At 44.8% G+C, this 141,267-nt stretch overlaps 5 protein-coding genes across 16 annotated transcripts in view; 3 read left to right on the forward strand and 2 right to left on the reverse strand.

Moving 5' to 3' along the window:
* Positions 1–18,997: 18,997 nt before the first annotated feature.
* On the forward strand, positions 18,998–20,199 carry GPR148 (G protein-coupled receptor 148). Its single transcript, XM_069864924.1, has one exon. It carries the CDS (start codon positions 18,998–19,000, stop codon positions 20,054–20,056), a length of 1,059 nt encoding a protein of 352 aa, XP_069721025.1. The 3' UTR covers positions 20,057–20,199.
* A 5,985-nt stretch (positions 20,200–26,184) lies between these two features.
* Positions 26,185–47,159, reverse strand: KLHL6 (kelch like family member 6). Its single transcript, XM_069864980.1, has 7 exons — positions 46,537–47,159; positions 41,361–41,526; positions 36,185–36,634; positions 33,543–33,780; positions 30,053–30,255; positions 28,752–28,965; positions 26,185–26,690 (listed from the first exon to the last, which is right to left on the reverse strand). The coding sequence occupies exons 1-7, from the start codon at positions 46,794–46,796 to the stop codon at positions 26,389–26,391; spliced, it is 1,833 nt and encodes a 610-aa protein (XP_069721081.1). The 5' UTR covers positions 46,797–47,159; the 3' UTR covers positions 26,185–26,388.
* On the forward strand, positions 37,972–85,248 carry KLHL24 (kelch like family member 24). Of its 9 annotated transcripts, none has more exons than XM_069864986.1 (8): positions 55,245–55,357; positions 64,452–64,592; positions 68,177–69,162; positions 74,680–74,864; positions 76,004–76,122; positions 77,444–77,632; positions 77,830–78,018; positions 79,160–85,248. In XM_069864986.1, exons 3-8 carry the CDS (start codon positions 68,243–68,245, stop codon positions 79,358–79,360), a joined length of 1,803 nt encoding a protein of 600 aa, XP_069721087.1. In that variant the 5' UTR covers positions 55,245–55,357; positions 64,452–64,592; positions 68,177–68,242; the 3' UTR covers positions 79,361–85,248. The 9 variants fall into 9 exon arrangements, with proteins under 9 accessions (XP_069721091.1, XP_069721086.1, XP_069721087.1 ...); XM_069864982.1 differs by having other exon boundaries at positions 64,452–64,567; XM_069864984.1 differs by having other exon boundaries at positions 55,277–55,345; positions 64,452–64,567.
* A 3,050-nt stretch (positions 85,249–88,298) lies between these two features.
* YEATS2 (YEATS domain containing 2) lies at positions 88,299–136,892 on the forward strand. 4 transcript variants are annotated; one of them, XM_069865344.1, is made up of 31 exons: positions 88,299–88,345; positions 88,988–89,102; positions 93,028–93,125; positions 93,232–93,324; positions 96,509–96,751; positions 99,097–99,212; positions 100,298–100,459; positions 101,366–101,477; positions 103,167–103,211; positions 104,237–104,423; positions 106,057–106,296; positions 108,151–108,309; positions 110,689–110,792; positions 113,274–113,381; positions 115,014–115,187; positions 116,543–116,801; positions 117,551–117,712; positions 119,383–119,516; positions 120,498–120,653; positions 121,170–121,346; positions 122,727–122,925; positions 125,500–125,631; positions 125,885–125,974; positions 126,799–126,910; positions 127,571–127,644; positions 128,811–128,890; positions 129,802–130,003; positions 131,368–131,594; positions 132,046–132,120; positions 133,780–133,853; positions 134,667–136,892. In XM_069865344.1, exons 2-31 carry the CDS (start codon positions 89,003–89,005, stop codon positions 134,773–134,775), a joined length of 4,203 nt encoding a protein of 1,400 aa, XP_069721445.1. In that variant the 5' UTR covers positions 88,299–88,345; positions 88,988–89,002; the 3' UTR covers positions 134,776–136,892. The 4 variants fall into 4 exon arrangements, with proteins under 4 accessions (XP_069721445.1, XP_069721446.1, XP_069721447.1 ...); XM_069865345.1 differs by having other exon boundaries at positions 113,277–113,381; XM_069865346.1 differs by lacking the exon at positions 108,151–108,309.
* Positions 136,893–140,061: 3,169 nt separating this feature from the next.
* Positions 140,062–141,267, reverse strand: part of MAP6D1 (MAP6 domain containing 1) — a 14,355-nt gene continuing 13,149 nt past the window's right edge. Inside the window, exon 3 of the mRNA XM_069864528.1 lies at positions 140,062–141,267. This exon is cut by the window's right edge and continues 1,209 nt beyond it. The gene's annotated coding sequence lies outside the window, so the exon portion shown is untranslated.

Raw genomic sequence — 141,267 nt, forward strand, 5'->3', positions numbered from 1 at the left:
TGTGACTTCACCAGAAGACTGGTGGGAGGAAAGAACAAGCTGTGGGTGAAACCTAGTAGCTCTGGCAAGCAGAATAAGACCAATCATGACAGAAAATGTATTAATTAGAAGAGATTCGATGGTTTTAATTCTGCATGAAATATTCTTATTAATATTGGAGGAAGCCTTTCTTCGTGATGGGTAAATGAAGCTACCAAGTGTTCTGGTAGTACATCCTTGGTCTGCAGTGATGTCACTTTTGAAAGGCTCTGCTTTCTCTACTCTGTTTTGGAAAGTGGGAGCGTTTGAAACTTTGAAGTCTTTCTTCACTCAAAGTAACACCAAGGCCTGTTCGAAATGCTGATAGATTTGAGAGTCAGTCAGAGGTTACTTCTAACTCTGATTCAAGGCTGATGGCTGGTGTTCGTATTGTCTGAGCAAACCTAGCAAAACCAGGGTTTGAATTTTTTATATTTCAAAATTATTCACACACACAATTTCTGAGCTGAGTTTCTAAACTCTGAAGTGTGGACATTAAAGGTAAGGGTAAAACAGAAAAGATGTTCCCAAATATGCCATGTGGAGAAGGAAAAAACCAACAGAGAGCACTTAAAATTGAATTTGACGCCTTCTTCATATTCAACTCAAGTTCAATAAGACGAGCTCTTCTCAAGTATATAGAGAAAACAATCTGGCCAGGGAGGAGCTCTTAGGTCCAGCAGAGTTTCGAGTAGTGCCCATACCTTACTCCATAATGTTTTTAGGAGTCTGTTGCTGCTCCTCAGGAACTGGGAAAGCTTTTGTGTAGATGTCCTTATTTCTAAGAAATCATAGAATCACAGAATGGTTTGGGTTGGAAGGAACATTGAAGCTCATCCAGTTCCAGCCCCCCTGCCATGGGCAGGGGCACCTCCCACTGGATCAGGCTGCTCAAGGCCCATCCAACCTGGCCTTGAAGCCCTCCAGGGAGGGGGAATCTACAGCTTCTGTAGGCAACTTGTAACAGTGCCTCACCACCCCCATCGTGAAGAATTTCTTCCTAATGTCCAATCTAAATCTTCCCCTTTCCAATTTAAAGCCATTCCCCCTTGTCCTGTCACTCCAGGCCCTTGTAAAGAGCCCCTGCCCAGCTTTCCTGAAGCCCCTTTCTGTACTGGGAAGCTGCTCTAAGGTCTCCCCTGAGCTTTCTCTTCTCCAGGCTGAACAAGCCCAACTCTCTCAGCCTGTCATCACAGCAGAGGTGCTACAGCTAACAGATCATCTTCGTAGCCTCCTCTGGACACATTCCAACAGCTCCATGTCCTTCTTATGTTGGGCATTCCAGAACTGGACACAGTACTCCAGGTGGGGGTCTCATGAGAGCTGAGTAGAGGGGGAGAATCCTCTCCCTCGTCCTGCTGGCTGCACCTCTTTTGGTTTTGTTGAATGGCACATGTTGTCCCTTTGCTGGAGGAGATCACTCTATATTTGGGTGGCTCAGGTAAAGCAGCACCTGTGATGAGAGAACTCCAGGTTTTAGGATGTTTACTTTGGGATGAACATATGGACAAACATTGCCATCTTTAGGACTTCCCTTCATCAAGGGCCTAAATCCATTGGCTACCCAAAGGCATATCTATCCCTAACTCTCCACGGCCATAGGCGTTCAAAGCCATAGCCTGCATTGGCCTACATCACAATCTCATCACATGCACTGGAAAATGCACAGTATGTACAATAGCAGCTGAACCACAGTAGCCTTTATGCGTTGCAATAAGAGGGTTTTTTCTTCCTAAATAGTTCTCAGATTGTAGTTCCCTGCACTATCACTTCTTTGCCCAAGTGACAGGTGATAGGACAAGAGGGAATGGTCTCAAGTTGTGCTAGGGGAGGTTCAGATTGGACATCAGGAAGAATTTCTTCATAGAAAGGCTTATCAAGTACTGGCAAGAGCTGCCCAGGGAGGTGGAGTTGTTTAAAAGGTGGGTAGCTGAGGTGCTTGGGGTTTAGTACTAGACAGTTACAGTTGGAGTTGATGATCTCTAAGGTCTTTTCCAACCTAATGATTCTATGATAACGATTCTATGAGAAGAGGGACTAAAGAAGATATGGTCCCTGGTGCGGTAAAGGTAGGGCAGCAGGGAGCCTTGGCCTGGGAAAAGGAACACAGCGGGGGAAAGGAGGAGGAAAATCCACATAAGGGGCTATCTGGAAGCACAGGGAGGGAGTTTGTTGATGAAGCAGGCCCAGCCTGTCAGAACTTGGAAGCCTGTGACTCCCCAGAGAGAGTAGCAAATGTTTACATCAAGAGATTGAAGACCACTGTTAGCAGCAGAAACTCACAAAAAGCAAACTATAGTATTTTATAATTTTCTGTCAGGGAATAATGTAGCAAATTCTTTAACCCTGACATTCAGAACAAAACCATTTGCTGAGGTCACTGTATTTGTTTCCAAGGAATTACTTAGAGAATTAATTTGACCCAGGCTATTTCTTGCCAGAGAACTAATGAAGAGCCTAACATCCCCAATCCAGTTGAGCTTTCTGCTAACATCAGCTTCAACTTAATTATTCATGGATTCTTATCAGTATTTCTTGGTTTTGTGAGTCGTAGAGAATTGGCAATGGCATATGGAGCTTTTTTCCTCCAGATTGCTACCAGAAGACTGCCCTAGGTTGAAGGGAACAATCTTTGCTACGTATCTGACTGCTTCCCATGGCTTACATCTAGTCAATTGCTGCTCTCTTCTCAGTTACTTGGTGAGCTAGTGGCTGCTGCAAAATTTAGGATTGTGAATTGCTGTTAATAACATCAGTACTTGGCAAAGGAAACAGAAGGATTCTAATACATAGATTTCTGTAAGTGTATTCCACCTGAACAACTCCTGCCCGTCTTCCCTGCGAGGCACGTATTTGCTGCCAAGGGGATGAGGTGGAGCAGGCAGGGTTGCAAGAGCCCCTTTCAGTACTGGTACTGAAAATCTTGGCTCTCCTGCCTGCCAGCCCCCAGCGTGCCAATAACGCTGTCCCTGAGAGCAGGAAGGAGTGCCCACAGGCTCCAGGATGGGACTGATCAGTTCTCACTGCTGTTCTGAGGGCTGTGGATGACTGAGTGTCAAATGCTTGTTGCCTCAAAGGAGAGTGAAAAGGGATTTTGAGGAAAAAAAAGAGAATGGTGAGGACATTTCCACAACTGCTCCGGTTAGAATAGCGGCTGCCCTTAAACTTTCTGCTTTAAACAAAAAGCTGTCAGGTAATAAATGCTTTCCTATAAAATCAACAAGGGAAAAATTAGTTGCATTAAATCTGCTGGAGAACTACTCCAGAAGAACTGTTTCACCAAATCATGAAGAACTCCAGGTCTCTAGAGACCAGAGACTACACATGGGGGAGATATGACAACCCAGGGACCTGTCTACAGAAGTGTTTAAATGCACATTTTCAGAAGCTTTTCCATTCCAGATAGGCCTGTGTGTCATAGACAACTGTCCAGATGGGGCAAGAATACCTCCAGCTTATTGAACTGCTGCTGTCATTAACAGATGCTCCCTGTCTCAAACACCAAATAATCATTCAGCATAAAGCACAGGAGCTGGCAAAATGCACTGTTCCACAGACATCCCAGTGTAACCGATACGCAAAGGTTTCTCAGCTTCTGCTGGGGAAGATGCTATTGTGATGACCTGAGGGAAGGTTATAGGAAATTTTTAATGACTGTTTTGTATGAGTTGGTTCCCCTGCTTAATTTTAAGTTGCTCTCTAGCTAAATACACGCAATTAAGTGCTCTGAAGGCTTTGTTAAAGACTCAGTCAAGAAACTAAAAAAGAGATATAGGTGTAAGTAGCCATAGATACATAGCTGCAAATAAGAGACAAGACCGTCAGTGAGGGAGAAACTATTTCAGTAGCTCTAATGGGATAGTCTTTCAAATGCTAAAGCTGGGATCAAAGGAGAGCTAAAACCAAAAAGACCCAGATACGAAAGAAGTGAGTAATTAGATAAAGTTAGTCCAGGTGAGCACAATAGCTCTACATGCACAGAGAGGGGGGTACTGTGCTGTGGGCAGGACAGACTGGTGCTCCCACTTCTGCCTTTCACTGTTTCTGTGCTTTTATTTTGTGTCTCTCTGAAAAAAAATAAATGGTATGTTGCACAGAGACGCTGGTTTGGTCACGCTGCAGAAGTCCTCATGGGTCCATGAACCGAATCACAAATCTTATTCTGAGGGAAGAGTATTGACAATGCCGAAGCCATTGTTTGGTTTGCAGTTGCACTAATTATGAGCAGGTTTTTAAAATACAGTATTTTATGAGCCTTCTAGCTGGCAAGCTATTTAAAGAGAGGTGATTTGTTGAGCACTGTTTTCTAGGCTTTCTCCTCTCGTGGCTTTGGCTGCTGCTGTAGCTCTGTAACAAAACAACCTTTCACAGCTGTTTGATTTTTCACGAGGAGTTATTAGCATTTTGGAGGCAGCTGATATGCCTAGGCAGTACTCAAGCACATTAAACTATTACATATTTCTCTTCTGCATGTGCAGTAGCCCTTTACCAACCAGTAGCCAAGTACCAGTGGAAGTGGAGAGGAAGCAGCAGGAGACTGATGAGTTTGCAGAGCTCGAGTGGAAGGTCTATGAAAAAGTATGAAGTGGGGAATGCTGCTGACTGCATGGTCATAGCTACGTAGTCAGTCATTTGGAGCTTGGCAGTGTTTCAAAGAGCCTGGTCCATTCAGAGCTAACAGAGTGGCATCCTAAAATGGACAGAAGCCAGCCACAAAATGAGTTAACTTCTTCCTCAGCTCATTAAATGAGTTGCCCAGTCAAGAATGAAGACTGGATTCACACATAGGTACGTGTGTTGTCATAGAAATAGTATGAGAATGACAGAGGGATGGGAACCCTGGTTTCCTCATTAGTTGCTTTAGCCTGAGGTTTTCTGCGCAAGCGATGTTAGTGCATCTCCTCACATTGTGTAGGGCAGGGGGTCTGTGGAGGACACCCTGCACATCAGTCACCGAGGCACCAGTACTGCTGGTTGGAGCTGGAGGAGGCAGATTTCTCTGCCTTTGGCTCCTTCCTGTTATAGATGTTTTCCCTAATGCCAGCATGAATCAAACCCAGGTTAGTCTACTCCAAATTGGGAAACATTGCCCCACTAATTAGAAACTACCCAAAATAACAAGGTGCTGCAATACCCAGACAGAAGAAGCACCCAGGTAATATGCAGAGCAACATGAGTCAGGGAGGAGGCTAACACTTAGCTGCTGTGGCTCTCTTCCCACAAGTGCAGCCACCCGCAGCGGCGAGGGGAGGATTGGGCACCACCTGCTTTCCCAGCAGCAGCTCCCAGGTGAGTGTGTGTGCCCGGTGCCAGGCACTGCTCCCGAGGCACCCTGGTCCGGGCTCCTAGAGTGGTATTTTCTTTGTCCGATAAATACCTTTCTTCAGCACCTAAACAGGTGTTTGAATTTGTGCTTTTTTGCTTGATCTGCTTGAAGTGTGTTGATGTTTCCATCTGAAATGTCTGACATATTTCTGATTATTGATGTGCCAGCCTGCCACATGCCTTCAACGTTCAAGTGAGTTGGGTGAGCGGATCAGCAACGTCTTTTTTATTTCAGAGTTCTCATCCTTGGCTGTTTGTAGGCGGACAAAAGCTTTCCATGGAGATGATACGCCTGTCAGACAATGGCAATCATCAGCACTTTTTTGAGGAGAGGGAGACCATGTCCACTGCTGAAGCAAACAGGCCTAATGAGACTGCATTTTAGCACCCCAGCAACAGATGATTGTCTGTGTTCCAGCACCCCCCTCAGAGCTGGGTGGCAGCCGCGCTGTGCAGTGACACGACTGAGGACAGGAGGCAGGGGAAGGGGACCTCAGCACCTGGGGCTGCTTCGGCTGGGGGAGCTGGTGCTCAGCAAGGGCATGGCGCAGCTCTGAGCACTCCCGACTACACCCTGTTTTGTAGGCAGTGCACTTGGCAATAAAAAAAGAGAAGGAAAGTGGAGTCAAAAGGAGCCAGGAAGAATAGCTCTCATTTAATAAGCATTTGAAATATTTCTAGATAGAAAACACATTGAGGAAAATGTGAGGATTTATTGTTCCCATTAATTTATCTAGCTTTTCCCTTTTGCTAGTTGAATTAGTAGTAACTAGTATTAATTTATTAAGTATTGTGCTTATCAGAGAGATGCTGGTTGGTTAGAGAATAGTCCAAAACACTCTCAGACAGTACATATTCTTATTAAATATATTTCATATAGATGGAGTTTAATTTGCTTTGAAATAAATAAATATCCTAAGTCAGGTTTCAAGGAATGAAGTACTTGGTTGCACACTCTTAGAGCTTTTTTACATTTTTGGAACAATATGATAACTTCTATTTAGCTTAGTATCCAAAATCATCAAGATTTATGAGATGTTGTTGTTCGTACCTACCTGCTGGTCCCTGCCTTGGAATAACTTTTAGACCTATTAGCCAGTTTTATCCTAATTTAAGATAATGGGAGAGCTCTCAGAAAATATTGCCTTCTTTCAAAGGTTTTATGGAACTAGGTGGCAAGCTCGCAGAGATGGGCCATGGAGGTACCTCCACTGGGGGAAAAAGGCTAGAAAAGAAACTCCGCTTTTATTAGAAATCAAAGAAGCAGTGCTGCAGGCAGGTAAACAGCTTAGATATCAAAAGCAGTTAATGAGCAACAGATTACAAGGTCCTAGAAAATTAGGCTTTGTTACAGTGCCCAGACTATTTACTTCATATGCAAATCACAGGGAGGGAGGGAACCCCTCTGTTAAGCAGCAATTGTTTATTAGCTTTACTGCATAGTAAATCAAATATGAGAAAATGGTAAAAACATAAATATGAGAGATTTTTCTGTGCTTTTGGAAATCCTACTTGTAAACCCTGCAACTGCTGTAAACCTCACTTCTCACCCTCCTCACTGCACAGATGGCAGTTGAGTAAATGAATCTCCATGTATCTGAAGAGAAGCCAGTATTTTCTGGGTTATCACAGCCATTTGACCAGAGAATCTCACTCAGAACATTTCCATGTAAGAATATCGTCAGCCAGCACATCTATCTGATTGACTCAAATACTAGACCCGTAATGCCTTTCTGCACCATCAGTGTGTGCCCGGTCATGTCACTGAGCCTTTTTTTCAACTTGTAGTGATGAAAACAAAAACTGAAACTAGAGGTCAGCTTATTTCCTCAGGGTTTGGGGTGCTGGGTTTGGGGGTTTTTTTTGGTTTTGGGGTTGGGTTTTTTTAGTTTTTTTGAGGAAAGCTTCCTGAAGTAGGAAACACACACTTTTCTTGCAAAGGGTTCTGCAGTGAGACAGTCCCTCCTGCAGATGCTGTAGGGTCTCAGCAGGGGAGCTTTTCGTCTGAAAAGAAAAGCCTGTAAAATGCATTTCTGATATGTTAACAGGCAAAGCTGCCTTTGTTCAGACCGTTGTAAAATACCAAATACAAACAAAGACATGTTCCACTAGATGGCCCTCCACATCAAACATTGAAGATGTTCCCATGTAAACATGGAAACTATTACTCGGCTTCGGATTTCTCTTCAAGATTTGTCAACAAACTTTCTATCCCATGATTCACGTAGGCCAAATTCAAGCCTTCCCCAGCCCTGAAACCCAATTCTGGCATCAAAATACCTTGTCAACCTGCATTCAGAATATTTGTGCTTAAAATCCCACCTTCTTGTATACGGGAAGCTTTATAAGTGTCTGTTAAATGGTCTTATTATCCACATATAACAAACTGAGATCTGGGACTTAAGGTTGCTAGGCTACCATGCACACTTGTGAACAAAAGAGAACGTGCTGATATTACAGCCTTGCCATTTGTTTCATTGCACCTGTTCTGCTTAAAATTCTTATATCTGGCATGGTTTCCCAAGGGAAAAAAATACATAGAACTAAACTTTCGTCAATCTAAACTGACATTACTCTATTTACATTTAATGAACTGCATTAATCCACCTCAGCTTCGGCTTCAGTTGAGGAATTTTGAGAGAGATCCCATCTGATTATCCTGCCTATGATAACCAGGTGGCTGGTGTTGGAGGTCTTTTCCTAGGAGCATGGCTAGAATACTTCCTTGTATTTGTTCCTCCAGGTCACTGCTCTTTGTGCAAATAACACCTTCCTGTGCCACTTGCATTTTGCTGATGCTGCTTAGTGTTAAATTGCTGGATGCTTGACACAAGCCTCATCTTCCTGTCATGAGCTCCATGTAGGTGAACTCCTTTCACACACACACACAGCTCTCATTAGTGCTGGTTCTTCACTACCATTAGTGGTGCACAACCACTCTGGGGCTTTATAAGTGAGCCTGCTGGTGGATGTGGAGCAGAGGCTGTATCTAATTCTGCTGGTCTGCAGGTGCTGACAACAGGAGTTTCACCAAGCAGCTGATCAGGAGTTAATGTAAAACAGGTCCTTGGTGTTAACTTGATGGCTTTTGCACAAATTGCAATTCATGGCAACGAGCTTTAAGAGGTGGAAACAGGCCTGAGATGGAGGGTAATGTGTTGCTGAGACTGCGTGTATTTTTAGTTTGGGGTAAGGGAGGGGGTTGAGCACTAGGTTTAGAGGTTGGAGACTGCAATAAAAGGATGGGATGGAAGAATTTTGTGTTCTGCCTCAGTGCGGTGCATCTAGCCCACAGCAGAGCTGCCTGCTACTGCTGTCCTCCCAGTTGCTGCTGCTGACAAATCCCAGCTGGGCAGGTTTGGAAAAGTCCATGCTGAAGTGAGGGCAAAAGTCTTCCTTCTCATTTTGTGAAGCGGCCCATAGGTCTTAAACTGCTGCAAAATATTAATCAGGCTCAGGACAATGTGAAGTAATGAATTGCTTGGGAATTGCTGGTAAGAAGTTGAAACTGTGACTAATAAGCTACATGTACATTCATCAAGCAATGCACAGAGGGGTTAAAAAGTTAAACCATCAGGAAACATTTGTGACCATCAAGAAGAAAATAGGAAGACATATCTTAGATTGTGCTTTTGTGAGTGGGCAGGAACTGGTGCGTTCACTGGGAAGGAAATACAGCAGATTGAGGAGAATGCGATTGAATATTACTGTGGGCCCTGGTGAGTGCTCTTTGTTTCACTGTGCTGCCTTCAAGGGACTGAAATCAGCTTTGCTTGCTGAGAAGGGTGGTGTTGCTAAATGGTATTGTGGTAACATAATGAGAAATCAGAGCAGCTAAGTCTTGACAAGGCATCCAGCTCAAGTTAATTAAAATAGAGAAGTTATACCATGGTGCCAAGGGAAATAGTAAAAGCACAGATGGGAGGATTTGATTGCTTACTCAGGATTAGTGTGGTTAGTGCAGAGGTCTTAGAAGGACAAAGGAACAATCTGGACAACCTAAAGGCTGGAACCAGAAGCTGAGCAGAGATGTGGGTGCCTGGATTGCAGATAAAACAATGTTAAGAGTCAACACTGGTGTGAATTTGTGAAGGAATAGGCAAGATTTAGAGTTAACCCAACGTTTCCATAATTACGGGAGTTGAACCTGAGAAAATGGTGCCTGTATGTAGTCACAGCTCATCATAATAAATGTAATTATGATCATATTATAGTAGAGCTTAGGACAGATCTGTTTAACAAAATGTTATCCTGAGCCAAACTGTTCTCAGTCCATGTCAGACTGCTCTACCCTTTCCAAAGTTGCAAGGAAGATGTGGTTCAAAGTGCGCTTCAGAACTCTATGAGTATTGAAAGTGCCAGTTGCAACTCTGCAGGGGTCTGGTCTGGCCTGGAGGAGCTAAAAAACACACATGGCACAGGGTAAGATGTTAGTGACTTTTCTGTGCTGCTCACAGCAGCCATAATCCCCCAATGTCCTGTCCCCACTAAATATCATAGTGCAAAAGTAGATCAGATGGCAGTGTCTTCTACATTCTGTTTGGCCTAAGAGCCCAGAACATGCTGAATTAGACAGCTATAATCTCTAGTTCTCTGCACATCCTTTCCTATGTCAGCAGACCCGGTGCTGCCTGATCTCTGGTCAGCTCTCTGTGAGGTTGGGGATGTTCTTGTGCCTAAACAAAGCGCGCAGGCTGCTTTTACCTAAGTCTACTATAGTAGCTGAAAACAAATCTAGTGAATTACTTCAGTAGTTCAGAGCTGCTTTTGTTTGGCCTCTTGCTGGAAATCAGACGTGATCAGAAGCTGGTTATTTATAGCATGCTAAAATCAGACAGGACAGTAGGAAGGGTGGGTGGGAGGAGCCGACCCTCTTCCAGTTCATTTACAGAAACAAAATACCTTTTTATAATCCTGTATCCCTGCAGACACCCTGTGAGGCCCCAGGGACCCTATCATGGGTCCAACAGAGGGAGTTAAACCACCGCAAGCTGTTCTCTGAGAGGTTGAAAGGCTTGGCTTAGTATGGGAGAAAGTCCCCAAGGTGGTGTTTATGATGGGTAATAACAGGACAGACCTCTCTCTATTTTGAGAACAGGAAGGGTGGGCCTGGGAATCCTGCCAGTAAAGGGCTTGGGGTGTAGGCTCAGGGGCCCCTGCCTTCCTCTGCTCTGTCCCTACATGCCCTTTCTCCCACTCCTGTAATGTTTTTAGCACAGCATCAAGGTGAGAGTCTTGCTGTGAAACCACATGTGGACCACAGGGCAGGCGGCTCCCACATCAGCCCAAGCAGACAGCAGGAGTCCAAGAACATTTGGTTTATGTGAGAAGCCTGGGCTACTAGTGGTGTGGAGCTGAGGGGCTTTCCTCAGCTTCTGGGGCCGCCAGCAGCAGAAACAGCCTTTGGTGCATGTTTGCTTTGACTAAAAGCCGGGCTCAGTGATGTGTGTCACAAACTGCCTCGCAGAGGGCATTGACACGAGCTGAAGTGTTTCACAGATAGTGTGGGAGACTTTCAGGGCAGATAGCTGGGGATGAAAAGTGGCATTGTGCGTCTCGTTTTCACCATCACTTCAGTAGCGGGCAGGAGACGGAATTAAGTAGAGGGACAGTTTCAGCTCAGAAACCAACGCGGAGGAAATTGGCACGATACTTGGCAGCAAATGAAGAGACACAAGTGGCAGGGGTTGAGGTGGTGTCCTGGGGGACAGGACACATAATTCCACAGCTGCTGTGGTAGAGCTGTAGCTGGCACTGGTGCAACAGCACTGGATTGAGTACAGCTCAGGCAGGATCCAAACCTGAGAGAATATTGTGGGCTTTCCAGGGAAGCCGAGTGTTTGAAAGGGAAGGAGACGTGGGGCAGCTAGGATTGGGGTGATAACCAAAGCGTCCAGTGGTGGTAGCTCTTCCAGGAATGGGAGCTGCACAGAGGTGGGTGCCCCTAAACTGCCTCAGAGCAGGGGTCTTCAGTGGGAAACTTCTGGGTCAACTCATTGTTGTTGAAATGACTCATTAAAATGGGTTGCCAGTTCCTTTTTCTTCCCATACAAGTTGTCTTGCAGCTTTTGTGATCTATAGCAGCTTTTGTGATCTATAGCAGCTTTATGTATCTTTATAGTCCTCTTTGTTGCTCTCCATTACACTGGGCTGGCACTGAAATGTTTTCTTTGAAGCAAAATACTGCTGCTACACAGGAGGAAAAAGCAGTTTACTTAAAAGGACCCAAGAATTCCTGAGAAAATTCTGAGATTGTGTCAGAAAATTGTTTGCTTTCTAGTCACCCTAGGCAGCTGTAAATATAATGAACTCTTAGAGGATGAGTGTTTGCCCATGGGTGGCTGAGCTGTGTCTGAGCTACCTAGGGGCAGTTTGGAGCTGGTAGCTAGCAGTTACCTTGCAGGTAGCAATGCTTACAAAAGCATCAAGAGACTGAAAAGGGAGTGCATTATGCTGGCCCTGGACCAGGATCTGGGAGATGGAATCCTAATTTCTGGCTCTGCCACTGCTTTTCAGTATGATTTGTGTTAAACTGCTGAAAATGCATCTAGCCTCAGTTCTTCACCAGGTACCATTGTACCTTTGTTGACAAAGCCCTTTTGGGTGCTGCTGAGGTGAGCTGGAACTTGGACTAGAGAAGAAGGAAACAACTAAACTAGAAATAAAATTGCCTGTGCTTAGTGAAGATCTCAGCTTGTTGACTGCCTTCGGCAACATTCTTTGTGTGCCTCAATCTCTCCCTGACATGAGCTGTAACCACACCAGTTTGGGGAGAAGTTCTGGACATATCAGGGGTGATGTGCCATCTGCCTTGTGCCAGTGGTGGTCCCCAAGAGAGGGAGACTGATGTGGGCTTACAGAACCCAAACACTCTCAGTTTTGCAAAAAAATAATAATTATCTCTTTTCTTTACAAGTCTGGAGCATTTGTGTTCCAGCACTTGTGCTCCTCCTCCCTTCTTAACATTGCTTCCCTGCCATGAAGTCTGCATCTCCCATGTGTGAGGACTCGGTATTGCTATGGAAATGAGTGGGAGCAGCAGAAAGCCGCTGGTATGAGGACAAGGCAGAGTAAGGCCTCATGTGGAGAAAATCTAATTTTTAAGCACCTGTGCTGGATAAGTAACAAAAGAGCTGCTCGGAAAAGGACAACAGAGCTTGTGAATGGCACTGTGTACGCGACCCACGGCGTATCCCCTGCTTGGCTAATAAGACATTGTGACTCTTGCGCAGCACATGCTGGCAGTTAATCTCTCTGCCATATGGTGGCTGTGCCTGGCACCTGCTTCATCAGTGTGAGATAAGGTCAGCATCTCCCTGCGGGCACAGGTATTTCAGAGAATCAATGTTGCTTTGGTGCCTTTGCCACCTGGGAACCACTGCCTTTCCTACCCACAGCACTGGGAACTGGGAAGGAGCATCTTAACTTTGGCAGTGAGGCTCCTTCCTCCCTAGGATGATACTGGTTCATGCTTCGCACAGGTTGTATCCATTTGTTCACAGCCTGTCATTAAAAGGCATGAATAGGAAGAGCTAACATGTATTTTCTTCCACACTGTGTGTTTCCTCCTGTTTCTGTTTCCACTTTGCTTGTAGCATCTTTCCTTCTATTTTGATTCCCCGATTGCCTTTGCTCCCCAGCTTGTACAGTGCAGGTGTGTGCTTCCCAGCTGCCGCGGAGGAATTGCCTTGTACAGCTGGGGCTGGAGTCCTCCTGTCTGCTACATCACCATTAAAGCTCCTGCCTGTCTGCCTGTTGTGCGCCAGCCTGTCTCTTCTACCCGTTTTTTCCCTCCATCTCTCTTCTGATATTTCATTTTATCTTGCACTTTACACTCTCCAGCCATCTGTCTCCCATCTCATTGAATCATCTTTCAAGGAAATGCCATGCTAAGCCTCTCCTTTACTGCCTGGCTTTTTACAGGAGACAAAGCGTCTTAAGGCAGGAACAGAGCCAAACAGCTGCTTCTTTTGCCTGCCTGCGGTTCTTCCTAAGGGATGCTGGAGATGGTTACTGCTGCAATGGTACAGAAACATAAAATTTCTGGTGCCAGCCACAACCAGAGACACCGACAGCCTGAGGCTGAAGGATGTTCTTAGGAGGCTGGTGGATGTACATAGCTCCCCCAATTGAGAAGCTTTCTCTCAGGAGAAGGAGTTTTCTACCTGACTTGTAAGAGGAGTCGAGGAACCATGAATTCAGACGTGTATTTCTAATTCCTGACTTTGTGATTTTGAACATGGATTTAATTTCTTCTGATGGCTGCTAAATCCTCAGACAAGAGTGATATGTTATTGTTCCTTACCTAAACACCTTAGATTTCTGCAGGCAACTCCTGCTTGCACCAACTTTGCATGGTGTTTGAAATTTTAGAAGGATTCCTCCTCACAAATCAAACTCCTTTAAGAAAGAAGGCTGATATTTTAAAAATAGGCTTTATTTAGAAGACTGCTTCTCCTGTTTCACAATTGCATTGTTATAAAAAGTAGGTAGGCAGGAGAGGTCATGAAATCTAAGAAACAGAAAGGTTGCCTTCTCTTGAAGTCTTGTGAACCTGTCCATAAAATGACCATGTAAACAGGCAGATGTTTGCTATAAATCCCTGCAGCTTGTCACATGAAAACAGTTTAATGGATGAATCATGGAGGCCCTTTCAGCACAAAAAAAGGATGAAGGCAGAGGAGGAAAACCTGTCTTGCTTCCCCTTGCCAGGCTCAGGAAATGAAATCAGGTGAGTACTGTTAGCTGCAGCTCGCAGCAGTCGGGGCCAAGCAGTGACCTGCAGGAAAGCAGGTGGTGGCTGGGACTTAGCAGGCATTGTTTTACCCCTCAGGTTGTATTCCTTCTCTAGCTTTTTGTTGAAATAGTTGTCAAAAATTCCAAGATTCTGTTCTTCTGACATTCAGCTTAACTCTCAATATTGCACCTGCAAGGCAGATTTGGTATTAAATTTACCTTGGCTTTGTGATCGTCATGGCCTGATGGTATTTGGAATTAGAAAAAGTGATTCAGGGATTTAATGCTGAGTCCTCCCAGTCTCTCGATGTCTTCTCTTTTGTTTGGGAGCCTCATCAAAATGACTTCGAACCAGAACTTTGTAATCCCTGTTTTCTTTTGGTTTGGGTTTCATTTGGCCTTAAAATCATTGTAATCTGAGCTTAGTTTTCACACCCATTTCTTTATTTCCTTAACTTTCTTAATTGCCATGCTTGATTTGTGAACTTTGTACGGTTACAAAGCAATGTGTGTGTCTCATCTCTGGCAAATAACAAGCAAGGCACTGAACAATAGCTCTGGAGCCAAGGGGATGCATGGAGACTGGGCCAATAAGATGAGGAGAGTCAAGCTGTACATCTCCCCTGTGGGCACTGACCCCGAAAGGCTTGCAGAACTGTTTAGAGGGAATCTTGAAGTTTTATTAAAAAAAAAAGTTGTCTTTTAGTTGACTTTCTCTTAAAAGGAGAAGAAAAGATGAAAGCTCCAGGAGAAAAACTGTGTGGTTAAACTGTTTGGATTACTTGTTTTGTCACTGACAGCAGCTCATTTCCCCAGTGTGAGAATATGGAAACAGGCAGCAAATCATTATGGCTAGTTGTCCCTGCTCTGCTCATGGGCACTTGAATTATTCTGAGTGGCTTCCTCTCCTTGCATGGCTCTTCCCTGTCACCAGTGTACTTCTTTAACTGGTTAGGCTAAACTCTGTGAAATAAGAACCTTCTCAATGTGTATACGGGTAGGTCCATACCAGCTTCTGTAAGACAGGAATGTTTCTGACCTTTTCTGTTCTATTACACAATACCTGTTTATAGTCAGTAAAAGAATATAATGTAGTACAGCCTTTGGTGGGTTCACAGGGTGCAGTACAGCTGAATGCATCCTTTCTTAGATGTTCCAAGCTCAACAGATAACTAGGCTTTCAGTGGGATGTTGATTGAAGCAGAAATGAGTAAAGTAATTAACAGTGTGTGATTCAGTTTGAAAATCAATACAGACTGTATTGGGCCAGAATAAGAGCCAGACGAGTGACTGCTAATGCTGTAGGATTGAATCAGCAAGATCTGTAAAAAATGCATTCACTTAACATAAATTTACCAGGGATTTTAAAAAAAAATCAATAACTAGAGCATTAAGGCCAGGTTTACAGGAAATTGCAGGAGAATCGTTCAGATTGGCACCACAAAATATCGAACACTGAAACGCAATAGCAAGGAGCTAAGTTCCCTGTCCTCAAGAGTGGTCTACAGAGCTGCCAGCCCTTTGCAAATGGTCCAGATGTGGAAATGTCTTCTCAGCAGAAGAAAATGAAAGGAGAAAACAATCAGATACTGTCCAGAGTCACCCCTTTTGGGTGTATATCAGTGCACCAAGACACCTGCCTTTTAAATCTAGTAGAACGATACTGAGCAGTTATAAGCCCCTGTGGAAGTCTGAGGGGAGTGGCTTTGGCTGGCTTTCCCAGGTCTGATGGGGTTGAATCTGTCTTCCAGTTATTTTCTGCCTTGCATTTCTGTAAAATTAAAGCCTGTCTGCGTTCCTATGACTTTTACACAGTAGCACAGTTTAAGCTGAACAAGCTCATGCCATAGGGCTTACTCTGCCATCCGTACGCTGTAGCAGATGAATGGTTGAGCACAGGATAAGCAAGGCTGTGAACTTGTGATGCCTCTTGGGCTCTGTGGTACTCTGCACACAGGCTAAATGAGGGAGTCATGAGCTGCTTTGCACTAGTTGTGAGGATCTCGGCTGAAAATAAACCCGCAGTCATCTACAACGGAGTAATAAGCAAGTTCATGCCTTTGCCTACCTTGCGTATTACTTGCCTTACGTTATTCTCATTTACATTTTCATGGCCACAGAAGTGGATTTTTAAAAGGTGGTTCAGTTGAAGGTTGCCAGAGTTACCACTGTTGCTTTGCACTTTTCAGTAGTGAAGATGTCGGTGTTTGTTACCCTCTCAGGTGTAGTTGGGACTTCTAGCTCATAATAACTAGCTCTTTCATCCAAGAGGAAGGAATAGCTCTGCTATAAGGATATTGTTTTGAGACATGAGGAGAAAAATATGTAGACTGAAAAAATAAGAACTATTTGTAATTGAACAACTATATATAAACAACAAGCCCTTGAGAAGTGCAGAACTACGGTGCTGTATAACATCACTCTGAAATATTTGGCTGCATTAGATATTCCTATAAATGCCAGCACATTATTCTATACTGTATTCACATTTATTTTTCTATTAGCCAAAAGCGTGCAGCTGAGAAGACAATGAACTCTTGTTTGTTCCCATTTAATCCTGGCCAACTGGTGGAAAATACAGTTGTGATTTTTATATCAAAATGAGAGAGTCTACTCAGTAATAGGACGTTCTTTGAATGCCACAAGCTAGGAGGCAGCAAACGCTTCCACCATTAATAGAGATCCAAAATTATGGTGGGGAGCAACTCACGCACACTTGAGTTTTCATCGCTTTCCTTGCATTTTGCTATAATAGTATAATTCATCGGTCTGGGTGTTTGGGTGGTACTGTCTGCTTAACGTATTAACCACGTTGAGACTCATTGATAGATGTGGTGCATGATCCTGAAGCCAATTGTATGGTTGAATCAATTTTGTCCATGCACTTTTCAGTGAATACAGGATTGAGTGAACAAAAATAGTCACCTTCTGGTTTGCCTACCCAGGCACCATAGCAACTGAAACGCTGTGCTTAAAATTATCATTGGGTTTTCCTCCTATCCCTTTGTTCCTTTTGGTACAGCCTGTCAAACTGTCTTAACGTACAGTTCCGTGGATGCCAGCTATCAGTGTGTGAGGAAATGTGCACAGGATTTGATGACTGATGCTGAGTTTCATAAGCTGTCTGCTTTGTTACTTGGCATGCCCTGAGACAGCATGTCCATGGCACACCACAACTTTCTGCAAGGTGAGATAATGCACTGTCTCCAGGGCTGGAGGCACGCTGCGCTGCTATATGCTGTGCTGGGGAAATAAGGAATACAATAATGCCATGTTAAGTAAGCAGCTACATGCCCTCTGCTCTTGTAGCATCAGTAGGAGAAAGCATATTCCGTGAGAGGAGAAGGAAGATCATACTTGAAACAATAGTTAAAGATTTGACCATACTGGTGAAGAAGGGAGGTCCTGCTAGAGCTGTCAAGACTGCCAAAAAGGTTGGCTGAACATAGACATTTCTATTTTTAGGCACTTAAATAAACAATATAACTTCAAACCAGCTGAGCAGCCAGGAAATTTCATTGATTGTGCATTTTGACTATTTAATAGACTTTAGCTTGTGCTCACACTTTTTTTCAAGTACTGGAACTAAGACTTTGACGTTTACCATCAATTAAAAAACTTCAGGAGACTCCTGCACCACTGGTGAGAAGAGCAGAGAGAGCTGGGAGGTGACAAAGCTGCACATTCTACAGATCTATTCTCTTTGCTCCGTATGGCGTGTGTAAACAGCAAAGTAACGGAACGTCGTAGCAGCAGTGTGCTGTTCTGTCCAACGTCCAGAGGGGTGAGGAACTGCAGAAGGGAGAGACCAGGAGATAAAATAGTGCTGCTCTGCCCACTTTGTATCACCAAGATGATGAACAACTGCATCAATACAACCTTTTCTGAATAAAAATAAGCTTTATAGCCAGTGCTGAACCTGTTAAAAAAAAAAAAAAACCAGAAAAAACTAGGTTTTCTTCTGACCAGCTCATGTCTGGAAGAAGTTGAGGAGTTCCTCCTTCTCAGTCCAGATCCTTCACAATTCTCTTAGTGCACCACCAGCTCTGTTACTGAGATCTGATAGTGAAAGCAGCAGTGTGTGGGCCAGCAAGCCAAGAATTGGTCTCCAAATGGACGCTGAAAATGCCAGTTCTGCTGGTGCATTATAGTGTAGCCCCTCATCCCCGACAATTCATGGATTGAATCTAAGTCTGCAGTGGATGAGAATTCAGTATTTGTGTATCATGCATTAAAAAAGGCAGGGGACGACTTCTCATCCATACACAACATGATAGGATTCACTGAAGCAAGAATGTCGTCTCTAAACAAGATCGTTTCATTCACTAGAGCCATTGTGATGCAATGATACAATTTTACAACAGGATTGAGAGCCGTTTTTATTGATCATATCAAATCAATTGTGTTGCTGTATGCGAGTTGGTACAAAACATCACCCGATCGCATTTATGACTCTCCTGCATCAATACACAGGGAATGTTGTTCGGTATCATTGCATATTTGTTTAATCAAGCTAATATTTCACCTGCCTCTTTACAGTGTGATGAGAACAGACTCAAATTACTGAAAATGAACAAGACACTCATTCCTGATCAAAGAGCTAGCTGAGATATTTAGACTTTTTTTTAAAGCACACACAGATTCATTCTCTTTTGTCAACGTTAGATTAGGCAGAAAGAAAAGATCTCCACTGCAGGCAAAAACATCTTTGGGCAGCACAGAATCCACTTACAAGTTTCACCTTTCTGTCCTTGAGAAGACCTGGTAGAATTGGCTACGGAAATCCCTTTGCTCCCACAGGCTTTTTGCATCTTCTGCTTCATTTGCCTTTTGAAGGACTCTGTGTAGAAGATCTTTATTTCTCCAAAGATCTTTCTTTCTTTCTTTCTTCAGACCAGCATCCCAAAATCCTACGGAAATGGATGTCTCCGGTGATGCTTTAGTAAAGAGAACAAATGCAACTGCATATCCCCCCGGGGAGGTGGCATTCAACGGTTCCTCAAAGTTGGATGATGCTTCTTTGTACTTTTTGCTGAAGGAATGGGCTTTCCACACATCAAACACAAACCTGAAGATGTTTTTAATCCCTCCAGTTGTCTGCCTCCTGGCAGGTGTTCTCATCATTCCTACCATCTTGTTTGTGATCTTCTCTAGGTTTAGCATCCGTCAGGAAACAAGGTACATTCTGCTGGGAAATGCTCTGCTTTCTGATCTCACCTACCTGTTGTTCTATGCCCTGTTAGCTGCTCTCAATGCAGCACACGTACATCTCCCGAAGGAAGCTTGTGTCCTCCTGTTGTTTTTGCTGGCGGTGGCTTATTGTGGAGGACTGTTCACAGCTGCTGCAATAGTCCTAGACACATACATAGCTGTTTTGTTTCCTTTGCGCTACATTGCTATTTTGCCACCTTCACGAACTAAAAAACTTATTGTGTTACTATGGATGTGTTCGGGGGCTTTCCCTGGAATTTTCTTCTTGGTGCTATCAAGCACTCACAGCTTTGTGCCATGTCTCCTGGAAATGTGCTCAGTTCCAGTAATACTAATACTAACTCTGAATGGGACTGGTACCATGAAACTCTGTTTCTGGCTTTCCACCATAGTTATCTTTCTCTGCCTGTCTTTAATATTTTGTTGCTATGCTATGCTGTATTTTAAAACAAAACGATCTGGTATATGGGAAAGCATCTGCTCCAGAGCCAGTGTAACATTCTTAATGCACAACACTGTGTTATTTTTTTACTTCTTTCCACTCTTAGCCCTTTTTGTAGAATCCCTCTTATGCATCAACGTTCTCATCAGACTGCAGACAGGAATCCAGGTCTCCCTGACAGTCTGCAATGTCCTGATGATTCTGCCTAAAGTTTTGTTCCCTTTTCTGTACGGGCTTCGATACAGAGAGATCTCAGCATCTCTTAGATCCATGGTCAGAAGGAAGCGTCTTCGCCTGGTGTTACCTGCTCCATCACCATCCTGAGCCAACGCAGAGCACAGCCACAGCAGAGGAGTTGTCCTGACCTTGTTAGCCCACAAGCCTGATGGAAATCACTCAGCTTCTGAAGAAATGAAATAATGATCAACCCATGTCAGAGAAGGCACGAGTTGATCTCTCTATCTCCTTGGTGCCAGAAGGCCGCACATCTTTCATAACGTCAGAGCTGGGAATACAGCAAACGTTACCTTGAGCGACCCTGGACAAAGCTTTGTTCTGATTTGGGAGAGCAGTGTCTTTTGGGGGAGATGTTGAATCAAGATCATTTTCACTCACCTTTGGCAGATGTCTTTCTGCAAAAGAGGATGAAAAATAGATGATGCAAAGCAAAGGTGGCAACCACAGGTCTCTTGACAACATCACCTGCAGCAGAGAACACCCTCAACCAAACATGCTGTGAGCACAACAGCTATTTCTTTCACTCACAATGTATTCTTGCAAGATTGTCCTGTTCTTTAAAACATGGAAGGTGTCTCTGGAAACTGCTGTACCCAGTGAAATGCTGAGCTTCATCCCACACAATGTGCAAGCGTAATAGCTGCTGTACAGATTCTGTGTGCCAATCTGCAAAACACTGAGGTTTTATAAAATCTCGGTCTGATTTTAGTCAGTGCGATCCCAGCTTATGGCTGCAATTATCAGAGCTGGTGTTGGGCGCTGGCCACCCAGCCCCTAGGAAGGTCAGGAGGAGAGGCTGTAGAGCCTGGGGATGTACTCAGGGGCAAGAAAGATGGTAACTTGTAAGAAACTTTTAGGTTTTCCAGATCAGTCACCTCCCTATAGGAAATGACTGACAAACGTTTTTGATCTTTACAGAAACCAAAATGTCTTTAGACATAAAAATCAATGTGGGAAATTTAAATTGTAGTGCCATTCCTTGGGCTTGAGAAAAGAGGTTTTGCATTTCTAAAGATAATGTTTTTAGAATTTGTTGCTTTTTATACAAATACACATTGAAATTTTTTTTTAAAAAAAAAGCATCGTAAAATGGCCCTTCATTTCACTCAGCAATATTGTGTGCAGACTCTCTCCACCCTCTGTTTGCTTAAAGCAGCTACACAGAAAGTGCTGAATGTGGCTTTTGGGTACTTCACACTCATCAGAAGTATTCCACCAAGCATGAGCCAGGTCGGTGTCTGGTTCCATGAGATGATTTTTGGCAGTGAAGCCTGTTTGAGAAGTTCCTGCTTATCTCTTTCTCTCCTTATTCCCTAGCTGCTTGCTACTCTCCTCACATTGCAGCATCTACTCCCTCCAGTTTGCTAATACAACTTCTGGGGTTTCAGGTTAAAAATATCCCTCCAGAGAGAAGTGTTCTTTTCATTTAAACCCAGAATATCACAGAGATCTGGTTTATATCATCTTCTGCAAACAGCTGTGTCAGCAAAATAAGAGAGGCAACAAATTCCAGTTCAGGGGTGGGAGTGAGCAGGGATATCTTGTTGCTAAGGGGCACTTCTTGTTTAAGAGCATCTTTAAGCTAGTGTTGTCGCAGGTGAATAAACTGTATTATATTTGCTTTAACTATGGTTCTGTGCTTCCCTTATTTTGACCTAAATTAAATTCCTGAGTAACTGCTTTTTTTTCCAGAAAAAAAAAATTCTCCTCAGACTTCTTCCATAAAAACAATAGGACTTAAAAAACTGCTTTTTACTGGCTGCTTTTGTTTTTCTCCCAGACGAGTGTACCACAGACATTCATTGCAGAAGGTACGATTGTATAGAGACTTTACATTTGATCCATACCAGGGCTATTCCATAACACCGGGAAGGGCAGGGAAAATGTCTGGATATTGGATCAGGTGCTTTCTGCTAAATCCCTTGAGCATGCGGTATGACGGAGAGTGGAAGAGGTACTTGTAACTCCCCAGGCTGCTCATATCCTGGGCCAAATCTTTGTGCCGATGCCCATTGGCAAAGACGCTGATGACTCGCAGATTGTTTTGCTCATGCAAGATTCTTTCAAGTTTTATTACCTGAAGTTTCCCTATATTATAAGTTTTCATGCAAGGTAGTAAAGATAACTGCGTAAATAGTATAAAGTAAGGTAGTTCTATATACAGCCAGAGGTGACTCTGAATAGCTGCAGGTTAATAGTGTCGTATCTTCCTGCTAACCTTTGCCAGTTATGAAGTTAATTTCCAGGACAGACTTGGATATGATTATATTGCAAATTCTGTAGCTCTTTCTTATATACACATCCCCTGGATATATTTAGAGACAATTAAAAATTTGGCAACTGAAGGAAGAAGGAACTAAACTGGTGATCATGGCAAGTCTGTGTGTATGAAAACTGTCTGCGGTGTTATTGTACGGACCAGGCAAATGAAACGCGGCTTTGGGGAAATGACTTTCCATGCAAGATGGGCATTAGCCTTATATAAATATACATAAATAAATATATATATAAAAATAGTCTTATTTATTCCCGAAAATGGGTGTTTGCTTAAGGAGGATTTCAGCTGAACTGAAATTAAGTTGAACAGAATTCTAAACAGGTCATATGTATTGCGAGTTGATGATGTTTTATTCATCTCCTTTAAGGTGGTTAGTTAGATAGGTAAGGTTAATTAGATAGGTAAGATTTTCTGAAGTGACTGCCTGTTGACAGCTTCTTCCCATGGAATATTACTGTCCAGTTTAGCACAAAGCAGTCTGTCACAGCACATGTAGAAGCAACATAAAACACACTTGAATCAGCCACCTTTTGGGATTTCCCAAATCTATCTGAATAGGACCAACACAGTCACCAAGGCAGCAGCATCAGCACTACGTTCCTATAATTCTTTTCATAAATGGCTTGAGTTTCATCTTAAAGATTGCTAAGCTTCTTTATTTCCCAGAACCTCATGGCTGTGGTGATTAGGTGCTGATTAGACACCTGTAAGGAGATGTCTAGATAAACTCTGGACATTCAAGCTGAGACTATTTACTAGAGCCCCACTATCAACCTCTCACAGGTCACATAGGTGAACTTCTTGGACGTCACGGTGCCTGCCCAGCATCTTAATTTAAAAGGAGAACAGTTGACTCTAACATGTGATTTGGCAGCTGGGGGCAGTAATCCTTTAATAAATTGCAATAGCATGAATCACCAGAGATATTCTAATTTACAGCCTAAATATATTCCTGGTCACTTTTTCCTCTCTTTTCTTGTGCCAGCTCTGTCACTTTGCTCACCACTGCTCTCTTCACTCTCTCAGTGGGGGTAACAGTGCAGTTCTCTGCTATTTGTAACCTGCAGACTGAAGGGAGTCAGATGGCATTCCAGGGGCTGGGGCTGTGCCATACAGAACCAGAAAAATAAATACATCTGCAGTTAGATCTGTGCCCCAAATGGGATCAGCTTCAGGGTCACAAGAGTCTCCAGGCAGGTGAACAAGTGCACAAGCTTTGGATTTGGCATTTTGCTCATTTGCAAAGATTTCAGTGATTATTCAGTAACACTAATTAATCTCCTGCAGTTTTAGTAATTAATATTAGAGTGTCTACTCCTGCTCCATCGGTTGATTGTGTCATTTTCTAAGAGAAGTTTAATACAGTAACAGGTCAGAAGTAAACTGGCATTTGGCTGGTTGCACTCAAGGCATCCAGAGAACTCCAGCACTGGGGACCAGCACTGGCTGCCCCTAGACAGGTCACCCCACTCATCCCAGCGCTGGGAACCAGTGCCAGCTGCCCCTAAACAGGTCACACCGCTTGTCCCAGCACTGGGGACCAGCACCGGCTGCCCCGAGACAGGTCATACCCCTCCTGCGGGGCATCATGTGCTCTTTGCTTTGCCAGTGGCTGGGTTTGCACACTGAGATGCTGTACGTCCTTTGGATAGAAACCGTGGTTGTGACCATTCCCTGTGGGAGGTGGAAACGTAGGACAGATGAGAGAGAACTCGTGATAGGAAAAGGGAAGTGCAAGTTTCCTTGAAACTTGATTTCTGATGTCACCCGTCCCTACCCCCTGCTCGCTGCTGCTCGCCAAGGGCGCAGCTCTGCTAGTTCGTGCCATGTTTTCAGAAGCCTCGTGATTTTTTGTGGCTTCATAAAACTACTGATTCTGGATGGTTTTGTTTTTCAGTATGCTTCTAGTCCTTCAGATTGCAACATGAATCTGAAAAGCACAAAGGGAAGGGAGGCAAATAAAAACAACTCCTCGTGAACTGCTGTTCAAATGCCAGAATGAGTTAGGAGAAGGCAAGGAGCCAAGCTGGGATTCTTCTGTCTCGTGTTTGTCAGTGAGAGACGGTCTGGCTCGTGCTTGCCCAAGGTCTGCAGGTGTGGCTGGACAGACACCACAGGAGAAAGAACAGGCTGTTTTCTCTGCTGCATGCAGTTTAGAATTCATACTTAGAAGTTTGTTTGGACAATATTTTTTCAACTCAGCAAATTATTTTTTCTCAAGCAAAAAAACCATTAATTTTGGCCACTGACATTGCAGGGACAAAATCAGCAACCACCTCATGAGGGCTACTGTTTTTTAGGATGATTCCCAGTAGGAATAACTGGGCGGCTTCAGCAGCCATTATCATTAGTTTTGGCAATAGGTAAAGATACAGAAGTGCAGCTCCTCAACGTGGAAAGGGAGACCACCCCATTCACCCACCTTCTCTGTCCCTGTAGATCAGTCCATACTGCTGTCTGGGTTAAATCTGGTAACTCGTCTTCACAGAAACCTTTTGAAATGAAATACTTTTTGTAGAGGGCACTTCTTCATGCCCTCTGAAAAGTAGAGCAGGATGGGTTAATCTGCGCCAGCAGGGAAACACAGGGAGTGCTGCACCCTGCACAAGGAAAGGAGCATTGGGAAGGAAGGGAGAGAACCAATTAAAAACTAGTTGAAAATGGAAGGATTATGGGAAGGTTACAGTAAGAAAATGTGGGAATTGGCTGGAATTGCAGAAGTGAGTTTCAGGGCATGGGGAACTGGATTTCTCACAGTCTTTCTGAGGGAAGGACACAGTGGAGACCTGTCGGGGGGCAAACACCTACCCCAGGGGCTGGGGCTGCTCATGTCGAGCACGCTGCCACCAGAGTGCTGAAATGCAAGAACCCGTGTCCTTTTCTCAGCCCAACATGAGAGAAATATTGCTTTTAATGCTGTATAAGGCAAAAGGAGAGATTACAGAGACGGAGAGAGGCTGGAAGGAGTCAGATTTGTTTTGCACAGTATTTTCTGTCTTGATTTAATGGTGAGTTGGCTCTTTCCAGCAGCTAGGCAGGGGGAGGAGGGACAGGAATATGTTCCCAGCCTTTGGCCAAGAGTGTTCCAGAGCGTCCCAGGCATGACCTCTTCAATGTTTATTTTTCTTTCTCTACAACTGACCCAGTTGCTGGGACCTGAGACTCGGGTCCTCCTGGTTTGCTGAACATTCGCTGCCTCTGGTACAGCATGTGACGGTCCCAGGAACCAGCCTGGGAACAGTACCTGAAACTGTTATTCTATCCAGCGGAGTGTTCTGTGCTGTTGTATTCCAGGAATCAAAAACCAATGAGAGAAAGCTTGGGAGAGCACTGCCACCCAGTGGAGAAGGGGGCCGGGGTGCAGTAAACCACCCCAGAACAGAACAAAAGGGAAACGAGGTATTTGTCTGCTTTATTAGAAAACAGCTACAATGACTGTTCAGTGGAACCAGGTTAGCGTTCGTTTACATTCGCAGCCCATGCAGCCTCTTTCTTGGAAATGACAGCAAGGTTTGCAAACAGATGGATTGTTTTGGTCACGCAGAACTGAAAAACTAACAAAGTGTCTTCAAGCTCACAAACAAACAAGCAAATAAACAAACAAACCGGTTTTAACTTAATCTAATGTGCCAGCCACTGGGGGTGGGGGGGGGGGGGGGGAAGAAGAAGAAGACAGCTTTGGAGGAAACTACATTACATTTCGCCAAAGTTAAAAATCTTTCATTCCAAAAAGCATGTTTTCTCTTTCACTAGTAGGTGCTGCAAAACCAACTTCACACAATAAATAGTTGAACAAACTTCAGGACCAGACTGAGCCAGTTCAAGCACGTTTCAGGGCAGATATAGCTGGGAAGCAAATTTCCCACTCGTTCATCACATTTCTTTGTTTGATCGGAGGTATTGTGCTGGCAGGAGTAAAATACAGCTGGTCCCTTTGTTTTTCTTTGAGGGAAGGAATTAAGATAATTTAAGGATATACTGTACAGAGGAAATGCAAGGGCTGAGCATGTATATACAGATATTCCCAGAAGACCCCAGGGGGACTTCCATCCCTTGCTACCTGCAGCTAAAAAAACATCATTGTGGCAGCGTGTGCCACAGGGGCACGGAGGTATTGGGTGTCTGTGCCGTTCTCCTGCTGTCAGACAGAAACTGCCCCAGGTACAACCCTACGGACGTGCGTGTAAGACTTCCTGAGGGTAACGCTCCCGTGATGAGACACCCCCCGAGGCAGGACACACTCTTCTGTCAGCTTCTGCATTTCAGGGTCCCAGCACAGCACTGTCGCAATGACTTCGTTCTTTTCGTCTCGGCCCCCGGTGATAAAGAGCTTGTTGTTGCAAGGAGAAATCCCACAGCTGGCTCTCTCATGGGTGAACTGAGTCACCAGGCACCATGTGTCTTCCTGGGGGCTGTAGGAGTAGAGAGCTTTCATTGCCCCACCTGGAGAGGAAACAGAGATCAGATCGCACCAGCCATTCCTGTGAGAGATTTTAACTAAACCACCCACTCCAACAAGGCTCCATTCCTGACGTTCATAAGAATGATTTATGCCCCAAAGCTAAGAAAAAACAAGGTCACAGGATGCTTGGTTGTTTTGAAAGCCAGATCCGCAGACAGCCACTTATTGTTCATAAGGCTGTGGAATTCAAGGTCAGAAGGAACTGCTGTGGCCATGCAGTGTGACCACAGAGCACCCAGTCACAGACTGTCCTCATACCTGCTGCTTCAGCTAAAGACACAACCTTAGAAAACTACAATCCTGTTTAGAAGAGCTTAGATCATGCAGGACCAGGTGTGGTAAGTTCTCTGTTAGAAATGGGTGCATGATTTCTTCACTGACTCCTCTAACTTCAGGGTTCATCTGTCCATTAAGCCTTCTTCTGCCTGGAGCTGCCTATTTTCAGAAGCCCATTCCTTGTTTAGGTCGCTTTGTGAGAGTGAACTCGTGATCTCCCTGTGGGCAAGCTAAGCAGGGTGACCTTCGGTTTCTCCAAGTTTCTCAAATCTGTAATGATTCTTGAAACTTTCTGTGCACCTTCCCAAGTTTGCAGGGTCCTTTTCTTTTGAAAAATGTTCAATATCTCAGTATCTAAGAAGAGCTATGGAAATATATTCCCTCCTGAGAATACCAACAGCTGAGTGGTTCTTATTCTGAAATTTGCAGGGACTTGTGTGTCTCCAGCTGCACAGAATAGGGCTGGGCAAACCTTGAAGGCATGGGTTTGGGGTTTTTTTATATGAGCTGCAACAATGCCTGGGATCGTACCTGTTGGCAAAGCGAGCATTTATCTATTGTAATTATAATAAATATTGATTTTGACAATACCAATCCAGTACCTCAGGGATGATCAAGTCACTGTGAGATGACTTGAACAAGTTTTATTTCCCAACTGGAACAGGCTGGAAATGTACGTGTTAGTTACAGTGATTCATCCGGCAGTTGGTAGTTCATCTGTCTGGGTAATTCAGTTGCTTTGGATGCACTAAGCAAAGGCTCTTTTATCTTTTAAACCTCAGGTGGGGCTGATTTCTATGTAGACTGAACTAGATTGGTTTCTCAGACAGGGAAACAATTGGGTTTACTGGTGAAAGGTGCTGAATGAATGTAACTGAAGTATCGTGTCAAATTTTGTCAGGCGTTGCCTCAGCTAACCCATGAGCTGTGCCTTCTCCTTCTGTCTCCCATCTTATACACAGAGAGTGATGTCTGTCCCTGCACTGAGGAGGAGCACGAGATATTTACATACACACAAGGTGCATGCATGTATCATGCACATCATAAATCTCCCTTTAGAACATAATTTACTGTTTGGTGATAGCCTAGCTCTGTGCCAGCCCTCAGCATCATATTGGTTATACTGCAAGTGAGAAAATTTCTGTGCCAAGGCAGGGGAGGTGGCACTCTTCAGAGATCCTGTTTTGCAAACAAACGTTTCTCTTTCCTTCTTTTGTTTCTTCCAGCACCACCTGGAGATGTGTGTAGGCTCCCTTCTCACTCCACAGTTGAGTTCAGCACCATTAAACTCTTGTTCCTTCATTTTTGCTTCTAGTCCTGGCAACAGACTGAATTAACCGCAATCCTGATTTACGAAAGAGGTCCAGATCTTTGGGTATCACTGGCTCTACTCCCATGACCTGATCATAGTACTCGTATCCCTACATAAAGCCTGTATGCAGGAAGCTGTGCCCCTGGAGAGGGTACAGGGCATGATGTAACCAGGAGGTGATGCCTTTGTGACTATGAACAGACCTTTGGATGGCTTTAAGTTGTCTCTGGGCTAGCCCCAGCTTTCCAAGACACCTACTACACTAACAACAAGTTTGACACGGTAACTCTTCACTACTGTTTGTGTATGTGCTGGATTCCTGTCCCTCACTAAGCTCAATGGAAAGAGCCGTCTGAGCATTTGGTTATACTCCATAAAGTTTGTGGGTAAAACTAATGCACTGAAACAAGCCCTGGCGTGTCTAAACAAGAGGGAACATTAAAGCTCCACCTACCCACGACATAAATGTGGTCACGGAAACTCGCAGCATTGATGCATTTGGCTTCTACTGGCATGGGAGCTTTCAGGCTCCATGTGTTGGTCGTGGGGTCGTAGCACTGAGTCTTGTCTGTTGCTAGCTTCCCATTGGGTCCTCCTCCGATCACATAGAGTTTCTTCTTGTAGCTCGCTGCTGCAAAGGAGCTTACATTGATCATGAGAGGAGCAGCCTGTCATCGTAAAAAATCATTAGTAACCATTCCCCAGAGAAGTTGTGGCTGCCCCGTCCCTGGAGGTGTTCAAGGCCAGGTTGGATGGGGCTTTGAGCCCCTGATCCAGTGGGAGGTGTCCCTGCCCATGGCAGTGGGGTTGAAACTGGATGGGCTTTGGGTTCCCTTCCAACCCAAACCATTCTGTGATTCTATGATTTTGATTTCGAGTAGTCAGACTGATGCCTGTGGGGTGAGATCCTGTGGGTTAAGTCAGACATCCCTTTCAAGATGATCGGTTGGGTTCAGAAGATGACATTTCTAGGGATAAGGGAGAAGCGTTTTTCAGCTTTTTCTTAAGACTGTAAACTCCTTAATAAAAACATACTCTGTTCAAATGCCCTTACTAAAATTGCATTGTCAACAATTCAAAAGCTAGGAAATGTCAGAAATGCCCCAAATCTCCTTTACATACTTATGTACATTGAAAAAACACAAGAAACTTGTTCATACTGATCTTTCGACTTGCAGCTGCGATTGTTAGATTCCTCTGCATTGCTTTGTATTGTCTAAAAACTAGGGTTTGTGTCTGCTGTTATGATGCCTAATCTCAGTAATTCCATGGATTAATTGGCTGTCCATTGCTTGAAGTACAGTTAGTAGAACTGATTGAGGGGTTTTTCCATTCTTTTTACCTTGAACCCGTACTTCCCACTTAAATGCATAACCCATACAAGAACCCCCATAGTGTTGATGCACACATTATCTGTGTATATTGTGTATCAGAGCAGTAGTTTTCATCCTGTGCTTTGGTTCACCTGTACTGTGTCCTAGCTTACTGGTGTATGGACTTTAAAAAACAACTGAGGAAAGGAAAGTTGGCATTAGATGTCTCACAGGCAATGACCAGCAGGCAATCCTGTGATTTTTTGCTATGTGAAGCTTATGCATTTCTATTGAAAAAAAATATTTAGGGTTTTTACAGACCAGAAATACTTAAAAGAACTGTATTAGATCCTGTCTTGTTCATTTTTATGATTTAAAGCCCTAATATTTTCTGGTTAAAATGCTCCATATGAGTAAAACGTTATGAGATGCAGTATCTTACCTCTGACCAGCAGTTATGGAAGGGGTCGTATGCTTCCATGCTGTTGATTCTCTGTATGCCGTCGAACCCTCCAATGGCGTAGACTTTCCCACCCAGCACAGCCATTTTATGCCTCCATCGCCCAATATTCAGATACTCAATTTGTATCCATTTGTTGATGGAGGCGTTGTATTTCCAGACATCATGCTTTGTTTCTTTGCCACCTGCAGTGTACATGACACATGTAAATATGATAGCATGGCTTGTATTTACTCAAAATCTCCAATATCTTTAAATTTAAAAACACTATGTCACAATTGAAGTAAATCATTGGTCCTTATTATTAGCTTCTTAATTACCTAGACCAGTGGCCTGGCCCTGTTATGCAAAAAAAGCAAATTTCTGCATTTAGTTTATTTAGTGGTGACAGAAACTCTGAACTATCTCTACAGCCAGATAGTCATTAAAGATAAATCCCTGTTGCCCACTTTTCCAGACCACAATGACTTCCACGTTAGTACTGAGCGAATGATCGACCACATTCAGCACAGTGAGATGTGGGTGATTTTTGTGCACAGCCAGAGCTTTGCAGGATGATAGGAAGAGGTAGATTAAAAAAAGGTGATTTAAATAAGACAGTGGAGGATGCTGCTGTTGGTAGTGCCAGATCTCCTCAAAGACTGGCCTGCGCTGGGAGACTGCCTGTTTGTGTAGGGTAGAGCCAATCAGCTAGTCTAGAGGTCTACACAGTAAATCAAAAGACCCGACTGAACTCTTATCAACAATAATCCTGCGTGACGTGATAGAAGTTTTCCTAGTCAGCTTTGGGAATATATGGCTCAGATCTCGTTCTAACACCTCTTCTGCTCTCTTTCTCTACTGTTTTGGATTTGCTTCATATTTATAGATTGAAGATCAGAATTGGACCCTGCGAACTTATTCTAGAGCTCACTTGCAAGTGAATCTTCTCTCATGTTAAAGCCGAGAGCGGTGTTTTAAACAAGCACTTCTGTTTGCACATAATTGTTGGTGTAACTGCAGTACAGATGGAGCTAGTTAAGCCTGAAACCACATTTACAGACCGAGTAGCTTATTCCATCATCTGCGACCTGATTAAACATTTGCTTCACTGGTGAATATACTGAAAAGAGAATTCATATTCCATTGAGAAAGTGTCTGCCTTCATTGGTATTCTGTATTGCAGCCAGATCACTGCAGAATGATGGAGCTCATCTCTGGGCCAAATGGCAGATTGAATAGGAGATAATTAGCATGCTAGAAAGCGTCGCTTGTAATGCTTTTGTCTCAGTATTTTTCACATGTATGCACTGAATTTTATTTGCACTCAAATAGCTGAAGTGGCTATAAACCCCTGAATGCGGCATTCATGGTTACAATGGGGCTGAGAGACAGCAGGTGTTCCCCCTACCCTCCCTCAACATTTCCCTTTTACATGAGCTCCTTCTTTCCTGCACAGGCTGAAACTCTGCTAGGAGCCTGAGCTGGACCCGGCGGGAAAATTTGTTGCACATCAGGGTGCAGGGAGGGATTTTTGAGAGAACTGGAGGTTTATTTTTCTTCTGTTCTCTCTCTAGACCACAATTCTTTCTAATCTGGGAAGAAATTGTAACTAAATTAGTAAAAATAACTAACACCAGGGAAATGGTGATCTAAGAGTCTCTTGTGGAAAGTTTTTAATACTGTTCAGATGCTAAAAGAGCAGGGAAGGTTCCAAACTATACCCAGATACCAGGGAAATGAGCACGTGGGAGGGGAGGTCAGGTTAGGAAAGAACCCAGTCACGGGAGCTAAAAGAAAGAAAAAAGAGTAGCAGGACACGTAGGAGAAGACAGATGTTTAATTGGAATTAAGGCACTAATAACTTGATATAGCTGGATAGCAATTACTGATTTTGGTCCACTCAGCTCTTGGTTTGGGTGGGAAGAGTTAAAAGCAGATAGGAGAAGGGCAAAGAATAAATGGAAGGAGGGAGTCAAAGATATGGAATTAAGCAGAGAAGGAGGAAAGAGGACCTGTGAGAACAGCAGCAAGAGGAAAGCCAGCTCAGACTCACCAGAGCAGAAGAAATATTAGACGGCCTGGAGGTAGCCTGGAGAGAGCATAAAAGAAAAGCAGAGAAGAGACACTGGAGAAAATGTCAAAAATAAGAGAAAGCATAAAGTCTGTAACCCTGAAAAAGAGGAACGTGTAAGAGATTAAAAGGTGAATGGAAAAGAGACCTTTCTACTCAAGGGTGTGAAGGTGTGAGGGATGTTCCCTAGTCAGGGTATTTGACTTAGGTTCCCCTCTACAGCTAACTTCTAACAGAGTCTGCTGCCAGGGTAAAAAGGATTTCCCTGTAGTGAGCTGAAAGGAAAAGCCTTCTTTATTTCTAACTAGGGAGGGAATAATCTAATTCTCATCCCGGGATAAGATTTAATAAACTTTACATCAGAATGGGGTGATAAAGGTATGTGGATTCCCTAAAGTGAGAATGGAGCGGAAGACGTTTGAATAAAGGCAATGAACCACACTATTCATACATAAGCAAAGCATTCACACTTTCGCCCCCTCTCTCCTTTCTACTGTCCTGTTTTAAGTGAACATAGAATTTGGGGGATGATTTTGTGGTAAAAATATTTCCTGCCCATGGAGGCACTGCTCTGTATCATGGTCTGTAATGTGACAGTGATTATCAACTTGCCGTAGCTTTTCCTTTGCAATGCAGAACGAGATCATCAGACTTGGTTTTGACAGGCCATCAAAGCAGGTGTCAAGCTGACTAGCAAGCTTGAGTTTAACCTTTTCGATTATCAAAGTAAAAGCTCTGTAGCTCCAGGATCAAACCCCTACATGGAGCTCAGTTGTATTTGTGGGGGAAGTTCAATCTGCCTCCAGAGGACAACAGCCTGTAAATGGTATGTTGAGACCCATACTGTGCGTCTGAATAATTGGGTTTCATCTGGCTTTGACAGTTAATATTGCTGTTAGCAAGCGGGCACTTCTAGAGTCCTGTCTGATGTGCTGTCGAAGCACTCCTGAAAGGGCAGGTTTCAAGTAGCCGCCAAACAGCAGTGACTGTTCCCTGCAGGTTCTTGTCTGATGCTTGTATAATGAGTCAGATTCTGGTAGGATTTTGCCTACGCAAGAGCAGCTGCAAATTGTCTTGTTACAAGAAGGTGCTGGAGCAATTATTCTTCGTGTTACATCTAATAAACTGTTCTCAGGGGCCGTTCCGTGGCCATGGTCACTGAGAGTTTAGGGTGTGGGATGCAGTAGCCATGCATATAGATTAATATTATTTGAAAAGGAATCCTGTGTTAAAACCAAGTCTAGGCTGTGTCCTCACATGTGCAGCACTTCTCTGGAGTCTGATCAAAGCCAAAGCATTAGGAATGCCTCTGGTGCTTAATTCTCCTGAGACTGCCTCAGGCGTGCTCTTGATAAAAGCTGGAAATAATCGTGAGGACCCTCGGCTCCCCTCTTCCGCTCCCAATGTATTGTTCCTTACCCGATATGTAGACTTCATTTTTTAGCGTAATGCATGCAAACTCCACCCATTTTTTATTCTCATTCTCCGTCTCCTGCTCTGTGATTGGTAACTTTGCTACTTCCAGGCGGCTTCTCCTCAAAGGATCCAGGCAAGTCACTTCTGCTACAAACTTCTCATCTTTCGTACAGCCCCCTATGATCATAAACACTTCAGACTGGAACTCATGCATCCTGGGCTTGGTTCTTTCTGTAATAATCTAAATGCAAGCAAGACAGAGTGAGGACACAGGGCACTTACACCTACAATTAACAAAACGTCTGGTGACCTTTTTTCTGATTACGTGTTTTGCAAATCACAACTGGCTTACAACAGCTGAACTGGATTTCAAATGCTTTGTAAGTTGAAAGCCTGGAAAGCATCCTAGAAGCATTCAGTAGGGGTTGCTTGTATCCTTCTTTCAGCAGGATTTCTCCAACACTGGACTTGGTTGCTTTTGCCTACCCGCTAGGATCCTTTCAGACCCCCTTGGGTGTCACTAAGAGCTAGGAAGGTGAGCACTAGTGACAAGGCTGCATGCACATGAGGCAGCTGAAAAGGACAGATTTTATTTGGGCTGAGAGAGGAAGGGCAAGGTAGGAGTGTTTCAAGGTTTGAGGATGCCCTGGTGAGCTCGGAGAGAGCAAGACTGCAGTTAGTACTAGTGGAAAATAAGTGCTCTTCATTATCTGTCCTGAAGAGATATTTTAAATTGTAAAAGCAGGAACAATTCTCAAATGTGTGGGGGGGGTTCATTTGGTTCTTTTTTGTTTTCTTTTGTTTTGTTTTTGTTTATAATGCTTAGTTTTAAGTCAAAATTAGAAGATTTACCTAAAGCCAGCACCAGACTCTAAAACGTACTTAGCTCTAATTCACTGCCTGTTGGCTCAGTTTATCCACCAGGTCTTTGTTTCAGGAACGCTGGAAAAAAGTCACTTCCCGGGTAGTTGTTCACCAGGAGAAAAGAATGCAGGCGGTACTTGGTAACTTGTGTTCTGCTTGGAGGAAGTACTTGCAAGCAAATGGAAACAAGTGTTTTAGTGTCCGGAGGTATGCTGGCTCTATGCCGAAGGATAGGAGGAATAACCTTATTTCTCCTTCCCCACTCCTGATTTTTCATACTGGAAGAAATGCAGTGTAAAAGGCATGGGGAGCACATCAAGTTGTGCCTCTGCTTCTGAGGTAGCACAGGGCATTTTCCAGTTTGCAGACCCTCAAATTCTGCTGGGAGAGATCTGTAATAATTGCAATTGTTACCTTCTACGTGTCCCAGAGAAGCACTTTGTGGACCCACAGGTTAAATGCTGTGACAGCAGGCAGTTTGCTTACAGTTTTACTTCTCTTTCTACTTTCAACACCTTTCCATAAATTGGCAGGATTTATCTGTATTAAACAATATTTTTTTTATGTAGACATAAATCTTGTATCTCCCCTATGCTTAGCAAATTATTAGGCACATTTTTTTTAGAACAATTGTCCCAGAACTTGACGGCTTTCAGAGTTCTGGTTTTAACCTGCTTGTCATCATTGGCAGGGGTCAGCCCCGGCGAGGGCAGCAGGCAGCCTGCCAACTGCCCTTATGAAGATGAGTGTAATGAGTGTTCAACACTGAGCAACACTCCTTTTATCTATCCCGCCTGGACCTGCCCGCACGGCTGAGCGGGACAAGGCTTCCTTGAGGAGTTCCCACCAGACTGGCTGGCACTGCCCCTGGCTGTCCTGGATTGTCTCATGCAGTCACCATCACAAAAAGCCTCTGGTGCCTCCTCCCCTGCCAGTGACACATCCACTATTAGTGATGATCCACAACATGCTCCTGAAGTCCTCCTTCCTTCCTCTGACTGTCTGACTGAGGAGGCACACGAGTTTCCTCACACACTCACGTACCTTTGCTTCTGTTGTGAAACGTGACCTCTGGTTGCTCTCCCCTCTACCCCACATTTTGGGGCGGGAGATTTGACTGATACCTGACTTTTCGAAGAGGATGGGCAATTGGAGAAGTGGAGATCCACCACAGCCTGCCTTGAGCAGGCAGGTCAGGACCTGACAGCATGTCAGCATGAACCTTTGGGTACAGGGACCTCAGCGAACAAGGAAGATAGGCAGACCTCTCCTCTGGGAAGAAACCATCTTCTTCATGGGAGGTTCTCTCTTTCTGAAAGATTTTCCCCCATAAGTAATGAATGGAGATGTTACACGTTCAGATTTGGAATAGTCCTTACTGGTTGTTGCAGAGTTTAGTGGGAAAATTATTCTCCCTTTTTTAGGCTTGAAGTATTAGCTGAGAGGGTGAGGTGTCCAGAATAACACCATTGGCCTTTTGACTAGGGAACTCAACTGTGGTCTCTGATTAGCTGCACAAGTGTGTCTGAAGGGTCGAGCTCAGATGTTCCTTATAAATGAAGCTGTACGCTTTGTTTTATAACAAGATACCAAAAGCTTCTAAGCTCTCAAAATGAGCAGGATAACTGGTGAGGCCCATCTTGACTTTTTAGTAGCACCAGTTAGTGAAACCAGTGCAAATACCTTTTTCTGCCCCGTGGTACTGTTCTTTCGAATGGGATTTTTGAGCAGAAGCATGAGACATTTAGAAAGGGCAGCTAGTACCTTCCTTTTTTACTCACCTCATTGCCAGATAGATGGTACATTCTTGCTTCCTGGAGCAACGGAAAGACATCTGGACACTGTCTAATGAGTTGATCGGCTTCAACAGTCTCCACAAAATACCAAGGGTCCAAGAGAGGCAGACGGACATTCTCCAGCACATATGGCAGGAGAGGAAACCTTTCAGACTCCTTGTAACGAACCCAGTTCATTACAGTTTCGAACACCTGTGCCTCTTCCGTGACGTAGAGGTCATCACTCTTCAGTGTGCTGCAGAGAATGTCAGCCGGCAGCTCCAGGAACTCATCGTAGTTCAGGACCTGGGTGAAGTTCTGGATTATGTAGTTCTGCACTTGTTGTTTCAGGCTCTGCAAGGAGTGGGCATCAGCCAATCTCAAGATGCCAACACAGTTCTCTGGCTGAAGCGCTTCGGTGAGAAAACTGGCACAAGCATCTACCATGCGCAGAAACTGTGGGCAGAAAAAGCATGTATAAGTACGGGGTGGTTACTTGTGTGGCCGTACCAGAGAAGACCTACGGTGCTTTTGGGGGTTTTTTTGTTTCACAAAAGCAAAGGGGTTTCTACCATTCCTCTTACATCCATAAGATCACAGAGCTTTAGCAAACATGGAGATACAAAGCACAGATAAGGCCCTCAGGCTTCAGATGTGCTTGCCCTGCTTCATCTTGTGTGTCAGCTAGGATCGCCTAGGAGTCTGGTTTTGGGGTGCAGGTGGCTCCACTGTCTGTATTTATGATCCCACCACCCAAACTCTGAATGTGTCTGAGGACTGGCAAGGATGGTGGAAAAGGAGTGCTATGGTCTGGGAGGTTTGGGCCAAAGTGTGGCCCCTACAGAGCCTATGGACACACTGTCCTGTACTGGGGGTCGTGGCAGGAAGAGAGGGACCATCGGTATCTGAGCCTCTTGGTAGCCAGGGCTGTCCAGCAAGCGTCTGTTGTCGGGGAGGCCTTCAGAGGTTTTAGTGACCTTTGTTTTCCTTGTCATCACCATCAGTTAAAAACCCCATAGATGTGTATTTTACACACAGAGTCTGCTTGATCAAAGAACTTCCCATGTTTGCATTCAATAGAGCGGCACAACTACTCCCATTAACTTCCTTAGCACAACAGCCTGACCTGAGTGGCACATATGTGCAGATCCTGGCCCGCAGAGGTCTACGGAGTATTTGCCATGAACTACAATGTGACCTGGGTTGATGGTGATTATTCAAGATCTGGGAACCAGTTTTGGGTAGAACTAAGTGACAATGCTTTGTGCTGGGCCTTCCATCCCCCTGTGACGCCAGATATGGACAGGGCATCAGTATTTCATGTTGGGTTTGCCGCTGAGCAGTGCAAACAGTGAAAATGGGTCAGAACTCATGTTGTGCATTTCCGTCGATGTTTTTTGAGTCCTTTTTCCATCCAGCATCAGCAAACAAGCCATTTTAACTCATTCTGTCCCACTGGGGAATGTCGCACAATAGCAATTTAGGGGCAAAGAGGAAGTGAAACATTTATAAACACTATAGTATGTAAATTTGTTTGAGTAATCAGCGTAGAATCTTCCAGACCCATCGGTGTCATGTTGACACATTTAGACTGTTTATGAGAGCTGAGCAGACACTGTGTGCAGACTACCTCGTTCCTGTTCTACATTTAGATATGGTCAAGAGTTTAGAGAAACGCAACTGACTGATGAACAAGGGTACACGAGGTCTCAGAATCTGTGCTGCCGTTGTGATATAAATATGTCAGCGGCTTGCTGTGACACCAGGACAGAGCTTGGCAGGCACTGAGGGTGCTCGTGTCACCTCTTCTCTGGACTAGCACAAGGATAACACTTTAAACTCGCCACAGCATTTCATCAGGGAACTGAAAGGACTTTGCTGGCATGAGGAAGCCCTCAAGCCTGAGGAGGGTTTTAGCCCTTTAAAAGTTGGTGGTAACGAGATGCAAGAAGGCAAAGCTGGGATTTGCCAAGGTCACCCATCATCATCCACAAGTCTGTGAGTAGACAGCAAAGTGACATTCTCTCCAGCCTCCAGCCCAGCTGCTGTAGAGTGCTCAGTTATTTATATGTGACTTGTTAAGAGCAATACTCACAAGATGAGACCAGTGGGTTTTCTCCCAGGTGGTGCACACTTGTCTAACAGCCATGCAGACACCACTGATCATGCTGGGTAGCTGTGTTTGTGGCCAGATGAATAGAGAAATGCGACGTGGGTGTGAGAAACAGTCCCCGCTGAGGGCTTAACCAGAGAGGTCAGATCACTCAGGAGTGTATCAAGGCAGGACTTTCCCTGGTTGCTCTGCTTCTTGTCTCTGTGCTGCACTGTCTCCCCATCATTCCCTTAATTTAGAGACAAAACTCCCCCCAGAGGTCCCCCAGGCTTGCTGGGCATGCTTCAGTCAGCCCCATGAGAGCAAGTGACTCAGGATAGCACCCAGGAGGAGGATAACCCTGAGCCTCTGCTTCGTCTGCTCTGATTAGTCTTGTGGAGCTCTAAATTCTCTTCTTTCCCTCCTGCAAGTATCCCTCCTAATGCCTCCCCAGACATTTAAAAGCTCTGCTCCTGGGAGCAGTTCCTTCAATAATTGGGTCTGTCTTCTCCTAAGACCCCTTTGAATCCAGGTTCTTACTTGCTAAAAACTTCCCATATGCTTGCTTAGCCTCTACATGGCTGAATAATAAAACTTTATCCTCCCAGTTTAATCTCTTGCTTCTCCTAGCTTTGATTCAAACTGTCCAGTGTAAGCAGCATGAGCAACCCGGACTCCTGCTGCGACCCCCAGAAAGGGAAGGGAGTAGTGGTTGAGAGGGCTCTTATTCATAAACGCTCTCTGTATGCAGCATCCTTTGGGTCAGATCCTGTGCTCTGCAGCTCCGCTGCCCTCCGCCAGCCCCTCTGCCTGTGGCCGCAGGGGCAGCACGTCCCAGCTTAGCAGTAACACCTGCACCCTGAGGGAGCCAGTCGGGCGGTGAAGACACACAGCGACCCTTGCAGTGAGGCTCCATAGGCAGCTGAGAACTTACTGAGACTGTAGACTCATCTCCAACCCTTCTTTAGCAAATCCTGCCTTCCTGGCTGGCTTTGGTGCAACCAGCGCGGTCCTGCAGCCACCACCCTGGCCGTTCACTGCTAAGTGCCTACAAGATAAGTCTTCAGTGAACTGGCAAGGCATCCTCCTTGTAGTGTCTTGTTCAGGAAAAGTGGATTAACACATGGATGAGAGGTGCTCTGGGAGTCAGCGAGGCCATCAGGCTGGTGGTGCCTCAGTAGTGCCTTGGCAAGAGCAGCCCTGATCTGCTTAGAGCAGACAGAATGAGGCAGCCTAGGTGCATCCCCTGCTATTCTCAAAGTAGCTGGTGTTTCCACAGCAGTGGTCATTACAGCCCTTCATGACACTACTGTTTCTTTTACATCTGCTCAGGAGCTTGCTTCCCACCCATAACTATTCGCTTCCATTAACGCAGCTGCTGTGACCCCTTGGCCGAGCCGTGCTGAGGGATTCAGGTAATACAGAGGGTCCTGGAGGGACAGAAGGTGGGTAGAGAGGTCTGCAGGTTATTGTTGAGTTGCTGTGGATGGAGCAGAGCTCTCTGCCTTGGCTATGAGAAGCAGCTGAGGTCCTGGCCCCACCGAGAGGTGAAAGGGTGAGCGGCTCTGCAGGGAGTGAGGGTGGCAGAGGACGCTGGGCTGGATCCAGGGTGGACACCAGCCTTGTGAACATGGTGGCTGGGCAGCCGCCAGCCCAGACGGAGGAGGTGACTCCTGAACTCATGTTGCAACCGCGCTCAAGGTGGAAAAAATGTCTGGGTCACTTCAGGGTGAGGTCTAGTTGTTCGGCAGCTCCCTGTTTCAAATATAGCAATATAACAACAGCTGAAAGGATTAATTCTGCAATTTATGGTAATAGTTTTGTTTGGGAAATTCTTTCCTTTCCAGTTAACAACATAAGAAAATTCCAAATAGAACTCTTTTAGCTGACCAGCAACTCTTTTTGGCAGTGTCTCTTTTCAATCTCTCAGATTTAAAAAAGATCAAAGAAAGAAATAACCTGCACAATTCGAAATATTCCAATATCGATACTCTGCTTTTCTCTAGAAACTGTTGTGGAAAAGATGTTATGTAACGTTGTAAACTCCTCCCCTTAGTCCCTTCCAATAAGTTTGGACCAAATGCATCCAAAACTGGTAGTGGGAAGAGGTAGAAGGCGATCCAGGGGGAGTAGATGTCCATGAAGTGCAGTGCTGCGTGCACAGATTTTCTCCTGGGGGAAGCAGGTAAAGGGTTTGGAACAGGGAGCTGCCGAACAGCTAGACCTCACCCTGAAGTGTCAATAGGTCACTGTCCTCCAGCCCCAGGCAACGTCAGAGCTACACCCCCTTTTCCCACTTAGTCACCTTGGTGAGCACTTTGAGATAACTTTCCCTTCTCTCCCCACAGAGTACCAGCTGCCATTACCCCAAGGGCCACAGGTTCCTTTCAGAGCAACACCTCCTGTGTTCGTCAGATCCAAGAATATGAAGTTAGTAATGAACCCCAATAATTATAGTCAGGTGTTTCTTTCCTTCCTTAATGAAAAGCCTGGACACACACACACTGGCACTTGGCAGGTCATGCTGGTTGCAATTGGTTAGCAATTTCCAGCTTGGTACCAGGGGCTGCAATTTGGTAGACCTCAAAGTTGATTTACAGGACACGTGAATACCTCATAAACCAAAGGCTGAGTAACACTGATCAAGTCTGGCTTCCCAGGTCATGAGTAAAACCCTTTACATCACGGCTTCTACGAAGGAGGATGCTGAATTTAGCTGGAGAGCCTCCATCTCAAGGCAACAGAGAGGAGGAGATGAATTTAGCTCCCTGCTCTGGTCAGTGCTGCCACCACTGCACACTAACTCTTTTGGGCTGACCTGAACCTTGGGAAGCACTGGCCCAGCCACACAACCCTGCTGCCCGGCAAGCGGCACGTGGGAACAGCCCTTGAAGGCAGAGTCTGGCTGTTTGCCTGTTTGCACAGCAGCTTTCCAGCACATGGCTGCAACTCCACTTCTAAACACAATGTAAGCAAATAAGAAGCAAAATGCTTCCAGAATCCATGAAATCAGAGAGGTTTACAGCATGCTAACCAGGGTACAACATGCTGTTGGCAGAGCAACAAGACGGGATCATTCCATTTGAGTACCTGAAAGAGGCTGGCGGCTTCCAAGACTTTCTGTACGTTTTGCTTTGTGATGAGCATCTTGCTGGTGTAAGTATAGTCCAAGAGTATATTCATGGTTTCTGCATCAACTCCTTTAAGTATGATCTTCTCTTCATATTTTTCTCTTAAATCATTGCAGAACATGGCCCTGAAAAGAAAGACATTTATCTTTTACGGCTTCCCAGCCAGGATGAGGCATTCTGAAAACATTTGGTTATGTGGATTTCAACACAGAATACTCTGATTGCTCCACATTTCCTACAACTAGTCCTGCAGTAAAGTAATGAGGAAAATCCTTTTGTTGCTGTCATACCTCTTTACTCATGAGTTTGACAAGGCATACACACACAATAGATGCAGAGCTGGACTTTGTAGTAGCCCCGGAGCTCCATGGCAGCAAAAGGCACCTGGGACCTTCCCTGAGCAGAGCTCTGTGTGTGGACTGATGGTGCAGAGCAGTTGTGATGTCTCACCCACTGGCCTCCTACAGACTCTTTCTGTTTCTAGTACAGACCCAGCTCATTAAGCCCAAACCTCCAAGCTGCAGGCATTCTCCATATTTCATTAACACTTAGCACTTCTACTTTAAGCCCTAGGCAAGGTGAACACCCTTGTGCTTCAGAGCTGCAGAACACTGCTTAGACTGACCCCCCTGAAGGCCAGATCAGATGTACATGTCTGATAGCCTCACCTCCAAGCCTCCAAACATATCTTTGACCCCATTAATTCCAGGTATGGGTCAGGAGGGAATGGCTTATGAATTCTCTTCTAATTAAGAGACTGACTTTTCCTTTGCAAAAGTTTGAGAGCTTCTGATAGGATTGTAGAGTTTGTTCCTATTGGCTAGAGAAGTACTTGAATAATCATTAATTTGAATTCCTGTTAGCCAGAAAGTGCAGTGTTTTCATGCATGTTGATACTGCATCTTCTTTGGTGGGTAATAATTTGAAAGGTGACCACCACACACACATTTGGCACTAGCCAGATATTTCATGTTGGATATAAATCAGAAATTACTCTAAGAACTATTTAAATTACTTTGCATTGTGATAGCTGCAAGGCAAACATGCACGTGTCCGTATGTATTTGCAATTCATAGTTTTAAGTATTTCGTCCAATGCTTTTGCTTTTATTTGAAAGTTTGATCACTTGTTCACTGCATTTGGAGAGCAAGGTTTCTTATCATTTGGAATCTGGCTCAACAGATTAGAAGTACATGAGCCCACCTGTAACTGCATTAGTGAAGAACATGTGCAGATCTAAAGTGTAATTAGAGGCGCTGTTTACCCTGCATACCAAGCCCTTCTTTATTAGTCATGTCCAATGTTGACAGGACAGTGCAGCCTGGGAAGTGGCTAGAGATCCAAAGTCTAAAGCCATGTTTTTCATGTAAAAGTGCTGCCAGAATAAAACCGTCTGATTGACATATTTTGCTGGAATCAAGATGTTAACAGGTTTTCTGGCTAAGCAGGTAGGTTGGGTGTATGGCAATTGGATGGAAGGTACCAGCTGCTCATTGCTTTAAGAGCTACCTATTCCTTTCCTCAGCAGAGATTTTATAGCAAGAGAGAGATGGTGTTAGTTACCTCTGTGTATAAAACTGCCCTTTAGATAAAGAGACCAAACTTTTGAGCAGGAAATTTGGGCAAAGAAGTTACTTGTCAGAAAACATTTTTAGTCAAAATTCTCATTTTCCCTTCACTCCTCTCAGCTCGTTAGAGGTTTTTGATTCAGTGCTCTGCTCCAAGGTCAGGTTTCTGCTGCCACTGAAATCAAGGTACTTGGAAAGCATTAAGATAAAATGCTCTTCAGCTTCATGAGCGCAAGACTGGGATCCTCCTTAGCTTTTTTCCCCTTCTGGCAGTGTTGAATTGTACATCTGAGGCATGCAGGCAGGTAGCCATTCGGAAACAACAGTCCTCAGTTCCCACTTCTCCCCAGGAATGGGGTTTCAACAAGCAGAGGTTTCTATAAAACAGCCGTTTCAGGTAGGTGCCGAATGCTTCACCTGAATGGGAATAGGCTGTTGTAGGATGCAGGTGTTGTTTACTCTTGTTCCTTTTATCTCTTAAACTGGTGACTCCAGTCTTGTATTTAGCCATTCCTGTCAGGGAGGTGAGACCTCTCACTTCCATCCCACCAAGCTGGAGAGTTTGTTGGAGATAAACAGCATTACAGCACAGCAAGTCTGCTCAGAAACCAGCCTCGGGATTCTGGCGGAGGCTTCGCACAGGGACCTTGTCCAAGTGCTTTCACCTATCTGTCTCCTAATCTATGAAATTGTGTTAGATTCACCTTCCACTCCCAGTCTCGTAGGATATGGATTCCTGTAATGTGGCTACAGTCTGCAGACATCACACATCCAAAGCACTGTGCTCACCCAGCTGTGCTCCTCTCTAGAAGGTGGCAGGGGTGGACAGGGCAGTGCCATCCAGTAGAGCTGACTCCTGTAGTGGCCTTCCTTCTGCTTAGATGGAGTGAACCTCATTCCCACCCTGTATGCCAGCCAGAAGGAAGACCCAGAAACCACTCAGGACTGATCAGGCTGAGCTTCTCTCTTGGGGATTAAAATGCTGCCTCGGAACATCTGGATTTGCCTGTACCCACCCAGAAAGGTGTATGATTATTTTCTCTGGGGCTCTAAATCCTTCAAATGTGCCTCATAATTTAGTCATCTGTTTCTCTGGTTCCTGTCCCTGTGTAATTCTAAACAAAGCCTGGGAACCAACACTTACTCTAAGAAATGCACATCTGAACTGAGTGGCCCACAGCCGAATTTAGATATCTGAATGGGTAAAGTCAGAAAAAACAGGGAGAAATCTCAAAGAAATAAATGAGGACTTGCAGTTTGTGAAGCACTTTTTAAGCACTCACCCACACTGGAATGCTTGTGCATGGAATTACAAACCTGTCTTCAAACAACCAAGCTGGGATTTGAGGATGCTCTGGAAAATATTGCTTCAACCTCTCCCAGTCCTATCCTCCCACTACCTTAGGCAGTGCAGGAGTAAAGAACCTGAGTTCCACCTCAGTCAGCTCGTATTTCTTTTCTCTGCTTTGTTGCCTTTATCTGGGTAAATGGAGAGTTAACATTTTTATGTCTGTAGATGCAGGACGTGTCAGAAGTACTAGTCTGCCTGCTCTCAAGCAGTGCTGAAGGAAGGACTAGAAGTTGTTCAGTTGTTTGGTTGTGGTCAAGCTGGCTGCTCTGGATTGCTTGCATTGTGGCACCCAGCATTGGGGAAGGGAGTTGTGTAACATGCTCTTGCAGGGGAATGAAGCCCGTGACTCACAGGGTCCCTTTGCTTTGCTCCAGCACATGGATGTTAGAGACCCTGGAAAAGCATGGAAAGTACTGACAGAAACAGTGTGATCTAAGAATTTCTCCATTTTTTGGGCCCACATAGCTTGTACTGAATTATGGCAAGATGAAACAAGCCGCCTCAAGAGAAGCAAAACTAGTAAAGCTCAGTTCCCTGCAGACTTGTCTCCCCCTTTCCCTCTTCACAGTAACCTCAGCTTCCCTTTCCTGAGCCTTCCATTCTCGCTCGTTACTCCTCTTACACATTTCACCATCCCCCTCAGGACGCTCAGCTGTATCCAACCAAGCAAGGGCAGGGTGTGCTTTGGCTGCTCTGTGCGCTGCCTGGGCTGTCAAGGACACGGTGCTGGTTATCCCACTGAGCAGCACGGGCTCCTGGTCCGGGCACCTACTGCCAAGCTACTGATTGCCACCAGACTTGTGGGAACTTCAGTCCATCCTCTCCATCCTCTGCCAAACTCGAGTGAAACTAGCCCAAACAGTCATGACAAGAGATACCAACAGACAGGCAGAGAGTACGTTATAATAAATGTCATCTTCGTGGGACTCTATGCACATGTACAATTGCCTTGGGATGAAGTGACCTCCAGCCAGGTGTCCTCCTCCCTCCCCAGGGTCAGGCTGCAGCTCAGGGCTCAGCGGAAAATCACCCAACAGCACTTACCAGAAAATTGTCTTGCCTGTTTTCAAATGTTGAGGACCCTTCTGACTGCAGCATCCCTTCCCATAGCAGAAGAGGAATTTCTTGTTTTCACAGTAATATTGTGGTAATTCTTACTTTAATTTGTGCATCTGCTGTCCCTCTGGCACACAATGCTGGTAAGAAATATCTGGGCATCTCTGCTTTCAGTCGCACTTTTTCGCATATGTGATCTATAATCTAGATCTATAATCTGTCTCTAGAAATAATGCCTATCACCCTGTGTTCACAGACACAATCTATTATGCAATGTTAAAAGCAGAACCGTTATTCCAGGCACTACCAGCAAAACTTTCTAGACTCCATTAAAATTAGCTTTCTGCCCATGTCACAAGTGGTCACAGGTTTGTTTTTTTCTCATGTTTCCTCTGTAACTATCCAGTCATCTGACTACTTAGGCAGTAAAAAAAGAAAGACAAAAAATCCCAGCCATGCAAATGTGATTGTCTAAACTATAATGGAAAATCTGTGTTAAAACTGATACCAAGTTCCTCTGTGTGTCTACAATTTGTTAATGCTGGCTAGTAGACACAGCACTGAAAGAATGAAAAATTCAAGAGGACCAGAAGGAGGAGGTGAAGTGGTAAAACTGTTTTCAAGCAGGTATTTCCCATTGCAATTGATTTCCAGTAACCCTAGGAAAGATGGAAAATTCCTTCTCTTTCCTCCTCAACAATGTTATGCAGATAAATTTTTACGACAGAAGAGTAAAGGCAAAAATGATCAAGTTCCACAAACCCACTCCTATCTCAATAAAAATACTGTGTGATCTGCATAAGTATTCATTCCTCTTTGCCCGAATCCCGAAGGGACAATACAAAGAGCTACAGAAACTCGGTTAAAACATCTTTTTTGGATTCATTTGTCTGTGAACCGTTCTCCGTTTCTTTGCATGCCTCCAGCGGACTTGCTGAGTGCTGGTATCAGAATCCCAGCAAATCCACTGCTTGGCACTTGCCTCATCTAAGTCTCCAACTTTAAAAAAAAAAAAATAAAAGAGAGACAAAAGGCACCAGGAAATACCGACTCACTGCAAATTTGCAGAGGTTAGAGCCCAGTTTACACTCCTTGGAGATCTACAGTTCAAGGCTAAGAAGCAAAGTAAGTTTCTTGGCTTTGTTTCTTACATGCCTTACCTGAAATAATTGCTTGCTGCAGCAAGGACCACTCGGTGACAGGAGAATTCTCTGCTCTCCACACACAGGATGACATCTGTAAGGGAATTTTCAAGCCGAAGGTTCTCCAGGCCATTCTGGAGCACCAGAGAGAGTCCCGTATCATCAAACTTGACCTTTTCACCACTCGAGACTTCCACCAGGTCCCCCATTTTTGTCGAACACTCATTGCCCGAAGAGATCTCGGGTTCCTCAGAGCTCTTCTCCAGCGTGTCCCCCATTCTCTGGCCAGCACCGTCTCATTCTGTTGGTGCTTCAAACTGAAAAGGGCTCCTGAGCTTCAGACCAGTCACACTGCAGAAGTTGGGCGGATTTCCTGTCCAGAGGTCTCTGCTTATCTATAGCTGTCACACACACATAACAGGAAGCCTTGCACTTTCTCATCCTGTTAACACAAACAAAGGCTGAGTTTTTTTGGTGAATTTCAGGCGGTATCAACGTGTTTAGAAAGGACTTAAGATGCCTCTGGTTGTGAGAAGATTACGAGTGGCAGGGCAGGCCTGCATCCCAACCTCAAACCAGTCCTTCACTCTTATCCGGAACTGGTCGTAGTGATGGGTGTCCTACACGGTTATCGAGTCACTCCCGACGGCCTGGGCTGCTAAGGGAAACAGGGTATTATCTTATATTTCTTTTGCCAGGTATGTGATTATTAATCACTGAGCTGGTTTTAGGGGGTTGTTTTGGTTTTCGGTTTTGGTCCTGCTTTTTAATGAAATGCTTAAGCATTGAGAAAGCCCTCCAAGTGGCTGCTTCTGTCCTCATGACATCTTAGCTGACAAACATCGGCTAGCTCTTCTCGAAGGCCAAATCACCATAACTCTCTCCAGGACGTGGAACAGCATCAAAGATCTTGCAGCTGATGGTCTCCAGGCCACACTGCCTGGCACAGTGATGTCCCTCATGCAATCCGTGTCACACCACTCACTCCAGATAATAGTGGAAGCTAGAGAGGAGAGCCTAGGGAGCAGTGCATGCCTGCACTGTATCCCCATCATCCCTCCTACTGGAGGTAGCTTGAGTCACACCTACATCTAACTTGCAGTCCCCAAGATAGATGCAGATGGTGGTGGGAGCGTGGTCTGAGCACCTGGTAGTGGGGATGCTGACCCTCCCGCGGGACAGGAGCACACAGAACACAGCACTGAAAGTTTCACTTTCATCTAAGACTGAATTAGATCTACTTGGACCTCGCCTAGATGAGAAGCTGACCCAAGCTGAATGAGATAATAAGCCACGCAGGCTACTGAAAGTAACAGCGTAAATCTCCGGCGCACTTAGGAAACTCTCATGCTTTGGACTTAGAAAATCACCACCCTCTCTCTTCCCCCAGAGGGATGCAGGGCTAACTTCTAACCCTGGGAGCTTGAAGGCTAACCGAACTTGCCTTTCGGATGCTTCTAGGAATCCCCATTTAGCCAATCCTCATGGCTTTATTGTGTGTTTGGCTTCCTCTTTTGTCTCCGTTTTGTACAGCTGAACTCACAGTGTGAAGGGAAGCTTGGCATAGACAAGGGAGGTGAAAGTGCCGTTCGATAGGGCCCGATTTAGAGGGTTCTTATATAACATAGGATGGGCAAGAGCAAGAAAAGAAAAAAACCCTCCCTCCTTGCTTTCCCCTACATCCTTGTAATGTGTTTTTCTTTATTTTGTGTAGAGCTTTGGCTTTTTCCTGATGTCAGTGTGTTCCTGCTGCCTTTTGTGCTAACTTTAGGTAATGAACGCTTACTTGTTTTAAAGCTAATCCCATCTTTCCACCAAGTACTCCTGCAGGAATACAATCAGAAAATTAAGAAGACCCCTCAAAAATAGCAGGTGTGCTCTCAATACCACTATATTTTAAACCTATCTTGCATCAGATTCTCTTTGTTTATCATCATTACTCCTGACATTGGGGAATTCATCGTATAAGGCTTTTCTCTCATGGTAAGAAGCTTCATATTCTCTCTATCTGCTTAAATGAAAGCTGAGATTCAGCAGTAATCGCTTGATTCCAGTTGCTGAAGCTTAAACAAAGCATTAGTCGTTGTGAAAGCTGAAGTAAGACTGGATTGGCTGTGAGTGCTGGGAACGGAAACCCTGCAGTAACTAGGTCGGTTGGTAGCTGTGGTATTGTCAGCGTGCTGCCCAGTAACTGCACTGTAGAAAGGATCTGGGTAGCTCAAGCAAGTGTTGACTAGTGGTGGCACTGACTACTATCTGCAATCTGTCTCCTTCTGTGCCATTGCCAACCCATCTGATGCTGTTTTAACCCAAAAAATTCTTTTTTTTCTGCCAGGCACCTCCTCTCATTTCTTCTTCTGTCAGTCTGTATTTATAGGGCTGTCTAATATTTACAGAATCCCTTGGTCAGGGATTAATCTGCAAATGTAGCAGCTAGTTTAGTTATCTGGACAAGCACCAGGGTAGGGCTGAGCTGAATGTTATGTCTTTGCGTGTATAAGGCAAAAAAACAATATAAGGGAGCTGCTTGCCTGAGCTGCTCCGTCACCCAAGACTACAACAGCAACACAGTACTTAATCCTGGGGCAAATCCATCTTGTTACTTTATGGTAGCAGCTTCCAAATACATTCTTCTTTTCTGCTTTTAGAAACTTGTTCTGGCTGCGCTCCTACTGTTCTCATTAAAGAATTACCTGCCAGCTAAATGAACCACTTAATCTGGTAAGGGCTGAAGGCTTGTCTGTTCATGCAGTGTTTGTCTGTCATCCTCAGCTCACACATACTGAACTGACCTATGGCGATTCTGAACCAGCTCGAGATAACTGGCTGGAATTACTGGCTAAATAAATATATATCCATCACCTCCATCACACAGAAGTTTACAATGATGTGTAACATCACAGACTACTGGTGGTATGTGTGAGCTGAGTACAGACCCTGCCTTCCGGACTTCCTTGCTGCTGCATCCTCTCTTACCCATTGACCGTGCTCCCTGCTTGAATATTGATCTGTAGCCAACACCAGACCATTCTCAACTGTCTGTTCATGAAATCAACATCTCAGCACTGCAGCATTTCAGTACTGATTGACCATGCCAATTCATTATGCCCAGACTGGCCAGGGGTCCTGGTTCCCATCTTGGTCCCTGGGAAGAGTCATCAGCATGGGGCCGTGATTAAGAGGAGGGCCAGAAGAAATCACACCTGGGACACTCACCAACAATGGATTGCAAACAAGGAGCTGGGACATTCTTAAAATGAAAGCACAAACATAGAAATCTGTTTGTAACAGTCCTTGTTACTCAATTTGCTTCCCACAGTCCTTGTGCTTTAGCTAACAGAGTGCATATGAGCCTAGTGAGTCTGAGAGAGACCAGGAAAGAAACATGGGAACATGTGGCTGCCTCAAGGAAGAGACCAGATGAAGACTGGCAGGAGGTTTTCTGGACTCAGAAAGAAGGTGGTGAGCCAGCCTGGTATCACACTGGGATCTGGAAACTTCCTACTCTAGGTAATGAGCAGGTTGCTGAACATGCAGGTGGCTATGGCTTCATATTTCTGACCTGGAAGGGGACTCTCCTGTGAGTCTTGTCACTGCAGAGCTCCCACAAAATGCATCCTTGTTGTTTGTCTTCCTCTTACTCCAGACCACATCCATTTTGCGAACACTAGCATTGCTCCAGGTATCTGTGATCCATGACTAAGTGGCTGCTTTTGGCTATTCCATCTTATACTCCCTCCAACGCTGCAAAAATCATCACCAGAGCTGTCTAGGAGCAAGCAGATAACTTGCAAAGCTGAGGCCACTCAGCCACGTATTGACAGCTACATCTTCAGACCTCAACACACTTCCTGATGGTTGGTGGGAGGGAGCATTCTTTCATCTGAGAAAGCCTGTTTAAAGGTGCTAGCCTCCATCAGGACGACGACACAACAGCAGAAAATGAGTCTTGGGAACTTTTTGAGTTCTCCTTGAAGTCCCAACACTGCAATCACTTCCACGGTGCAACCTGAAAAATAGTGCAGGTAAAGCCTCACAAGGCAGAGGATGCTGCTGGGGGGACGCAGGTGAGAGTGCAGTGCAGAGGTGGTTCCTTCGCATGGAAACACGAGATGAGGCTGCAGCTGGACACAAGTACCAGGGCTCATCTAGCCACGAGCTATTTTCTAGCCTGGTGCAAAGTCAGATAGCTGAGGCCCGAGGTAAGCTTGCCAACCCTGGAAAGTAGCTGGATGTTTTGTCTGTGTTTTCAGAACATCAGGATAACGTTTGCTAGTCTAGAATCACATATTCTTACTTTAGCTAGGGGGAAACAACCGTGATTTTTATTTTTGAAAACGCATCCAGAATTTGTGGATCAGATTTTCTCTAAACTGCAAGTTGGCACCTTTGTTTTGTGTTGTACTCTCTCTTCTGAACCAGCACCACCTCCCATTTCAAAACCTGCTCCTTGAGCCTTCTCACATCCCTCCCTCTGGGCAGCTGCAGCTATTCAAAGTCAGAAAACAGCTGTGATTGTGTGAGATTGGCCTGTCTCTTCGCCTCACTCTTGAAAAGCACCTTCTATTATGAGAGTATCACAATGTTACTCTGGTAGAGCTGCATTTCTTATCCTCCCTACTTTTGCTCTCAGACTGGTTTTGCTTGTATTTTAAGTCACTGGGATGTTTCTGGAATAACTGCTGCTTCCGCATATTGTTTTCTTAGGAGCAGTGGGAAAGTCAGGCATTGAGCACTCCAGAAGAGTGACTCCAAACTGTGCTTTCACCTTGTATAAAAGGGAGGTCCCAGATGACCAAACTGTAAATGTGAGCTTATTTGGGTTCAGTATTCAAAGTCTGGTTGTTATCCTCACCCTATTACCCCCATGTGTGTTATAGGCTACAGAGGTCAGTAAGCCTTAACTGTGATGTGTGGACGGGTCAGTTGGGCTTGAGAGACCTTTGATCCTCTGCTCATAGGCTTTCAAGGGAGTGGTGGAAGAAGACTACTATTTAAGTAAGTGTTTATTTTATTTGAAGAAGCTGAATTGCACTCTAGGGGTACAATATGGTCACTCCCGAAGCTGTAGGCAGAACAAGCTGAAACATCACTTAGTGCAGTCTTACATCCAAACGAACCTGGAAGGACTGACACCTAGGAATGGGGCTGAAGATTCATAAGAAATGCAGACCATGGTAGATGGTGAGCACTGTAACCAACCTACCCCATTTAGAATAGCCTTTTCCTTCTCCCTGGAAGAAGGACGTCCTTTCCTCAGTACCTTGCACTTCTACAGGTTTTCTATGAGAACAGACAAGTGCTCCCCCTCTTCCCTGCTCAACTTAATCAGTTTTTGAAACAAAATAGCAGCACTTATTTCCATTCCCTGCTGTATGCAAACAGAGAAAGAAATGTGATTCTTAGTGTTAGTTTCTATGAGGAGAGAAGTGCTCCATTTTCTTTTAACTTAGTCATGAATTGCTGTCTAAAAGATTCTGCCAGTGCTATTCACAAAGAGATTTTGTCATCAGCATCAGTCTTCCTCCTCCTTCAGTTTATGTAAGAAGAAGATACTTGGGTCACTTGTCTGGAGCTGGCTACTGTGCCACCCATTTGAATTTAAAAGCATCTTCTGTGTATTATTAATTAATGGCTGTTTATGCGTGATTAATTCTTCCTCTGAGTAAATTACACCTTTGATCTCCATAAGTGGAGATGAAGAACTAGGCCCATGCTAGAAAAAGCAGGGGCCTGTTGTCCTGAGTGATATTTTCACCTTGTATTCTTGGTGCAAATCCATCTTCTGCTGCAGCCAGGCTGGGGTGTCCAGCGTGCCAAGGTAAGAGACGCATCCTCGGTACAAAGCAACAGAACTCTGGTTCAGGCATTTGTCCCACAGCTTGATAAAACGTGACCGCCAAAGTGATTCTTGAAATGAGGGAGAACTGTTCTGCTTAGCAAGAGTAAACTGCCATTTATAGGGAATTACGTAGAGGTCTGTCTTTTGGTGTGTGCTTGACGTTAATGAATGGTAGGGGCACTGCTGGACTGAAAATTCAGTTCTTGAGTCTATTCACAGAACGCTAAGTGGCCCTGTGAAATGTGTGACCCCAAACCATGGGAAATACACCCAGTTTCTGATCTTACTGAAGTCTAAAGCAATGCTGACTCCTATTTTTCATTATGGCTTGTTGATCTCAGCCAGTTCTGTGCACACATACCTAACTGATGAGTTCTCACTGAGTGACGCTCCAGAGCTGTGACCAAATTTTGCTTTGTTTTTTGGTCTGCCAGAAGTGTAGAAATGCTGCCCCTAGGATCAGCATGGTCCTTGTGTTCCTTGGGATGGACTTCTGCTAGTTTGTATCACAGATTTCCTTCTCAGGTTTAAAGATTCCCAACCTGTTACGTGGCAAGACCACAAGAGGAAAAAGCCAACACAATGACCAGTGTGCTCTGTAGGCTCAGAAAACAGCAGCCTGAACCCAAACCACTTATTAACTTATCTCAGGCTCCTTTGTTTCCTTCCCTGCAGGATTAAGTCTATCAGACCAGAAACCTGCATGGACCAAAAGCAAAGGAAAATATTCAGGTGAAGCCAAATCAAAACAGGCTGAAGCCAAATGAGGGTTTTTTTGCCACAGATGGTAGGAGGGCACTTTCCTAGTTGGAGTTGGCATTACGTTCCCATAACTCACAGCAACTCAGAAGCGGTCATTTCTTTTGACCACCGTAGGAGATGGGTCCTGCTGCTGCTGGCACGGGGTCATTTACTATCTTGACTAGTTATCCAAATAATTATGCCATTGGCAAATATTGGAACATGAGATTTTCACTGGAAACTCAAAATTTATGTAACTAATTCTTGCGTCTCCTTTTCTGATATCACGAAGGGCAGAATCAGTTGCCTCCCTGACTGCTGAAAGCTTGGACTTGCTCTGGGGGAAAGCAGCAAACTGGAAAGAAGTGGAACTTTACATACTTTCAATAAGTAAATGCATAAATTTGAGTCAAAGTGCAATTTGACTTAATACTCCTCTGCATTCGTGCTCTCCTGTACAAAGCCGGTATATGTCTGCCTCATTTCCAGTCTTATTTTCCTCCAGAGCTATTTTGTTTAGTTCACAGCTACCCTTTAAATTTTCAGTTTGATGGTGAGAAGAACGGCAAACGTTTGATGAACCTGAACATTAGTATAAAAAAATGTTATTCAAGTGCTCACCTAGTTCTGCATCACTGTTACAGCAGCTGATATTTCAGTAAGTTTTAGAGACTGTTAAAAAACGGAGCTTTTGCAATTTTTCAGCAGGGTGTCTTAAGAGTCTCTGGCAAGAAATTTAAGCGTGAAATTTAAGAGGAGCGTGAGAACCCTACTTCGTAGCCTCCAGCTCCCCACAGCCTGTGGGGGAACTGAGTTGGCGGGTTGCTAACGAAGTAGCTGAGCAGGTGGGAGAATATTAACCCGAGCAGGGTTTATGCTGTAGAAATGTACATTTTGCTATTTATTACCAGATGTAAAAACTGTCGCTGCATTTTATGTGACTGAATTATGAATGACCTAAAGTTAGAAACGGTGTAGGTGAGTTGTTAATATCCTTATGCAAATAAAGACATGTCACAAAGTGCAATGACTTAAAATATAAAAAGAGGAAGAGCTGAAAAAGTTGATGTGGAAGGGAAATTCTCTGAGCGTGCCTCACCTGCCCGCGTGCTGAACTTACGCTGTGAGAGGCCCGCTCATCTGCTGAGGAGAACTATTAGACATTCTGGGGGCCTGAAAGGGTCAAAGACAGAATAATGAAAGCCAAAAGCCTGGAGAGCAATATTCTGTCTGGCCTGAAAGGGTCAGGAACAGAATATCATGCCAACAACAAAGCTGCTCCTCCTGAAAGGGAGGTTGTGGACTATCAGGGCTCTTGGCAACATGCTTAGTTTCTCATCATTCCAGGGCCCGAGTTAAATATATTTCCAGGGCACCTGCAGGTCTAAGATAAGACCAGCACAAACAGAAGAATGTGTGAATCCTTGAACAGACACGTAGTCCCTCACTTGTAGAACTTACATAACTTGTATTCTCACGGTAAGAATAGCCGTAATGTAAACAGCGCACTCAAGCTTGGTAGAAACTGACAAGCTCTCCCAGGAGAGTATAAAAACTCTGGTTGAGGAATAAAGAATTGCTACTTGCCACCAGAGCAGTAGTCCGTCTAGTCTCTCTAAGACGTCCCTGTGAGCTGGTCTCCGTCAATCTGCTAGTTTGTTTTTCAAGCTGAGAGTAATCTTAGCTTCACACAGCCATCACTTTCTGCCTGTGGGTACAGCAGATACTTAGCAGCTGCAGACAGAAAATAATATTATGATTTTCTACACCAAGCCCTCCATCTCCTGTGTGACCTTAGGCCAGGCAGTCCCGCTCTCTGTTGGAATACAGCTCTGCTCACCCAGGCTCCCAGGGAGCGAGGGCTCCAGCCGGTTCCCTTGCAATATTGACGTACCCAAGAGTCAAAAGCATCGTTGCTGCAAGCCTTGGTGGCCAGCGGGAGCCACGAGCCCGGGGAGGTGCTGTAAAAGCTCCGTGGTAGCCATCAGGTCTGGGGCTGTGCAATCCACCAGGGAAGCTGTCTGGAATGTAGGGCATTGGGACAGCTGCACCCTGCCAGGCCAGGAGCTCGGGAACACTGCAATACTTTGAATTTGGAAACCGTGGCTGGTATCAGGGCCAGGAGGTGGAGCCCAGCTCGCCGGGTGCGTTAAGTGTCACTGAGCATCCGAGGGTGCATCGGACTACGTGTGAAATTCTGGAGGTGTGACACTGGAGAAAGAGGGGACCAAAGTCAGCTTAGAGGTGAGAAAGCAGGTAACTTTAAAAAGTTTGTCAATCCTAATTTTAGAGTTTTAACTATAGAAATGCTGCTTTAATTTTTTTCTGCCAGTCAATATTGATTTAAAAAAACCAAACAGTCATTTTCCCATTTAAAAGAGAATGGAGAATTTTAATACTGTGTTGCAATTTCCATTTCCATGATATCTGCCCTGGGGAAAGACATAAGAGCTTAAGAACTTCATACTCTTTCAGTGTGCTTCTCTCTTAGAGAAAGACGGGCGATATTAGGTTTACTTAATTTTAGGGAAAGAACATAAAGAACACAAATACAACAAGCATCTAAAAAAATGAGACATATTCTCCTTTTTATTGCTTCCTGCCTATAGTAATGACTGTTCCTCATTTCAGTCAGGAGGAACATTTAAAATTACAAAATACTGTTCCCTGTATATAACAATTTTAATTTAAAAAGGCCAAGAAAGCCTATTATACTCTACATAATATTTTACATCTTCCATTTTCTCTTCAGGATTCACTACTGTATCGATGTATGCCAGAAAAGTCCAGTAGCTGGCCCTGACACGACAAAACCATCTGTTTATTTTCAGGAGCTCACCGACTAGCCAATCTTATTTTTACAATCACTTCTGTCTAATGATGCTGCTTATGAAAAGATGGGTAGGGAAGGCTTAGGATCAAAGAGTAAACCGCAGATTTCACAAGGTTTTCTTGGCAAAACAACATGTTGATTTAGCTGCCGTGCTGGAATCTGCAAACCTTCATGACGTGTGTTTTTCCTGGGATTACTTTGGCTAGCATTTTCTTTCCTGTCTTCGTATGATAAATCTTTGTCCAGGAACAGTGATCTGAAATCGCTTCAGTCTAGCATAGCTTTTCCATAGAGCTGAGGGCTTTCCTTAGAGAAGCTGTTTTCTAGGTCCCGTTTTAGACCGCACAGCAGGTGCCCCAAAACTTGTTTACCAAGGAGGGGGTGACCGGGCTGTCACTCTGGGCTGGAATTTTGGCTGCCCTGTATCTGGGCAGCAGCTGTGCCCACATCCCTCCCGAGCCACCCATTCCCAAGGCTGCCACCCTTTTCAGACAGAGCAGCAGGACTGAGGCTGGGAATGCCGGGCTGCTGAGTCCCACCGGTGATTTCTGGATAGTAGGGAGCTTTTATCTGTGCTGCTCTACGGGGTGCGGGAAAGCCTGGGATTTGAGGAGAGACTTGCCAATTGTCCTTCTGGCATCCCATGATTCCTTCATCCTTTGAGAGCCAAGTCAAGTTAGTCAACTTGGGAGAGAAATTGCTTTGCACCACAGTGCCGGTACTAGAGAAGCAACTGCACGTGTCTTAGAAAGCAGGAGCTGTGCCGTTCAGCTTATCTGGCTGCAAGCAGAGGAGGAAGAAATCATGGAGCTCCTGGTGAACTAACTCCTCCTGGACCGACTTCACCTGATGAAGCTTTGTTGATGACCAAAGTGGAGGGGTAGCCAAAATTATAAATAGGTAAAAGTCACCTAGGGATTTGCCCAAGCATTACCCCTAAAGCAAAGAAGCAGCATGAGGAGCTCCTCACATACAGGACAGCTGGTCCTGCCGCTGGGAGCTTGCTGTCCCACAGGCACAATTAGGGGTAGCAAGGCTATTAGTCCAGGCTAACCAGCGGTAAACGTAGGATCTCTTCCACAGCCTGTTGCCAAAAAGGATGTGTACTGCACCAAAAGTAGTTAGTGGCACAGATCTGCAAGCATGGAGTTTACTGGTAGCTTTGCAAGCCTGAGATTCCCAAATGTGGGAGAGTGGCATGCATGTGCCAGCTCAAAATAATGTTTCTTTGAAACACGCTGTGTTTACTGCTTCACTGGCAGACAAAGCATTTCATGGTCACTTGGGTTGGAGAAAGGGTTTATTTAACTTGTGAAATGCCTGAAGGTCTTGGAGATGAAGAGGTGCAACGCTCCTGCCTATTAATTGGTCCTGGCATTGGCAAATGGTTTGAGCAGAGAGAGCTATTAAGTGTGGCTGAAGGGCAGAGCTGGAGTTGTGCAGCACGGTGTTCTGCGGCAGCGTGGCGTAAAGGGAAGGCCTGTGGGGTAGGGATGTGTCAAAAAATCCTGCTGCGAGAAAACACTTAATGCAAGCACTTGTGGGGCTGTGGTTAGGCTTGAGGTTATGGGGCTGGGTGGGAACAGGCAATAATGCCACATCACCTTGGGGAACTGTTTTCGCAGGTACCTGCTCCACTCTTCTGCTTAGGTTAGTGATCATACATATGCGTTGTCTGTCTGCCATTCTCTAAGAAAACCCAACTCCCTTCAAATCTTTGCCTGTGTGTCCAACAAGAGCTCCAACTATTAAATCTTGGGTTCTTATTTCTCCCTGAAGAGAAGAACCAGACAAACACCAGCAGACTCTTTCTCCGTCTCTGGTTTCATGATGTCTTGATGCTGTAAGTGCTATAAAAAAAGAAATAGTTCAGTGTTTATAGCATCAGTGATGCAACGTTCATTCTTCTCAGTTCTGCAATTCCATTCCCATAGTCACATCCCAGGCTTGGGAGATGGGAGATACTGGATGGAAAAATGAGACGCACACTTTCTGCACAGGAGCACCATCGGCACAGGCCTTGTTTTGAGGTGCTTACAGTGGTGAATGGCTCCGGGAGGAGGGAAGAGAGGGGATTTGCATGGGCTAGCAATGCGGGCTGGCCGAGTAAGGACTGGAGCATACAGGTGGAGGTGCAAGATTGATGGCAGGGCCCAGTCAGTAAAGATGATGTTTGTTAATTACTAAGACTGATGTTTGCCAGGTGGCTTTTGCACGTAAGCAAAGTACACGCTCTGCAATGCCAATGTCCCCCCAGATAAGCAGGAGCAAGCACGGAGGGTCTGGCTCTGGAGGACGCCTCATTTCACTCCCTGGGGCAGGGCTTGTGCTCAGCGTGCTGCCTCACCATGGCAGACGGACACCCAGGGAAGCACCGCCGGCCTGAGCAAAGGGTTAGGATGTGCACCATGCAGAGCCAGAGGAAAGGGGGGATCTACAGAGTCAGCCAGGAGGCAGTGAAATGGAAAACATGAATATGAGGTGAGAGGGAGCACTGGTTTCATAAGATGCTTTGAGTTGGAAGAGACCTTAAAGGTCATCCAGTTCCAACCCCCTGCCCTGGGCAGGGACACCTCCCACTGGGTCAGGCTGCCCAAGGCCCATCCAACCTGGCCTTGAACCCCTCCAGGGACGGGGCAGCCACAGCTTCCCTGGGCAACCTGGGCCAGGGCCTCCCCACCCTCATGGTGAAGAATTTCCTCCTTATGTCTAGAATTTCCTCCTTGTGCCTAGGAAGTCTACTGGTTTGCCAGGGCCCTTCGCTGTTCAAGCACCAGCACAGTGGTCTGCATTGCAGATGACGTTTCGTGGTTGCCATTTCAAACAGATGATGGGAAGAGGAGAGGCTAAAAGGGAGCGGTCCTGGAAAGGTGCCTTCCTCACAAAATGCTTGTACCCGCCTATTATCCACAGAAGACCAGCTCAAGTCAACGTGACCCACAGGGCTTTTGGCAGCATGATGGTGAAAGACAATTCCAAGTCAAGGGAAGGATTTTAGCCAGTTTTGGTGTGTTCTCTCTATTTCTTTGAGAGGCTTTTTTATCATAAGGAAAGACTTTGCTGTACTTTTATCCTCATCTAAATCCAGACCCTTCTTTCAGTGCTGTTTCCTTACACCTCTTCCTCTTCCCGTAATGCACCTTAGTGCTTTTCCTGGCATACTTCAAAAGTAAATTCCTCAACACTTACTGAAGTCACTCTTCTGCCCTTCCTCACACGTTGCTATTAAGGTCACCCTTCCTTTTGCTCAGAACTGACTATTGTTCGTGACCCTGCTGAATGGCTTCCATCGTGACATTGTGTCCCCACTTGCATCAGGCTCTGCAATGATGTTGTCACTTAACACCTCCTCTTTCTTTCTGAAGCTTTCTGTCCACTGAACTGTTTTCTAGCAGTGTCAGAATCTGTTTCACCTCTGCGCTATTCATTTCACAGCTCTTCATAACATTCCTTATGTTGTTTATTCGTTGTCAGTCATCAGCCTGCGCTCATCCTCCCTCTTTAATTAAATGTCTAAATTCTCCTTTTTATCAGGTGATACAATCCCTGTGTTGCATCCAGGGTTTTTCACATTGTTCACTGTTTAATGCTGCTCTCCTTTCTCTGATCAGTGATTAGGGTAAGGGAGGTAACATTTCGCCTGTTATCTCCCTTCGTACGGCTCTCCAGTTTCCCGCAGCTCCCCTTCATCTCTCCATTCAGCTCCGAGACTGGTTAGGACAGGTGCCCATTAGTAGCAAATAACTACAAAAAGAAATTGAGGATTTGCTTTGGTCTTGTTTTCGGTGTGTTTGAACTACTTGAAAACCATTTGGGGCTTGCTTAATTTTAGAAAAATACAGTTAGGAGATACAAAGCTCCCCCCAGAGCAGAGGAAAATTCTCAGGAGCGTACTGGCACCCACCTTCCCAAAATAGTTCATGTCTTCATTCAGAGGAACGCACTGACCCACTTAGGTGGCACAGCACATCGTTGAAATGCATGTGAAAAGTGCCTGACGGTGGTGGTATTTGAATTCAACACCACCAGAAAAACACATGAATATCGATGGATGCATGCCAAAATTTCCACGCAGGCTTCTAATTTTAGGTTTTAACCTTTCCAGTGCCCTGAAGATCCCCTCAAAATCTCCAAAATCACTGACCTCTTCAGAAAATATTGGCCTAAATGCTTTACAAGAACTTAACATTGTTAAAAAAGTATTAACAAAGCTTTATGGACATGAGTAATCTTTAATAATTGCCTTTAGCTTCACAGGCAACTGCTTATTTTGAGAGAAATGCTCAGCATAGCTTGAGAAAGAACAGCCCATGCCCCTGCTAGCAGAGGAATGAAAGCCAATAGGATGTAGTAGCAACTCAACTATCCTTAATTTGAGACGTCCTCGGTGACGTTGACTTTAAGAACTGGAAGTGCCTGGATGTGACTGCATGCATACATATGCACATTATGAAACAATTGATGGCTCAATGAGTATTTTTAATTAGTATTTTCCTTTTAAATGCTCCATTTACCTTCTTCACACAAGCTATTTTTGCCACGTGCAGTTTTATTGGAGTAAACATACTCCCTTCAGAGTGCTCCTTCAAGCCAATTCAGAGATATCTTGACCCTCTTTTTAATGTTTTTCTTTCCCATGACTCATTCCTTTAATCACAGAAACCCCGTCCAATCTGGCCTTGAATGTTTCCAGGGATGGGGCATCCACTAACCTCTCTGGGCAACCTTGGCCAGTGTTTCACTGCCCTCAGAGAAAAAAGGCTGCAACAAGGTCTCCTTGGAGTCTTCTCCAAGCCGAACAACCCCAGCTCACTCAGCCTCTCCTCACAGGGAGGTGTTCCAGGCTTTTGATCAGTTCTGTGGCTTCCTCTGGACCCGCTCCAACAGGTCCATGTCCTTCCTGTGCTGAGGGGCCCAGAGCTGAACACAGTATTCCAGGTGTGCTCTCACCAGAGCGGAGAAGAGGGGCACAGTCACCTCCCTCTGCCTGCTAGCAAGGCTTCTTTTGATGCAGCCCAGGATACAAATGGCCTTCTGGGAGGCCAATCTTCTTAATTACACTTGTATTTTCTGCAGCAAACACTACTTAGTCCATTTGATGCCAAGAGCTACAGACTCAAAGGTCTGGGGCAGACAACAGGATATGTCAGATAAGACATCTATTTCAAGTAAAACATTTTCTTACATCATATGCTTTTTAGATTTAATGTCTTTGTAACAAGTAGGTCTTGAAGTTGTTAATCTTTTTTATATTCAGTGGGTGAAAGCAGTTATTGCAACTAATTACAATGGCTACAAATTTGAGAGAGGCAGACTCGATGATCCAGTGGATCTCTTCCAACCTGGTTATTCTATGATTCTATGATTTAGGCTAGACATAAGGAGGAAAGACAATAAGGACTCGATGATCCTGTGGGTCTTTTCCAACCTAGTGATTCTGTGAAATTCTTCACTATGAGAGTGGTGAAGCACTGGAACAGGCTGCCCAGGGAAGCTGTGGCTGCCCCGTCGCTGGAGGGGTTCAAGGCCCTCTCTCAAGTTGCTCTCTCCAACTACCTGAAAGGAGGTTGTGGAGAGGAGGGAGCTGGGCTCTTCTCCCAAGTGACAGGGGACAGGACGAGAGCGAATGGCCTCAAGCTCCGCCAGGGGAGGGTCAGGCTGGACATAAGGAAAAAATTCTTCACAGAAAGGGTCATTGGTCCCTGGCAGAGGCTGCCCAGGGAGGGGGTTGAGTCACCTTCCCTGGAGGGGTTTAAGGGACGGTGGACGAGGTGCTGAGGGACATGGGTTAGTGATTGATGGGAATGGTTGGACTCGATGATCCGGTGGGTCTCTTCCAACCTGGTTATTCTATGATTCTATGATTCTATGAAGGCCAGGTTGGATGGGCCTTGGGCAGCCTGAGCCAGTGGGAGGTGTCACCTAGTGATCCGTCTGTTGATTTTTGCTCTTTATATTGTTTGGGATCCTCTTGCTTTTCCAGCCACAAGATGAAAAAAAAAAAGGCCTGAGTGCTCTCCCTTCTAGTTCAATCTGCTAAGCAGGTCTGACTTTTAGCTCATTAGCCACTTCCAGTCTATTTTCAGTCTATGATTTTAAGCTGGAAGAGGAGAGATTTAAGTGAGATCTTAGGAAGAACTGCCCGCTGCTCGGTCCTGGTCCCTGGGACCCAGCGTCGCCCCGGGACCGGGACCCAGCGTCCGCTGGGTCCCGGTCCCGGGGCGACGCTGGGTCCCAGTCCCAGTCCCGGGGGGGGGGGGGGGGGGGGGGCGGGGCTCTCCAGGCGGCGGTGACGTCACGGCCGCGCCTCCTCGTCACGTCGCCGCCGGCCCCTTTGTTTTGAGAAGCGGCGGAGAGGCCCGGCCGCTCCGCACCGCTCCGCTCCGCTCCCACCGGCGGCTCCCGCGGCGCCGCTCCCGGCCGTGAGTGCGGGGCGCGGGCGGCGTGGCCGGGGCGGGGGGCGGCGGCGGGCAGCGCCGGTGCCCGGGACATGTCGGTGTGCGCGGTGCTGACACACACACACACCCCCCCAAATTGTCGCAGCGGGGCCGGAGCGCGGAGGCCCCGGAGCCCCCCGCCCGGCACGGGGCTCCCCGCGACCCCCGGGCTTGAGGGGAGGGGGGGGTCTCTCGCGGCAGCCGGGAGGGGGGGCGGGGCCGGAGCGGGAAGCCGGGCGCTGATTGGAGAGGCGGGAGGGAGGGGGCGGAGCTAGAGCGCGAGGCGGGGCGGTGATTGGACAGGCGGGAGGGAGGGGGCGGAGCTAGAGCGCGGAGCCGCGTGTTGATTGGTCAGTTGGGACGGGGCTGGCGGTCGATTGGGTGGACGGCGGGGGCGGGGCCCTGATTGGGGAAACGGGGGAGGGGCGGGGCCAGAGCGCGGGGGCGGGCGGTGATTGGTCAGCTAGGAGGGAGGGGGTGGTGCCGGGCGCTGATTGGGGAGATGGGAGGGAGGGGGCGGGGCCAGAGCGCGGGGCCGAGCGCTGATTGGGGGGCGCGCGGCGCGGGGGGGGCTGTCGCTGAGGCGGCTCGGGTGAAGGTGAGCTGGAGGGCGCGGGGGGGGCTGCGCGGCGCCGTCGGTGCCCGCGGGAACCCCCGGGCCACTCTCAAGGCACCGGGTGCGCCCTGAGAACGGGGAGGGTCTGGGGTTTAGCCTGGAGAAGAGGTGACGCGGGGCTCGTGGCGCTCTGCAGCTCCCGAGGGGCTGTTGTGGGGAGGGGGCTGCTGCGCTCTGCTCCCGAGGGGCAGGGCGAGAGGGAATGGCCTCTGGTTGCCCCAGGGGAGGCTCAGGCTGGATGTCGGGAAGCGTTTCCTCACTGGAAGAGTTGTCAGAGGGTGCCCAGGCAGGTGGTGGAGTCGCCATCCCTGCTGGGTTTTAAAATCCTGGTAGACGAGGTGCTCAGGGATCTGGTTTAGTAGTGGACAGGTACAGCTGGACTCGGTGATCTCAAAGGTTTTCTCTAACCAAGCGTCTCCTAGATTCTATGACAAAGTTCCCTGTGGAACCACTCAGGTGGGAGCCGTGGCCCCGTCCTGGGCCCAGGCGGGAGCTGGACACGCACCCACCCCGTAAGGAATAAAACCCAGGCTGTCTAAGTGACAGCGAGGACTGGGCCTTCTCAGGTGGCTTTTTCCTTTCAAGGGACTGTGTTACTGCGGAGAGATTCCCACAGGCTCAGCACAGGGTGAAGATGATCTGTATCGCAGCCTGCTTTTGGTTTATTTTGCTTAATAATCAGGAATCTCATGTCCAAACCGGTTCCTGTTTTTCTCACAGCGCTTAGGGCTTTTGTGTGTGTGTCATTAGCTTGATTACTGCAGAATTTTGGCATTTAGGTTGTAGTTTTTAATCAAAGTACTGCCTTATGTTAAAGTAACGTTAGAATAAACAGTTTTTGTAGTGCAACAAACTGCTTACCGTGTCAGCCAGCGTATTTGTTTTGAATTCTTGTTTACTAGTTGTTCTGTCTTCTTAAGACCTCATTCATCCTAAAGCCATTAAAAGCCTTGATTTCTATTGCAAAGCAAGATGTAAAAAAAAAGTCTTTTCAGACTGACAGCTTTCTTTTTATATCACAAAGAAGGAAAAAATAAACACTGTGTTTGTTTTTCAGTGGAGGGAAATGTTCTTGGGTTTTTTTTCTCTCTCTCTTCCTTTAAAAGAAAACAACTGGAGCACGTGTTGTGGTTTAGCCAAGGCGTTGCAATAGATGCGACTGGGAGTTTGTTTTCTCTGACTACGTCAGACTTTAAGCACAGTGAAGCATGAAACAAACGCGTGAGATAATGAGATCATGTTACCTGCAGTCACAAATAACTACAACAGGCCAAACCCGAGTTTCTCTTCTGCAGAAAACATACACCACTTACTTTGTGAAGTTTAGTTGCATTACCTCAGGGTTCTGTCGCTGTTTTCATACCGCAAGTGGCCAAGACTCATCTGCAGGGGCCGTCTGGGTGGCTCCTGCGCATTTCCAGGACACCACTTGTTCCCAGCACCTCGTTTTCTCCCCCTTCACAGACGGTCACTGGTCCAGCCACCCCACACGAGTGCTGGTGCTGACGTGAGGCGGCGGAAGGCGCAGAAACAGGCTGGAAGGCACCTCCAGAGGCAGCAGAAGCCCAGCTCAGCTTCAGGTACTCCCAAAACGGCACCCTGAGGGTGAGCTTTGAGGGTAGAGTGCGGCGTGGCACACCTGATGACTGGGTGTTAGCAAAGGGCCTCGCCCAATCCTGCCTGCCTTCTTTCTTCTGCTGCTTTCTGCCAGCCCTGCTAACGGGCCAGGGGGGCTCTGTCACACAGAAGAGGCAGGAAAACAGCTCCACCAGAAATCCTCCAGCTTTTGGCCAGAGCTGCCGATGAGGGTAGAGGGGCAAAATGCGTGAGGATGTCGTGGTGGGGGAAGGAGGAGTTCAGTACAGCATAAAACTAATCTGCATGGGGGGATAGAAGGTGTCAGGGTAAACATTTTATAGACATCATTTACCAGCCTCTAAATTGAGCTCTTGGATTACTTCTGAGGAGCATCCTTTATAGACGAGGCTACAGGCAATGCAGAGTAAGGAAATAAAGGAACAGGATCTTCTGATGAACCAGGTGTAAGTTAGAGATGGGCGTGTGCAGGAGGCATCCACGTCAGAACCGTGTTTGTATTTGTAAAGCTTTAATAAACCTGTTGGAAATCATCTATAGCACTTCCTTCCAGTTTTTTGAGTGGGTGGGCTCCCTGATTTGAGTGAGGCCCATCCTTGCTGACCGTTGCTCAGGCAGGCAATCCAATGCATTTTGTAGTTTTATATAATAAATTCCAGTAGTCGCATTTGGGGAGGCGAATAGTTTTCCTTTTGCTTTGTTGAAACTTACTGAAGAGATTGTTAAATTCTCCCAGTGGCTGGTGCTTTATGGTGGAGAGTCTAGGTGTGTGCAGATACCTGTATATACACAGAGGGCGCAGACAAGTATGTCCTCTTCAAAGTGTTTCCCTCCTTTGTGTGCTAGGCAGCTCCACTTCAGGCATGGATTCCCTCTGCCATTCCAACTTTGGGGCTGAAACGGGGCGGGCAGCTGGGAGGGGTGACATTTTAAACCTGCCAGTGCAGGATATGCAAGAAGGCCATATGTGTGTCTGACAGAGCTGAACCTGTGGTGGTGTTACTAACAGTCTCGTAAATTTGCTTTGCTTAAGGAGGTGATCACCTGAACAGAAATCTAAGCATAGTATATTCAAAGCAGTGATTTCTGCAGTGGAGTGTAATTCTTTTTCCTTTCCATTCTCTCCTTTGCAAAGTTGCAGTATTTATTCCCTTGATTAGTTTTTGCCCCATGGATTTTTTTTTTTTTTTTTTTTTTTAGTTTCCCATTTCTTTAAACCATCGGGTAATCAAGAATAAAATCATTCACTGACCACTGATTTTGTGTTGTTCCAAGATGACATTGAGCAGCCTTAGCCTCGAGCCCTTATTTCTGTTTATTAGTGAATGTGTAATAGCATGCCTTCTTAAGCCTTAACTTCTCACATAACAAGCAAGATTTAATTTTCAAGTGTTTTTTCCTAGTTGCAGTGCTTTGCCCTTTCATGCAACGTGCCACTGTCTCGCTTCTGATGTCAGGCTAACTTCGCTTTTGTATTCTCCCAATTTAAATCTGTGACACTGGAATCAAGCTTTTGGGGTTTATACTTCTATTTTCATTGTTACATTTCCCTTTTATTCTATTTATGCTTCATTCCTGCCCACTTTCTCGCTCTGAGTAATATGGAATTAACTGCAGATAAAGTTCAGTGTAAGGTTTAAGGTGTCAGCAACAGAGCCGATGAGGTGATGGTGGTTGTTTTTGTTTTTGATCTTCCTTGCATCATTACAGGGTAAAATGGTTGTGAAATACACTGGATGGAATATCAGCTACTGATCGTACCATCCATTTATGCCTCGTTAAAATCTCCCTGGCGCTATTAGTCATTAGATAGGCTCCTTGCAACAGTGCTTTTCAGGCATCAAAGTGACAACGGATCCTAATTTAACTCAAATTAAATGAAATATTTTGTAGGATAAATGAGCCATAACAAGAATTCTACTCTCTCTATATATATATGAAAAAATATAAAAATTCTTATATGGCAGATAATAGTTTTAAAACCTTTTTCCTCACTGAGTAAATGTCCAGCACACGTTCTTTTCTTGCTCTTTGAGACGGTGTCTCTTAAAGGTGCTGCGTAAAAAGTCTGTTTAAAAGAAGCATGTTCATTGTGTTCTATATTAAGCGATGATGTAGCCAGGCTTGGACTGGGTGATTACAGCTGTAAAGATGCTGGCATGTCAGGAAATTAAGTTGCTGTGAGGAGCTGACGCTTACTGACTGTGTGAGCGGGGAATGAGGGAAACTGAACTCATTCTCCTGGGAGCATGAAAAAAAAATTCCATGAACTTTAAAATAATTCAGCACGTGTCCTTCTAGACATAAATATTACCTGCATTTGGAACGATACTGATGTTGGACCCAGGAGGGAGTTTAGCTCAGCCCCTCGCTGCCTCAGTATGTTCTGGTGGATGTTCATCCGGTTCATTTTAAAGCTCAGGAATGGCAAAAAGCCCTCTTGCTGCTGGGTGGGTTGATCACGGTACCTCTAACACGTGCTGTCTGCAAAGTCAGCTCCATTTTTTCAACTGTGGCCTTTAATATTGACATATATAAACATTTGAGTACTTGATTTTTGCAGCTTCAGTGCTCTGATAATGTGTGCGTGTTTGCATGCTGGGGGAATGTTGTACCTGATGTTTCTGAAAAGCATTTGAGCAAAACAGTTCTTCTAGTAATTATTTTCTAGCAGTATTTTGGGAAACAAAATCTCCCTGTCCTCAGTAAGTTGCCCTTGGATCTTATTTTCAGTAGTTTTACACAAATTTCATTCCTTCTTCAATCTGTTCTGTGTGCTAGCAGTTTACCTAAATTATTAGTTGAATCTTAGCTTATTGGTGAACTAATTTTTGGCTGCTAGGAATGAACAGGTAACATTGGAATTATCTCCCCAGGGGAGTGGTAGATTCCTCTGCGCCAGACACTTTCAAGGCTCAGCCTGACGGTGTGCTGGGCCATCTCATTTAAACTACAGATCACCTAAAAGGTTGGACCAGATGATCCCTGAGGTCCCTTCCGACCTGGCGTTCTGTGAGGGCAGAATTAGAGTCGAGGTTATTCATTGTTGATTAAGCGCCAGTATTGAACGACTTCATTGTCATAGACTTTATAATGAAAATGAAACAATTTCTCAACTGAGTTTTCATTTTGACAGTTTCAGCCTCTTTCTCCCCTTTTTGACCAGGGCTGTTAGAGCAGTACTTGGATGTTCCTGACAAAATGAGGATTACACCGAAAAAATGAGAAAAACTGAGCTCTGGATCTTTACCCAGGAAATCTTGGGTTTGTCAGTCGGGTGATTTGCTGGAGCCCAGACCTCAGGTTGTTTTTTTTTATCTTGAACACTAATGCAGTGCCAGTGCGGGTGAGGCATTTCGCACTTGCCACCCGTGGCCCCTGTTCTATGGGCATATTCTGTATTTCATGTGTAGCAGACGATGCCGCGTTGCAGTGCGTGAGGTGCATGGCAACTTGCCCTGTAATACTGTGTGACCTCTAGTAAAGGTCAAACATTGTACCAGTTCCCAGAGTGACCAAACAAGTCTCTTGTGTCACTCGTGATGAAGTTAAGGCTATACCAGACTGAATAATGAAGTGTTTTAATTTTTCAGACTAGCACCGTGAAGGAGAAACTCTGCAAGCTTTTCTCAATGACTCTATAGCCAACTGATGTAACAATGGTACTAATATTGGGACGCAGACTGAATAGAGAGGATAGTGGGATACGAGATTCCCCTGCAACCAAGCGGAAAGTTTTTGAAATGGACCCAAAATCTTTGTCAGGCCCCGAGTTTTTCGACTTCTCCTCGGGATCATCCCATGCTGAAAGCATTCTCCAGATCTTCAATGAGTTTCGAGACAGCCGGTTGTTCACTGATGTGATTATCTGTGTGGAAGGAAGGGAGTTTCCCTGCCATCGAGCGGTTCTCTCGGCCTGCAGCAGCTATTTCAGGGCTATGTTTTGCAATGATCACAGAGAAAGCAGAGAGATGTTGGTGGAGATCAATGGCATTCTTGCTGAAGCTATGGATTGCTTTTTACAGTACGTATACACTGGCAAGGTGAAGATCACTACGGAGAACGTGCAATATCTCTTTGAAACATCAAGTCTCTTTCAGATTAGTGTTTTGCGTGATGCCTGTGCCAAGTTCCTGGAAGAACAGCTGGATCCTTGCAATTGCCTGGGAATCCAGCGCTTTGCAGATACACACTCGCTCAAGACACTGTTCACCAAATGCAGGAATTTTGCACTGCAGACCTTTGAGGATGTGTCCCAGCATGAAGAATTCCTTGAACTGGGGAAGGATGAGCTTATTGATTACATTTGCAGTGACGAACTGGTGATCAGTAAGGAGGAGATGGTGTTTGAAGCTGTCATGCGCTGGGTGTACCGGGCAGTTGACTTGCGAAGACCGGTGTTACACGAACTGCTGACACATGTCAGGCTCCCCTTGTTACACCCAAACTACTTTGTTCAGACTGTGGAAGTGGACCAGCTGATTCAGAACTCTCCAGAGTGCTATCAGCTGCTGCATGAAGCCCGGCGATACCATATCCTTGGAAATGAGATGATGTCTCCTAGAACCAGGCCGCGCAGGTAAGGAAAACTTTTTGCATATTCCTGTAGGAAAAGGGCAACGTTTGGTGTACGGATGTTTGATACACACATTCCCAGAAAAAAATCTCTTGCAGATTATTTTATATTGCATTCTGGAGCCACTGAAGTTACACTTTGCACTTCTCCACAACACGCGATGCTCACACAGCTCTTGAAAATGTGCTTCAGTGAGTCTTTTTGTGCAGATCACTTAATGGCTATGAAATAAACATATCAATGCTCAGGTAAGCAAAGCTGTTACTACCTTGCAAGTGAAATATTTTCTAAAGGTTAATATTTGCTGGATGAGATCTTAAGTTACGTCATGCAATAGCAGTGTCTTGAAAGGAATTTACTGTGCTATAGCAGGTAAACCATTCCATTTTGAAGCCTTTCTTTCTTTTTATAACCAAGTCATGTAAGCGTACAGCACGCATGTAAGCGTACCCACACACGTACAGAAGGTGTGGGTTGGGATATGCATTCAGAGCGTTCGCTTGCTACATCACAAATACTTTACAGGTGGAGTAGTACCTGGATTTGTAATAGGCATCAACAGGTTCTGAACTGTAAAGAAACTAAATCTTGCATTTTTAAAGAATTATGAAACAGGTCCTGAAGTATTTCATACTTAGTCTATGACATCTTAATGATTCAGAATTGCTCCTATGTAACCATGCGTTACACGCATAGCTGGCTGAACTTGCAAGACGAAATGAGGAAGAGTCCATTAGTGGCATTTATGAGCAATGGTGGTTGTTGTTTTTTTTTTCCCCTGAAAATATTTTGCCAGTAAAAGCCTTCCCTGCACGTGACAGTTGACCGAATAGTTTATTGTTAACTCCAGCTGATTTAAGCTATAGTTATAAAATCCTGTGTTATATATTAAGGTGATGCAATGATCTGGTCTGAACAAACCTATTGTGTTAGGAGTTACTCCTCTTTGTTTACTCTTAGTTGTATGTGGCTGCTGCACCGTAACTGTGCAAGGAACCTTTATTTTTTTTTAGCATGTGTTAAAGGCTTGCTCTTGGGGGAAGTGATACTCAGCAAGCATTTGCCGATTAGTGGCTTTCTAGTCTTCACTTGTGCCAGAAGAGAGGAAATTCTGCTTCCTGCCAGGTGTTCGAAGCGATACGCTGCCACAGAGATTCCTGGGAAACTTTTGGGTCATGGCAGTTTGGAAGCTGGTGCGGTGACGTTGGTGAGGCCGCACCTCGAATCCCGTGTTTAGGTTTTGGTCCCTCACTACAAGAAGGACATTGAGAGGCTGGAGCGTGTCTGGAGAAGGGGAACAGAGCTGGGGAAGGGGCTGGACAACAAATGTTATGAAGAGCGACTGAGGGAACTGGGGTTGTTTAGCCTGGAGAAAAGAAGGCTGAGGAGAGACCTTATCGCTGTCTTCAATGGCCTGAAAGGAGGTTGTAGGGAGGTGGGTGTTGGTCTCTTCTCCCAAGTAAAAAGCGATAGGACAGAGGAAATGGCCTCAGGCTGTGCCAGGGCTGGTTCATATTAGACATCAGGAAAAATCCCTTCACTGAAAGGGTTCTTGGGCACTAGCAGAGGCTGCCCCGGGAGGTGGTGGAGTCGACATCACTGGAGGGGTTTAAAAGAAGGGTAGATGAGGTGCTCAGGAATATGGTGTGGTAGTGGACAGGTACAGCTGGACTTGGTCATCTCCAAGGTCTTCTCCAACCAAATAATTCTATGATTCTATGACGATGATATTCAGACCAAAGCCCTCCTTGTTTCATGAGTAGTCGAGGGGGGTGTAACTTGTGGTACTTGTGTTGTTTGTTGTACGATTATTACCCAATTCAAGAAAGAGAGCAAGTGACCTCAAACCAAGCAGTTTGCTCAAAGTGCACGGTGTGGGTGTACTTGGACTGTGACTAGCCTCTGTGTAGCGTTCTGGTTTGGAGGTGAAGTACCTTGCCTAACCCAGGTGGTTTCTCTTACTGGGGGGAGGGCATTGCTTTGGGATTTTGTGGGCTTCGTTGGCTTTACTGCTGAGTGTATTAAACCACACTGGGAATTTGAGTAGGCAGGAGCAAGAGAAGTAATTTACAAAGAGAGAAACTGGATGGCCTCCAAGCAGGAATTTTTTTCCCTTTTCTATATTACATTCATGGAATAGTTCTTTGTCATTTGTCTCTGTTGCCTGTTTGTCTCTGTTGCCTATAGCAAAGAGATTGTGTATTTAAACAGTTACCGGGTCTCCTTTCTCCCCGTGTTTTCATTACACCTTGTCTGGGCATATCTTGGGGTTCAGGGTGTAGAAGGCCGCTGGAGAGCTTTCTTCCTTCTCCTGCCTTCCTCAGAGTTCATTCTTGTACAAACTGTGTCTAAAAGGAGACAAGCTGCAGAAGTTCCCACGCCCCTGGTTTTACTGAAACTTCTGAAAAGTAACGGTGATTCTTTGCATGGGGTACGTGCCCTACAGGCAACAGGGGTTCTGCCCTTTGTTATAAACCTTTGTAATAAAATTGCGGATTGCAATTCCCTGTTGTTTGGGTTTGGGTTTTTTCTCTTTGAAGCCAGTGAAGAGTTACCTGAAGTGAATAAAAGTTAAAATGTGGCTTCACAGTTGGCTGCTTGCTCTTCTGTCACTTGGCATCGTCGACACATGCAGAAGGTCTTTATGAAAGAGCTTTTCAGTGATGTACGTGCAACAACGTAGTTACATCTTGAGGTTGTCTCTCATGCTCCTTTTGAGTCTCTCTTGTCCCCTGCTGGTTGTGTTGCACAGCCAATCTCCAAGCCGAGATCAAGCAGGGGGGAGTAATCATTTCCCTATACAAAACAAAAGAGACTCTCCCTACTGTATGCTTTGAGGTATCTTCAGATTACCTGTGAATTCTTCAGTTGCAGTTTCTGTTCAGCGCCCTGATAGCAATATGAGTGTTCTCCTTTGTTAGGAGTGATTACATTTATACAATTTAACACATTCTTTTTTTGGTACTTTTAGAAAGCTTTGTTGTAGTCCTTTATTTTTTCCCCAAGGACGTGAGTCTATTTCACTTCATATTTCTGTCTCTTATCTCGTTTACTGCCCAAAAGTGAATTAACAAGGGAAAAAAGAATAGTAATTTGCCAGATTTCTTGTAATTTGTCTCCTCAACTTAAAATGTTTTTTTGAATGCGATATTTGAATTGCTGGAAATTCTTCAGTCCATCTGCTGCTGTATTGGTTGGTTTTCCTGCCTCGTGTAGAGGTCTGAATGTAACTTGGAACCCCTTAGAAACCTGCTCTGGGAATGCACAGGCGTACATGATGCTGTTGGTTGTCTTCCACTCCCCCTTTTCTATTTTGTGCACCTTTTCCTGATGACAGGGTCTCTTGGAATCTCCCCAGTGCCTTGTTTAGCTCGACTTTTCTATTTTGCTCACGCTTTTTCTTCTGAGGGCTTTGGGGCCTTTATGTACCACTGACTGAGATCACATCTTTTTCATTCAAATATATCCCAGTTCTTTTCTGGCGTTGGCCTTCACTTGGATGTTCTCTTTGTGTACTTCTACATGTTGAATTAAGGGTTGTTTTTTTTAAGCATGGGACCTCTGGCATTTGCAAAAACTCTTTTTGGAACAAACCTTAGAACCTGAACAGTTCACGACTCTTTCAAGAACATGTAACAGTAAATGGTTTTGAGCTGAAGAAAGGTTATGGTTATAAAGGTACCAAAATGCTGGGGACATATTTGCTTTTCTGTGGATCTGAAATGCTGTACTAAGTTCATATTTCCTTTAAGGAACAAAATTCTGTTATAGCAATTCATAAAGAGCACTCCTTAATCAAAAAATTTTGATTCATTTAGTTTTAACATAAAGATTGATAATCAATCAGGTACAGTAAGCTTTTCAGTCAGGAAGTGGAAGAAACCTTGATTCTAATCTAAACAGAGAAACCTTTCTTGTACATACAGTTGACTGACGTGTTGGGCTTGCTTCTAAGGGAAATGGAGATGAGTGTCTTGCTTTTAAGGAAATTCTCTTTCTGGTTAATGCTTTGCTGGCACAGGGACTTCCCCTCTTGCATCCTTTGAGAGATTCTTTTTGGAGTTGTTCCTCAGAAAAGCAAGAATCAGTAACAGTAAATGCATAGAAACCAGGATCTGGCAGGGCCTCAAAGCGGAGGAGCTGGAGAGAGTGGTTCTGCCAGCTAGTTCAGTGTGCGGGTGTGCTTCCTCAGTACACGAGCATTGCCTTTGCCTGTTTAAGATCTCCTGAGTAGGGATATGTGTGCGGTGTATTTAAATTGTGCTGTGTGGTGACCAGGAGAGAGAAGGGCTAAGTGGTTTTGTTCTTGATATTTCAGAAAGGGGGAAACATCATCAGGGTTATAAGTTAATATGTGCATAAGTTCATGTGTTAGGAAATTTGGGGGCAGGTAATGCAGCTTTTCTCTCAAATGCAGCCGTTAAGTCTTTTTTTTTTTTTTTTTGAGAGAGAGAGGACTGCAGTACTCAGCAATGGTATGAATATATTTTCATATGGGGATCAAAGTTAAAGCACAACACAACAAAAACACTTATCAAAAATAAAATCAGTCTTGCATTCAGTTTTACTGCCTTAAAAGGCAGCAGTCCTTTAAATAGCTATACCAGTGCAAAATCCTTTAATCTAAAAATGCCCTGAAACAAAGGGATTGTGACAAATACGTACAATAAATTATAGATTTGGTCATAGTTTGATTTTCACATCAGGTTGACTCTACATTCAAGGTTGGTTGACTCCACATTCAAATGTGGATTAACATGTAATGAGTTTTGTTACTGCTGTGAGGTTAGAGCATGTATCATGCAGAAGCATCAGGTTAGGAGGAGGAAAGCGGGAGTATAGAATAGAACGTAAAGGTTTACTTCGGTCACTTGCAGGCTGTTTGATGCTTATTATTTTTGTGTTGTGTTTTAGTTTTTCTTTTAGGCTTGATTTTTCTTTTTACTTGTGTGCTTCCATCACTGCACTTGTTTTTCACTTTGTGCATTGGCTCTAAGGTCTCTTTCTTTTCCTTTATTTTGGTGACTGTGTGCCTTCAGCTTTTGTTTGCAGGAAATAACCTAAAACATTTTAAACTTTTTGAATAATTATGGAATGTGAAATGCTATGAGTTTTCTCAAATTTGGGATGGTCTGGTTTCAGTGTGAAATAGATGGCTCATATCATTGTCTCAGGCCTCGTTTGAGGTCTGTTTCTGCTACGTATGCACACACGGTCAAAGCAAAAATATTATTAGATTAAGGGCAGCCTGTATTATTTAATTATTTGGTTTTTTCCATGGAAGGTTGTGCAGTGCATCTACAGCACTTGGAGAGAACACCTGGCATGTGACAACCTGCAGTGTTATGAGGCAGCTGGGAACAATGAAAACCTCTCACTAAATGACTCTTTTCTTCTTTTTTATTTGCTGCAGAAGTTAATGCTAAATCCTGAACACAGTATGAAACACAATGTTGTTTGGCCTCCATGCGCTAATAAATGTCTTCTACATCTTAATTCTCTGTGTTCGTTTTTTTTTAGATCAACTGGTTATTCTGAGGTGATAGTTGTTGTTGGAGGCTGTGAACGAGTCGGAGGGTTTAATTTGCCCTACACCGAGTGCTACGATCCCGTAACAGGAGAGTGGAAGTCGCTGGCTAAACTTCCAGAGTTTACCAAGTCTGAGTATGCGGTGTGTGCTCTGCGGAATGATATTCTTGTTTCAGGTGAATAATACTAAAAAAATTAAGACTTATTTTGGTTTTTTGTTGTGGGTTTTTTTCTTGTTTTGTTTGTTTTTTTTTTTTAAGTAGTGTGGCAGATCTTTGTACTGTGAACTTGCAGAAGCTCAACTGAAGGTCATTTTCTGATGTAAATTGGGATCATCAGCCCCAGGCCAGTCTTACTGCAGGCAAAACTGTTTTCTGGAATTTTTGTTTGATATTAATCAGCAGGTTTTTGCAGCTGATTCCAGGATAACTGTTGTAATTAAAGAGGTTACCTTATGCTCCTTAGGTATGCTGCTGTAAAATAGAGTTGGCCTCTTTGCAGCAACAGCTAGAGAAACTGGAAGCAAGAAATCCCACGCAGGCTTTTCGCAGCAGCATTTTCTTTGCTAGAAAGATGCACTGTGAGCTGGTTAAAACCACTGGTTGCGTGGGAGCACCTCAGCGTTGTTGCTTCTATCAGATGGCTGCCTTGCCTCCGAAAGAAAAACAGTTAAAGCTGCTCCTCCTTGTGGCAATGTAAAATGTAAACAAGTTCCTTTTAGCACCCGAGTTGGGGATCCATTTATACCAACCTTTTACAGTGACATGAGCAGTACTAATACCTCGCATTTGATCAGGTAAATTGTAGGGTCCAGCTGCTGGTTTAGACACCAAGCCCCACATGTCAGTTTAACCTAAGAAATTGTCTCCTCGTGTAGTACCTGTGCTGTTTGAACAAGCGTAAAATGTAGGAGGTATATACTGGAACCAAACAGAGGAACAGCTCGTGTTGTGGTGTACCCTGAGGCACAGAACAGTTAAGATTTCCAGTGTCTCACTCAGGTGGTGGCACTAAAGAAAGGGTGAAGGGCAGGGGCAAAAGCCATTGAAGTGCATTCCAATCTCAAGAGATAAACAAACTGATCCCAGTGTGTTACTGAGAAAGGCACAGAAGTAAAACAACTTCCTGCCCTTTTTCGTGCCTGAAATCCACTGAAACTGGCTTTTTCAGTCTAACAGATAAGTGTAGATAGCTCTTTGTTTCACCTGAAAAGGACAATAAATTTTCATTGCCAGCTGTAAGAGGGGCATGTTAATAGTTAATGTTTCTTGTTCAATAATGAATTAATTCAAATTGTCCTATTTTGCTTTTAAAGGTGGAAGAATCAATAGCCGGGATGTTTGGATTTATAACTCCCAACTTAACATTTGGATCAGAGTTGCCTCCTTAAATAAAGGCAGATGGCGTCATAAAATGGCTGTTCTTCTTGGTAAAGTAAGAGAAGTATACTTATAGTTTTACTTATAGTGGGGATGTTTGCTGTATATAAAAAAACCAGTGGAGAAAGCATACCTACAAATACAAATTACTTTGTATTTCCTATCAAATAATTTTAAAAATACGTATTTTCGAATGAACAGTTCAAACAATTAGGCTCTTCCTCGGTCAGACATTCTCGTGAACATGAACATTGTATTATCCCCAGTTGTTTACTTTTTGTGGGTTTTTTTGTCATTAAAGTGTCTTGTCCTCATGAAACAACTTCTGGGGAAGCAAAGAAACATCTGGATTTGCCTGTGCTGTCAAAAGTTTAATAGTTCCTGCTGTTATTAACAGAAACTGGTGCTGTGCTCTCTTATTTAATGTTTTATTTTGAAATTAACCAAATATATGCTGTGGGGAAATGGCAGGGTTTGCTGTATTTTGAAGGCATATATGCCTTAACATAAAACTGCTGGGGGGAATTCCATTAATGAAACTAAAGATGTGCATGTGACCTCACGTGGAGTGCTGCATCCAGTTCTGGAATCACCAACTTAAAAAGGATATAGAACTGTTGGAGCGAGTCCAGAGGAGGCCACGAAGATGGTCTGAGGGCTGGAGCACTTCTGCTATGAGGACAGGCTGAAAGAGTTGGGTTGTTCAGCCTGCAGAAGAGAAGGCTGTGGGGACACCTAATAGCAGCTTCCAGTACTGAAAGTGAAAGAGGCTCCAGGAAAGCTGGGAAGGAGGGACTTTTTACAAGGGCATAGAGTGATGGGACATTTTGTGATTCGTCTGGTGTCCCTTGGGCTTCTTAAACAAGACTTGCAGCTGGAGCAAACAGAGGACTGAAGGTAGACACAAACAGTAATGAGCTTTGCCTCTTGATTATGAGAGAAGCATCAGGACACTAAAGAAAAGTTTACAAACTGAGAGGAAGAAATATTTTTGTAAGCAAGTAGGAAAAAAAGCAAAGCATGGAAAAGCAAAGGTAAATTCTGATGGACTTCTGCTGCTGCTGAGTGCAGTCTGCAAAAAGAGAAATGCAGAGAACTGCCTTTTTTAACAAATGCCATTCAAATAGGAAGTTTCTATCTCTGTATTAATAACAGCTTCGGACGTGTGTTTGCACTCTTATTCCACATGTAACTGAATGGAACTCTAGGGAGTCTTTTCCCATTGTTTTTAGACCATATTCTTCTCCTTATCTGAATTACCCCTTCACAGACCTAGGAAATTAGGATACTTGCAGCTTCAAACTAATTTAATTCACATTTAAATGTATTAACTTCTCTGCAAAGGAAAAGGTGATAGTTTTCATCACTCTGCACAGGTCTATGTTGTTGGAGGATATGATGGGCAAAACCGCCTCAGCAGTGTTGAATGCTACGATTCGTTTTCTAATCGATGGACAGAGGTGGCTCCCCTTAAAGAAGCTGTGAGCTCCCCAGCAGTCACCAGTTGTGTCGGCAAACTGTTTGTGATCGGAGGTGGTCCCGATGACAACACGTGTTCCGACAAGGTCAGTTATTGCATCTTCTGCCCACGATGAAAACAGTATTGCTGGTTTAAAAGCAGGTCACGCGGGGATTCGTTCTAACTGTTTTGCTGAATTGAGAATGGAATTGCCGCTTCGACTGTCTTGTATAACCTTTGTGGGCCTGCCAGGTGATTATTTCAGTTAGGCTTTTAATCTGAAATCCATGTATTTGTTTTCAGGTTCAGTCTTACGATCCTGATACTAATTCCTGGTTGCTCCGTGCAACTATCCCTATCGCAAAAAGATGTATTACGGCTGTGTCTTTAAACAATCTGATTTATGTGGCCGGCGGTCTCACTAAAGCAATATACTGCTATGATCCCGTGGAGGACTACTGGATGCATGTGCAGAATACGTTCAGTAGACAGGTAATTAACACTGAAAGCATGTAGACATCTGAAAGGTATTTTTTTTGACATGAATGTCTTGTCATGAGGGGAGTACCCGCTTGTTTAACCTGTTAAAATTGATTCCATTCTTGCTTTCCTTCATCTATATAATTCCAAACCTCACATAAGAAGGAGTTTCTAAGCTAGTAGCTTTCCAGCTCCATGTGGCTGTTAGCCACTCCAAACTTTTTGTTGGAAAGCAGTTACTTTGTTGGAGAACAGTGTATCAGTATCATGAATGACATTTTAATTGTGTAGAAATTGATCTCTGAGTTCTGCTGCTTGTTTTAATTTAGACTGAAGATGGGAATTTCCTTATAAATTATTAAACCCTTTCAGTATAACAAAAAAAAAAATCAACAGCTGTTTTTATAGTGTGGAAAAAAAACCCTCTGTGTAGCACAGAAAGTGTCTGACGTAAGCAGCAAGAGCTGCATCACTTCCACATATGGAACACTGAACAGAACTTAGAGATGTGTCCCCTCAGCAGTAAAGTGTGTGTGTGTTGGTTAATTTTCCCCATGTTTTTAAAACATCAATCGCACACTGTATGTACCTGCCTTAACAGGAATTTGTTCTTCTTTTTTCCTGGCCTTTCCTCTGTTCCTCTGTTTTGATCTGTGTTCTCTATTTAACTGAATATTTTTCCCATGCATGCTTTTAAGGAAGAAATAAAATCCTATCTCTCTTCCTTTCAAGTAAGACACAGAGCTCTTTTTTTCTTATGGACTACTATAAGGCACGGCTTTTTTCCTTTTCCCTGCTTTTATCCCTCTTCATTATCTGTTACTCCTTTAAGGTGCCTGTACTTGTTCCCATTTCTTGCATTAATAATACCTGCCTCGATCTCTCTTTTGAAAACCTTTGTTCTCTCCTCCTTTCCTTATCTGAGATATTTAAATGGCAAGTATAGCATTCATCTGTATTCCATTTTATCCCTTGCCCCGAAACAGACTGTTTGGTGGGATTGTGCTGCTGCTTTCCCCAGTTACGGTGCTTCCTCCACTGGCCCTTTCAGGAGGGAATAACATAGACCGATCTTCTGCAGTGGAGTAGGTGTGCAGGAACCGAAGCCTTGTATTTTAAGTAATCGTGTATTCTTCTGTGTGTTTTGAAACAGGAGAATTGTGGCATGTCTGTGTGTAATGGAAAAATCTATATCCTCGGCGGAAGACGAGAAAACGGTGAAGCCACAGATACTATTCTTTGTTATGACCCTGCAACGAGCATAATCACGGGAGTAGCAGCCATGCCCAGGCCAGTATCATATCATGGCTGTGTGACGATTCATAGATATAATGAAAAAGGCTTTAAACTGTAATTTTTTTCATGAAAAAAAAAACCAAGAAGAAGATGGCATGAATGAATCCAGTGGTCTGCTGCAAAACAGGCTTTTAAAGATTCCTGAAGTGGGAAAATGCCCTGTCCCTGCCTAAGTGTCGTATGAAAATTATATCCTGTGCCTTTAGAAAAAGGGTTAATTTAACTTATAAAACAAGTCTTCAAATCTGTCCAGTGACCAGAGCTCAGTTATTTCTGCTGTGGGCTCTGTTAGGGGAGCAGTAATAGTACATGAAACTACTGTTCAGAAAGTTTCCCCTACATGTGATTAGTAATTAAAACCTTGGAAGCTTTCTGGGGAAAGTGCCTTCACGAGCGTTTGTGCCTGTGTCCTGAGAAGCGATATCTGCAAGGCGTTTCAGGTTCTGCTAATTGGAAAAATACACAGGCAAGTCAATTGCAAAGAATGATCTATGGTAATTACCTACAATTAAAAAAGCTTATATAATTATGATTCATGTGTACAGCATTCTTACAAGCGGATTACTTGGCTTACCAAGCAGGCTTTGTGTCAGATCGTGCATGGTTTGGAATTTAAAAAAACATCAAGCAAAACATGCTACATAGGATAAATACCAGAATGTTGGAGGAATGTTTTTTTCTGAAGGAGGTACTGGTTGCTGAGTGAGCCGCTGAACCGCTCTGCAGTGACGATTGTGTACCTTGACGCTATGGACCTTATTCATAGTGTTGCTAAATGTTTCTCAGAAATACAAGGCTGTATGACAGAGAACTAGTGACCGCTGGAGTGTAGGAAAGCATCTGTGAGGCAAACTTTGAATCCCAGTTCTTCACTTTTTGAATAGTGCGGCTGAAGCCTGTTAGTTTTCTCTTTGATCACTGCAAAGTATCTCTAAACTATTCAAGGAGTAAAAAATTATGAACTCTGGCTTCTTCCACTTTTCTGAATTGCATTATAAATTACCGAACAGTAGAGGCAGGGTTGCTCAAGTTGCACCCTACAGCTTACAAATTGATCTGTCAGATAGCTCATCTACAGAGATGGCAGATTACCCGCCGGGTAATTCTTGGCCTTTTTTCAGACAATCACTTGTTCTAGCACAGTTAAACTACTGTATAAGCTGCTTGGCCACAGATAAAGTAGTTCTGGAAAGTTCCCTCCTGTCACCAGAAAAATATCTGTGGACCTGTCCATGTAGCCATATGAGGTAACTCCCACATGCCATGTTTTGGCTAATTTTGAAGCCTAAGAAGCACCTGTTTTCTTTTTAAGTCCTCCCTAGATTCCCGTACTAAGTCTCTCTGTTTCCGCTATGCACAATTTCATAAACACCGAAATAGCACTTGAGACCTGGATAACAGATAGGATCGTCTGTGTACCAATTTCCTGTTAATCACCAAAGCCCTCAGGAACTGCCTTTCAAAGGAATTCTGAGGACACCAGCCAGTAGGGAAGTTGGTCAGTGCCAGCACTGAAAAAGAAACAAGGCCTTTGCAGAGACAGCCCTGGCCTCTGGGCTTTGGTCTCAGTGCTTGCTCAGGAGGGTGAAAACAAGCACCATCTCTGGAACGTCATTTGTTCCACTGCACTTTCTTCATCTGTTTTTCCCCAGAGTGTTTCTTCATGAGGTGGAAATTCTGACCCTCAGCAAAGCTGTGCCAATAATGGGAGTTGTCATTGTCAGTAACGTGTGCTCATGACTTTTAAAGAGCGCTGGGAGCTGCACTTTCATGCATTAACTTGTAACCTCAGGAAAGGACACAATTTTCAGTTTTGGGCTGAATACCAAACACTGTTTTATATATGTTAAGAATACTGATAAAATGCAAAATCTCAGTGAATCAGTGATGTAATTAGGAAGTCAGTCCCTGAGCATGTACATTCACATTGCCCTAAAAAGGAAGTCCCTCAGTAATGTAAGACAAATTAATCAGATAAATTAATCCTTTTCCAAGTTCCTTGTTTTTCTGCTCACCAAGTGTTACTTCGAAAAGGTAATTCCAGTACCTGTGAATAAGGTCCGCTGATAGGAGTGGTGATTGCCCCGTAACCGATATGATGTACTAACGCTGTATATAACTTGTGCCATCGTTGCAAATGGAAATGTCAAAAATGATAGGAGCGCTTCATTAGAGGTGCAATTTGAAGAATATTCTCTTTTCCTTTGAATTCCTCCTTGTTTATATTAAGGCTTGTAATGTTGATTGTCATGCTAAGTTGTTTTAAACATCCTTTATTCTGTAGGTGTAGAACAATGTCATTTATGTATAGGGATCTTTTAACCTGTGTGTATAATACTGCACTACTCTGTAAGTAACAAGATACTGCTTTCTACAGTTTTAAAGATTCATTTTGTAGTTCGGTTGTCTGTTCTTAACAATTTGTGTTACTTATTATTTTGAAAATGACAGTGTTTTATGAACCAGTAAATGCAGAAACGCTGATGTAGAAGAAAACTTCTGCTTACAGTTACTGAGAACCTGTATTCAGTGCTGAACAGCCATGTGTGGAGCATTGCTAAATGGCAGTTATTCATGCAACTATTTCCTGAAAACAAGCAATGAATATTTTTTTCCTTGCTTGTTAACTCTGTAAATAATTCGCACTTACGGCCTGCTCTGTTAGAACAACTATTTTTAGAGGTACTAGAAGAGAAAAATTCACCTTTGGTTTAATGAAAATGTACTGTTTTTCCAGAAGGATGCATTAATTTGGAAGTCGCGTTCTGAGCCACCTGTTCTCTGATGCATTTCACTTGGGTATAGGTGATTTCAAAGATATAAACTCTTATGTGAGGCATATCTAGCTGCTTGTGATTTATGGGCTTGAGCAGCAAGTTGGGGTTTTTTTTTGTCTCAGCGAGGAGAGAAAATAATATTAACATCATTAGTTTAATCAAAAGATTTCCATCATAACTGGTGATACGTTTGGCAGCCCCAAAGCAGAGACAGTGACACCAAGATGTAACCAGCCTAACCATACATGAGAAGACAGCTCAAGCATCTCCAAAGTCACATCCAAATAACAAACTCTGAATTGCCTAATATTTCACTCCAGTAAACAGGTGATTCCCTTTGAAGTATTTCACTCTTAAGAAGCAATGAAAGTGAATGTTTTCGTACTCTGTTCTGATGTCCATGAGTTACATCCTTCTGTTCCTAGCAATACGATGTTAATTGGAAAGTTGATGCTTCCTTGCAACGTGGCTTCAAGAAGGTTCTGAGTCAATAACTTCAGTACCACATTACAGTGCAGCCTATAGCCTTTCACTTTTACATAGACAGTGCGCTTTCTCATTTTGCAGCCATCAAACATGTAACATCTCCTGGTAATCGTGCAGTTTTACCAGTAGGCTCCCTTCTTGGTAGTGCGTAAGTAACCGTAACTCGTGTAATCTCTTCCATTTGCCGTGCCATCAAATGATTCATGTAATGGTAGGTGCCCGGTATGCGCTTTGAGGATCGGGCACTGTGCTTTCCAATTGAACACCAAGGGTCCAGAATTGTACTGATAGTTTTTTAGTTGGCACCAATGCAGTTCTCATCAGAAATGGCTTTTGTTTCTACTCTCTGAAGCGCAGGTATCTTTAATGCAGATTGTGTTGATATGGACCCTTATCATAATGTACTCGAGTTCTTTAAATGGTATTTGTAATACTGCAAATTTCTGAGAGAGGCTGATGATGTAGGAAGAGAAGATGCTGGCCCTGTTAGGGGTTCAGAGGAAGCTTTGGTCACCTGTGCTTGTTGGTCACTTCTGTTTGAGAGCTAGGACATTGCTGACTGTCCTAGCTTTGTACTCAAAATAGTTGAGTTAACCACATTCTCTTAGGTTATTACTCAACTTCTGCAAGAAGCAGTCCTACTCCCTCTGACTTCAGGTTTGTCTCCTGCCCAAGGCACAGGAGCTGTCACTCTCGGAGGGTAGGCAGAGCCCTGAATTTGGTCCAGCTCCAAAGACAGGCAAGAGAAACTTGGGGAGCCGGGGGAGATGGCAGGAGGCCATGGAGTGCATTTTGGATTTGTGCATTTGGCTGGGCTTGCTGAAACCAAGGCATTCTGGATGCTTGTAAGTTTGCAATTCCAGATGCTGAAATTTGGGTGGTAAAAGATATTTGCCATTTGCCAACTGGACTCAGATGGAGTGATAGAGTTGTATGTGGTCTTGGCCTTCTAGTGGCAATGTTCAAGAGAGCCAAAGGTTCATTTTCTTTTCACAGTCGCCCAGCTGGGCAGGTATTTTGGGTTTTTTTCCACCATTGAAGGTGGCAAAAGTGACTTCAAGAGCATATACTCACCAGACTTGATCACTGTGAGGCAAAATTAATATTTCTATTTGAATAAGCAATATATGTACAGAAAAGGAGTGTATGGGCTATGATGAGATGTTTAACAGAAATGTGCTGTGTGGTTGGGGTCCAGCAGTGATTTGAGGTTTTTTTATTTTTAATGTCTAGCATACAAGTTTTCCTCAGTCTTGAATTATTTTAGGTGGCATTAATAAAAATGGATCTCTGTCAGATGATCCTGCGTGTGCTGTGAGCGTTGCACAGAACGGTAAGCAACCTCCTGCCAACCCCAGACTACATGTGAGAATCGCATCTTCTCTGCACGCTGGCATTGCACCAGCTGCCTGCTCTAACTAGCATTACACAGAAATTCGTGTTACTCAAAGTGTATCGCCCTGATAATGTTATCGTTTAAGAGCTCTACCTACAGAAACATTTCTTTTTTTCCTACTGTAGTGCTCCAGTCTGTGTTCCTGTGTTTGTTTGCACAGCTGTGTATGTGAATAATTTTGTGATCATTTTCTGATAATGCTGTTCTCTAAAAGTAATGCAAATAAAGCCCCTGTGTACAGCATGTTTATAATGTAATTATGGCTTACTTTGTATTATTAGTTCCAAAGAAAATAATGTGTGTTGATTTTGCAAATACCTGTGCCTTGAATTCACCTATATTTTTATCTATTGGGAAAAAGAGCTTGGATTACTTCTCCTGGTTTGTTATCTTTATTAGGATTGGTCTTAACTGTCCAGACTGTTGATGTCCTTCTAAGAGAAATAAATCTTGCCAATCATTAACTAGTATAGTTAAACTTCTTGTTTAGCGTATGCCTAGGCTGCTTCCATTATTACAGTGCTATGGCAGTTTTAATCTAAGGAAATCGGTATTTGTGTTGTTCCTATTTTTTTGTTTCCAGCACTCCTTGGTGACAAAGGATTTGAGTTTAGTCAGTGACTGTCCATAACACGTCCAGTTTCTTGGTTTAGTCAATGGCATCGACGGTATTTTTGAACGCAGTGACTTGTCCGTCGTGATGCTGTTGTTCAATACACGTAACGTGAAGCAATAATATGATGCAGCATAGCAATAATCAGATCAAGAGACTTCAATGTAATGTACTACTCCTGATTCCATCTGTGTAAATTCTGGACCTGCGAGTCATTCTCCTTTTGGTGCACCTGTAACAATTTGGAGTGAGATTAATAGGAGCCATGGAAAGAGAGTTTACCTCCTCAACTGTTACGCATATGATATTTTAACTTCACCTGAAACTACATCTTGATTTTCATTTTTTTGCTGAGGAAAACAGCAGTTCATGTTATTCCTTTATTTACTGAAACATAAAAGGTGTAGTTCCGCGAAGAGCTGATCTTGTCTTCGAGAACAACCTGTTGCAGCACAAATGACATTTGAACAGAAAGAGTGCAGACCACTTCCTGGGTGCCAGAGTCGGTGGAACATGATCTCGCATATAACATTGTCTTCAGATTGTGCTGACAGTAGTGATTTTGTAACATAGCACAATTGCAATAACACGTTATATTTAAATATATTTCTTGCATAATTCTTTGGAAGTTTTTTAAAGTTCAGTGTACCTAATAAAGATTTGCCTTTTGAATAGTCCACTGTGTCTTATTCAGGTTGAGAAGTTCCAGGGTGGGGCTTGATGCCACGAGGAGGAAACTCCTTCCTGCTTTTTTTCTGAGTCATTTAACTTGCGGGATTCTGCCTCTTTGCAGTGTCCCAACAATCCATTCTTCTGTCTCCCAGGCTCAGTGTTTTCTGTGCTCATCTTCCTGTTCTCATCATAAAACTTACCTGTTGACCAGAAAGGCAAACTGAAGGCTGTGCAGAAGAGTAGACTTGGAAAGGAAGCTGGAAAAATGAGCAAGCGGAGGGTTGGGATGTGAAGTACTGGTTAGTCCTAGGGGTTGTTATGGGAAAAGGGTGTGAATGGGCTTGCAAGACAAAACCAGCATGGGAAATTGGGAAAAGGTAACAGGGCTAGCAAGGCAGCCAGCAATGCTGCAGGCTGGAAAGGTCCTATAGGAAGTTTATTCTCTGAAACTGGCTGCTTGCCACCTCGAGGTGCTGCCCACAGAAGGCAGGGTAAGGGCTCAAGCTGGGATCATAGAATCATAGAATAACCAGGTTGGAAGAGACCCACCAGATCATCGAGTCCAACCATTGGGGTTGGATGGGGTGGTACTACTGCAGCTGAACTGACACAAAGAAAGTACTTGATTCAACACCCCATTTTTTACAGGTTATATTAATCTTTTTTGTATTTTCTAGTGGAATATTAGCTGTACGCCTGCCTTCCTGTTCCCTGTGATGTGCCAGCTGGAGCTTGGGCTTGAAATTTGCCCTTCATGTAATCCTAGTCTTGCCTTCTTCCCCCAAAACCATTTATTTTAGATACTCTGGCAACTGGGTACAGCTCCCACAGCTTTGCCGTGCAGCCCACTGAAATCTAATCTGTATCACACGTATATTCCTTGTGTGGTGTGTTCAGATGTGGGGTGTTCTGGATATACCAAAATAAAGTCCAAGGCCTTGATACTCGATGTACTCTGTGCTTTGCCATGGAAAAATAAGTGTAAAGAAAGAGAAGCTTGTTGTAAGAGTGCTAGACGTTCTGCATCATGACTTAACTTTAATGGGTGTGATGATACTGCTGCATCTTTCTTTTGAAAGGGCTGGAAGCCCATCTTAAAAGTACCTTAAGTCTTAAAAATAGTCAACTGGCAACAATACCTTAAGGCCAGCCTCTTGTTTCTCTTTCCATTAAGAACAAAAAAGGAATGCAATTGCATTAAATGACATACATACTTTTCTGATGAGCATGGTATAAATTTGAGCGTAAGAACAGTCTCAATCAATTTGCCACAGTTGGGTTTGTTGCTGGGTAAGAACTCAGAAGGCTGTTGTAGTGGTGGACCTGAAATCAGAAAAAAAGAGGAGTTTAGTGGTAAAGCCCTGAACATTCTGCATATGCTTGCTAATGATTTATGGCCTCATAGCTAAGTTTGCAAATAAGTGCATGAGCAGGACGTTAATTTATGCTGATTAGCAGCTCACATCATGAGCCCAGGGACAACCACAGACCAAAGGGCTGTTAGCCATTAGCAGCACGTAAGGGAGGTATTACAGCCTGGCCAAAACCAAACACAACCTCTGGTAGGTGCCACAGTAATTTGAGCGGGTCTAGCGCTGATGACTGGATATTAGGAAAAATGCCTTTACCAAGAGGGTTGTCCAGCACTGGCAGAGGCTGCCCAGGGCAGGGGTGGAGTCCCCATCTCTGCGGGTATTTAAGATGTGTAGATGTGGTGGACTTGGCAGTGTCAGGTTAATGGCTGTACTTGATGATCTTAAAGGTGTTTTCCAACCCAAAGTGATTTGAGACTATGACATACAGCAAGTAGCAGAGAACACGTGCTGTTGTTTTGAAGCCTGCGTGTAAGGAGGTGGGTGCAGGAGGCCCATGTGCACCATAGTCAGGGCCAGCTGTGTCTGGGGGCTGGTGTGTCCTGACCTCAGCCAGGTTGTGCCTCCTCCCTTGGGGCTTCCTATCATCCTCCTTCCACCAGGCGCTGTATTAAAATTTCTTCTGATTTTATTACTTCATTCAATGAGGTTTCTTCAGCCAATAAGTCAGGATTAGGCCAAGAGGCGAATACCTCTAAGCAGAAACACGGCACCATCAGTCATGTTGGGTTGTTTCTGGCGCTGAGGGTCAAAGAGCCCCCACAAACCCTTCGTTTCCCCTGCCCTGAGGTGAGGTGCAGCCAAGGGGATGAGAAGGACATATTTTGCACCTGGTTTATGTACTGCAAACATCCTGATCCCAGAGACACAGACTCTCGGTATCTCCTACAGACCCCCCAATATCTGATGCAGAAACTCGCTATCTACAAACCCCCCAGGCTCTGCCCAGAGATACAGACACTGAGTCTTTAGAAAATGATGAACTGGGTGGTTATAGAATCATAGAATCATAGAATCACCAGGTTGGAAAGGACCCACTGGACCATTCCCATCAATCACTAAACCGTGTCCCTCAGCGTCTCATCCACCCATCCCTTAAACCCCTCCAGGGAAGGGGACTCAACCCCCTCCCTGGGCACCCTCTGCCTCTGCCCAATGACTCTTTCTGTGAAGAATTTTTTCTTAATGTCCAGCCTGAACCTCCCCTGGCGGAGCTTGAGGCCATTCCCTCTCGTCCTGTCCCTCATTGACTTGGAAACTTGTGGGAGAAGGAGAGAGATTGCGGATAGAGAGAATTCCTGAGTGTTTTAGGGCTACCTGAGGGAGGGCTACAAGGGTGATCCGAGGGCTACAAGGGCAGCCTGAAAGAGTTGGGGTTGTTCAGCCTCGAGAAGGCTCCAAGGAGACTTTAGAGCGTCCTGAAGGGGCTACAAGAAAGCTGTGGAGGGGCTGCTCTTAGAGGCAACAGGATGAGGGGGAATCGCTGATTTAGACTAGGTATAAGGAGGAATTTGTTCCCCACGAGAGCGATGAGGCCGGCTCCCCCCTCGCCCGGGGAGGCTGTGGCTGCCCCGCCCCTCCTCAGGGCCGGGCCGGCCGGGCCCCGGGCTCCCTCCGCCCCGCCCCGCGCGCTGCCCGCCTGCGCGGCCCCGCCCCGCCCCGACGGCGCCCGCGCGCCCAGCGTCATGGCGGCCGCGCCGGGCCCGGGCTGAGCGCCGCGCCGAGGGTGAGCGGGGGGGGGGCCGGGGGAAGGAGCAGCAGCTTCTGCCTTGAGAGAAGGAGCTCCAGCCCCGTCCCGTGGGAGAAGGCGGTCCAGCCCCGTCCCGTGGGAGAAGGAGGCACGGCTCCCGGCCCCTGGGTGGGAAAGGCTGCCCCGTCCCGTGGGAGAAGGAGGTCCAGCCCTGTCCCACAGGAGAACGAGGTCCAGCCCCGTCCCGTGGGAGAAGGAGGTCCAGCCCCATCTCATGGGAGAAGGAGCTCCAGCCCCGTCCCGTGGGAGAAGGAGGTCCAGCCCCATCTCATGGGAGAAGGAGGTCCAGCCCCGTCCCGTGGGAGAAGGAGCTCCAGCCCCATCTCATGGGAGAAGGAGCTCCAGCCCTGTCCCACAGGAGAAGGAGGTCCAGCCCCATCCCTTGGGAGAAGGAGCTCCAGCCCCGTCCCGTGGGAGAAGAGCAGCAGCTCCCGGCCCCTGGGTCTCCCAGGTCTCCCAGTGCCACGGAGGGAGTGGGGCGGTGTTGGGGGATGCTCCCCCATCCCATGGGAAGGGCTCAGAAACTCCCCTTCCCCCAGCCAGGAGGGTGCGCGAAGTGGGATCCAACCCCTGGGTTGCAGTGGGTGATGCTGGTGTCCGTGTTTTCCCTCTCAGCAGAGCAGCAGGGAGAACATGTCTGGGATGAAGAGGGTGATGGTGGAGAAGGACCCTGACTACGAGGAGATCGCCGTCTCGCATCCCAGCAAGCGGCACAAGGCAGCCGAGCAGTCAGGTAGGAGCTCTCGGACCCGCAGGGAGCTCCGCGTGGGGTGGGAAGCGCTGTGGGGTGTGTGGGTTAGGAGGGGACTGGGATGGGAGGTGAGGAGCTGGAGTGGACAGTACAGATAGTGCCGCACATCCAAGCGAAGATCGTAGAATCTTAGAATGTTCTGAACTGGAAGGGACCCGCAACGTTCATAGGATGCAGCGCCTGTCTCTGCGCAGGACAACCCCAGCATTCACACTGTGTGTCTGAGGGTGTTGTCTTAGGTGCTCTGGAGTATTGTCAGGCTTGGTGCCATGACTGCTTCCCTGGGGAGCTGTTCTGGTGCTCCACCACCCTCTGAGTGAAGAACCTTCTCCTAATGTCCAACCTAACCCTCCCCTGGCACATCTTTTTGCCATTCCCTTGGGTCCTATCCTTGGTCACCAGAAAGATCAGTGCCCATTCCTCCTCCTTCCATTGTAAAGAAGCAGAACACTGAGGCCTCCCCTCAGTCTCCTCTTCTCCAGGCTGAACAGACCAAGTGACTTCAGCTGCTCCTCGTGTGATTTCCCCTCTACACCCTTCAACTCTGTGCCCTTCTCTGGACACTCTTTAGTAGCTTTAGATCCTGCTTATACTGGGGCGTCCGAAACTGCACCCAGTGCTCAAGGTGGGGCCACACCAGTGCGGAGCAGAGTGAGACAATCTCCTCCCTTGACCGGCTGGCGATGCCGTGCTGGATGCACCCCAGGACACAGTTGGTTGTCTTGGCTGCCAGGGCACTGCTGGGTAATGGTCAGTTGATGTGATTGTCGTCCATGGAGCCATTCCCACCTCCCAGCTGGACTGTGAGGTATGAGAGCGTGAAAGCAGGTAGAGCATGAGCTCTCCATGGCCCCAGCCATGCGCCTTGGTGCCTGTTGCTTGCGGGAGTGGTTGCTGTTGCCTCTTCCCAGCAGTTACCTGTGCTGAATCATAGAATCACCAGGTTGGAAGAGACCCACCGGATCATCGAGTCCAACCATTCCTATCAATCACTAACCCATGTCCCTCAGCACCTCATCCACCCGTCCCTTAAACCCCTCCAGGGAAGGGGACTCAACCCCCTCCCTGGTCAGCCTCTGCCAGGGACCAATGACCCTTTCTGTGAAAATGTTTTTCCTAATGTTCAGCTTGAACCTCCCCTGTTGGAGCTTGAGGCCATTCCCTCTCGTCCTGTCCCCTGTCCCTTGGGAGAAGAGCCCAGCTCCCTCCTCTCCACAACCTCCTTTCAGGTAGTTGTCGAGAGCAATGAGGTCTCCCCTCAACCTCCTCCAGGGATGAGATGTGCTCCAGCCTGCGGATCGCACCTGCTTTGCAGTTGAAGTCTGCTTGCAGTGAGATGGATGGTTTGTTTACAATTTGGGGAATACAGGCTGCAGTACAACATGGATGGAGAAAATCCACGACCCTGCAGTAGGAATTATGGCTCTTGGAAGGTGACAAATGTTTCCGAGAGTGGGCTGGTAAAGCAAAAACAGGTTGAAGAGAAGGAAGGGGCTTTGAAACATGTGAGGGAGGAGGAGGAGCAGCCACCTAGCTGGAGGAAAGGTGGATAGAGAGGTGTAGTGGAGAGAGTAGCTGGATGAGTAAGTTTGCATTTGGCATGCTCGGATGTTCTTGCCCTGGGAAGCAGCCTGTTGGCAGGGTGCCTTGCGCAGGTTGCAGTCGTCTCTGGCAAATGAAAGTAGAGCTGCTTGCCCCTGGGACAGGGAGTAGGCTGGTGATTTTTGACTCTCTGGTGAGAGGATTGTGATGGGAGGAGCTGACAAACAGGGAGGTGAGAAACCCAAAGCTGGCTGTAGGATCCGAAGAAGATCCAGGAACAGAGCAGGATGCTGGAGCTGCCAGTTCAACAGTGACAGATGGTGGCTTCAGGGGTGACGTTTTGGAGGCTGGCACGCAGCTGTACAAGTCTGAGGAGGCTGAACTCTGGGCTGAATGTGCTGCTGGGCAGGTGTCCTCTGCCCACTCCACTAGGGGCCAGCGCACAGTGGAACTGACTCCGAGCTGCCTGTCCTGGCTTGCTGCTGGAAACCAGCTGCGTTGTGGTGGAGTGTCTGGATAGCTGCAGACAGGTTTTTAGTCCATTTCTGAAGCAACTTCTCAGAAGGTCTTATTAGAAGGTTAGAGGGCCTTGGAGAACTGTCCTTGCCAAAATGAACTTTCTGTTTAAGTGATTCCTCCAAACTGGCTTCTTTCTTCCTCATGTGAAAGATCTCCAAGTTTTGATACAAGCTTTCTTTGAGTATGCAGACTTGAATGTGATCCTAATTAGGGACTGTGGTTGATGCTAAGCTGGGAAAAATATGAAAATAAAGTGTTCTTAAAAGCCTCTGTAATATAACCACAAATCCTAACGTGCTTTAATTGTCATAGTGGTGGTATTGCATGGCATCAGTCTTGGGAAGAGATGCAGTTGTCCCTGTCTGAACTGTACAGCTCATGTCTTACACTGTTAGGGTTTATTCCAAGTGCAGCCCTACATTTGAGTGCCTTAGGCATGATGCTCATAGTTGGAGGAAAACTATATCCCCCTGTTTTTTAATTTTGCATTAGTCACACAGCTTCAACTGTAATTCTTTTTTAATGTAGGCTTGAACATTTCTGGCCCTAGAATATAGATGCGGATAGCTGCAAAGAAGTAAATATATTTGGGATACGCCTGTTGCACGTGGAAGCATCAGTTGCCTTACTGCTGTTGTGGATGCTTGATCAGATGCTAAAATTCTGTATGCTAGCTGTAACATAGCAGCAAAGCTTTGACTCGCTTCTGATTTCTGTGCTCTTTCTATTGGTATATCAGACATCTCTTCAAACAGATACGTGCCCTTTAGCCCCATGCTTCCTCTGAAGCTCAGAACAAAGTCTTGGTGCTGTTGCCTCCTATTCCACATAGAAAATGTGCTGTGAGAACTTTTTTCGGAGGAAAGCAGACTATTCCTCTGATCCGCGTTGTAGCGGGGTCGCTGTTTCTGACTCAGGGAGGAGGACCATTTCCAGGCTGTCTTCTGGAAGCGTACTTCTTGCTTTTCCAAATTCTTGCTTGGAACTTGTGAAAAACAGATGTTTGAATCCCCTTGATACAGTGGAGGTGACTTAAAGGAAGGGCAATATTAAGGTCTACAGTAGCTGTAGAGCAAAACGCATTGTTCTTCCACTGTTGGTACGTATAATGTTCTATAAAAACACAATAAGATGCCAATTTAGTTCCTGGCTGCTAATTTGCGGTAAGGTATTTGCACAATTTGAAATATTAGACTACACGCTTTCCTTCAAGGTCAATAAACTCCATTGGAAAGGCTAACATGGCTTGATTGCTGAGCTGGAAGAGGATTTTGTAAGAGGGAGACGAGCTTTTGAGAATGTAGTTTCCTTTGTGGGTAATAAAAGGCTTGCAGGCTCTCCAGAGCAGGCTGTGCTTTGTGCCAGTGCTAAACATATAAAGTATTAGTTTGCTGTGTTATTGCTGCATGATGCAGTATGAATTTCTTGGATAAGAATTGGGCCAAAGAGCTGAAAAATATATGTAGTGTTCCAGCATAGTCACAGCGGTAACTGCACTTGGCCACGGCACATTTCAGCTTTCCTTTTGCTGTTTACAGCTTTACTGAGACAGAAGTAAACAAACTGGTCCTGTTCTTCCCATCTTCTGTTATTTGTCATCTCAGACCTAAAAAAGGAAAAAAATAGCTCTCTACATAAACTGTTTTTTAAAGATACATGTAATTTTTAAGACAAATTATTTTCTTTTGCAGAGAAATGATCCTTTCCTTTTTTTGTGTGTGTGTGCTGAGTATATTATCCCCTCCCTTCTCACTCCATGATAATTTCTGATTTTTTTTTTTTCGAATAAAGCCTCAAAAATAGAAGTATAAATACTTCTTTATTTTCCATGTGTGGCCTTGTACAGCTCGAGATGTTACCGTGCAGAAGATTGAGACCATTATAAAAGAACAGTTTGCCGTTGAAATGAAGAGTAAAGAACATGAAATTGAAGTTATAGATCAGGTATAAAGATTTTGTGCTTAAAAATACTTAAGATCTGGGTGTATCAGGGCTTGGGGGGGCTTGCTGCCGTGGTTATCCATTACTATGTCATCTTTTCTTTTCGTAGCGCCTGATTGAAGCAAGAAGGATGATGGATAAGCTGCGTGCCTGCATTGTGGCGAACTATTACGCATCTGCTGGTCTCCTTAAAGCTGGAGAGGTAAAAATAACTTTGGGACTAATAAGGCTTTTGGGAGTATTTGCTCTGGAAGATGTGTGGTTCACTGGCTATTCATCAGATGTTTGGCTTTGAGATGTGGTTTTCTGAAGTGGTGGAATACGATCTGCCAATGGGGTGGCTGTGGGAGCGGAGACCTGGGCGTCCCTCGCTGGGCCTCTGGGACTCAGTGCCTGAGGAGCTGTGAAGTTGTTCAGCAGCACTTGGTTGCTGAGCTCTGGTTGCTGAAAAACTCTGCCCTTTTTTCATTGATTCATGCATGAGAGCACCTTGCTTCTCACACTGGGCACATCTTTGCAGAGCCCTGAGAAGTAGGGAACATGTTTTCCCGTTTCACAGGAGGAGAGTGGGAGCAGATGGGGCTTGAACCTTCTCAAGAAGAAAAATAAAGCAAGATTCCTAGTGTCTCGGGCAGCGCCGTGAAGCCATCCTCCCTTTAACCTGGCAGCCACTCTACTAGTGGTTTGCTGAGTGGGCTGATGGCAGCCGTGAAGCAGGAGTTAAATCAAAGAGATTAAAAATTCACAAGGACATTAAAAATACCCCAAACCCTACCAGTTAAACTCCAATTCTGAGCACTCTGTCCATAACTGGCTAGTAGTCGTGAGTTTTGTTCATGGCTCACGCAGACTCATGATTGACGTACGGCTCTCTGCCAGTTTACAGAATCACAGAATTGTTTAGGTTGGAAAAGAACTTTAGGATCATTGAGTCCAACCCTTAACCTCAACCTGCCAAGCGGACCAGTAAACCCTCTCCCTAAGCACCACGTTTACACATTTTAAATCCCTCCAGGGATGGTGACTCCACTGCTTCCCAGGGCAGCCTCTGCCAGTGCTCAACAACCCTTTTCATGAAGAAATTTTCCCTAATATCCAGCCTAAACCTTCCCTGGTGCCACTTGAGGCCATTTCCTCTCATCCTATCACTTGTCACTTGTGAAAAGAGCGCAGTACCAGAGTAAGTCACCCTGCTACTGCTGTTTTCCTGTTGTGATTTCCAGAGGACTCAGAGGCGGGTAAAACCAAAAAAGTCCAACTTTTTCTTCACCTCACTGAACTCAAGTTGAGCAACTGGAGTTGAGAAAGATTATGGTGATGTTGTGAGGCTTGGAGATCCCTCTCCCCCCTTGATTGTTGTGTAGGCGGCTGAAGAATAAAAGCTGGGTTCTCATCTTTGAAAATGCATTTATTCAGTGTGTCAGCAAGAGCTCGCTCTGTCCCCTCTTCTTTACTTGTTCTGCTATGCAGGACATTTGGTTTTTTGTTGCTGATTTTCACACTTGCCAGAAACAATAAATTTTGTCATATTTTTGAAGTGTTCACAAAACTTACTGGTGCATCCTTGGTTTGTTTAGTTCTGTAGTTTTCATGAGTTTATGGCTAGCATAGCTGCAGCTTCGATTGCTTTTAGTTTTTCTCAAGATTGCTGATTTGCATGCAGGCTACATCAATACTCCTTTTGCATTGAAATTGTTATGAGTTTTGGTTTTCTTTGTTTTTCAACATGTGGTTAATGTATGTTTGACTTGGGTGGCAGTGAATGATTGTCTTTTTTCTGGTTTTGGTAGGGTAAGAATATAGTTTAATTCAGAACTTCTGGGAATATGATTTGCAAATTCCTAACCTGGTCCTGTAAATAGAAACAGTTCTTCAACCTGCTGCTGATGGGTTTTTGAGGCTTATCATTCCATATGTTTACAATTTATTGCCTTTTCCCATGAATTAGTGGGCAAGGTGTTGATCAGTTTACTTAACTAGAGGGAAAAAAAAAAGAGAAAGGTCCATGGTGGTTGTTTGGTGTGGATTTTGGGGTTTTGGTCATATGGTGTCCGTGCTGTTTGATGTAGGTGTAACTCTCTGAAGTGTTCTTGAGTGGTCAGTTGAGAGTTGGCAATTGCTTTGCTTGCATACCTGACAGGCAATTGGAAAGACTGTGGAAACAAAGCTCTCAATGAACCTCTGAAGTCCAGAGTGGATCAGAGTTTAACTCCACTCCTGCCACCCCTCTCAAGGGCAGTTCTGCTGCACAGTGGTGCTGGTATCTGTCCAGTGTCACCCCCTCCATCATGCTGGCAGAGTTTTGGATCCAGGGAACTTAACATGGATGAAAAATAACCTTGCAAAGGGAAAAAAAAAACCCAAAACCTCCAAACAAAACCCAACCATACAAAGGAATTGTAAATCACTTTCTTGATTTGTTTTCCTTTGTGACCTGCCCCCTCCCTCTGAATAATTCGTTCCTACCTGGCTGATCCCTGAGGCTTGAGCAGGGAAGAAAAGCTCTTTCTGCATGCAGGAAAAGCTGTCAGTGCAACTCTGGTGTGAGTCTGTGGCTTCAGGAGCTGGAGGGAGCTTACCTGTCAGTGTTCTGCTGGTGGCAGAAGGAGGTTTCTGCTGCCTTCAGCTGATACATCATCAGACCAAGGTGCCTGGGAGGACTGATGGCTGGTAGAAGCGGACACTTGCTTTGAGCGATGGGTGCTTTCATTTCTACTTCTGAGGTTAAAAGCAAACACCGGAAGAAATAAGTTGAGCCTTTGTAGCAGTAGTGAAAAAACCCAAAAGATTTGAACACACCCCTCCCAACCTGCCCTGTCTTTCCCCCTGCAGGGTGAGGAGGACCTAAGATGAGCTCCAAGATGTCCATTTTGAGGAAAGTTTGCAGGCATGCCTAAGCACATTAGTCTTTATCCTCCACTAAGCTTTGGGAGCAGACAGGGTACTAATACGTGTGGCTTGCTTTATAGGCACTGGCCAAGCTGCCAGTCAGTATCAAAACTAAAGAGCCTGATGCATTTATGAACCCTGTTTGCCTGCAGGAAGCAGGCAGCTGTGGTCTTTGCATGGTATAAGGCTGTAGGTGTCCACACAGGAAGGGAAGCAAGTACTTTCAAAGGGAGAGTGGGCTGCAGTCCTCCTTTCCAAAAACAAGTGGGTTTCTAAGATCAAAAGGTCTAAAGGAACAAATTCAGTTTGGTGTCTGGTTCATGTGGAACCATTGTAAGCTTTTGTCTTCTGCAGCATATGTTTTTCCTGCAAGGCAGCTGATTAAATATTTGCTCTTTCTTCGTACATTGACTTTTTGGTCTGCTTTTGGAACAGCTTTGTTTTTATCTGGGCTGCAAGGAAGTAGTGACCGGATCTGCATGACCTTTTCGTTGCAGGGGACCAGGGCATGCGATGCAACAATTCTTAATCACCCTTCAATCAAGAAATTCTTGGAATCGCCCTCCAGATCGTCGTCTCCAGCTAACCAAGGCTCAGACACTCCATCTGCCAACCACTCAGAGAGTGACTCACTCTCTCAGCACAATGACTTTCTTCTGGACAAAGACAACGGCAACTTGGATGCAGATGAGCGGCTGACAAACAGTCTGGACCAGAGACAGAGCAGAATTACCAGCCGGGTAAAGTAAAACTTGAGTGATGGCCAAGTAGTTGGAGGTGTGTGCTGTGTCTGGACTCAGTGCTGGCACCAGAAGCTCTTCATGTTTTCACTCACCTTGCTGAAGATCTGTTTCTTACCCTCTCCAACTGCTTGCTCCTGACTGAAGTGTATGTGGCTTGGGTGACTCCTCTTAACTCGGCCTTGTCAAACAGGGGAATCAGCCAGGTGGTGGTGATAGTGTTTGTGTTAGCCCAGTTATCTGCCACTGTCTTGGCTGGTGGCCTCTAGGGAAGGAAGTGTTTCACTGCTTAGGCAAAGAGTTTTGCTCTGCAGATGGAAATCAGGATGGGAAAGGTAGAACCTGGAGAGAAAAGCAAGTTGTGTCATTCGCAGCAGGTTTTTACGAAACAGTGCTGCTACCTGTGGGGGCTGCATTGCTTGGAGTGGTTAAACCACTGGAGTTTGGGCTCCTCAGGAGCCTGTGGAGACAGCATAGTGGCACCATTGGATTAGCTCACCCTGGGAGCTTGAGCTAGTGGAGCCTGAGTGCAGTGTTCGAGTTGTTTTTCTCTTGGTGGCTCTGCTTGCTGTTGTGCTTAACTGTCACTGTTTGCTTAACTGAGCCAGAGCGACCCAGGTTAAAAATAGCTGTTTTCATTGTTCCCATACTGTTTTCTTGATTATTTTTGACCCTGATCCATTCCCTTAATGGCTCGCATTGCTGCTACACAAAAGCTTCACCTGTCAGCTGCATTTAGCTCCGGGGGGAGGCTCTCTCACTGGCTGCAGGTGAAATGCAGCTTCCTAAGTGAGGTGAAACTCCAGTTTCCTTTCAGCTATCCGGCTTGACAGAGGAGTACAGCCTCTAACCCAAATTCAGTGTGGATGTATCTCATCACCTGTGACTCTGTTCTGTAGCTGAACAAGTTGTGGTGATACGTGGTGGGAAGAGCAGTGACTCTGCCTCCACTGAGCAGCACAACAGCCTTGATAACAGGGCTAACCCTAGTGGGGAGAGTGTGGATAAAGCCAGGTGCCAATCCTAACCCTTCCTCCCCAGTGAAATACCGTATTGCTCCTGGAGTGCACGTAATTCCCTATCCCTGTGATTCTTCTATTCCAGGTTTAGGGTACGGTGATTTTGTGGGTCTGTTCTTAAGTTACCAATGCTAAGGCCAGGTTGGATGGGGCTTTGAGCAACCTGATCCAGTGGGGACGTTTTTCCCTCCATGACAGGGAGGTTGGAACTGGATCATCTTTAAGTTCCTTTCCAAACCAAATCATGTTATAATGTGGATCCACCTGTATCATGAACTGCTAGACCACTATAACTTGTTTCTGCACTGGGGACATTGATGGGGCAGTTGTATTGCTTGGGTGTAGCGTGTTGGTACATCTTTGGCCAACTCAGCCTGTGGCCCAGAGGTGGCTGAGGGAATACCAGGAGCCATCCCAACCTTCTGCAGCTCCTTGCTCTAGTTTGGGGCGTCACTGATCTACCAGAGGAGGTCTAGTGGCTCCTGGTAAATCCACCACTCCTCATGCTGAGTCTCGTCTGACAAGGGCTCAGTGGAATACAGTCCAGGAAGCCTCAGCACCAGCTCTGATGTTCATGAGAGGATGTCAGTCCCTTATTTTCTGGACAGCCACCGTTATCCAGCAGGGTGGTAGAAAAGCCTCTCATTCCCATGCAAAAGGCTGCACTGTGGGCGATCATGTCATTGTTTACCAGGGAGTCTTGGCCACTGCTGGATGGCTGAGATTATGCTGTAAGATTGCTTAGGCTGGATTTATTATGCCCAAGAATCTCAGTGGATTCGTAGGCTCATCTCGATATCAGTGATGTGGTATGGCTGACTGCTGTCCCTCTTAGGTTGGAGCTGAATTCTTGTTTCAAGCCCAGCCTCAATTTGTGACTGTGAAGCAACACTGGAGTCTCTCAAAGCAGCAGAGGCTGGCCAGGAGAAAGATTTAGATTTTCGGAAGCCACCCATGGGAGATTTAGCTTTGTTTTTGGTTAGTGACCAAGATGATGCCACTGTAGCAATGCTTGGTTATTTTTGGATAGTGAAGTTGCAGAGCTTTTGAAACTCAACCCGAAATTGTGGCTCCGATCCACATTTGCTCAGTGCAGCCATGCAGTTTACACTTGGCTGGGTACTATGTCATTGTGGCACGCACGAGTAGCTTGTACATGCCTAGATAGCAATTTAAGTATTTTTAGGGGTGATTCATTGTTGATCTCTCATTTAACTATGCAGAATTACTTTTTTTAATGACACTTTACTTTTCTAGTGCCAAACAAAATTATGTTTGGTTTTCTGTTTGCCTTTTTTTTTTTTTTATTTTCTTCCCCACTCTCAGGACAGTTTGGGTGTTTCGGGCTCCCAAAAACCAGGACAACGAAATGCTGGACTGTCAAATGATGAAACTTCACGGCTTTATGTGAAGAAAACGATTGTGGTTGGCAACGTTTCCAAGTTAGTATCCGGAGTCTGAGGGGTGGGTTGAGTGGAATTGGAGGTTAAAGTTAGGAGACAAATAAAATTGCTAGGCTGTCACAGTATGAGGCATTGCCCTTGCATAACTACTGTCCCCAAGGCTGCCCTCCTCGAGTGTCTGCATGAGTTCTTTTGTGGGAGGAACGACTGCTTGAACGATTCTTTTATTTTTATATATAGGTATTTATTTGTATGTAGGTTTTAAGATCTGTTTCTCTCAAGGAGAGTCTTTCAGCCTTTTCTGACCAGTTAGAAAATACCTGGTTTTACCATGAAAATGTTGGAAAAGCAGTTTGTCCTAATGGCTGATGCAGTGGGTCTATAGGGACAGCGTGGGTTTTTTAAACAAAAAAAACCCAAACCACAAGAACGAGGAATATTGTGAAAGCCCAGCCCAGTCTGAGGAAACTCATTTGCACAGGTTTTATTTGTAATTCTTTTGTCCCCCCAAAATAAGACTGGTAAATATACATAACTTTCAAACTTTGAGGAAATTCATGAAGAAAGGAATTCATTTTGGGCAACTGTGGGAAGTCCAGTTTTTAACCCTCTATCCTTGCACTAGTCAAGTCACACTTTTGCTCTTGCATAGGAAGCAGCAAACATTTGCTGATGAAATTTATGGTGTCAAAATTGTCTCTTGAAAAATCTGCCTAAGCCTGGACCTGGAACCAAGTATTGACTGTGAAGCCTCTTAAAAATTGATAAGTGTTACTTTTTGTATTGATGGTAGCAGAGTTGCTGATGTTGTGTTCTGGGGCAGTTTTGCTTCTTGGTATCTCAGAAAAGGGGATTTGACAGTGGTAAAATGTTAAACTAAGTCTTCTAATACAAACCCAAATGTTTAACTGGACAAATTTCATATTTTAATTGTGCACTAAACCAGAGAGTGGTTTACAGGACTTTTATCTGTTTCTGGATGAGCTGTCAGAGTTAGGAATAATAAGCAGAACTGTATAGAGGGCAAGACTTACGTAGGCATTTTGTACCCTCCATTTTTTTGACTAATCTTTCCAAAAATACTTCTTGTAGTATTTATGTTTGTGTTTTAATTTATTTGCCAGGTACATTCCCCCTGACAAGAGAGAAGAAAATGATCAATCAACTCATAAATGGATGGTGTATGTCCGAGGCTCTCGGAGGGAACCTAGCATAAATCACTTTGTCAAGAAAGTTTGGTTTTTCCTCCATCCCAGTTACAAACCTAATGACCTGGTCGAAGTGAGGTAATAAGGAATTATTCCAGTTGCTGTTTCAGTTTTCATGCTTTCCAGGCTGACAGTGCCAAGCTTCTTAGAAAGTTAGCAACTTCTTTTCCTGGCTTAGTGTTCCATGTCTGTCCTTAACCTCTGGCTTCACTTGACTTACTTGAAAGTAATAAAAATAGTAAATCAGTTTTTTATGTAGCAAATACGTCAAGCAGTTCTCAGTTTCCAGTGTCTGATGTCAATGCTGTTTGTCTCCTCTGTTAAGACTGTCTAGTTAATCGATTTCTTGTCGTGCAGTCCCAGTCATGGTAGTGAACATTAATGTTCTAAACTAAAAATAACCTTTAAATCTCTTTTTTTTGTTGTTGAAAAAATACATTTGGTATTTAGGATAACCACAAAGAAAGTAATGGTAGATGTTGAGGAGAAAACACGCCCTTTATGTGTACTGTCATTTTTGGCTTGGAGAATGACAGTAGTTAAGTTATCTTTTCCTTATTGTCTGCTTTCTTGGTGTTTTGTGAGGCATGTGCCTTCTTGCTACCAAACAGGAAATAGCAGAAAGTGATTGCAAAATTCTGCATTGAAAACACACCTTGCAGCTGTGTCCTAGGAGCTGACTCAGTGTTCTTTGAAACAAGTATTTTTCATTTGTCATTACACGTGTTCTCGTATCCTGTGTTCTCACATCCACAGTGTTCAACCATTTTCTTCTCTGTCCCCTTGTGAGAAATAGAAGTATATTTTCAGCTGTCCAAAGCCATAAAATTCTGATTTCTGTGATTGCATTCTGTCTGTGGTGAACAGCAGGCATGAAGATGGCTTTAGTTGTCAGCTAGAAAAGCACTTTGGCTTTCTGAAAAAGAGGTAGGTGAAAGCTGTACCAGTTCTGCATTCAAAATGTGAATCGCCATTTGTTTTCAGAGAACCTCCATTTCACCTGACCAGGAGAGGCTGGGGAGAATTCCCTGTGAGAGTCCAGATACACTTCAAGGATAGCCAGAACAAGAGGATCGATATCATACACAATTTGAAGGTATTTGAACAAAATATTTGAGAGAAAGGCAATTAAATGAGCTCTCCTGCATAATCTAGAAGAGGCTTTGCTTGTGTGTGTGGTTCTGCCTGCTTCCCTCCCTCCCTCTCTTCCTCCCTCCCAGTGTATGTCCTGCTGGTTATTTGCACAGCAATAGCTGAGCTGGAGAATCAAAAAAGATCCAGGAAAGCCTCTTACCCTGGTTATATTGGAACCCAGCCCTGTGAAGCTGGAACTGGTTCTACTGAGGGCAGGAAAGTGGTTACCTCTTGTTTCCCTGCAGTGTGAGGTTTTTATTGTCCTCTCACTGACTTTAACTTAACAGGGTGCTGCAGAGATATCCTTCTGTTGGTGAAGCGATTACTATATCCATTCTGTTCCTTTAGCACTTGACGCATATTGGCTAGAGATGATCTCTCTTGGTGCAGTGGGCAGTGAGGGGCTGATGTTCCCAGTTTGTTCCGTGTTCCTTTTGAAGAGAGCCTTCCTTTGCAGCTCACTCGCCTTTTCTGTGACTCTCAGTAGGGTTTATAGTATGCTGCAGTCCTGGAAAACTAGGCCACTGCTCTTGTTTTCCTTTTAATTAGTAGTCCCTAGCTTTGGTGGGTTAAGTCCTGAGCTGGTTTAGTTTCCTGTTTCTTTGAGCAGTGTGATTAGTTTTACTTAAACCCTGCCTGCATTAATGACTTTCCTTATAATGTAGATACCTCATTGCAGCCCTAAATACAGACAGTGGAGAAGGTTAGAAACGTTCCCATGAAACTTGGGGAGATTTAATGCAGATGATGAGTAAAATGTATTTGGAGAGATAAAACGTAGGGAGAAATTGGTAGGGTTTTGATGGATGCTGTGCTTAGATATCTTAATGGATGCATTTGTGGTCTTCTGCCTCTTTATCAGCTGATACTCAGTGTGAGCAGTTATTTAGTCAAAATTATAATGCAAGCGTAGCCTTCGTACTGGTTAGCTTAAATCTCTTTGCTGAAGGGTGGTGAAGCATTGGAATGGGCTGCCCAGGGAACGGATGGAATCGCTGTCCCTGAAGCTCTTCTAAAAACATGTAGATGTGGTGCTTTGGGACATGGTTTAGTGGGCACGCCGGCATTGGGCTGATGGTTGGACTTGGATGATCTTGGAGGTCTTTCCCAACTGTAATTATTCTATGACCTCTCTGAGTTTTTTTCTCATTATTTCCTTATATTGATGTCCAGAACGAAAAAATGGTGTTCCTTAGAGGCTCCTCTTGGATGGAAATAATAATTGCCACACCCTCTTAGATGGAAATAATAATTGCCATATCCCTGGAAACATTCAAGATCAGGTTGGAGGGGGCTCTGAGCAGCCTGCTCGAGTTGAAGATGCCCCTGCTCAGGGCACGGGGGTTGGACTAGCTGGTCTTTAATGGTCCTTCTCAACCCAAACCATTCTGTGATTCTATCCCCTCAACAATCTCATTTACTTCAGCTTTTTTTCTGCTTTAGTGTGGGCTTTGAGTTGTGGTTGGTTTTTTAGCAGAAGAGAGGATTCTTAACAGAATACGCAGGTTTGACCCTCTGGCCTCAAAAAACTTGATGTGCTGCTGTTCAATCGACATAGTTTCAGCCCCTCTTAAACGAATTGTGTTGTAAATTCTAGATAATATATAGCTTTGCCCTGGTTAATATAAACACTTTATATTGTTTTACCCAGCTGGACAGGACCTACACAGGCCTGCAGACACTTGGCGCGGAGACGGTGAGTCAGCGGGTTGTGGGATGAATGTTGTACTTCTCTTCCCTTAAGGGTGTCTAAAAAGAGAAAATATACCCAGGACTAAGCACAGAGTCAGACCCATTCGATTTCACAGTTTCTGGGATGTAGATTTTGCTGTCTTGTTAAGTGAAATGCTTATGACATCTTGTCACTATTGATGACAACAGTCATTTTCTTCCCTTTCTGGTTCAGAGGAGACAGTTTCCAACTCGTCTTTCATAAAGAGCTTAACTTGTACTACTTTTAATTCTTATTTCTTTGGTTTGCTTCTGGTACCAAATGTCTTGATTTGCATTCTAATGTGCTAAAGATCTTGTTCATAAGGAAATCAAATTAAAGGGATCACCTAACTCTTGCACTGAAATTTCATGGTAGATTAGATACTTCTAAGTTCCTGTCTTTGTCAGGATTCGGTATCTTCATGGAAAATGAACTCTTTAAACTTCAAATAAAACAATTCAATTAATAACTCAGCTTGCTCTATCTCTGAAGTTTTTTTATATTATTTTCCCATTGTACTGTAGTGAATGGAAATTTTTATGGTGAAATTGCTTTACTTCAGCTTTTCAGTCTGTGAAGAAGACGTTCATGTGAGATGTCTACTGTGATTAACCAACACTTTGGAGGAGTAGATAATGTGTTGTGTTTCTCAAGGCCTTGCCCAAAAAGGCAGGAAGGGCAATCTGCAGTTTTGTGCCGATCTGGAGGGAGTATGTAGCCCCTTCCTTGGTGGGATGCCTGGAGCTGGTCGCTATCCAGGTTTCCGCATGGACTGAGAGATGTGCTGGTTTACTATGGAGGTTGAGTGTTGCCAGTTTTTTGTCTCAGCTCAGGTGCTGCTGGACCTCTGGGAAGTCTCCCTGAAGTGAATGGAAATGTTATGCGGAGGTGGAGGGGAAGAGAGGGAGAGGTTTCTAGAGATAGAAAAGAAAAGGTAGCTTTTTCACTTTTTATGTCTTTATTTAGCCACCAAATATTCATGATGTCCTTTTTCCTGTTTCTGGAAGGTCGTGGATGTGGAACTACATAGGCATTCCCTTGGCGAAGAGTATCTCTTCTCCCAGTCTTCAGAGTCTGACCTTTCTGACATTCCTACGTCTTTACCACTGCCATTGAGTATCCCAGCGCCAGTGAAAGCTTCTTCACCAATTAAACAGTTGCGGGACTCCAGCCCAGATGCTTCTGTGGACAAAGGTAAAGCGAATGGATATTGGTGAAACTCGAGTTTGGAACTTCAGCTCTTCTGGATACCTCCTCTTAATTACTCTAATGCCGTAAAGGTTTGCCAGTGCTACCTGCGCCTTGCTCATCCTTGATGATGATTGCCTCAATGTGCTCTGAAATGTAATTCAGAAATTGTTATAGTTTATTTGGGTGTTTAGTTTCGGGTTTTGATTTGTTTGGTTTTTTTAAATCTGGTGTCTGTGAGTGTGCTCTGTTTTGCTGAACCGAGTAGATATGGAGCTTTCTGCAGCAGATGCAGCTGGAAAAAAGGTTATTGAATAGCACTTGTAGTTTTGTTCTTGGCAGGCTTTTTAGAGTTTTTAGGCTTCTGACTGTTTTGGTCACTGTGTATACATTTAAGGAATTAGTCTAGAGTTGTGTTCAGTTATATAGGTTGGTGCCTAACACAGGTTGACTGTGAAGGAACAAAAATGACTGTGTAACTGTTGTGTTGAAAATAGAGAACGAAAAAGACACCGTGTATGTTTGCCTAGGGGATGGCATCTGTGCGTGTTGTGGTCTCCTCACCTTCCCTGTTAGATCAGAAAATGCTGCGCCTGTTGCAGTGGAGCAGCAGTTGACGCCTTAGGATCATTCCAGTTGCCTGTTTCTTGGCCCCTTGGGTACAATGTTAGGATTTTTAGTTGAATGAAGTGGGAAAAATAGTGCCTGTGTTAGCATTTAGCCTTATTTTCTGAAGTATATGGTGCCAAGGATTACGTGGCAGACCTTGGACTGAGGAACAAGGGTGTCTTTTTACTGTTTGCACATTTCAGTGTGAGAAACTTGCTGGAAGCAGCAACTTTATGGTAGTGTGCAATGTGGTCTGATGCCTTTCTTGATTTATGCTAGTGCTCTGGTGTTCAAGGAATGGCTTTAAAGCTGGTGTCCTGCATGGTGTTCTTTCTGGTGAGTGTCATGATGCCACCAACAGTGTCCTGGCTCAGCGAGAAGAATGTCTGCTGTTTAAATGTGGTGTTTTCTTGTGACCAAAAGGAGAAACGCAACCAAATTTTGAATGCACGGGCTTTTTATTCAAACGGGAAGATGAGCAGCACCTTTAAGCCAGCAGTGCTACAGCCAACAAGAAGGAAGTAAATCTGCCTCTTTCTTACACTGACAAGGCAGTGTCTTCTCTCAGGTCCAAGTTAATTGATCTCCTCCTACATCAGATAAGGTGCATTCTTTAACCCAGGTCAAAAGACAGCAGGTGGTCTCCTTGTGCTCTTACTCCAAAAAATGCACTGCGAGATCGAGCCTTAGTGCTGTGGAGCCCTAACTGAGGACACTTGAAACTACCAGCAGCTTTTGGTCAATGGGGAGGGAAACTGTGTGAGAAGTGGCTGATCACCTGCCACAGCTGAACACGCTGTGCACAGCAGCGTTTCAGTCTTCTGTTCAGAGACAAATCTAACAGGCTTTCACAGGAGGGACCCCCCCTGCCCCACCTCTCCTCATTCAGTGCTGCCCACCAGTTACTTTTCCTTCATTCCTTCAAGAGGGTGTTTATCGTACCTGAGTTTTGTTTGTGTAGAGAAGCACAATAAGGAATTAGATGTCTCAGCCTAAGAACTATTTCTCTTCTTTTCCCTGTTTTAATCAGGATTCCCTGGGAATGCTGAAACTGAAAGACATGCCACGTTTTATTCCCTGCCATCTTCGATAGAACGGACTCCCACCAAATTAGCCACACAGAAAGTTGCCTTTGGCTCTCATGGAAATTCAGCCTTTCAACCCATTGCAGCTAGCTGTAAAATAGTGCCTCAAGGTCAGAGTCCAAGCCCTGCAGAGTCACCAGGAAAATCCTTCCAGCCTATCACCATGAGTTGCAAGATTGTATCAGGTGAATGTTAGTTTACTTATCCCAGTGCTTCACCCTGGAAAACAAGAGAATGAACCAGTCAGACTTGTTTTGTGTCCTGCCTTCCATTTCCTGCCAGTATTTGAACATCAGGCAGAAGGAAACTCTAGAGTAAGGAGCTAAACACACTTCTTACTGTTCAAGTACTAAAAAAAACAAGTTTGAAACGCTTCACATCAGATCAAAACCAGGATGAGAGCTGTTCTCTCCTGGTTCTTGAATGCTTTCAAGTATGAAAAAGATAGTCTCTAAGTAGAGTGCTACCCACGGAAAAGCTCAGGCAAGGACACATCATTATCTGTGTGGGGAATTTGTATGTGGGAAGCAGCCATTCTTCTCCTACCTGCTTTCAGACAGCTGGGATGGATTAAGAAGACGAAGTTTTTTCTGATTATTGGGCAGATAATTAGATTCAACCTTGTAGATGCAAATGATCTCTCTTGTACTTGCGATATCTCCTCAGGTGGGCCAGCTTTGGTCTTCCGCTTCCAAAAGTCCACCCTCTGTTGGATTAAATTGTCAGCTGGCTGCAGTGACCAATGTGATATCTTTTGGTAGCTTCTGAACCAAACATGGTCCAGGTGCTGTTTACTCACTTCACTGTAGTCCCTTCCCTGCCTGGGCATGATCCCATCCGCTGGATGATATTTTGCAGCTCACTGTGAGCTGAAAGATGACCTGTTACATCCCTTCATGTTCTGGTGTTCAGGGTATGAGGATGAAGCACCAGTTATCCGGATGTGTTATATCTGATGATCTGCTCCCAGATAATTTTCCTCAAATGTGTCTGGTTTGTTGTTTTTTTAATCAAATTTCAGTATTGTTCCTTGACATCTTAAAACTGTACTCAGACCGATTTACATTTGAACATATGCCAAGTGCTTTCTTCTTTATTTATAAGCCCTTCTCTTGATCTTCTTTTCCCAAGGCTTCCCAGAAAGCAAGATTTACAGGGGCCATCCTGTCTTTCTTAAAAACCTCAGACTGTTCTCTGTTGATCTTTGCTGTTCAAATGTTTCCCTGCTAAATATTTTTCCAAGGTTCTGCTGTCTGCTGGGAAACATCACCCCTTTCAGATTTCAAAAGCAATTTTTAAGACATGGGGATTTTATTTGATCAGCGTTTATGTTCTACTTTAATTGTCAATCACTGCCAAGAAAGCAGATGAACAGGCAGTTGAAGCTTAGTGTGCTCGCTGCTGTCTCTTTTCTCTGATCCTTGCCTGTCCTTTTCTCTGCATTTCTTGTTTACCCCCGCATGCAGCTCTTTTCTTCTCTTTTCTCTCTCCTGATCCTGTTACCCAGAAGTTGCACGTTTTGCAGTTTGCTTACAAGAGCTGCTGTAGTGAGAGGAGTGAAGAGACACAAGCACCCATGGCTTCCTGATGGCTGCTGTGTCGCGCAGCTTTTTTATGTGAACTGCTCGGTTCCTGGCTCTGAATTCCTGTACCGTGAGGGAAGGAGAGCACCTATCAAGGACCTCAGCTCTCTTTATTCATCTCCTTGGATGGAATGGTCTTGGCAGTGAGAATGACTTGGGTAACATCCCTCAGGGTTCAGGGAAGAACCAGATGGCTTCTCAAGGTCCCATTGAACCCTGCTTGTGCTGGCAGGCAGATAATGTCTGGGGTAGATATGAGCCATAGTGCTTTACATGCCTTTTCCTTTCCTTCTGTCTCCTCTTTCCTTCTCCAAGTCCTGTGATCTCACTCAGGCTGGGAAATGCATCCTCAAAAAATGTTCCTTCTCTAAGACGATTTAAAAAGTACTACTTATGCTATGTTTTTATGTTCTTTCATCATTTGCAAGATAGAAGCATTGGACTTTTTTTCTTAAGGTTCTCCAATATCGACCCCTAGTCCATCTCCGCTACCTCGTACCCCAACCTCCACTCCGGTGCACATGAAGCAAGGCTCTGCTAGTTCAGTCATTAATAATCCGTATATTATTGTGGACAAGCCTGGACAGATGGTTGGAGCAGCAGCCACAAGCACAGGTGTGTAGTGTGGTCACAGAAGGCAGTGGCTTAGTCTTACCCATTCAGGTTTATTCTCCCTTTAACACAATTAGTGTAATAACAGTATTTCAGCTTGCAAAGGTGGAAGAAGGCTCGGCAAAGAAAGAGGGAGGTATTGTTCATTTGCACAACTGGCCTGTGTAACACAGTTAAGGGTATCTCAGATTTTAACTTCGCTTCCTTTAGGAAACAGCGCAAAGGCCAAATTGGATTCGCAGGTGCCTCTTCCAAGACAGCCTGTTTTTTCAGGCAAACGGGGAAGGTGAGAAAGCAACGTAGACAGTGGTGCACAGGGATACAGACAGTGTATGGGGGCTGGGTGAGAACTGGGTGTGGGCAAAAAAACCACGGAGAGCTTGTGGTGACTTGCAGATCAGTCTTAGGTCTCAGGGTACAGGGCTGAGATGTGTTGAGTTGTGTAGACCCATGCTGACAGAAGAACAGCCATACTGGTTTTTGCTCTCCCCTTCAAGCTGGTCCAACTCCAGCAGGTGTGGATTCCTCTGGCTGGATTTCCTCGGTGCTTCAGTGGTGACATAAACCTGGGAAGGACTGAACTGCAGGAGACGAGTGATGGGTGCGGGAGTCAATTTGTAGTCTTTGTGTTGGGGCTAGAGGAAGGGTCACTCAAAAGTCATTTATTTGTTGTGATTTGTGGCCAAGAACCACTGATGTTTCCAACCACACTTGTTTGTGTACGTGTGCTTGCCAGCCTCTTCGGAGGATTCTCAGAGCCGTGTGGTGAAGTGCAGCATCCATGTAGCACGCGAACTGTTTGCTGGGCATGGTTGGAACATACAACAATTCTTTTTAATAATGATCCCTCCTTTTATTTGAGGGAACACAAATGTCGTGTTCATTTTAATTTCATCATGGAGGGACCTGGTAGGGGGAGCACAGTCATAGCTGAATTTTTTTTGGACTATGTTTTGGGGCTCTCTTGGGAAGCTGTTTCACCAATAAGGGGTTTTTTTGTTTGTTTAGTTGAGGGGTTTCTGCCTCTTCTCTTTTCTGTTTCTTTACCTCTAGCCTGACTGTCTACCCTGCATATATGGTTTGTCTTGGTTTAAGTAACATTTATCTTTTCCTGGTAGAGATTTTTACATGGAGGGTGATAGGATCTGTAGATGCAACAGATAGTTCAGACGTTCAAGTCTTAATGCCATTAAAGGTGCAGTTCCCCACCACAATGGTGCGATGTAAGTACAGACTGGCCTGGAAGAAACTGCCTGCTGCCTCTCTCTCCCCTGCACTCTTGTGATTCCACACGAGTCAGATGAGATCCATGGCAGAGCAGAAAATTAATCCTCTCCTCTCCCCAGACTGAGTTTTATTGTCAGATGGCCTCATGACCAGACCCTGTGTGAGGGAACAAGGAGGAATGTGGAACTGACATTTTGGCATCAGCAGCCAGGCTGGATTGAGCGTAACACAATATTACAGACAAAGTCAGTGGGATGTTTTGTTAAAAAGACTGCAGATCATATTTATAAAGAGGGGTGAGATCTTTATGCTCTGTGAAAGCCAGCCTTCCCAAGCTCCAGTATTTCAAGAGACGGTTGCTCGTTTACTTTTCCACTGAAATGCATACAACCGTGTGAGAGACTATTGCCGTGTTTTCATGTTATTTTTTATGGCTTTGCCATCTCTTAAACAAGCAAAACTACCAGGCCAAACCAGCAGCAGTAACAGAACTGCTGAGCAACCAGGTATTGTGTGTTGCATAAACACTGATAATACAGGGTAAGTTTATCTCTGAACCCTCATCCATCTCAGGGGATCCGTAGAATTCTGTGTCCTGTGTATTTATATGTTAATTTTGCAAGTTCTGCAGACAGAGGACCTTATTTCTTCATGCTTTATTTCTGTCTTTTCCCTTACCGTACTCACTCTGCCCCTTCCTCTTGTTACTCTGCTTTGAATCCCTCCTTTCCTGGTCTTCCTTTTCCTTCCCAATCCAGCCTCCTCCAGGCCTTCCTCCATGCTGGTGACAGAGGCAGGTGTAGGTTCAGAGGGCTTCTGGGCAGTGGAGGACGTGACATGTGCAGCAGCAAGTTCTGACTGGCAGCTCATTTACCATCCTAATTTCACACATTCACACATGTAGCAAACATCCTCAGCCACCCAGGAAGGTGCCTGACTGTTTGCTTGCAGCAAGCGGTGCTCTGCGTGGACAGTACCTTCTCTGGGGCACGGACTCTGCAGGTGGAAGTTTCGTAGTGGCTTTGTTTTGTGCCCATGCCAGCTCCTAATGTGTTGAAGTGAGATGCTGTGTTTCTTGTTAGAAGACGTTTCATGTGTTCAGTGGCACCACTCCCCAGCCCTCACGCGACCTCTGCTTTCTCACCCCATACGCAGGGAGCCCAACCACCAAACTGTCCGGTGTTTGTCAGGCTTCTCACGGAACTGGATCTCCTGTATCAAAGACCCATGGGACCAGTTTTGTCACCTCAGCTGTCAAGGTAATGTTCTAATTAGGTGCATTCTTTCCGTTGAAAACCCAGCTTCCTTATTTAATAGGGCAATTTAGTATTATAGATATTGCATTTTGGGCAAGCAATTTTGGTTGTCATTTTGTACAAAGTTTTTCCATGTCTAACAGATGGAGCCATATAAGAACGTGTTGGTTATACAAGATGATGGTGTCACTTCATGCAGCTCTAATTAGACTTGCCTACACCTCTGTTAAAGGCACTGCTCTTTTGCTTTTCTGCACGGAAATCCATGGAGGGCACAGGTCTCAAAATGTGTTACCTTTCAGAAAAGCTCTTCCGTAGCTGACTTTGACCTTCTTCGCTTTGTTAGTGACAGTATGTGATTAAACTGGAGGTGCCTACCTCAAAGCCATCGTTCTGTTCGTTATTTTTGTACAGCAGCTGCTCCTGGCAGCCTGAAAATAGCTCCTTTAGTGGTTTGTCAACTGCCTGTGTTTAGAAAAATGTTTGTGTAAACCGTGGAGTAACCAAATATGTAAACAAACAGTGATAAATAGGGTTGATGCTTCTGATCCACAAAGCCCAAAAGGTATAGTGCTGAACTGTCACATAAAATCTCTCCCACAGCTTGTGCTAGGAAGGATATTTTTGGCAGAGAAGTGGTGTCAGTGAGGCTCTTTCAGAAAGTGGCTGGTGGGTGTGCTGCTGAGAACAGGAGCCTTTCCCTGTGTCCAAATCACAAGACTATTACTGCAGGATATGGGGGGGGAAGGCTTGCCAATCAGCCTGTGGAGTGCAAATCACTTCACATTTGGAACTGAAGTGCTTCCTATGTTTATTAGGGTAAAAGTGTTGAAGATTGCTGTCTGAAGCAATTAGGTTGGAGTAGCATTTTAAGTATCAGGTGTGCAGATAGCTATTCAGCTTTTAAGACCCTGTCTACTCAGATGGATTTCACTTAACTACGTTGAAAACCATTCATTAGTCTTTATTTTTCACTGATTTGAGACAGTTCTTTCTGAAAGGTTTTCGATGAGTCAAAGCAGGCACGTGTCATTAGTAACTACTGAATTTTGTATTTCCAGGACAGCGTTAAAAACCAAAGCTATTAAAAAAATACATAAATAGGAATTATAGCTGTGTAAATATACTTGTATTTTTATTTATCTCTTCCGATTGGTGGAAAAGCTATAATTTTATGGTTTCTTTAAAGTGGAGGGGTTGTCTGGTAGTTCAGTGTGATGGTATAGATTGTGTCCCTTTTCATCTCTTCACTCTGTGCTAGTTTTCTCTGCATTTTTTTTAATCACTTGAGGCTGTGTTTCTTCAGCCACTTTAAAATGACCAGTGTGCAGGCTGGGTTATGCCTCTAGCCTCGTCTCCACGCCTCATCCTGTTTGCTACCAGTTGTGCAGCGACGTGGTGAACCAGAGCAGACAACCAGTCTGGTTGAAAACTGATCTGTTTTCAGCACAGTGTGTCACTACGAGGAAGGCGACAGGAGCATGAGGTTAGAGGCTGAGTGTTAGAGTCTGGTCATGCTCCAACCCAAGGGTGCACCAAGGGATTGTGAAACCATGGCTTTGGCATTCACATTGATCATGAAAGAGTGCAGTTATAACAGAACTATGACAAATTTCCTCAAATGCACATGACTTCTCTACCAACCTCAGATTCGGAAATGTCAGGTGCACGATTTTGCAGATGCAGAAATGTTTTTTACTCCGTTTAGTGACGTAGCCTCGCTTAAATTGAACAATTTTTCCCCTCCGTAACTTGTTTGTTCTTAGATTGCTGTATCTCTCTGAGGTTCTGTATAGAAGCAAATAATGGTTGAGGTCAGTAGGGACCTCTGGAGATCATCCAATTAAACTCCGCTGTTCAGAGCAAGTCAACTAGAGAGATTGCTTACAAATGTGTTCAGTTGGCTTTTGAGTATGTCTGAGGCTGGAGAGCCCACAGCCTCTCAGAGCAGCCTGTTCCAGTGCTCACTTACCGTTAAATTTTAAAAAAAAGGAAAAAGTTTTTCTTATAACTAAACAGAATTTCCTGTCTTTTCAATTTTTCAATTTGTGCCCATTAACTCTTGTCTTTTCATTGGATACTGTTGAGCGTTGTCTGGCTTGATCTTCTTTATGCCTTCCCATCAGGTATTTATACGCATTGATAAGATCCCTCCCTCAGCCTTCTTGAATTTTACAGCTCTGAAATGCTTTGTATAAAAAGCTGGTTGGGGAGCATGAGTTGATTTTTCACCTGGGTACAGTATGGTAAGAAACAGTTACTGCTGTTGGAGACGTACCTTTCCAAATAAAATTTGCTTTGTAGGTTGTATTGAGTACGTTGCACTCCTTTTACTTAAGTGTTGGCTGATTTTGGAAATGTCTTATTTGTACAGGTAGTTTGGCCTGCCTGGATGGTCCATGCTGCCCTTTACTGACACTCACTTGTTTTGTTTCTAGTATTGGACATTTCACTGATTTTTGCCCCATGTCTTCCTATTCGCAGCAGGAGGATTCTCTGTTTGCTACCATGCCACCGCTTTGTCCCATTGGGAGCCATTCCAAGGTGCAAAGCCCCAAATCGGTCACTGGAGGACTTGGAGCCTTTACAAAGGTATTCCTCGTGGCTTTTGTGCTGAGACAAGGAGCCCAACAGTGCCGTTTCTTGTTAATTGTACCACAAACCACGTACCTTCAGTGCATGTAAAGCTGTTAGTGGAACCGATATGTCTTGCTGCCAAGGGCTCTCTAGCATCTCACAAAAATGTTGTTTTCTTTTCTTTCCCTGTGGCTCTGCTCTATCTGTGATTTTTCTTTTAATATCCTCTTTCATCCTTTCTTGTTTTCCTTTTTATCACTGCCATATTGAGACTGATATTTTAAAAACTGGTTTTAGTGGGATATCAGTAAAAGAAAACTGCAGTAGATACGTCAGGAGCTTCTTAAAAAAACTATATAGTGATCTATGAATCTCAGATGTTGCCACTTCTGAGTATGTTTCCTTAAATCGTAGAATCATAGAATGGTTTGAGTGGGAAGGGACCTTAAAGATCGTCTAATTCCACCTGTCCCTGCCATGGGCAGGGACACCTCCCACTGGATCAGGGGCTGCAAGCCCCATCCAACCTGGCCTTGAATCCCTCCAGGGATGGGGCAGCCACAGCTTCCCTGGGCAACCTGGGCCAGGGCCTCCCCACCCTCCTTGTGAAGAAATTCCTCCTTTATGTCTAGTCTCAGTCTGCCCCTCTTCAATTTATACCCATTCCCTCTTCACTACAGGCCTTTGTAAAATGTCCCTCCCCAGCTTTCTTGTAGCCCCTTCAGGTACTGGAATGGTGCTATAAGGTCTCCTCGGAGCCTTCTCTTCTCCAGGCTGAACAATTCCAACTCTCTCAGCCTGTCCTCATATGGGAGGCGCTCCAGCCCTCGGATCATCCTTGTAGCCTCCTCTGGGCCCGTTCCAACAGCTCCATCTCCTTCTTATGTTGAGGGTTCCAGAACTGGACACAATGCTCCAGGTGAGGTCTCACAAGAGAGGAATAGAGGGGCAGAATCATCTCCCTCACCCTGCTGGCCACGCTGCTTTGGATGCAGCCCAGAATTTGAAGTTGTTTCTGACAATATTAAGTAATCCAAGTAAAAGCTGGAAGAACGCTTCCTACCGGTTGCAGTACCTATAGCAATGTAATGCAAAAAAAAACAGCCTTTCTTGAGTTGCTGCACTTGGGGATTAGGTTCAGGGCCTGTCCCAGGGAGACATAAAGCATATATTCAAGAGCATAAGTTGGCAGTAATAATTTACAATATCTATAGCTGTAATATTCATTGTAATTTTTCAGAATAGAAAAAATAATGAGGCTTAGAGCATGTTCTGAGCAGGAAGATGCCTAGAAATTTGAAACCTTAAAGTCTTGTGGCTCCTGAGATGCAGGCCCTGAAGAAGTCAAGTCTGGCCAAGTCCGTTTTTAGTATGACTACTAGTTGTAATGTTATCAGTGATTCTGTAACTTTTATGTGCACCTCTCAAATCTGGAATGCTTTGGAAATGCAAACGTGCCCCAGGTGCTTGTGTGCTGGGAGTCGCCCCCATCTTGGAGCCAAGTTAGGGAGTCCACCTAGTGGTAAGAACCACATTGGAGTTTGCTGACTGTTGTCTGCCCTTTCCTGCAGACAGGCTGTTCCGGAAACGACCCCTGGTGATTTAAGGTGTTTGCTTTTCTTATTATTATTTCTTCCTATTTAAAAGGTGATAATAAAACAAGAGCCGGGAGAGCTGCCCCAGCAACCCCAGCTGCCAGCAACAGGGACAGCCACACAGACCACTGTGCAACAGTACGTCACTGTGAAAGGGAGCCACGTGTTAGCCTTGTCACCGCAGAAGCCGGTCGTTGGCACAGGCGAGGGGACAGTGCAGTCTAAGGTATGAGGCACTTGGGCATCTTCAGCGTGCTGTAAGCTTTCTTGTGGTTTTATTGCAATGCTTCATGCTTCTCTTGGGGTTGTTTCTGTCTAGCCCATCGTAGCAGTGGGATAAGGGTGATTGTGAACTGGAGCCTGTCTTCCTGTAAGAGGAGGCAAAATCTCTACTTGTACTTCTGGCCCACAACAAAAAAGAACAGGACAAAGGGGGAGTGGGATGGAGGCTGAGCAGAGCTAGCATGAAGTGGAATCATAGAATAACGAGGTTGGAAGAGACCCACCAGATCATCGAGTCCAACCGTTCCCATCAATCACTAAACCATGTCCCTTAGCACCTCGTCCACCCGTCCCTTAAACACCTCCAGGGAAGGTGACTCAACCCCCTCCCCGGGCAGCCTCTGCCAGTGCCCAATGACCCTTTCCATGAAATATTTTTTCCTGATGTCCCACCTAAACCTCCCTTGGCAGAGCTTGAGGTCATTCCCTCTCATCCTGTCCCCTGTCACTTGGGAGAAGAGGCCAGCATCCTCCTCTCTACAACCTCCTTTCAGGTAGTTGTTGAGAGCAATGAGGTCTCCCCTCAGCCTCCTCTTCTCCAGACTAAACAGCCCCAGCTCTCTCTACTGGAGTGGCAACTGGGGTGTTTCACTGTAGAAGCCTGTGAATGCCGTGCTGCTGTGACAGGAGTGATGCAGCTTCTGAGAAGGCCTGGTAACCATGCAGTGGCAAGATGACAGATGTTTGTCATCTCTGTTCTTCCCTGTTTCCATTGTAGATAGAGTCAAATAATGTGCCAAGTGCAAGAGATAAAGAGCTTTCATTTCTGCATAAGTAAATACATATTTACATTTGCAGCCGTTCGTTGTTCTTTGTACTGCCTTATTTGCCTGTTCTAGCAGGTATGCAAACTCGTGTTTCCCCACAGTTATTGTCAGCACATAAAACTGAAACACTTTGTGGATTCTGCTTTGAGGCCATAGTTTCCCTAGGGAATCTGATCCCGTGAATGTGCTGAAACTAAATTTCTGGATCGCTGTGCTTTGCCAAGGCAAGCTTTATCTTCAGCTGGAATTAAGCCATTGCTTATGTACCAGAAAAAAGTGGAAGTGCCCTGTAATTTGAATTCACTTGATCTTTTGTGGGTGCCCTGAAATCCCGGTCATATTCAACAGTTTGTATTTTCACTTGAGATTGGCCTCTTGCCAATTTAATTTTGTTTCTGAATGAATAGCTTTTACACGTGACTGGACACGTATAAACTGTCCCGAAACGTCTAGAGATGGAGGTGGCGTACCAGCTAGGGCTCACAGGATTGCTCTTGCCAGCAGCATATCATCCCATACTTATTTGTTGCAGGTTGTTGGCGTTCCAGTTGGTTCTGCTTTACAGTCGACAGTGAAACAAGCGGTGGCTATCAGTGGTGGCCAGATACTTGTGGCAAAATCTAGCTCTTCGGTAGCAAAGGCTGTTGGTCCAAAGCAGGTTCTGACTCAAGGTGTAGCCAAAGCCATCGTCAGCGGAGGCGGAGGGACAATTGTTGCTCAGCCTGTGCAGACTATAACAAAGGCGCAAGTTTCTTCCACAGGTGCTCAGAAAAGTACATCTCAAGGCTCAGGTAATTCTACCCCTTGTTAATAGCTCGTAATGGGTAGACTTTGAGGCTCTGTAATCGTTTCTTCAACTGCAAAATAACTGTGTGATTGGAAAACTTCAAAATGAGTGAAAGGTCTGTAAGTATATTCGGGCTGACTGACCTTAGTGATAAAGAAAACATTAACTCATCTGTAACGGAGAAGAGAGAGCGCGAGTGCTTTAAAACGTGCAGTGTTCTGCGAGTGCAGATCAGACAGATGCGCTGGGGAACATGCTGGAGACCTCGCAGACTTTCATCCAGCAAGGTCACCAATTGTTGCGCAGCGTTGTGGTCCTTAGGTGCTCAAAAGGCTCCAACAAGATCCAAACTGTTCTTATTGCATCTTCATGTCTTCCCCAGTGCTCACAGTTACAGGAGCAGAAGTGCCCCGCCGGTCTCTGCCCCCGGGCTGGCTTTAGCTCAGTGTGTTAGCTCAGGCTCTGGACCACTGAAAAAGTGTCGGGTGGCCCCTGGACTGGAGTGAGCTTGGAGAGCGCATGACTGTGCTGCTTTGGCCAGAAGTGGTACTGCACGCAGAGAAGGGTTTTTCAGGCCTGTTTGAAAAAGTGTCTGTGCATCACTGATGGAGTTAATCTGCGGTTAGGCCAGCTAAGCACGGATTATCAAAGGCTTGCTGCGTGCCACTCCTAGTTCTTTTATCCTGTGCCGATTTCGATGCGTACTACTTTCTCTAAGCAGTAGGTTTATTTCTTTTTATTCTTTCTCCCCAGTGATGGCTACACTGCAGTTACCAGCCACCAACCTGGCAAACTTGGCGAACTTACCACCGGGCACCAAGCTGTACCTCACCACCAACAGCAAGAATCCTTCTGGGAAAGGAAAACTGCTGCTGATACCACAAGGAGCCATCCTGCGAGCCACAAATAATGCTAGTTAGTCTTGCAGGGAAATCTAATGAGTTAAATAATGTAATCACTGCATAATTAAGAGGTTTGGCAGTTTTGCTGTAAGGCATCCTGGTACTGTGCAAGTCAGTAATAGGACGGGCTGCTTTGTTCGCAACAACTATCTGTGGTGCTTTTTAAGACTTGAGATCTGACAAGTGTCTTCTGTCTTACATAAAACTGCTTTTCACACAGTGCTCTCTGTGTGTGGAGGGGTTCAAGGCCAGGTTGGATGGGGCCTTGGGCTGCCTGGTCTAGTGGGACGTGTCCCTGCCCATCGCAGTCGGGTTGGAACAAATGATCTTTAAGGTCCCTTCCAACCCAAATTATTCTGTGTCTTTCTCTCTGTGCTGAAAGCAGACGGTGTAGATTTCCTCAGAATTCATTAAAGGGTTATCTTTAACTCTTCCTTGCGATATGCTGGAAGAGACAACTGCATTTTCGTGGTGTAGAACGGGGATGGATTTGAATGTAATTGTGAAAGCTGTTTTATGAATAATAGGATGACACCCTGGAAAAACTAGAAACAAACTAACTTTGAAGAGGACGAGGCAGTGTTTCTGGAATGAGGGAAAGAAGTGTAGCTTTGAATATTGATATAAGATTTGGCCCCAAGCTGTTGGGACCAGCAGAAACGCTTTTTTGATAATGGTCTTTTGAGTCAAACTTGCTCTGAAACACCTGGAGAGTAACATTTCTAAAATAGTTTTAATGGGCAATACTTCGTTTATAGTGTGCTGTTGCTGCAGGGAAAGAACACTGCAGGTTTTGGACTGCATTGATGAAGAGTTCTGTCATAAAACTTGTTCACAATGGCCCTTTTGAAGCCAGGGCTTGACATGGGAGATGGGTTGGGTGTAAACTTTTTACTTGGAGTTTCTGATACTGGCAGTGAGGAGAGTGTTATTCAGTTTATTGCACAAGACTGTAAATACCAGCACTAGAGTATGTGTCACTGAAGAATTACATACTCTCACTGAAGGTATTTTGGAGCTGTAGAGCATGTAGAGTACCATTGCTTGAGGTTTAGAGAGGGTGCTGGAGCAGCCCAGCTTTGACAAGGAAATAATTTCACAGGCACCAAGAAAGAGCAAATACTGGTGATTTTTATGACAGACTTTTTTTTTTTTTTTCTCATTTTCACCTTTGTTTCTTAGTGAGAGACTGCAAAAAGTCAGTGTTCAGTCAAAGTGTCACTACAAGTTACCACTGCCTGCTCTTCATGGTCTAATACTCTGTTAACAAAATGGCATTGGAACAGCCAATAAAAGTAAAATTAAGAGGGCAGTGGGATTCAGAGTGTTTCTAGGGCTTTTGCTGCAGATTCATAACCTGCAAAAGACTGATGAAAAGACTGTTTATCTGATGGGCAGCATTTTCTTTGATAGAAAATCCCAAACAGCCTGAAACAAGCTTTGCTTGCCCTGTAGGCCTTCTGATTTCCCCCATAGCTCCTGTTGTTCATGGCATTTGCTGAGCTGCAAGAGCACAGCAACACATCTGAACTCTACTGTACAGGGTAATAATGTTACTCAGCTGCAAAAAACGAGGCAGCAAATGTCTCGCACAGTGTTTTCAGTTATTTGTATATACAGGGAGGCTTTAGTAGGTGACAGTGTCTGGTTACCAAAAGGTCAAGCTTTTTCTTCTGGTTACAGGTCTCCAGTCTGGTTCTTCTACAAATAGTGGAGGAGGAGGAGGAGGAGGAGGAGGAGGAGGAACTCAAAGCACAAGCAGTAACTTGTCACAGCACCTCACCTATACATCCTACATCCTGAAGCAAACACCCCAGGTCAGTGGCAGGAGCATCTTGGTTGGAGCAGATTGACATTTCAGGCTGCAGTGGTGTTAACTGGATGTCCTGTGGTTTTGTAGCTCATGAGAATGTTCTTGGACTATGGGATCTAGATCCTCTCTAACAACCCTTGTGTCTCCTCCCTCTGCCGGGCACCTGCTTTTGCACTTGCTGTTGGCACATCTCTGCCCTTCACCTCCCCTTGCAGGGTGGGAAGGCAGCGCTGAGCAAGGCCAGGGTGAGCAGTGGGTGGAGAAGGGAAAGGCTGCGATGAGAGTGCCTGGTGACGTGATGAAGGTGATGCTAGGAGGGTCGGAGGAAAAGGAGAATAAAGGAGAGCTTTTGGAGTGAAACAGCAAGCCTGAGTAAGAAAGAAAAATGAGGAAACAAAAGATTGTGTGGAGGGATCCATGTGTGACAGCAGCTCTGGAGGGTAGCAGGTGTAAATACTGATGTAAAGCAGGAAGGGTGACAAGGTGTCAGGCCGTAGATTTTGGGGATGCACACCTCTAGTTGTTGGTGTGGGTTCTGCATGCTGAACTCTGAATGTGTAGCCTTTGTGGGGGGACTAAATACATTTTTGAAGTGAGAAGGTGGCAGAATGTCTCTGTTTCTCTTTTCTGCCTAGCCCAGCAGTAGCCTATCTGATCTTGCCTGCTAAGCAGCAGTTGTCACAAACAGTAAACTTGAAGAGCATGAAGTGTGTTAAAATGTAGTGGATGCCCCTGACAAGACAGGAGACTGATGATGGCTTTTTCACCCTGTCTTTTGCTACAGCAGGTGGTGTTCTGCACCGAGAAGGCTGTGCCCAGCTGTTTGTGCAGAAACATCCACTCTAATTAGCAATGCCATGTCCTAGAAGATGAAATGTTGCTGTTACATTATAGCTACAGGCTTTTATCTTGTATTCTTCTAGATTTCTGTTGACTCTTAACTGTGTTTCTAAGTGCTGACCTCCCTAATGTATTTCTGGAGCAGGGCACCTTTCTGGTTGGCCAGCCTTCTCCTCAGAGTTCTGGGAAGCAGCTGACTCCAGCTTCGGTTGTTCAGGGCAGCGTAGGAGTTGGAGCATCTTCCACGCAAGGACAAGCACTGAAAGTGATAACTGGACAGAAGACAGCTCTGTTTACACAGGTAATGTGCAAATGATGTGTTTCGTTCTTGGTTTGGGTTGGAAAGGACCTCAAAGCCCATCCAGTTCCAACCCTCCTCCCATGGGCAGGGACACCTCCCACTGGATCAGGCTGCTCAAAGCCCATCCAGCCTGGCCTTGAACCCCTCCAGGGGTGGGGCATCTCTGGGCAACCTGGGCCAGTGCCTCCCCACCCTCACAGGAAAACTAATTTCTTCCTAATCTAAACCTCCCCTCTTCCAGTGAAAAACCATTACCCCTCATCATCAAAATTTGAGATTCATAGGCATATTTTTGCATAGTCAACAGTTTAATGAAGTTGATTTTTGAGGTGATAGCTTTGTTCCAGCTATTATTTCCACAATTTGCCTTTTTCAAAAGTCTTCTGAAAATATTTTTCAGTAATGTAAAAAGCATTTGTCTTTTTTGTTGGCTTCTTTTATTTGGTTGGGGTTTTTAAGTCGTTTAAGAAAAAAAACAAATTAACATCTTCCCATATGCTGAATTCTTTTTTGAAGGCTGCACCCGGCGGACAGACATCGCTGGTGAAAATATCAGATGGGTCTATAAAATCAGTGCCTGCCTCATCGCCGCTCTCCAAACCTGGCACAACTGTGCTGCGGGTATCGGGAGGCGTCATCACCGCAGCTGCTGCTGCTCCTGCTGTGGCCCTTCCCACAAATGGGGTGGCCCAGGTGAGAAACGACCTTGCCAATATTTGATAACATAATGTTTGCACTCTAGCCCGTAGAATCCCCAGAAAAAGACTTCTAGTGCTTTTTTCCCCTTATTGATATTCTTCCTAGCCAGCATTACTGGTGGGTCTGCTCGTGTTTGGGCAGCAGCACAGTGCACACAACTCCTTTTCTGCTGGGTAGTTTGCCATTTGGCATAAAGTAAATAGCAGAAGAAACGTGAGGAGAAGAGAAATTGAAACTTGGACTTTCTTGCTCTTGATGCTGTTAAAATTCAGGGAGAATAGGGAAGGCTTTATCTGAAACAGCTTTTGCAGTCGTACAGATCAGGTTTTTGGGGCTGTGCAGCTTTCAAACACCAAATGCGCTGTTGGCACAAGCATCTGCAGCCAGATATAGAATGCTTGAAGCTCTGGGTCCATCGGGCTAGTGAGAGGCAGCTGTAACTGGACTGTAGGTTGCTCCTCAGAGATCACAGACTCTCCACGGTGCTTGGTGCCACATCTGCTATCAAGAGATGTCAGAGACCAGCAGTGGACAGAGTTCATGGTCCTTGGGTCCTGACAGTGTTGAAGGGGTGTCACTCCTCTCCACACCAGCAGAGTCATAACAGTGCAGCCTTGGAAAGAGGTGCGAGGTTGGAATTGAAACATGTGTATTCCTAGAGCGAACCTGTGCCTGGATGCAGCTGTGTAGCCCGTTGATGCAGGTTGTCTGCCTGAAGTGGAGTTGGAGTTCACAGGGTGGGGGGAGGCAGCAAAAAAGAAAGTGTACAATTCACTCCAAGAGTTCCTGATCTTACTGCTTTTGCCTGTGGAGGAAAAGATTAAGTAAGTATAGAGTTGATGCCGCGCTGTCATCAGAGGGCTGAATGCTGGCAGACACGGCATACATTAGGTGAAGATCCTAAAATTTGTTTTAAATGCTACTGAGTATTTTTACAACTCTCAGTGGAGCTGCAGAGAGGGAGATGTTTTCCATCCAGCCTCTTTATCCCAAACTTTTTTCTCCTTTGTCTACTAATGTCTCTGGACTTCTGAGCAACAGGGAAATATGAAACATTCCTGGGTCACATTTCTCATCTGGAAGCCTACTGGGTTGCTGCAGTTAAGGGACCTGGCTCCAGATATATCAAAGCAGTTGTGGTAGTAGTTCCTATGTGCACGGTTTCACTTTTTCTGCTTGACACAGCCTCCATTCTTTACGTGTCATCATTGTATATGGGCTTTTGGGTATGTACTTGAGAACCTCTTGCTTGTCAATGACTGATTGATAAACATTTGGGTTTGCTCCTTCTAGATGTTACCTCGTTGTGCTTATTGTTGACTCATCTATGACATGAAAAGGAATTTGTTATCCCTCTCTGCCTTTTTTGTGCAGCAAACGGATAATGCAGGTTCCAGTTCATCATCTTCTGGAACTCCTGCAGCAAAGGCATCTGGGCAGCAACACCAAATCTGTATAAGCCAGAGCCAGTCTGCTTCATCAGTAGTGAATAAGACAGCTGCTTCCACTGTTGTAAGTGTCGCTTCTCTGATGACTACATCGACATCTGTGGCTGGAAAAGCTGCAGTATCAGGTATTAAACTCCCTTCCTGACTTCCCTGTAGAAAGTTAGAATCCAGGTATGAGTTTTATAGATGTCTTTACTATAAATGGAAGATACCTGCATTTTTGAATGTATAAAAAGAAAATCATACTTAAACCTACCTTAATAGCATAGGTTTTGGCTTAGTCAAAGAGATGTCTCCGTAATTGGGCATCCTGTCACATCAGTGCATTGACTATACCTGTTACAACTTGCCCGTTGCTATTTGAGAGGGATATTTTAGTTTTCATGCCAGGTTCTCAGTAGAAGATGCTGTCTATTCAAGAGCACAGCGTGTCACTGAATGCTGAAACCGTCAAGGTACCAGCAGGACTACAGACTTGATTAGGTTGTGAAAGTGAGACTTCACTGAGGTGGGAGAAGCTGCATGAGCATAATTTGGCTCTGAGGCTTTGCATCTGCTCTGATTGGCTTGGAAAGGAAGGAGATGTTGATTACAGGGGATCTGAAGGCTTTGAAGTCAAAATCCATTAAGTACAGTGAGATAAGCTGAATCTGGAATGTTTCAACTTAATAAAAAAGAGGTAATGAAGAAGGACTGTCCTTATGTAGAGGAGAGTTTTCCTCATTTAGTTTCATTGTCTTCCAGTGTCTTTTGTATCACAGAAAGCAAATACAGCAGGTTTAGTTTGAGTATTACAGGTTAAAATTGGAAATTTTACATTGGCTAATTTGCCTGCTGGCATGTTCTGTTCTCTTTAAGTGGTTCTTGCTAAGTAGAAAGAGAGTAAAAAATACAGAAAAGAGAACATAAGTAACACTGAGCTTATCTGACAGTGTCTTTTTAAAGCAGCTCTCCTTGCTTCCTATGTACACAGTCTTCAAAACTCCTCTTTTTTCATCACTGTTTTTCCCAGAGCTTGACAATAAACAACATAGAATGCTAACACTGCCACGATTTTGCAACAAGCTGTTGAGTATTTTCCTCTTTGCAAACAAAGCAGCGAAGGTTGTTTTGTGTTTGTTTTTTTTTTTTTTGGTAGAAAATACACCATTCTAAATAGCTTTCAGATTAAAACTCATTTAGGTATGGGAGATGTTATCTAGATTTTGGTTTGGTTTTGTAATCTGGGGCACTGACTTCATGATTAAAAAGTATTTTGTCAACAATCCCGAAAGAAGCGGTAGCTATAGAGCATTTTATTTCAGTGGTAAACAAAACCAAAATAGTGTTGAAATTCTGATGATTTGAACTTCTAATGGCAACTTTTCAAAAAGAATCTTGAATATTCCTTTACTGTGCACAAAGCAATGTCCCCCCCATCAGGCTAAACAGTCGAAAAATGTCCCTTCTTCCTCACCTTGCTGCTCAGGTCCCTTGCTGTCCTATCCTGACACATCTGTGAATCACACACAGATGAACTGGTAATACTGGGTTGGCATTCTTGCCCAGCAGAGAACACGTAACTGACCAGTACTGTGCATCTTTCAAAACTAAGAGGCATCCTTCCCAGTCCGTTTGTGTTTGGTGCGTGGAAGGCAGCCGTGTTTCTTAGATATTAATAATAAAATAAGAGGAGAATGGAAACGAGGTCAAAACAAATAGTGAGTATAAAATTACTGTCATGAGACTAAGAAGTCCATTGTTGCCAATGGTCCAAAATAGAAGTTTATTAAATTTTCACAATCTGAAGAAAAGTTAGCTATAAATTGAATACAATTACATTGAAAACAGCTGGTTTGCCAGTAGAAAGGTTGAACATAAGCCCAAATCCCAGTGTTAGCGTGCTGGCTGCAGTGTCTTGGAATGTCATCACTGTGGAGGAGAGAACTGGGGGATAAGTGATGAGTGCTACTCACCCATTGCACTTTGCCCGTGCTGTCTTCCACTGAAGGCACCGGCTGCTGCCATTGATAATGCTGTTAATATCTGAATGTCTTGCTTGTTCTTTTAGCCTTGACTAGAATGAGTGATTTAATTCAGTCCCCACATTAATATCCTTTGTAGCTTGATTAGCCATCCTTATGGGCGTGTTCAGCGCACGTTACAGAGACACTGGACACTCAGTTTGGGTACATTCTTTGTTAGATTTGCTGCACAGCCTTGGGCTGGTCACTTAGTTAAAACACGGTTCATTGTGCTGTGCTGACTGCAGTGGATGCTGCTGAGCTGAATTGCAGAGGTGCGTGTGACACTTTGGTACTTCAGTGAGAGCGGCTGTGTCAGAGCTGTGGTTCCCTGGCTTACCGGACGCTCGAGCACAAGATCTTGTTCTGACAAGAGTGTTTTACTGTGTGCTGACCCTGCTTTCAGTTGAAACTTTTGCTTAAGATTTCCTAGGTGATCAGGAAACCTGCTTTACAAATATCAGAGCTCTGTGCTGCATGTAATACTGCGCACGCTGTGGTGCAGCACCCCACTATTTTAGGAATCACTTGTGTCAGTAAAAACTTGTCTGACAGTTCACTGAACTGTGACTTGTTAAGGGGGTGACAGTGCTAGCTTACATGCCATCCTGGTTCAGGCAGAAAGGGAGAGAAGTAGCTGGAGGTAAACTAAATGGTGTGTTTTATTTAACATTTTGTCTTCCGTTCTTCTTGCAGGGTTGCTAAAAATCCACTCAAATCAGTCTAGTCCACAGCAGGCTGTTCTGACAGTTCCCAGCCAGCTTAAACAGCTCGGTGTAAACACAGCTTCTGGAGGTGTTCAGACAATACTCATGCCTATGAACAAAGGTAAAGGGCAGAGGAGGACGACAGACGATGTTTGAAAAATCCCCTTTGACGCAGGGTAGCTCTTGGTCACTGTTGGCACACATGGTCCAAAGCTAGAGATAGAAGAAAATGTAGCAACAAAATTCATCCCTGCGCTTTGTGCCGCAAAGCCACTGTGTTGCTTCTGAACATGGTTGTTTGTCCATGTATGAAATTTGATAATTTCTTTTGATTCTTTGTTGTCTTTTTTTCCTTTTTTCTTCTTCCTCTCCAGTGATACAGTCCCTTTCTACCAGCAAAGTTTCAGCTGTCACAGCAGCAAGTACGGTTGTCCCTAGTCCCTCTACAGTATCCATCGCTAAAGGTAAAAAGAAATCTCTCAGCAGGATGAGCAATAGAAATAAGCTGGCACCACTTTGTAGAAGTGGCCTGACTGTGAAAGTAGCCTGTGTGACTGTGGGTTCCTTTATTTCCATTGTAAGAGGGTTTAAATCAAGTGAAAATGGCACCTGGGGACTAGGAAATGAACAGAGACTTCCCCCTCAACAAATCTCAGAGCACAGGCAAATACAGAAATAAGCGAGGATGTTTGAAAAAGCTGGTGCAAGTCTCTTAAATGTTCATTGTTTCAATCCATATTCACCGAAATGCATAGAGCGGCGCGTATTTAACCTCAGTTACTGCTGTCCTCAGGCTGGGGACTGTGGTGAAATGTCCTGCAGCACTAGACGCAGACAGCGGGTGTGCGTGTGCAGACACACCCAAGGGAAAGTTGTATATACAGTATTTCCCCAAATAACTCATGGGCCAGAGCTGAGATACTCCAAGTACAGCTCTTGCAGAACGTCGCGCATCTCCCGCTATCCCAGATGAATCATGAGGCCACCTGGCCATGCTGGTCCTTGGTCTGTCTCTCTCCCTGCTCCTCTGTCACCAGAGTTCTGTCCTGGATGTGGGTACGTTCACCGATGTCAGTCAGTGATGGCTTCAACAAAGTTCTCACGTTGAAGCGTCCCTTCTTGCAGCAGAATTGAAGGCCAAATTTGTTCATGCTCAACAGTCGGAACGCAAACAACAAATTAAGTGATGTTATGCAAGACCCATCATCTTACTAGAGTCTCATCAGATGCTGTTTATCAGGCTGACTGGTACTTTTTGTCTTTTAAAATGTGTTCTGTTTCTTTGAAGTTAAGATGGAGCCTGATTCAACGGGACAAAACTGCAGTTCTGTGGGAACCCAAGAAGGCCAAGCAGCAGTGAAAACAGAGGAGAGCTCCGAACTTGGGAATTATGTTATCAAGTAATTCTTTTCTCTATAAGGATTTCTGATCTTTGGGCTGGAGGAGATTGCAGGGATAGGTGCAGCAGTATTAAATTTGACCTAGAAATACTTGATGAAACCTTCCATCCCTTGTGCTGCTATATCAGTGCTAATCCTGTTGGGTGGTGTTTGTTTCAGACAGCGTTGCAGTGTTTTCTTTGTAAATGGGTTTGAATGCAGGGCTCATGAAAAGGGAAAAAATGATATTTGAAGGTTTGCAGTTGTGTTGGAGTTTGCTATAATCTCAGGCTGCTAAAACCTCTTTAGCATCCACTGCTGGTATAATTCCCATTGCTGTTGAGTGTCCTTAGGAGGTCAAACTGCGCAGTGAAATGCAGGTCAAAAAAGGGGCAGCTGAAATAAGTAGAACTGTGTCTTTCCTTGCCTCTCTAGCCTTTTAAGCTCAGATACTTCTGTAACTATTTAGTATGAGGGCTACCTTGGTTTAGAATTGGAATTAAATAATGAAGATCATTGGAATGTTTGTTCACTGGAGGCTGTGACATCCGATGTCTTGCTGGTGACACTTTTGCAAGTACTTGTTAGTGTTTGAAACCACGCAGTGATTTTGAAAACTTTTACATCTGATTTATTGCTTCCAACAGTATTCTTCATTGTGATTATTTTTATCCCTTGCAGCATAGAATATTTGGAGAATGTCCAGCAGCTTTTAACAGCAATAGTGAAGAAAGTTCCATTAATTGCTGAAAAAAGTAAGCAGTAAATTAAAAGGTTTTGCTTTCTATTTTCGATTTATCAACAGAATGCCTTGCATACTCTGTAGCCACAAAAATCATTAAAAGGCAGAATTAAATGAAGCCATCTTCTAGAGAGATTACTTCAGGGGTTATTCTAAAGATGATTAGAATTAGGTTCTTCCAATAAAGGCAAATGTGTTGTTAGCAGTTATTAACTTTTTTTTTTTTGAAATGGGTTATATTCCCTCACATAATGGCTGCAAGTAGGTCCTCTTTTTCCCTAGTTTGTCTTCAATGGATGTGGGGGATTTGGGGATTTTTGTTGGTTGGTTGGTTGTGGGGTTTTTTGGGTCTGGTTTCCTTTTTTTTTTTAATTTAATATCAAGGTTTCAAAAATACTTGCAAATATGACAACATAGCACAGCATTGGAATGTGTTTGTTATTTGGGGGTTTTGCCTTTTTGGTTTTGTCTACACAAAAGGCATAAAAAGGTTTGCAGAGAAATGTTTTAATCTTTTACTGTGTAACTGCACACCTTTTCCTCAGATGCACAGCTGAAAACATATCGGCTTTCTCTGGTAATTCATGCACTTTGAACAAGTTGTCCTGGGGGCTGGGTAGGGCAGACCCTTTTGCGATAAGCACCATGAGCAGAGCAGGAGTGGGTAGCACTGTCAGGCTTTCATTACGTGCTTCTCTCTGGCCTGCAGAAGCATTAATTAATCTATTGCTTAGCATTCAGATGCCCTCCTCGCATTTTTGCCAGGAATCCTTTTCACTGTCGGTTCATAAATTTTAAGTTGTAATTTGTTTGGGAGAGAAACAAAAAAAAAAAAAGAGTTTTGCAAAGGAAGAGATCCATAAGACAGTCTTACAGGTCTACGTCTTTACAGTTTTATGGAGGAAAAGAGGCTTAAAACAGGCAGCAGCTGCAGGTGTCGTTGTATGTGACCATGAGGGATGCTGGTTTTGCATCCAGAAACCACAGTATCTGCTGCACATGTCTGTGCCGTGCTCAGAGAGAGCACGGGGTTTGGTAAGAGTTAGAGAATTATAATCCTTGATCCTGTGAATGCAAAACACATTTCCCTCTTCCTCTCCAGTAAATAACGTAAAAACCAGAATTTGTCTTAATTATTTTACTAAAAACTCGTACTGTTTTTGGCTTTGTGTTTTCTAGGTGAAGATGCAAGCTCTTTCTGTGCCGTTTCAGTGGAACAGTATTACAGCTGGAATATTGGGAAGAGGAGGGCAGCCGAGGTAACCCTCTCCTCCTGTGTTTCATAAGCAATCACTGGGGACACAAGAAGGACTTCTGAATTATAGAATCTTCTTTGTTGTTGGCTGATTTGTTTTCTGAAGTAGTCTGGTGCATTTTAAATAGAAGAATTCTTTACTGCAAGGCGCACTGATTTGTGTCCAGTGACTTTCTCAAGCAGGAGGGACTCCGAAGGTCATTTTTCTGGTTGATTCAAAGTAAGATGGTCTTGGAGCGTTTTAAAAACCAGAACTTTCGCAAACTGTTCTGTTAGCAATTTATCCTCATCACTACTCTGTGGCATAATAGTCACACAAGCTTTACCCAGCATAGTTTATCTTTTCATGGGATTGCTTTTGCCTTCTGTAGGAAGAAAACAGGGATCTGACATAAGCAATGCTTGTGCTGAAACAGATTTGTCAGTTCACCAAAGATGAATATTTCCATTAATCTGGACCTTTCTGAATTGCGGTTGTTATGTTTCCCCTTATTTCTTCACAATTTCATCGTGCTGTGGAGTTTTACGGGGAAGACGTTAAAATGTTGCCAATTAAATGATTAAAGAGTTTAACCAGAAATTTGAGAACTAGCAGTTTTCTTGCATTATGCCATCTTAGACTTTACGTGGGAGATGAGACATTTCAACTCAAGACAAACATGTCTAGGCTGCTGTAAATGTGTGTCCCTTTTGCTTGAGGTTTTGGATGACAAATCAGAGTTTAATTGAGCTGCCTACTGCTGCCTAATATCAGAATTAGGACCATCTTCTGTGTTTCTTTCTCTTCTTCATTCTGCCTTCTGAGAAAATCGTATTTATTTTGTTTGCCTTGCAACCTGGATTATTGTTCTGGGCCACGGACTGTCCTTAAGTGTTTTTGACAGTGCGATGAACTTTCCTTTTGGTTTGTCACAGTGGCAACGAGCAATGACAGTAAGAAAGATCCTACAAGAAATCATAGAGAAGCACCCTAGGTTTCACGATATTACACCCCTGAAAACAAAGCACGTGGTGCAGTGGTGTCGATGCCATGGGTACACTCCACCTGACCCCGAGACCTTGCGCAACGATGAGGACTCGATTGAAGACGTGCTGACACAGATCGACAGTGAGCCAGGTGAGCGTGGACAGATAGAAAGCTCCTTTCTACGAAAGACCCTGCTTATTAAATGGCTCACGACTGTGTTCAGGCACATGCGTGAGCTGCTGCTTCAGCAGAAGGAGATTCTTACTTTTTGTTTTTAACTTAATTCACTCTAGAGTAACAAAAGGTGGAAATTGTAAGGGCAAGCGTACGAGTGAGGCTGTTCCTTGTCCCTATCAGTCTTGATGCTTTCTGAGGCCTCTTCTGGGTTTTATTGTGCTCTGGGGCTTTGAAAGCCCAGTGTACATAAATCTCAAGAGCGATGATTCTTGTCCCACAGTATAATAATTTCTAAGTGGGCCCACAAACGAAGTATAGTGAGTATTGATATTTCTGCCCTTGGGTAAGCTTGGCCTCTATTCAAACAGTGTGAATGAGTTCAGGTACAAAAAATCCCCAAAGAAGCCTGGCAGTGGTGTGTGGAGCTCAGTCAGGGTTATTTTACCTCCAAAAGTGAGGTGAATTGGCCTGTGTGATGCCCCATGTTGTGTTTTCACAGCTGCTGCACTATATTCGTAGCTCTGGGATCTCCATGGTCCACTTCAGTTTGTATTAAGCTTACATCTTTAATTTCATCCATTCTTCACAGTTAAGCTCCCTTGTTTCACCTTCAGATAATCCCTTTTCCAAAGCTGAATGTTCTCCTGTTCTGATCATGCAGGGATTTAAGGTATTTTACAGAAGTGTATGGATTTGATTATTTTTTTGCTAAGTCTGGCCCTGTATTGCAGTTGATGAAGGTGGAAAGGAAGGCTATGTCCATCTTTTAATACTTTTATCTAAAAAACTACATTTGTGTTTGTCTTTGAAGAAAGATTCTCTTTATTGGGTAGCTTTCCACGAAACGTTTTACTGGCTCGTGTCAAGCATACAGAGAAGAGGTTACGCTTCTGTAATTCCACTGTGAATCTGTCTTCTAACTTTTCTTAAAAAGCATGATAATACTTGCTGTGATGGAAAAGATGAGTTAGTGCAGTGTGGTGCCTACAGAGTAAAGACTCCGTTTCTCCAGGCAAGTTGAAGAGCATCAAACTGCTTGCCAGTTGTCAAAAGCTTCTGTGAGAAAGTTCAGGAGACTCACTTTAGCGTGGTTTTGTTTGAAATGCAGCCTTCTTGATTGGTGTGGGGGCAGATGAGGCAGAGGACCATGAGTGTCGTGAAGATACACTTAGATTGCTCACAGTGACTGTTTGCGTTTCTGTTCATCCTTGTGTTTGGCAAGAACTAAAAAAGTAACTTACAGTTGCCTTAATTTCTTGCCACATATTGAGTGTGAATCTGTTTATAAACAGCTTTCCATAACCTATTATGTGTTTAATCGATTCCTTCTTTTTCAGAGTGCCCTTCATCTTACAGCAGTGGTGAGGAGCTGTGCCGAAAACTGGAGGATCTACAACAGTTTCTGAAACGAGAACCCGAACATGAAGAGGAAGTAGATATTCTCAACTTTAGTGAGCCATTAAAAATAAACATTAAGAAAGAACAGGAGGAGAAACAAGAAGAGATGAAGTTCTACCTGGCTTCCTTGCCTGCGTCAGAGTTTGTGAGGGACGCTGCAGAGAAGGTAATAAGTGAATCATAAAGCTAATATGAACTGCTGTTAAGCTCATTGTGGTCTTTAACATTTATTTAGTTGCCTTTCTTTCATCTCTATGGGCCTCTGGGTACTTTATGAAGGCTTTTATAAATGCCCTGGAAAAACTGGACCTTCTGACTTGGGATGGTCAGCTTGTCTCCTTGCTTGCTTTTTACCTACCCTTTGTAAGATTTTTTTTCTGTTAATCTTATTCTCATCTAATTCATTCATCCCTCCCTGGAAGTGTTCAAGGCCAGGTCATATGGGGCTTTGAGCAGCCTGGTCTGGTGGGAGATGTCCCTGCCCGTTGCAGGGGTTTGGAACTGGATGGGGTTTTAAAATCCCTTTCAACCAAACCATTCTGGGATTCTAATCTGTAGTACAACATGGGTTGTGTTATTTGGTGTATTAATTTTTTTTTCTCTTTTGTGTTTTATAGATAGGGATTTCTTTTCAGCCTGCTGAGGTAGAAAAGAATGTTTATGCATCTGTAATAGAAGATATGATTCTAAAGGTAAGTGATTTCACAATAAGTACTTTTCTATACCTGTGTTAACCCAGTAATATAGAAAAGAAGAAAAAAAAGGAAAAAGGGCTTGTTATGGCCTTATTAATATACATTTATCAAATTGAGAGTTGCAGAGTCTGGTATCTGTCTTTGTGCCTGTGCAGAAAGATAGATGACTGGCCCCAGAGTTGTTATACTTGGGTGTATTTCCAGCTTTCGAACTGATGTGCTGGCTTGGACACAGAATAGTGATTTGCAGATTCTCACCCCCAGCAAGATACCAACTCGTTCTGTAGCTTTGAAACTACCTCTTGCTTTGTCCTGCCCTTCAGAATGGGGGGGAATCTGCCACAGTTCTGTATGACCTGATTGTTTTATACAAGGTTAGCTGGTTTTTGCTAAATACCGTTCATTCCCTTTTTGGCTGCGTTATCTCTGCTGGGAAAGATCCCTTCCAACCCAAACTATTCTATGATTCCTGGAGACAGCAGCAGTTTGGCCTTATAGAAGAAACCATTTCTATACCCTAATCACTTTTAGAAAAACGATGAGAGATTCTTAGTGAAGCTTTGAACAGCAAGGAGTTGGAGTTCCTGCATTTGGACTGAAGGCTCACTCAGATTATTTTTAGCAGCACTCTGCTGCATTTCAGTCCAAAGACAGTTTTGATGGTTGTTTATTCAGAATGCTGCTTATCTGAAGATCAATTTTACAAAAGCTAATTGATTCCAGGTTGCACAGGCGCTCTCATGCACACTTCTGCTATGCTCTCTGTTCCTTGTCAGAGTTGAACTTGGACACAGCTGCATCAGTTTATAGACACAGATTGTAACCGTCAGGTTGCTCCGTTATAATTGTAGGATTATGCCAGCTTCCCTGAGCGAACGTCCCAGAAACCTCTGCTCTAGTCTTGATACAGGCACAGAAAGCCAAGAGCTGTAATTAGCTTTTGACTGAACCTTGATTAAGCCAAGTGTGTTGGGCGTGAGGCTGCTGTCTGCTTGCTGTCTGGGTTGGGGCTTTTGTGAAAGCGTCTTGACATCAGCCTGGAGACCACAGGGAGTGGCCAGCAAGCGTATACCAGCTCCCAGGAGACTGTCTGGGACCTGCCAGGTAAAAAAACAAGCTCTGATGTGTGAATGGAAGGGTCCTAGAGCGCTCTTTGGAGCACAGGCTGAACATTAGGAAAAAATTTTTCACAGAAAGGGTCATTGGGCACTGGCAGAGGCTGCCCAGGGAAGGGGTTGAGTCACCTTCCCTGGAGGGGTTTAAGGGACAGGTGGACGAGGCACTCAGGGACATGGTTTAGTGTTTGATAGGAATGGTTGGACTCGATGATCCGGTGGGTCTCTTCCAACCTGGTGATTCTATGATTCCATAAATGTTGGATCCACCCTGCTGTGCACATACTGCTCTGCTGGTCCAGTGAGGAACCGGACCGGGCAGTTGCGATCTGAGCTCTGTGCATCCGTAACTGTCTTTTACACTTAGTTATTACTGTGCTAATAAAACTCGGATCTTGAACTGCCCCCTGCTGATGGAATACAGGATTGAAGTGAGCCAGAACGTCAGCTGCCCTTACACTGATACTTGAGCAAATAGCGTGTTCCTTTCTCCTTTTCTTCTTTTCATAATGCTGTCTTCTCATGTTGTCTTTTGTCACAGGCCACTGAACAGCTTATGAGTGACATCCTGCGGCAAGCGCTGGCTGTGGCGTACCAGACCACTCCTCACAACAGGTACAGCAGCTTGTTTCCTCTTGGAGCACTTACACCAGCACTAAGGGCTGAACTGCCTCAGGAATTCGGTCAGATTAGCTCAGACCATGCCAGTGAGGGAGTTCATGAACTAAATTCTGGGAAGATCCAAGCTTTAGGAGGGGGTTTGTCATCTCTTAGCTTCATAGCGGCAGAAGACTCGTAGCGTAGACAACGTTAAAACCTGCTCAGAGGCAGATGACCAACATATTTCAGGTTCCCACATAGACAACTCACCCACCAGAACTTAAGCAACCTAAGTAATCTCTTCTTTATTTTACTGATACACTCTTTTTTGTTCTGGCTCAGATCCTGAGTGATTTTTAGGGTAGTGGATGGGCCACGTTTTGGTTTCTGTTCAGCAGCATGATTTGGGGTAGCTTGAAACTGAAAAAGAAAACCCATTGCAAGAACCTGCTTAGTTTAAATATTTACTTGTGTGCCATATATAAATATTTATATAATGTATATTAAACTTATATTCATATGTTATACGTAGAATTGTATGCACATAGTCTGTGCTATAGGAGTTCAAGAATTAATACTTCAGCACCTGATTTCCCTTTTCCAGTTCCGAAGGTGTTTCCACCAGTCATTTGGAAGTGGCTGTTCTGTGCTGTGATATTCTAATGTTTTTCCTGTGTTGCTCTAACTCCTGCTCTTTTATCCTTTTTTTTTTTTTTTTGATTACTTTTCCTTCCTCCTCCTGCCCCTGTTAGTAAATTTATTGACTTGCTGCTTTATGGACGCGTGTCTTTATGTGTTATAATAGAATCTCTGATGCATTCTCTGCAGGGCTCCAAGAGAGATCACAGTGATGAATATTCACAAAGCCATCTGTAATATTCCCTTTCTTGACTTCCTCACAAACAAACATATGAAGATACTAAATGAGGAACAATGAAATAGAGCAGAGAAGATGCTACAGGATTTATGACTGAAGCCGGGTTGACAAATCCAGTATTTCTGTAGGACATTATTACATACATTTATAACATTGGGCTATTAGATTGTTACCTCCAATTAAAGATGCACCTTAATGCAACAAAACGATGCTCTGTTCCAAATCAAGTTGTTAAATGTCAGTGTTTACCTGGTAAGTGTATGTTCAGTGGCTGAACAAACATTGTCAGTTTGCATCGAGTCGCCAGCTGCAAGAGCCTCCACAGGCCTGGTCCCTCTGAGACAGCTCTGTGATCAAGTTGAACATTTTTTTTAAGAAAAGAAGTTTGCTTTCTGATGTGTATGAGTTGGTTTTCCCATGCAGTGGGCAAAATGGTTGCTTTGGCACTCTGAATATGAGAAAAATCAAAGGAGACTTTTAAAGATGGGCCATTTGAGTAGATGGTGGGGCGATGGGTTAAGTTTGAGTGTACAGGAGCACAAGCCTGATGGCTGCAACAAATCCTACCAGTCCTGCTTGAGCATGATGCGTGTGACTGAAAACACACTTGGGTAGGCTTATCATCGGCTTATTGAGCTAAATGTCACCTAACCAAATCCCTTGCCTCTCTAGAGGAGGTGCCAGACCCTTCAGAAAGGGTAGGTTGGCACATTGCAATCAAGATGAACAGACCGTGGTCAGGCTTGGTAAGATCTGACTGACCCCTTGTCCTGCATAGGAAAGGAGCAAGGGCAGTGTTCTTTGTTTTGGGGCTTGGACTGGCTCTAACCCTTTGCTTGCCCAGCGAGTGCCTCCCCAAGCTGCCACAAGATTTGGGGTGTGCTGCGGGGCAGGTGACTGGCGGTGTCGCACAATTCTTAATGTTTTGGCAGCTGTCACCGATGATCGGCTTGGATCCTGAAGTGCTGTGGAGCAGCAACACTTTGGCTTAAATTCTACTCAATACAGAGAGGCCTGATAGGATCAGAAAGTCAGACATTGCTGCTTGTAGGGAGCTCCTCTGATGTTCCTCTGACTACAGGAAGTTCTGCTATGAACCCCAGCACGGGAACATCACTGATGGTCTGCAGCGCAGTCTGGCTATCGACACTTCTCTGAAGAAGGCTTTGCTGACAGCGTGCTGATCACCCCCCACCCCGCTCTCCTGCCCCACGGACACTCACTAGGAGTCCAAATAAACCCCAGGGACTCGTGTTGGACTGTCGAGCGTTCAGGGTGCTCGTTTTGCGAGGCGCTGCTGGAGCGTGGGTCAAACAGCCAGAACGTCCAGTGCACTGCTCTCAGCTGGGTCTCTGATCTGCTGCATGGCCTTTGATTTAATCACTCTGTGCCTCAGTTTTCCCATCTCTGAGCATGGGGAGCAGGATACCTACCTCACAGGGATGTACTGAGGCCTTGCTCTTGTTGGTGCCGTGCTTTGACAATACAAAGCCTTTTATAAACTTTAAAATACCGTTATCTTTCCTGGCCTGGGATAGGAACAGAAATCTTAAAAATGTTACCTTTTGGTGCTTTTTTTGGGCTAGAAGACAGGTGATGGTAACTCCAGTAGTGGACAGGAACTGTGGAAGACAGTTCGATTATAGGGAATAGCGTAGGTTTGATGCAGTTCTGTGCACCTCAGATGAGGTGCTGCCTGTGTTCTCCACCTCAAATAAAACGAGGGTCTGCAGATGAGAGCCTCTCGATTCATCAGAGCTAACGGGGAGTTAGTTTGATTATGAGCAGCAGAACCTGGCCCTTGAATCTAGGCAACGGGACCAGTGGACGATAGCCAAACAGCATTCTGTGGACTTAAATGCCCCTGGGAAAGGGCGTTTCGGATGTCCTGGATTCAGAAGATAATCCTGGCTGGTTTGGGCGAGCCGAGCGCAGGGTTGCGTGCACAACTGAAGTGCACAGCTTAGCCCTGACATCAGCTCTTCAGCTGAGGTCAGTGTGAAGGTGTCCAGTGGTGCTGATTATGGTTAAGCTCAGTGTTGAGAGTCACGAGGAATCCGGGGAGCTGGGGAACTGCAGGCCCCGTGCTTTGCAGTCTGCAGTGAACTCAAAGTCCTTAGTGCTGTTGGGCACCCTTGCCCATGGCTTTTACAAAAGAGAAGGGCATTTCAAGGTACCTGTCACTGTTGGTGTGACAGCCTGCAGGTCGTGTGGGAACAACCTTTTGAGCAAACAGCCTGATCTTCTGCAATGACACATGCATTTCCAGCCCCTGTCTCTTGTGGGCTTGATTTCTGGGATTTTGATACGCCCAGAGCAGCTCTTGAGGATGCAGGAGCTTCTCTTTGGGTCTCTGTTTGCAAATTGCGGCTTCCTTGCTTTTCTGTGAGGAATGGAGCTCCAGAATGAGTCCTGAACCTGGTCCCGAAGCAGGCAGGCAAATGCCCCTTGTTCTTAACGGGGCTCTTGTCGTGGAGATCTATTGCTACGTTTCTGAGCAACCGCAGGTTACTCTCCTAGGAGATGCTATATTAATAATATTTAAAGTTTGCTGAAGTAAAATAAAACCTGTTAAAATCAGATAGAAAAATAACACAGTTGTTTTGTCCGTCAGATGTAGGAAATGTTTGCAACGAGTTCTTTGAATTTTGACGAGCGGTGGGAGAAGAATATGTTGGCAAGAAGTTCCTGTGGGAATTGCTTGGAGATGAGTTAGAGGCTGTGGAATTTCACGCCCCTGTTGAGGTGTGTGTGAAATGCTACAGCTGATACGGCGTGCGGAAGCGTTATGGTATATTTCTCTGGCTTTGTAAAGAGTCTTGATACAAGTTAAAGATCTCTACAAATATCGCCCCTGTTTGTAACGCTGAGTGTTTAAATCTTTCATGTTATCTGTATTATACTGTATAATTGTGTAAGATACGTATGTTTACAATAAATTCTTTTATTAGCTGTGACAGGATCGTCTTGGCTGTCACCAATCACTCAGAGAAGTTTCTCCAAATCCACATATTTTTGTGTGCTCTGTATATTCAGGATTTTTTATTTATTGATAAAAATTGGTGATTGTGGAATCGATCTGAAGGAAGAGGTAGTTTTTAACCTTTTCTGGTGATTTTAAAAAGCTCTTGGTTTTGGAAGTTGGGGGAAGGGGAGCCAGGAGGTCAGCAAGCTTAGCTCTGCCAACTTGCTCTGCTTGCTACAAGAAGGACCTGGAGGGGCTGGAGCGCGTCCAGCAAAGGAAACGGAGCTGGGGAAGGGGCTGAAGCCCAGGGGTTGTAGGAGCAGCTGAGGGACCTGGGGCTGTTCAGTTTGGAGAAAAGGAGGCTAAAGGGAGACCTAACTCTCCGCAGCAACCTGAGAGGAGGTTGTAGCGTGGTGGGTGCTGGGCTCTTCTCCCAAGTAACAAGTGATAAACCAAGAGGAAATGGCCTCAAAGTTGGGCCAGGGGAGGTTTAGGTTGGATATGAAGGAAAAAAATTCTTCACTGAAAGGTTTGTCAAGCCCTAGCAGGGAAGTAGTGGAACTTTGCAAGTTAAGGTAGAGATCTGTCCTGAATAATGGAATATTTCCCCCACCAGAGCTTCCCCTGAGCACGTGGAAGTGCGGGAGGGTCACAGCTCCCTGGCACAGTGGATGCAGCAGGAACAAAACTCGCTCTCAGCATCTCAACAGGTCTGGTGTCAGCAAGATAGAATGGAACAAGCACGCTCAGAGTCACCTTATAGGTAATAAATTATAATGTTTCAAGTGTAAAACCTTCCTTTTAAAGGACTTTGTGTGTCTTATAGTCTATAGTTTGTTTGCAGTGTGATTCACAGTCGGAAAACCTTGATGGACTTGGATGGAACCCAGAGCAATCGGGAAGACAAACGCTAGTGTAAGAGCAGTGTTGGAAGCAGTCCCAGCATCGCGACTCCCTGGAGCCTGCAAAGCCTGTACAGATTTGCCCTCTTCAGAGGAAACTGGGGTGTTACCTTTCCATTTGGCACTTCCCATCCAAACTCAGGTGAGTGGCAGGTGTCAGCAGCCACCGGCATCGCCCTGTCCCTTGCAGTTAGCAAGTAGCTGCTTGGGTTTCCTTCTATTCGTCCCTCTTATAGTGGGAGACGGGCAGATGATGAGCCTTCTGGCTTTCTCCTGGAAGTCTGCTGGGGGGTAGAAGGGCTGGCACTGTGCTCTCTGGGGAAACCAGTTGTACCTTTGGCACCTTCACTCACTAAAATATTCTTGGGTGAAGCCGTAAAGCGACAGAGTCCATTAAAATTCAAAGCTAGCGCCGTTCCGTGATCTGTGTAAGATGGCAGAGTGGAACTGAGGTGAAGTGCAAAGCGGCTTGTCCCTTTCTGTTAACAAGACACACTGGACACCACCTAACAGAAAAAGAAACTCTTTGTGGCCGCTCACTCTGCGCCGGACGACTCTGCCCAGCCGCCTCTCGGCAGGGCCAGCTCTTCGAGGGACGGGACGGGGCAGGGGCTGGGGCTCCCCCAGACTTGTCCCGGGGAGAGTTGGCTGGGGCAGAGCTGTCCCAGACCCCTGCTGAGATGGGATCTTGAGCGCGTGCATCAGAGCAGACGCAGCATCCGTGTGTCCAAAGGTGAATCGTAGAATCATAGAATAACCAGGTTGGAAGAGACCCACCGGATCATCGAGTCCAACCATTCCCATCAATCACTAAACCATGTCCCTCAGCACCTCGTCCACCCGTCCCTTAAACCCCTCCAGGGAAGGGGACTCAACCCCCTCCCTGGGCAGCCTGTTCCAGTGCCCAATGACCCTTTCCGTGAAGAATTTTTTCCTAATGTCCAGCCTGACCCTCCCCTGGCGGAGCTTGAGGCCATTCCCTCTCGTCCTGTCCCCTGTCACTTGGGAGAAGAGCCCAGCTCCCTCCCCTCCACAACCTCCTTTCAGGTAGTTGGAGAGAGTATGTAGAGAATGTAGCAAACGGCATCTTTAATCCCCTTCATGCTGTTTGCTGAGCCGTTCGCTTTCCCTTTGAAAAGGGCTGGGGAAAATCCCACGAGTGATGGCAAATTCTGCAGTGCGGCATCTTTCCTTTGGAAAGCAGCTGTGCTTTCAAGCCAGCGCTCAGGCCACAGCTTGATCTGTGCCTTGGGAAGCGCTCTTGCCGGGCGGCTGTGCCTGCAGAGAAGATTGAGGAGTAAGGAAGCAACTGCCGGTGCCTGTGAACGCAGCCGCGTGTCTCCTGGGCACCTGGCTCGGGGTCCCGTGCGCTGCCGTCCTGTCCCGGCAGCTGAGCGAGAGGGAAGGGCACAAAGCATCCTGCGAGGCTGGCTACCCAAGGGTTATGTTTTACCACAAAAACCACTAGGAAAGAAACAATAGCCAAAATACATTTTAATTTATTAAATTAAATCCAGTCCATTCGATAAAATACAAGCTTATTACATCACCAGAGTGTTTATAACTGGGTTGTAAGAAGAGAAACTGAATAGGCAATCTATCCTTTTCACTTTTTAGTTTCCTGGGGTGTTTTTTTGCTGTTAATAAAGTCCAGGATTGAAATCAACTTAAATAGTTTCAACAAAACTATTAAAAACATTATAAAGAGATTAAACAAGCAGATTGAATTCTTAGAAACATCGAACATGCAAAACCTCTGGTACAGTTTCAATGTTTCACATTAGTTTCCTGAAAAATGAATCTCCTGAAAAGTTATTTTGGCAAGCCCTGGTATTACAGTAGGTTCCTCTGGGTCCAAGGATGAAGAAAGGCTGAGAGAGTCAGGCTTGTTCAGCTTTGAGAAGACTCCGAGGAGACCTTATTGCAGCCCGTCAGTATTTAAAGGGGGCTGATAAGAAAGGTGGGGAAAAGCTTTTTAGCAGGGCCTGTATCAACAGGACAAGGTGTGATGGTTTTAAATTAAAAGAGGAGAAGTTTAGACCAGATCTTGGGAAGAAATGTTTTCTTAGAGGGTGGGGAGGCCCTGGCCCAGGTTGCCCAGGGAAGCTGTGGCCGCCCCATCCCTGGAGGGGTTCAAGGCCAGGTTGGATGGGGCTTGGATGGAACTGGATGCGTTTTGGGGTCCCTTCCAACCCAAACCATTCTGTGATGAGTGTGGGAACTGCCACCCTTTGTCCCAAACCCTCCCAGCTCACTGCACTTGTGGTTCCCATTCTCGTGGTTCCCATTCTCGTGGTTGTGTTTGGCCCTGCTTGTTCACCATTAAACCCTCAGATAACGCCGTGCACAGATTTCAAATACAATCCACAAGCCAACAGTTCAAAAACTGTGCTTACAGGAATTATCAGTAACACATACGTGTTTGTAGTCCCCAGAGTTCCTTGAATTTGCCCTAGACTTCAATTAGTAGGAAGGTTAAGAAAAATATCCTCCTGTGCTAAAGTCTCTTTTGTTATAGATGAACAAATATCCGATCGCTGTTCAAGTCTGAGGAAAGTTTCTTTTCATTCTAAGCCAACAAATCTGTGTGCTGAAAACACAGGAAAAAATATTTTCTTTTTTTTCCCCCCAAGATAATGAGTAAAATTGTGAAATAAGCAGCAGACTAATTATATTGCATAAGTC

Source organism: Phaenicophaeus curvirostris, chromosome 10 (genome assembly GCF_032191515.1).
Source record: "Phaenicophaeus curvirostris isolate KB17595 chromosome 10, BPBGC_Pcur_1.0, whole genome shotgun sequence".
Lineage (NCBI taxonomy): Eukaryota > Metazoa > Chordata > Aves > Cuculiformes > Cuculidae > Phaenicophaeus > Phaenicophaeus curvirostris.

Excerpts from the sequence above, each read along its gene's own strand:
- GPR148 (XM_069864924.1), top strand. The coding sequence starts at position 18,998 with ATGGATGTCTCCGGTGATGCTTTAGTAAAGAGAACAAATGCAACTGCA.
- KLHL6 (XM_069864980.1), bottom strand. The coding sequence starts at position 46,796 with ATGGGGGACACGCTGGAGAAGAGCTCTGAGGAACCCGAGATCTCTTCG. Across the intron at positions 33,781-36,184 it reads ACCATCTATCTGGCAATGAG|ATTATTACAGAAAGAACCAA; the intron begins GTGAGTAAAAAA and ends GCTTGCATTTAG. Across the intron at positions 30,256-33,542 it reads AAATGAAGTCTACATATCGG|GTGGCAAAGAAACAAAGCAT; the intron begins GTAAGGAACAAT and ends TGTACACTGCAG.
- KLHL24 (XM_069864990.1), top strand. The coding sequence starts at position 68,243 with ATGGTACTAATATTGGGACGCAGACTGAATAGAGAGGATAGTGGGATA. Across the intron at positions 77,633-77,829 it reads ACAACACGTGTTCCGACAAG|GTTCAGTCTTACGATCCTGA; the intron begins GTCAGTTATTGC and ends ATTTGTTTTCAG. Across the intron at positions 78,019-79,159 it reads AGAATACGTTCAGTAGACAG|GAGAATTGTGGCATGTCTGT; the intron begins GTAATTAACACT and ends GTTTTGAAACAG.
- YEATS2 (XM_069865344.1), top strand. The coding sequence starts at position 89,003 with ATGTCTGGGATGAAGAGGGTGATGGTGGAGAAGGACCCTGACTACGAG. Across the intron at positions 99,213-100,297 it reads GTGGTTGGCAACGTTTCCAA|GTACATTCCCCCTGACAAGA; the intron begins GTTAGTATCCGG and ends TTTATTTGCCAG. Across the intron at positions 128,891-129,801 it reads GGAAGAGGAGGGCAGCCGAG|TGGCAACGAGCAATGACAGT; the intron begins GTAACCCTCTCC and ends GGTTTGTCACAG.